Source organism: Dreissena polymorpha, chromosome 4, assembly GCF_020536995.1.
Source record: "Dreissena polymorpha isolate Duluth1 chromosome 4, UMN_Dpol_1.0, whole genome shotgun sequence".
Classification (NCBI taxonomy): Eukaryota; Metazoa; Mollusca; class Bivalvia; order Myida; family Dreissenidae; genus Dreissena; species Dreissena polymorpha.
This window is the reverse complement of record NC_068358.1, coordinates 64,647,719-64,791,897: the sequence shown is the minus strand read 5'-3', so window position 1 is coordinate 64,791,897 and position 144,179 is coordinate 64,647,719. Positions and strand designations below refer to the sequence as shown.

General features: G+C 34.3%; 3 protein-coding genes across 4 annotated transcripts; 2 read left to right on the top strand and 1 right to left on the bottom strand.

The window, feature by feature from the left end:
• The first annotated feature begins 23,840 nt into the window (after positions 1–23,840).
• On the top strand, positions 23,841–47,643 carry LOC127876278 (translocation protein SEC63 homolog). 2 transcript variants are annotated; one of them, XM_052421384.1, is made up of 21 exons: positions 23,841–24,009; positions 28,987–29,124; positions 30,030–30,114; positions 30,499–30,616; positions 32,034–32,149; positions 33,644–33,705; positions 33,913–33,971; positions 34,130–34,180; positions 34,422–34,518; positions 34,617–34,705; positions 35,318–35,456; positions 37,164–37,256; positions 37,949–38,172; positions 39,220–39,355; positions 39,949–40,091; positions 40,510–40,677; positions 42,990–43,061; positions 44,086–44,190; positions 44,658–44,756; positions 45,650–45,754; positions 46,195–47,643. In XM_052421384.1, the coding sequence occupies exons 2-21, from the start codon at positions 29,001–29,003 to the stop codon at positions 46,330–46,332; spliced, it is 2,223 nt and encodes a 740-aa protein (XP_052277344.1). In that variant the 5' UTR covers positions 23,841–24,009; positions 28,987–29,000; the 3' UTR covers positions 46,333–47,643. The 2 variants fall into 2 exon arrangements, with proteins under 2 accessions (XP_052277344.1, XP_052277343.1); XM_052421383.1 differs by having other exon boundaries at positions 23,844–24,009; positions 39,949–40,103.
• A 19,168-nt stretch (positions 47,644–66,811) lies between these two features.
• LOC127876289 (translocation protein SEC63 homolog) lies at positions 66,812–101,256 on the top strand. The gene is made up of 14 exons (XM_052421416.1): positions 66,812–66,901; positions 67,260–67,362; positions 73,620–73,673; positions 73,935–74,028; positions 74,294–74,388; positions 76,232–76,313; positions 82,862–82,960; positions 83,557–83,693; positions 83,916–84,054; positions 92,810–92,958; positions 93,617–93,709; positions 94,063–94,182; positions 100,050–100,153; positions 100,780–101,256. Exons 2-13 carry the CDS (start codon positions 67,267–67,269, stop codon positions 100,050–100,052), a joined length of 1,161 nt encoding a protein of 386 aa, XP_052277376.1. The 5' UTR covers positions 66,812–66,901; positions 67,260–67,266; the 3' UTR covers positions 100,053–100,153; positions 100,780–101,256.
• A 3,427-nt stretch (positions 101,257–104,683) lies between these two features.
• On the bottom strand, positions 104,684–139,231 carry LOC127878477 (translocation protein SEC63 homolog). The gene is made up of 19 exons (XM_052425004.1): positions 139,205–139,231; positions 138,046–138,161; positions 137,051–137,112; positions 136,673–136,731; positions 133,673–133,723; positions 131,833–131,941; positions 131,223–131,317; positions 130,541–130,676; positions 128,552–128,644; positions 123,444–123,592; positions 122,720–122,867; positions 121,906–122,090; positions 117,701–117,708; positions 116,786–116,993; positions 116,052–116,129; positions 112,662–112,817; positions 111,791–111,889; positions 107,472–107,576; positions 104,684–105,053 (listed from the first exon to the last, which is right to left on the bottom strand). Exons 1-19 carry the CDS (start codon positions 139,229–139,231, stop codon positions 104,895–104,897), a joined length of 2,043 nt encoding a protein of 680 aa, XP_052280964.1. The 3' UTR covers positions 104,684–104,894.
• Between the last annotated feature and the right edge of the window lie 4,948 nt (positions 139,232–144,179).

Sequence of the window (144,179 nt, the reverse complement as noted above, 5' to 3'; positions counted from 1 at the left end):
TTTGCTAGTATCAAATTCAATAATATTTTGCATTGATCAATAAATATTTCAAAAAAATTCTGGTGAATTGAAAATATAATAAATAAATAAAGTATTTGTGTTTTACATTATTTTATGAGTTAGTGAAATAAAAGGCGAACAGTTAATTGAAGGTAATTTAAAAAAATAGAGAATTTTTGTATTATAAGAATAAACAATCATGTACGGGCTCATTTTTTAGGGAAAAAAATAAATCAATAAATTTTAAATTGGTCATATTTTTATAAAGTATCATAACAATACTAGGAAATAAGAATATTTGAAGATATACATTTTGACATTATAGAAAAACATAATCTTTTTTTTAAAGATTTTAACATAATTGTGTATCCCTTTGATTTAGAAAGTAAGAAAGTACATATATAAACTAGAAAGTATCAGAATTGTACGTTATTTTAATTTATGATATACATAAAGAAATGTGCGATATACAGATGATTAAGCAAATTTTAAGAATTTTCCATAAGCATTTTATTATTAAAATAAAAGACATATGGACAAACATATAAATCAGTCATTCAGAGACGTGCGAATAAAGCAGAATATGTAAAGAATTTGGAAATAATAACACGTGTAAACGTTAATAAATTAAAATGCAAACACAAATTCGAAAGTAGAATTAATGTGTGAGACAGACAATAAAAAAGTAATTTAGATATGTATTTAATGTATTTTGCGTAACTAAGATTGTATTTACTAAGGCGTTCTAGAAAGTTGTCATGACGATATTTAAGAATATCTTAATGGATTATTTATAAATGTTTGCAATCATTATGAACAACGGTTGAATAGAAGAAACTCAACACAACGCAGATGACAATTGACAACGCCGTCCACAACGAATTTAATACCATACTTCGCGAATAGCATGGGACATCACTGTGTTTTGCTCTCAAATCATAATGCATGGTTCTTATTGCTGAGATGAAATCAACGCCGGAGAATCTTCGAAAAGACTTCGCGGGACGCAAATATGGACAGCATAATTGTGACGTCTTACACTATGGAATGTTGCAATCTTATTGACGTGCTAATATAAAGCATCAGTAGTTCATTCTTATAAATCTGGCGACATCATGGGGAACTACCATATCTTTTACCTTGTAAGAGTCTTGACCAAATGAAAACCTTAATGTCCCCAAGAAAAACGATGTTAACATATTCAACACCAGAGACAACAATGCGATGTCGACGGATTCAACAACAACAACAACAGAAACAACAACGCGATTACGGTTAGTTCAAATACAAAAACAACAAGAACAAAAATTACCCAACCAGCCTCGATATGAACCTCGGTAAACAGATCAACGAAGCCGACAGCGTACAAATGACGCGCTTAACTTTTTCTCGGCAGCGATGGACCCGACTTGAAAGCAACAACGTATTTACTACGTGCCATTAACATACACAGCTTTGCAACGTGCCGATCTTCTTCACGGTAGAACCAACCTCAGAGCAACAGCTTATTCGCCGTAAGCAAGATTGTGATGTTCCATCTGAAACTGCCGACGTACAGCCAGCCGAACGATCAACGCCATTCGACCTGTGATGATGTTCCACTCCATTTCAAATGACATTTCAATTGATTAACGTTACTTACACTTGTTTATTTCAGCTGTTGTCTTTGAATATCAAGATATATTTAACATGTTATGCATTTATTTCCTATATGTGTACATGTTCATGTACTGGGGTAGGCCATGAATTTTAAATTGTTGTATAAAACTTATAAGATTTTTAATATCATAAAATATAAAAAACCAATTATTAAGGTTGAGGTATGTGTAACGAAACAAGTTAAATATTTTATTAAATATTAGTATATACAATATTATACACATTGGAAAATGATAAACAACAGACATGCAATTGGCAAAAATTCCTACTTTAAGCAATGTCTTACATACAAAGATCCCAGCTAATAAATGCATTAACGACTACATGCTTTTTTGGCAAAAGTTCATACTATAAGCAGTATCTTACATACAAAGAGCCCAGCTAATTAATGCATTAACGAATGCATGCTTTAGAACGATATCAGATGACCAATACAGATGGTAATTATAAATAACGTCACAACAGACCCGAATAACACACCAAGTTAATTTATTATTGCTTATCTCGTTAATTAAACATGTGTTGTGGTATGCAGCCGGCCGATTGAATGGTGTATGATTTAATGTAAATGGCGGACTTATTTGTCTATTGGATGCTACCTTTGGGCACGTGGTTTTGCATTGGGTGTTCCAATCTATAATAATAATCTGTTCTTCAGTTGAAAAAAGGAGAACGGTCACACAATTTGTCTTTGTCATGGGGCCAATTGGCCGTTACATTTAATGTGTATTTAAGAATATTTTACGAACATTGGAAACATTGTGTTGAACTTAAATCAATAAAAATAAATCGTTATGAGCACTGAAAAGGAGTAGTGTATGTTTATTATGAGTTTTAAAGACTATGTCACACCATATATTTTTTCCAAAAAAGAATGACTTAATTGTAAAAATACACAGAAAAAAGCATGCTCTTAGCATAGACTGCTTTACCAAAGAGATGGGGGTAATTGTACAAATGCTTAATAACAACTTATGCCTCAATCTGAGACTATTTACCAAAGAGTATGGATTATTATACAAATGTACAGTTACAACAAATGTCTACATTATAGGCTATTAACGAAAGGGTCTTGCCTAATCAGACTTTTAACCAGTTCGTATGGCTTAATTGTACACATGCATACAAACAACAAATGTCGTAAACATAACCTTACTTAGAGGGTATGGTTAAAGCATACAGGTGCAAACGAATAAAAAACTGTTGGAAAGATCCGTTTTATGCGCGAATAGTACAGAACTACAATACTACATGAAAATAAAATAACTAACATGTCAAACATTTGCTTACAGTCAAATAAGAAAATGGTTATTAATCAAAATATATTACTAAAATGATGGTTAAACAGGATAATCAGCCATTTTTATTATCACCGACATCAAAATCACCGAAACTTTCAGAGTCCCCGGAGACCGACATAAGAGTCTTGGTCGTTGATTTTCTCTGCCTCTGATTGATCTGTAGAATCATTTGTATTCACAGCTTTCTTATATTGCTTGACAATCAGCTGAAAGCATGTGAGTACGGTGTTGAGATACTGAGAATATAATAGTTTAATCTAACACGGATTAAAATAATTTATTAAATGTAAGTAATTCATTAAAACAATATTTACAAACCTATAATACCTTACTAGTATAACAACCTTCATCTTTTTAGGGTTTACCGCTTCGAACAGTGTTATTTTAACCGTAACATAAACCTTATTAAAATTGTTCTTTTCCAGATACCATATAACATTTTAATATAAATTAAATTAGTATTACTTGTAGGAATTTCACGATGGATACATGATTAATAAAACTTAAAACATTTTCATTTTTGTATTGCAGATTTAATATTTGTTTGAACATAATAGGTTTTGTCAATATTGTAAACGCTAGGGCGGGAACTAGTTGTACCTCCAGCCTTGTGTTATTGGTAACTTTGCAGCTAGCAAGTGGCCGTTATTAAATAATGTGTAAAATTGAGATGTGGATTAACATTCCATAGAGTTGAATGCCTTTAGTTCACATGCATTTCACATATACCTGTATTATGATGTATTTGACCCAGGCCAAAATAGAAGATAATACGACGCTGTACTTGTAAAATCCAATTTTCCAAAGGGCGGTCATTGATAACACGCGTGTAAACAAGGCAAAAGAGGAGTATTTTATATTATTGTTTAAGGTTTCCATTAATATGAAATCATTTTTGTCGTATTCATGCTAAGTGTTACCAAAAACGTATGAATATTTAAAATAGTACAGTAGAGAAATATTAAGTGGATATTTGTTATTTCAAATATAAGGCTTGTTATTTTTTTATTAGTTATCAAATACAACATAGATTGACGGAACTGTTTTATCTGACATTCATGAAATGATAATAACATCACACTGTAATTTAACTATTTCACCCGAAACATATCACAAGAATGCGTACTATTTAGCTGAGTGTCATAAGCTTTCATGTACTGTGTCGTCCACATTTTGACCTCATTCGATTACACATTCTCTCTCACTTTTGAAGAAGAAAATAGTGCTCTTGTTTTCGTGCTTTATGACTTGCTCCGATAACACACTTGTTTGATTTCATTAAACATCTACAAGTTCTTCTTTTGACGAAACACATTTATAAAAATTCAAAGTAACTTCAATCGATCATACAATTTGTTCATATCAAATAGAGGCTTTTACAAGGATATATATTTTTCACAGAATCTCACCTCAATTATTCCTATCAAAATTATATCATGTGAAGAGTCCATGTTCTCGCCACCCGTTAGCAATAAGCAGATAATCTTTGAATTGCAAAGTTTATTACGAAACGTATTCCTTTGCCGATCCACCGACAATGATAGCGGTAGAATATCAAAGGGTACATCAGACACAGGCACATTAATGTGACGGTCAAGATTGCAATAATCAATGACGTCCGACATTTTACCCATTCTGCTTTCAAATCTAGTTTTTTCGTCAAAATTGTCCAAATGCAAATGCCACGCATTGATCATGATCGGGAATTAATCATGGTTTCATTAAGGTCAATGCTTTCATTTCAAAGAGAAGTTATATTTCTGGACAAGGTATTAATACTTGTTTTGATTTCGTCAGATGTATAACTGTCAGAAGAACGATTTAATTCAATATCCGAAAGCTTTTTTCTAACTGATTTATTTTCGATTCTAGCGAAGCTACTTTCGATTCAACCAAGAATAACGTGCTCGATATGGTTTAAAGTGCGTTTCAATTTGATATAATTTCGCTAGTTTTCATTGCATTTCCTTATTTTTTAAACATATCTGATTCCCGTTGCAAAGTAGTGTTGACCCGGTTGACATTTTGTGGCGAGGCCGCCGCTCGCTATTGTAATGACGTATAAATTACGGTACGGGAAGGTACGGTACGTATGTGTGTTCGCTAAACTTTCTGTTAGTGGGGTTTACAAGGGTCTCTTCAATTCTAGACATTCGCGAGGCAAGACGTGCTTTTAAGGATTAGTAAGTTGCCCAGTATTTAATATGTCACTGGCTTAATATGGCTTAATATGGTCTCATTCATTCGAGGGTCATATTTGATTTTCAATAGTTTGAACTAATTGGCGACGGGGTTAATTTGGTAAAGATTGTGTAAATTCAAGATTTAAAATTCATATTTCACTTCTGCCAGCCATAACTTTCCGATTAATTCCTGTACATTTTGAGGGAGAGGAAAGTGTGGGTTTAAATATTACACGCGTATAATGCACACTGGTAATCATCTCCTTAGTTTGAGCGTAGGTTTGAACGGTGAATCTAACAAGCGACACAAGTTCTGTCGCTAGTATGTGTTATAGTTGACCACGTATCCGCTCACGTGGATCATGCATATGCGAGGATAAATTAAGTATTTACTGCGAAAACAAAACGCGACATTGTCTCCGAAAACTAACATAATTTCTTTTTATTATATGTTTTTTGTTATATTACTAACTTTTTAGACGTTTTATGTCCATATCCATTGATGATTAGCGACCTGGTTCAGAATAAGCTTTCCAATGCAATGTTGGATATCAGTGAATATTTCGCGTGTATTGCAAATAAAATTTGTTGTCCAGCTACCGGTCCTACCAAAGGCATAAAAACTAAGGCCGTACTGGTTTGAATCGCCTGAACATAAGCAGAAACATGGAATAAATTAAACTTTAAAGTACTGCAGACTTTTAGACAGTTTACACTTTATTGACTTTATTGGGAACGCAGAAGTGTGTTTTCGTAAACAGGACGATCATATAGATGTATGCTCAAAAAAATGCAAAAATGTTAAGTGGAATAGCATTCTGATTACCTAGGATTACCTATCTGTATTAATGGTTCTTTTTCTCTTTTTAATTCAGAATTTTAACTTTATCTATTTGGGAATGTTGTCTGGGAAACACAATAGCGGGTAACTGAACGCTGAGCATCTAATCGTATAAAATGACTCTGTATTTTAAAATAACGATTAAGCCAAAATGAATAGTGACATGATACACATACAAAATATATTTCACAATTGATTTGAAATTAAAAAGCACAGTCCTTACTCAGGCTTCTCAGGCTACTGAGGTAAATAGAGGGATTTGTTTCTCCAATAGTTTTCAATAGGTGATCACTTAGCATTCAAGTTACATAAATACTAACAATGAACGATTATTTCGCAAAATATTTCGTAAAATGAAATTAACCCATACAAAATCAATGTTCTGTATAGCAATAGCAACGATTTAACGCTAGATGTGGTGTGGTGACATAGATTTAACGAAATACAAAGTGCTCGTATTTAATTTGTGTGGCACAATATATTCCATTTCAATGGCCTGCAACTTTATCTTTTCATACGACACATAAACACTACCATGGTATATGAACATGTGTTGAATATATTGCTCCACAAAAAACAAAAACGAGCATTTCATATCTTGTTAAATCATTGTTACCAGACCACATCTAGCGTTTAAATTTTGGCTCGTGCTATTAGGAGCATTGATTGTTTGTTAACATTATATTTGTTTTAAATATGCTACGAAATATTCGTTGATTTTGAGTGTTTATGGACATTTAAATAACATTTCATCTTGGATTGTGAACATTACAGTACTTTGTTTAAAAACAACAACATGGGTTCACATATTTTCCCAACGTGATTCTTGATCTGATTGGTAGTCGGAGTCACCTATGCTTTGCTCTTCGCTATAGCCCTCGTCACTGCTAGAGTTGCTGTTGTCCAGTGCATTAACATCGACAATCGTCGAACCATTCGCGTCCTGCATAATAAGTTGGTAAGGAAAGACCCAGTCCAAATATTATTTACAAATTTAAAAAATGAGTGTTAAACTTCTACGACTTTCTGGGCAAAATTTAGCGTCAACGTTAAGATGATTTATGTACAATGGGCAAAATATAATAATATTATACCTTTCTAATTGCATTTTTAAATTTTGACCGCGGTGGTTGATCATACTTATCATACGATTAAATATATATTGCTGTTTAATATAATATATATTTTTAAATGAAACAAGATGTGACTTATAAAATGTATAACGTCTCTATTAATATAATACATATTTCTAGTGTTATACATACAACATTCAGCTGCACATGTTTGCGTTTATCGACATTAAAATAGCTGTCAGAACAAAGTACGATACTGTAAAGGTGAGATCCAGCCTTCGGTGGGACAGGTATCTTGAGCGGAACCTGCAAGGAAAATAATATTGGTTAAAGTAACATAAATACGCATAATATATGAATATTTCGCAAAATATTTCGTTAAATAAAGTTAACCCATATCAAATCAGTGTTCCTTATAGCAATGGCCACAATTTCAACACAATGTGGTCTGGTAAAATAAATTGAACGAGATACAAAATGCTAGTTTTTATTTTTTGTGCGACAGTATATTACATGTTAATTTCCCGCTACTATATGGGAACAGGTACAAGCGAAACTTGCTTCAGGAAGCGTCGGAAAAATAAAACGACAACAACAGAACTCTCCAAAATAGTCAATCGTTTCGCGTTGCAACGCTTTATAATTTTCAGGTTTTTAAATCTGGAGCGGATTTTACGAATATTATAAGGTTTGGTGAACGATTTTAATCAACAAAGACGATAAAACACATTGTTTTACTGTGAAAATCTTGAATTTATATTTTAGTTGTCTGTTTTCGCGACCCATAAACTTTTGTGCAAAAGACATATTTGTTGAAAATATGCATCCACTATGGTACTCGCTCGCCATTTTATTGGTATTTTAGTTTGATAAACCATCTACAACTGTTGACTCTGGTGTTCATTATCCTACTGTCTATAAATGTGAACCTGATGAAAAATTTTGAACCTGTACCAGTTCTCGGATGTCACTATAAACTGGACCATTTCAAATTTGACATGTATTTACTATACTATTAAGCATACACGGACAGTCCCTACATCAATTCCCATCAGATTTCATGGCCGGAAACATACTTTTTTTACTTCTCCTAGTGTGTGGAGATGTCGCCCTTAATCCAGGCCCTGTACAAAACCCATGTGGGGTGTGCAAAAAAACTATTTCTAGGACACATCGAGCCATATATTTTGATGCATGTTATTGCTGGAACCACATGAAGTGCGCTGATCTATCCGCATCTGCTGTCGCTCTCCTTGGACAAAGTGAGGACCCATGGATCTGAAAATCGTGCTTAAAATTCCCTTTCAGTGACTCTTATTTTGAAACGTCTTTCAGTAGCACATGTACACTCCAAAGTGAACCAGATGTCATTTCTCCTTTCGAAGAACTTTACACTGCCCGGAAGAAATATCCATCTATATGTGTGTGTGCTTATTTGAACATCAACAGCTTGAGAAACAAATTTGACTTCATTAAAGAAACCCTTAAACAAAACTCAATTGATTTATTATTTATTACAGAAACAAAAATTGACAGTTCCTTTCCAGATGCACAGTTTGAAGTTAACAATTACCATCTCTGGATATCTGACCGTACTGTATATGGCGGAGGATTGATTGCATACCTACGCAGTGACCTTGCTGGGGACAGAAAAACAAACTTTGATTTCAAAGTGATTGAATCTTTAAGTGTAGAAATTGTTTTAAATAATACCAAATGGCTTATAATTGGAAAATACAGACCCCCATCAACAAATGATTCTGAATGTTTTGAAGATCTATGCAATGTTACTGACACAATCACAATCAAATATGATAATTTTGCAACTATAGGTGATATAAATTATAATGTTATGAAGCCTGATAAATGTGTCCATTTAATGCAATTCTGTGATATTTTTGACTTAAACTTTCAACTTAAATATGATGTACCAAACTTTTTCAATAAATGGATAAAATACAGAAGCTTTAAAAACTTTGACTATGCATGTTTTCTTACAGATCTCAATACATATGATTTCAACCATATTTTGGATGATTCAAATTTAAATAAGGCATCTGAAATTTTTCAACAAAGTATTTTGAACTGTTTTGATAAGCATGCACCAATTAAAACTAAAAAACAAGTAAGTAAACCTTTTCTTTTTATGAACTCTAATTTAAGAAAAGCTATTTACCATAAAAAGATGCTATTTAATAAGTTAAAAAATATCCAACTGACAGAAATTGTGACATATACAGACAGGCAAGAAATTATATGACTAAGTTAAGGAGGAAATCAGTTTATTCCTATTTTGTGGAAAGGTGTACTGGTGGTTGTAAAAATAAAGATTTTTGGAGCACAATTAAACCTTTTATAACAAATAAGGGTACCATTGTAAAGAAAAATACCATAATTGAAGAAAATAATGTTTAATAACAGATAAAAAGAAAATTGCTGAAATTGTTAATGACTATTATGTTAATGTTGCTAGCTCAATAGGAGATAACTCTATTTCTATTGATAACAATCATTCAAGTATTAAAAAAATCGACAATATCATGAACAATTGTAACGCAACATTAACCTTTACAAATATTGATGAATCTTTTGTTACAAAACAAATTAGGAAAATGAACAGTAAAAAGGCTACAGGTTATGATGGACTTTCAGTAAAAATTTTAAAACTTGCAGAACCAGTAATATCAAAACCTCTTACTAAGCTCATACACAAATCCATTGAAAACTCACAGTTTCCTTCAAATTTTAAAATAGCAGAAGTAGCTCCAATATTTAAAAAGAAAAGCACCTTAGCTAAAGCCAATTACAGACCTGTTAGCCTTTTACCTGTAATGTCCAAAGTCTTTGAGAGAGCCATTTACACTCAACTAATGAATCATTTTAATAACATTTTTAATCCTCTTTTATGTGCTTTTAGATCGGGATATGGATGTAACACACATTTGCTGAAAATCATTGAAGATTGGAAAGCATCTCTTGAGGAAAACCATTACGTTGCAGCTATATTGATGGATCTCTCAAAGGCTTTCGACTGTTTACCGCATGATCTATTAGTTTTTAAATTGAAACACTATGGTCTTGATGAAAATTCCTTATCTTTAATTGATAATTATCTAACACAAAGGAAACAATGTGTTAAGATTGGTGATGTCCATAGTTCTTTCCAAGAGACACTGAAGGGAGTTCCTCAGGGTTCTATTCTAGGTCCTGTCCTTTTTAATATTTTTATCAATGATATATTTGAATTTGTAACAGAATCAAACCTTTTTTATAGCTATGCAGATGATAATACAATCTCTTTTAGTAGTACATCACATGAACATCTGGTCAATGTTCTTGAAAATGATAGCTTAAGTCTCATTAAATGGTTCCATGAAAATAAAATGCAAGCAAACCCTGAACATTTCAGGCAATGTCCATTTGGAAGAAAACTCATAACTTAGATCTTATTTTCCAATTTAATGATGTGAACATAAAATGTGAAGATGAAGTTGTTCTTCTTGGTGTTACATTAGATTTTCATCTTAGTTTTAACTCTCACATAAGTAAGAAAAAGTAGAAAGGCATCAAGACAACTAAATGTAATGAAGCGAATTGGTCATAATTCAAATAAGCTTTGTAAAATCACAATGTATCAATCTTTTATTTTATCAAAATTTAATTATTGCCCACTTACCTGGCACTTTACAAATGAAACCAATACAAAGAAAATGGAAATAAAATCAAGAAAGAGCACTAAGATTCATTTACAATGATTTTACTTCAGGTTATGATGCTTTTCTCACAAGGTCTGGTCTTCCATCCCTTAAAATAAGGCGCTTAAGAATAATTGCCCAATATTTTTTTTATAATTTATAATAAGGATGGTCCCTCTTACTTACATAATTTTGTTGAAATTAAAGAACATTCTTATAATTTTAGGCATTTAAATACAGTTAGGCTACCTAAGCCAAGAACAACCAGGTATGGTATAAACTCTTTCAGATACACAGCTGCAAATGTTTTATTTGTACTCTTAAAATTCTACAACATCGTTTAACCTGTGATTTTTCTTAATGATATTATATAGCTTTTGAATTTTATGTTCTATGTTAATTGTTTTTAGCTGCTATCTTATGTTTTAGCTTGCTCAATATATGTTCCTATTTGTATTGTGGTGTCTTGTTATGTTAAATGTGCTTTAGGTTCCTTTGTTTTCCTTTTTGTACTGCTTTTCATTTTAATGTTTAACCTTTCATGTTTGTATGCTTTGTACAATATTTACAATATACAATATTCTGCCAGAATACCAATGTAATGAATGATGAATTACATCAATAGTATGCTTCTTCTTATTATTGCCCTTATTGTATACCTTGTATACTTGGGTGTAAATAAAGAGTTGGTCTGTTCTGTTCTTCTGCTTCTAGCACATGTTAAATTAAAGATTACAATCTGAATATTGTGTTATCGTATGAAGAAGATAAATATATATTCGACTAAATACAAAATTTCCGCTAAGCATCATACATAATGCAGCATTTTATTTTAAACTCAAAGTTTAGAACGTAATGCCTCGTTGTTCATTTACGGCAGAATTGATTGCAAGATAAAGTTATAAAGCGCCGAAGGTATGTCGCAAAGTGGTACCAATTTATTACATGTTAATCAAGCTAAAATAAGTTCATAAATTCATACCGCAACTCAGTACTACGTACCTTATCTCTGCCTAAGTATCCCATACCATTATGAGGAAGCTGCTGTACAGGACTGGCCGTGGAATCGAGAGCTTGAGTTATCATCTGTGAGAGTTTCATGCAGTTCTCTACTGTGGTCAACCGCGGCATCTCTTCAAGAACTTCTCCTTTTTTGTGCCCTGTATTTGCAAATAAACCAAACAGTCAAATCCTTTCTGCGACGCCTTTATTTTTTTACAATCGATATACGGGTCAATTCAATTTGTAATATTGAGATAGACGCATGTCGAACGTACAAAAAGCATTCTGGATAATACGTCTGATTTAAATGTTGGCGACACTTTCCCTCTTTTTCCGGCATTAATTTTGCAAATTACATTCTGCAGAACTAATGAATACATTGTTCTAATTTTAGGATTTTTAATTTCATATCGTGACCAAATCTATGTGATATATATATATATATATATATATATATATATATATATATATATATTTTAAAACGCCAGGTCAATCATTAACTATTCAGCAACTTTTTTTAACAATTTGACTTTTAAAAGTTAATAGTACATTGCTATTCACTTGCATAATGTTCTCAAACTTGTAAGAACATAGAAGTTTTGTATAAAAAATATAGCAATAGGATTCGACTTTCTTTTCCTGTAACTATGTTTGTTACACAAAACACTTAACGATATCCCACATAAATTATAAAGCACAGGAATGTATAAACTTTAATGGGATCAATCCGGAACGCAAACAACTTAAATCTTCGTCACTTCAATAAAATGATTTTGAGGCATTGCTGACTTTTAAAAAGAAGTATTCAAGCTTATACGTTTTGCGTGCAGTATGTAAATAATAGTTCATAAAAACATCGATAATGATTTATTCATATAGCAAACTGACCATACCATGTTAAATGTGAAATTGGCAGCGCAATGATTGGTATTTATAAACAGACTGTATAAAACTACTTCGTACTATTCGCAAATAAAACTGAAGACGCATAGTATGCATGAAAACAGGAGAGCATAGATAAACGTATTTACAACTTAATGAGATGGATGATGCAAGATTCATCGATATTTCCGACACAACATCTAGCATGTCATTGATGAGCGCTGGGCACTTCAGCAGTATGTGCATCTCACCTGCAAGTGACCAGACAAAAGGTTTGTTAACAATAAGTAGAGACCAGTTTGACCGTAAAATCACGCATGCATATCGTTTTTATTTCCGTAGGTTTAAGATACAGGTATTAATAACTATCGTTGATATTACGATTTAGGTCAACTTACCATTACAAACAATTTCGTAAATTGTTCATGTTACATAATATAAAGCTTGCACATATTCATATCCATACAGGAGCGTAAATATTTATCGCCTGCATTAATATAATAAACTGAAGTAACGTGAAAGCTCGTTTTGATTTAAGAAGATATGCAGGAAAGTTGAAATAATTATATTTAGTTTATGGTTATTCAGGTTATCATTAAGATTTATACAATGCATTCTATTGTTGATTCTATAGTAGTCTGCTCTTAAAATAGAGTTCGTGTAAAAAAATGTCTTATATACTGCTTAGTAAGAGGAAACGATTATGTCATCAGTATGTCATTGACTTTCAAAATAAAGATCTGTGCTATTATTTTCTTACGACAATTTAATAACGCAATTGCTTTAGAGTGAAATAAACTTAGTAATAAAAGAGAATATATAGGATGCACATTATTGTGTACAACTATCGTACGTTAGGGACGTACGTTAATTAACTTGAGACCATAAAAAGAGAATTATCGCTAAATATTGTCAGTATGAAGGATACATGATTGTCAGCGATTGTATTTTATAGAAAAAAATCCAAAATTGTAAATTTAAAGACGGCAATTTTTTTATTTCAGGTAGGAATTGTGAAATATTTTTATAGATGAATGGTACAGATAACATACTTCCAATGACGCCAGCGCTCGTGAACAAATTAAGTGTCTAATGTTATTATCCCGAAAACTTACACAATTGCCGGTTTGAACCACTAATTATTTGCATTGACCTTTTCATAGCGCAAAGTTGTTTTCCAATGAAAATGTGTTGTGCATTTCAAATGCAATTTGGGGAGCTGCTTATGATCCTACCAAAGGTCATAACGTCTCGGTGCTGTCTATGTTTTAGTCGGCTTGGCTTGACTTAGCAAAAAACAAGACATACAATTACAGCGCGATGAAGTAAAAGAAAAGGTTAACATTAACAATTATACAAGGTCACGGTCACATACAGAACACAGATATATTTTTGAAAACAATATGAAACAATGAAAGAAACTCATTTAAATGCAAAACTGTCGACGAATTATGATGGCAGAGTGATTTGAGACGGTTTTGTTTTAAATAGCTGTCTTTTTTATATGTTTCAAAATGTCAACATAATTTGATTTGAACATCGCCCTGAAAGATACGATGGTGGGCAATTTAACTCTGAATTCAGCTTTAACATTCATACAATGTTTTCGCTTTTAAAATAAAGTTCATACCAAGGTCCCAAGTTCAAATGTTTGATGGAATTTATCTGTGATTTCGAGACATTGTCTGAAAGTAATCCCTTTGCATCAAATAAAAACTGTTAATAGTTTCATATCAAAGATAAAAAAACGACGACTGATGAAATCGAAACAAAACATTTTAAGATATATCATGTTAAAAAGAAAATTACCATTGAATACCATTCGATGTGCTATGAAGAGTTTTTTTCAGTTGAATAGAAACTGTTTCATCATGAACATTCAATATTATAGAGTGAGGTTTAGTTTAAAATCACAAGATTAGAAAGGGTACTGTAGAAAAAACAAAGTATTAACTTGCAGTGTTTAACCGACTTACTGTCGTTAAGTTACCCCACATTTAAATAATGGACTCACCGGGCAACAACAATCTGGATCGGTCAATATGAGCACGAATAATTTCCTCGGGATTGTTTATGTTAGTTGCAAAGTTATTCATCGGCTGTCAAGAAAGAAAATATATATTAACACATAACTGCCAAAAATATTCAAACAACACGGCAACATATTATAGAAGAATCTGAAAAACACACACGTCTTATTACATATAATAAAGGACCGCTCCAAACGCCGCCATGGATGTCTATCTGCGTCGGTCATATCCGATATAAATAATTAATTTCAATTGACACGTATGATCAAACCGTTATGTTACTGAACTTTCATTCGGAAAAAAGAGTGGATAATTTGTGCATTTATCGCGTTATCAGCGTTAAAGGTTTTAAAACGAACAGGAATCATGCTCCACGAAGATTATTATTATAAAGCTTCGATTTCAGGTTATTCGATACACGTTTTTTTCTGTATCCGATGCTTCTCTTCTTTTCACATGTTTCGATTATTCACACTGTTAAGTCCTTGCATAAACTAGCCGTTTGGTAAGTGACATAAGAAATTCCACACTAATAGTCCGTCAGTAATGCCAAACAAAAGGTATATTGTATAGCATGTTAAAAAAGTCCAAAATCGCATATGCTACTTGATAAAGTATTTCAGAAAAACAAACAATTACATGGCAATTGTTACACATTATTAAGACGCCATTGCATGTTTTATAAGCAATACGTCAGACAACAAATTAAAAACTATGTACAGTGTATATATAAATTAATTTAAGTATTAATTTTTGCATTGTGTTATTCATGCATACGTAAAACAGAAAGCAGACAATATAGTGTAAGACAATAAATGAAGACGTAGTAACAGAAGACAATATCATGATTAATACCGTCAAATTATTTATTGTGATTACCAGTATAACATTACATTTAACATTTACTGATCTTATATTCATTTAACATCGATTATTCTCTCACCAAGGACGATCCGTTTATCACACTTGTGCTTTCCGGACATTCAGAGAACGTTATGTTCTTTTTTAATGTTGTTACCAAAACCTTAATCACATCTGAAACGGATACGTTATATGCAAGTGTCCACTAATAGACTAAAATATGAACTTTTAAAGCTATCAGAGGCAAAACAGTTGGTGAATAGATCGGTTTATGGCAATGGTTACATATGCAAATCACAATCAAAATCAAAATTTAAGGTTTTAAAACATAGACGAAACTGATTAGCATATTATTATGTAATGATCATAAATGTTATTTTCCTTATTAACCTTCTAAATCCATAATGGGTTCCTTTCTGAACTTGTACTCGAAGATTTTTATGCCGTCTTTCCTCCTTTTGCTTAAACGTTTCTCGTTGGATATACTCTGTTGCATCTAATGAACATAATCCGTTAAAAGAAATGTTAAATAAATAATTCTCAAGACAGATTTTGTTGTGTCATTGTTAAACATTTTTATAAATGTGTTTAAATATAAACTTCATGTGCATTTAATCTCTAGTTCGCTATTTAATATTCGTTAAAGCTGCAGTAATCCAAAGAGTTTGTTTCATGGTAATTTACACCATGTTTGATTTTTTTTTCGACTAGGTTAAATCGACTTCATCGTGTCTCCAACAAAAATATGTGAACGTACTTACCACTATTCAGGCCAGAATACAAATTATGGTCATTATGCATAATAAAAGAATATGCACCTGTAAATATAAAAAACGAATAATTTATACTTAGTTAATGGTTGAATAAATTACTCAACTGTTTACACTAATCACGTTCGGCAATTCATTCATTTAAAGGTAAACTAAATCATTTAAAGGTATATGTAGTAGTATTTATAATTGAATTCTTGTGACACCCCAAATATTCATTAATGTAGACTCGTTTGTCATTTCTTCGTATATCCATCTTAACATAACGGAATCATGTTATCATTTGATATTTAGAAGTATGTGTATGCTGTGACAAACATTTAAAATAAATTAATACATGTCATTTATTTTTTGGAAATGAACATTTCTTTAGTATTAAAAATATCAAGTTTGCAGTGTGATTGTAATATGAATTACTTTTGACCCATTTTACCTTACTAGCAACAATAGCAAAATACAATTTCGAAGTTTGTAGATACGTGTATTATAGGACTTTATGGTTAATTTCATTTGCCACACACTTCAGAGGTTACTTGATATGGTTGTGAATAACTTACATAATACTATTTTCAAATAGAATGTTTTCCTTTAGAATAACGTTACAATATGTTAATATTCAATGCAGTTAACCTTGTTCATATAGTGGATGACCTGTTCTGGAAGCAACTTTTTAGTTTTTGTTAACGTTGACACTTTACAGACAATGTTTACTCTTGTTCAAATGTATAATTCAAATGTTTCTTAATTACATTGTGATTTTTTTTAATTCAGCTTTCATCAACTCAGCTTTTACGGTGTACATATATATCCTACATAATAAGACAAGGAACACAAACATGTGTTAAAATATAATAAGAACCTAAAATTATATAGTTTGAATGCAAGAATGTACTTTTAATTTGAGTGGCAGTTGTGAAACCGTTTTACTACCATTTCATATGTTAATGTATGAAAAACTTACTTCATTTATGAAACGGACCTCGAAAGCATGTTAGTCCATATCTGCATAACGGTCGTATGCAATGAGAAAAAAGCGTTAGTCAGTCGACAAGAACAATCCAGAATCTGAAAGTAACAGGAATTCGCTTTAACCGGTCGATCATTTGTGAATCTTGTTGCATTTCTATATTAACAAACTTCAATCCTGTGTCTATAAAATAGAAATAAACCATTATATAAGTTCAAAAGGACGTTAATGTTTGATAATATAACATTAGTGATGTTATACACCACTTAGCAAAGTTCTGGGACTTGTGGTTACATAGCAGAGTTTTGTTATTTATCATACTAGTCGAAGTGACCCATTGGGCGTGGCAAGTCTTGATTCCAGAGGCATGATTTGAACACACTCCGTGAAGGAAAATTATAAAAAAAACTGCACAATACATATATACACCATTGATTCAAGATTTATGATTTGAACCAACTAAGTAATGAACAATTATAAAATGTTACACTGAATGTCATTTAATATTAAACCCATTTTTTCCGTTGCGGTATCAGAGAAGATTGTTTAAGTTATAGACTGTATAAGTCTATATCAATCATGTGACCCCTGGGGTAAAAACTTGTCAAAACTCAGGGGTCACATGATTGATATAGACTTATAGAACGGTTTGAACAAACTTAGTAGCAGACCATATTCTTGTTTCACACCTAATATTTAATCCCTGGACAGTTGCGGTTTCAGAGAAGACGTTTTTTTTTCTACACAAGTCGATATAAATTATTGGCACTTGGGTCGTGGCATGTTCTGGCCTTAGTTGCATGATTTAAACAAAACATAGCAGAGGACCACTCGACGATGTTGCTCAACAAATATTCAATCCCTAACCCCATGCGTTTTCTGAGAAAAAGACTTTAATTTATAGGTATTTATAAACCGTGTGAGTCCTAGGCCGAGGCAAGTATTTTTACCAAATGGGCTTGACTTAAACAAACTTATAACATGAATACTGAACTCATGTCTCCTGAGGTTTCAGAATATGTTCATACAAGAAAAACTACCAACGAATACTATTAAGCAAGGACGTGCTAATTTGAATTTTTGAAGATGATATTTTAAAATTGTACGTAGAAAGAAGATATAGAATTCAAAACTTGTTCATTTATTAGAAAAAAAAGAATTCTCAGTGAAGGCACAATGTAACATGCGTAAAGGTGTGTCTTAGATATATCTGATACACATAATATGTCTACACGATGATGTCTGAAACCGGGCATAAATAATATAAGGGGCGCTATTCCTCCCATATTATTTTAAGAAAATGACAATATATTTGAATGATTATATCCCGCTCTTGATCAGGTTTCCGCTTGTGACAGCTGACACCTCGAATGAATGACGGAATGTTAAGAAAGCAATTCGTGCATGTCAAATTATGGCGCTTGAGTGATATACTTGTGTATAATGCTATTGAGATTGATTTATTTTTTCATAGGCAGTTGGTAATCAACACTGAAAGATTTACGTCGTAGTCCTGCCAAACAAAAATGTATAATTATTATTCGATAATTGCGGGTCATTAAACCATTTATAATACAATATAAATAAACACCGCGATCGATTCTACCCGCGACTTTGTATTCACACAGCGTATTAATTGTAAAGAATCAGCTACATTTAAAATGAATACTCGAGGTTTTTAACTTTTTCGAACAACCAAACCCCTATAAGATAGTTAGCATGGGTGTTAAACGCTTTTTGAACGTTACCCTCTAGTAAAATAAAGAGCGAGACAGCCATGTTCTTTTTTCAATAAACATTCTCACAGTTTGGATGTGATTGAAAACGTGTATTTGAAACTAAATACACAAATTTTCGTTTCAAATAACCATAAAGCCGTTTTGTATAATTACACATGTGGAGCGTATAAACTTATAATCCGTTATTAACGTTAACACAGGAAAAATGGGTAAAATGTGTAAGCATGTTATTTTCTCAAAAGCGTAAATCAAAAAACTAATATTTGAGTTTTAACTATAGCTATAATAAATTATTCAAAAGTTGAAAGGAATATAAGTATAAAACACACTTCAGGAAAAACCAAACTTAAATAATATTGTTAGTTTACAGTATTTTATTGTTAATTGTTAGGAATACGTTTATATATAACATAATAACTATGTTAATGCTATAAATGTATGTCCATTGAAAAAATATATGGTCATATGTCCCAAACGAAAAATTCTAACCCGCTTTTAACATATGAAGATTCAAATGTTTCTTGATATAACCCAGTTGTAAAAACAATGTATTCTAAATAGAAAGTTTTTGTAACATGATCATATCGACGATTTGTTCTTACTAGAACGTGCAATTCAAATTATTATTTTACTATCTAGTTAGTCGTTTGAGATTTTAATTGAATATTAAAGGAAACTAATAATGATTTCCTGTCGACAGCTTTTAAAAATAAAGTAATACGTATTCTACTGCGTGATTGTAAAAGACAGATTTATTCGATAATCGACCGTTTAATGAATTCAGAAGAATATATTGAAGTAGATTTAAGCAACTTATTGATTAAAATATACATAAAAACAATTATTATTATTATTATTATTGTTATTATTATTATTATTATGAACAAATGAAAAATATATATTCCTCTTATTAAAACGAAAGTACCTGTTTAGCCGTTGAAATGCCCCTTTAAGCCTGCAAATGACGTTTGTAACTATTAGATTCCCAGCTTTCAAGCAACAGCTTTTTTTCGATTTTGATCCCACTCATCCATGTAAAGATGCAAACACTATGCGAATTATTTTTATCGGACCCTTCAAAGACCGTCAAAGTGATGGCGTCGCTTTCTCGTGTAAAAGAAGCACAAATTCGTCTGTATTTATGAATGTCGATTGTCCGGAATATGCGTTTCAAAACCTTTATAACTAATCGCATACCGTTTGAAAACCGCTAACAATTATACCATATTGTATAGAGAAAGGTGGTAACATAATACTTGTTATAGTATTGTTCATATTAAGTTCAGGCTATTTTTAATTTGAGCCTAAAATAAGGGCAGGTAATATCAATGTCGTAATGGCCGGTCTAGAATTACCCAAACCGGTCATTTCAAATTCGCTAGACAGTTCAGAATGTTAAGTACAATAAGAGTTTTTATGATGTTGATAAAGATGATGATTATTACGACAGCACGTACCGATCCGACGAATAAAGATGCAAGTCGATTTGACGCCTTTCAAATTCGCTAAACCCTCTATTAAAAGTTAAGACCACAAGTGTTTACCCGCCAGAATGACAACAGATTGTATTCATATCTAATTGTTTGGCTCTGGTGTTGATGTGTTGGCGACTGTGATGTGCCGTTTTGTAGTGTTTGTTGGTGGCAAAGTCACTAAAACGACGACAACAGTCCTGAAAGACAAATATATGGGTCAATGCAATTCTGTGTTCTTTTGTGTTGACCAACCGGCCGGTTTGAACTGCATTAAAACGATATTATAATTTGTATCTGTATAGTTAGTGTTTTTTTGCGAAACATTTTCCTTTAGAAACAAATTAACTATGTTATTATATTTTATATTGTTAAATGTAGTCCTACACATTCATTGGTCTGTGTATGTATATATAGTAGTAATACAGGGTGCGCGTCGGGCGTATACCACTTATACGTATTAGATTTTGTCAAACCTAAAAACATACCTATTCATTCGGAATTTTTTGCTCAGGCGCCATCCATAATTTGAGACGATATTTACTTTAATTCAAAGTAACATCAATACTTCGACAAATCACATGTATATACATAACCCAATAAAAAAATATACAAAAGACGTAATTATTTTGTAGCGAAATCTACTCAGTATTTTAATTATATGTGCTTATATATATAATCACCGATAATAATGAGGTTTCGTCTCATAAAAATATAGTTTGAAGTTTTCTAATTCACGATCGACTCATGCTCATAGAAGCCAGAAATAATGACGAAAATCAAAATCAATATAATTAGATCTTTTGAGTTTACTCTTGATAGACAGTCCTTTCTATATTTTTACACGACACGTAATTGACCAGTTTTGAATACGCCGATGTAGTCTGGGATACACAAGATACAAAAGAATTGGAAAAGTAGCAGCAAGGATAATTAGTGGGTAAACACGTTTCGCATCTATACAGAATATATAAAACGAATCGGCTCTCGAATATTACTAAAATAGGAGATCTAAACATAAACTGGCCCTCTTCTACAAGATCTATAAAGTGCTATCAACTCCATATTTGTGTAGACTGATCCCCTCCGGTGATGGCCTAAGAACGGCTTTTATACTACGTAATTTTGACATTATTTGCAGCTTTTCATAAAATTGCAGTTTTTATTATTATCTTTATAACCATGAACTATAAACTTATTGAACACACAGTATAGAAAATCGGCTTCATCTCTCTCTGCTTTCAAAGCAAAAGTAGACGAAGATGAACATTGGTACGCAAAACCATATTTGAAAGTCCATATGTTCAATGTGTTGAGATTTTATATACATTTCACTTTTTATTCGAATTTCTTGTCAAATTAAATAGTACAGACATTCGATCATGCTCAGTCTTTCATCCGAGATGGTAATATATTTTAACGTTACTCCATCGCAAGAACATACCTTATTCTGCTTACAATGCCCCGTCCCGCAACTGCCTCTCGTCCAATCACATCTACCTTATATTTAAAACTCTACTACTTTTATCTCTTTCTCGAGTTTAAGCATATTACAAATTAATGCCGACAAATTCAAACGTATTGACATTTATTCGGTACCAACATACTTCTGTGACACCTTTGTATTATTACATATATCAATTTACCGGACCTTTACAGTATTTATGTTTTTATCATGTTCTATTCCGTTTCTAGTTTAGACAGAACGATACATTTAATATACACGTTTAGTAGTTTACACAGTGTCAAATGAAAGAAGATAGACTAATCGTATGATAGGCATTCACACAATGCCTACCTACTTTCGCAAGGTAGTATGTATTGGATTCTTAAATGCGTTTACGAAAAACTAAATAGATATGTTTTAACCATGTCTTCATAACTTTTCTCAGTACAGACATTAATTAAATCTAACCAGTCTCAAGTGTATTGCCTAAATCCCGATGCAGTTTATCAAATAAGATTAGTTTCGAATTCATTTACTTCGATCTAATTGTTATTTGTATCCTCAAAAATCAATAATTTGTTTTAAAACGTTTGATTTGTTCAATACATGAAATGTCGCATTTGTTTCGAACTCACAGGTGCTTATCCCTTAAATCCGACCTTTAGCGTTATATTTTCAAATAATGGAATGAATAATTTCGATAGATAAGAAACACAAGAATTGAATGATTGAATTCTGTAACGTTAACTATCTGTTTGCTGTCAAAAAAGAGCAACGCTTTCGTCAACCTCTGACAAAGCAATTTTTTGCCGATTTTTAGATTAATGCTCTTCAGTCGAACTTATCATCGAAAAACAGTTTTACTTACATTGGGTATATTTGTATAGCAACTAACCTTTGGTAATATTTGTTTTGTAAATGATTTATAATTGCTGTTAAGCCATAAACAAAAAAGACATGTCAATCAATGACTGCAAATTAAAGTCGAACTCGTTCGTAAGAAACTGACCACCAATCAGTAAAAAAGAACTAAGTTTCTTGACCAATGTGTTATGATCGTAAATTGTAAGATAATTCGATTCTAAACAGTAACAACTAGCTTGTTTAATTTATGTATTGATATTATTTCTTGTTAGTTACTACATTGGCTGTTACTTGTTGTTTCATGATAAATTTGTTATACCCGTGTACAAAAACAACATTTATTTGTGATAGATAGTACATTATATTACTTATGCGATAGTGTTTCGAACAAACTGTATACTGCGCTGTACTAGACTTGTTTTCGATACATGTATTGTATGCTTTATTATCATGGATTCCACAGCAGTTACAAAGATAATATCACTTTTTATGCACTTAAATGTTTTGATGAGTTGTTAAATGTGTTTTACTTATTGTGATGCTTTTCTTTTACTTTCAGATGAAAGTTGTTATATATTTTTATCGCCATATATTATAATATTGTTTAGTTAACAAGTATGTATTAAATAAAAAACAAGCATGATATACATGTTTATTATCGCGGCAAATATGTGGTACATATAAATAAGTTCAATCATAACCGATATGTATGTTAGTTGTTTGCTTTATTGGAACGTATAAATAAAGACAAATGGATAATATAACTTGCCTTTTTTTCAACTTATTACAATCCAGCTTAAACTACTAGGAGAATAGATTGGATAGTATGATTAAATAATGGCTACAAAAAGAACTCATTTCTTTAGAGTAACGACAGGTAAAATAATTCATAATTGTTGTGCCTGTTTTAATGTTAAACTTGCTTTGTACATTTTATATATTATATTTTTATCAATACGTATGTTTATATAAACTATTGATTTACAAGACCCTTGTATCATTTGGATTAAGCTTTATAATGTGATAACGTTCTTCGACACAAAATCAAACGATCACGCAGTGCAAATAACCGAATTGGCAAATTGTAAAAGCACATTGTATTTTATCGCGACCGTGTTATTTGTCGTAAAGTGTTCTTATATCGATTGATGACTTAAAATAGATCATTCGTAAACTTGTGCCGTAACAGGAGGTATTTCGATCTTAGCTTGATATAAAAACAGGTAAAGTTAAACTTTGTTTGATGTTTGAAATGCACTTCAATTTGTTTTAACTAAAATATTATATCAATACATACCAACATGAAAATATCTAGTCATTTAAAGAGACATGTTAACTGATTCATACATTTGCGAATTTCTAACATTTTATCAATGATTGAAAAATATCAAAATATCTGCCAGTCAAACTAAACTCGTGAAGCCTAACAGCACATAAAATGGTACACACATTGAGTTCGCTTTACCTAGATTTTCTTGATAAAGTTGTCATATTACTACTATGAACAAGTTTAAACTATCAGCATTCTATAGTAAAAGCAAAAGGAAACATAAAATGTGACAAAATAAATATTTTATTAAACCTAATTGAACCGGGGAGTAATAACACTAATGATGTAGACAAATATTGGAAATTATTTTGCGTTTAAGAGGTTCGATAACATTATATAACGCGTTAACACGCATAACGAATAATTATGAGTGTTTTTGTCTCGTTATATTCCGATTGACTATATAACATATGAAACAAATAAAGGATTATAACTATATTGATTTCAAAAAGCGTAGCTTTTCAATACAAATTACCTCGGTTCGAAACCCGATGGTGGCTAGTTTCTGTCGAAACTTTCTAGAAGAAATTTACTTTGATATGTTTTCATTCAGTATGTATTGAATTTTTATGTCAAAATTAATTAAAATATGTAAAATCTTACGCATTTTAATACACACTATAAGAATTCTGGGGGTAGCCTTTTTTTGGTCCTGAAAGCCCGCAATACATTCCTAAATCATGTTCTTCCGTCTATACGGCCTTTTATTATATATATCGGATGTTATACAGAGCATCTAAATCAATAAACTATAAATGTGTGATGAGTATGTTGATAAACCTATAAACTGTTAAATACAAAAAAAATAAATATGGTAAACAATATATTTTACGGAGTTGCTTCCCCTCTTGCTCAATTTCACATAAGGCTAATCACGGTCTTGGCGGTGTGATTTGGTTGCAAACCCACGACAGGATAGTATTGTCGTTAAAGTACGTTCTCTAACTTCCATTTCGTATGATTAATTCCTGTGGTTGACCTCGTGATTTCGTGAGATTCAGTATGAGTGTCATTTGACGTGTCATGGTCTGCATCGATCTTTTTCTGGTTGCTCTCATGTTTTTTTCTTGTAGACTTTACGTTCTGAATAGACGAAAACGTCATTGGTAATCTACTTTCCATTTGAGGACTGCTTCTTTAGTGTTGCATTCTGTTTTTCCAAACAAGTACAGATTCGTGTCGAAATTCTTTGTTGACAGAACAAAGGTCCGTGTTATTGTTGAATTTGTTGGTTCAATGAACGTTTGACCGCTCTTTTGTTTTATGTAAAGGAGAAATGCCGTTTTCAAGACGAAAATTGCTATTTTATACATAAATATACTATCAAACAATTGAAATCACCAAGAATAATGGCAAAAACATTTTGATACATAAAACGATGATTTTGTTTTCCGTAGACCGCTCGGGTATTTCCGACACTTATTTTGGTGGTGACGTCAATTTAACACAACGCGCATGACACGGAAACTTGTCCATTGTTATTACGCATTGGAGCTTGAACATATCTCGCTTATGGTCAACTTTGACAATCGTTATTGTGTTATTTTGTTATATTTTTTCATTAAGATTTATTGAAAGCGTGTGTTGCAACTATTTTTGCACACAAATAGTTATTCTCTGTGGTTCAGGGTGTTGCTCTCCCGAGCAAGGAACGTGCAGACAAAACTTTAAGATAAACATTCCGGATTCGATAAATTTAAAAGATTTTAATATCGTCTGACATTTCGTGACAAATTCTATATGTATTATTATCACAAGAAACATGGGGCATTGTACTGTCTTCATAAGTTAAAAGATAATGATTATTTGCAAAGTGCCATTATTTGTATACGCGTGTATGCATCAATGGTTTTATAACTAAATAGGTTATTTGAACCCCTTGTGTATTATTAAGAACTAATGTGCGAATCAGTAGAACAGCTCTACACTGGACAATTACATGTCAACTTATATATTACTCAGGCTATGGTCTGGTTGTAAAAAATTAAAGTTTAAAAATATTATGTTTGCTTGTCAGTATAAATTATATTTCCTAATTTTCTAGGAAATTATGAGAGAATCAAGGTATTGGTAAAAAAATAAGTAAATAAACTGACAATAATACTTAATACAAATCATTTACTGTTTACTACAGATGTGTAACTGACAACATTTTAAAACGCAATATGAATAATACAAATATTGTCCGCTCATTCAGTATTTTACAACGAAATATTTATAATACAATATAATATGCTATGGGTTTTGAGCATGGGACATAATCATAAGTATTGATTTCTCAACCAATTAACATCTTGGCATTTCTTAGCAATTGCAATTATATTGATCCAATTTAATGTCACACAGAGAAGGATTGTTTTCATTCTTAACGGGCACAAATATCAATTGAGATCTCAAACGAACACCATGTACAACAGATGTGTATTATTTAACGCAAATATGTAAATTGTGTCATGTATTTTATTGCTATTTGGGTGTTAACATGTGTCTTATCAGTGGGTATATCTCCAGTTGATTGTGGCAGAAACAGTATGGTATCATATAAGAGATTAGCCCTCCCCAGTTAAATCAACTTCACATCATAAACATTGATCACTATCAGCAGCACCCTGTCGACCAAGGTCCCCCATCCTGTCCTCTTATATTTACACATAGATACCCATGTTTTGATTTCATCAGCTAATTATAGTGGAAGTTGTATTTGAAGTTCTTATAAACCAATTAGAAGTATCCGTTCTATGTTGATAAATATAAAGCGTAAAACGAAGTCATAATCAACGCGATAGAACTGTGTAATGGCAATCAAAAAAATCAACATTAAACTGTGTTTTGTTCAAACATTAAACACAATAAGAGGATTATTTATTTACCCAATCGTATTTCCAAAATGATGGCCATCTCGAAAAGACACCTCGCTTCCAGAGTCAGATTCAGCCCATAAATGTTCTAAATAACAGATCAATATCACTCACATGAATTTGCTGTAAAATACTTGAACTTGCCATCGCAGGCTCTATCATGTCCCACCTGGATAAAAATCTATGACCTCCAACACGGGTTTAGACCTTCCCGTTCCTGCGAAACACAACCGATATGATTCCTCAAAAACCTAACACAATCAAATAGTCAAGGTACAGACATTATCACTATGGATTTTGCTAAAGCATTCGATAAAGTACCCCACCAGCACCTCTTATACAAACTTAAATACTATGGAACTAATTCAAGTGTTTTTTTCTGGATTTCTGACTGACTAACAAATAGAACCCAGACTGCTGTCCTGGGGGGACCATGTCAGACAAGAAACCTTTAACCTCTGGAGTCTCACAGTGTTGGGACCCATCTTATTTCTTATTTATATAAATAACTTCTCTGATTATATTTAACATAGCACTCTACGACTTTTTTCAGATGATGCATCTCCAAAATTAACAACCTCTCTTACGCCAATAACCTCAAGCTAGATATTGAAGCTGCTGGTCGATTGGAACAGGACTAATTAATGGAATTCCACCCTTAAAATGCAGCAGTACTAAAAAAAGAAATCCTATAATCTTCTCATATAAATTGCATTTTCACATCCTCGAAAAAGTAAAGCATGCCTAATACTTAGGTCTTACACTCCAATGTAGCCTAAAATGGGAGGAACATATTAACTTAATCACAAATAATGCATACCAGGCACAAGGATTTCTTCGCCGCAACCTAAAAAAAGCTCATCAAAACTTCATGCTTACAAAGCAATAGTTAGGCTTAATTTAGGATATTCCTTTTGTGGCTGGGACCCAAATATAAAAGCTCAAATAAACCAACTTGAAAAAGTGCAAAGACGTGCGGCCAGATTCGTAACAGACAGATATCAACAACAACTCAAGCTCAGAAACTAATAGGATAGATACACTGAACTGGCCCACTCTTGAAAACAAAATTTCGTCTAATCGTGCTATATAAAATTATCCACCATATAGTTGCCATCAATCCCCAAGATAATGTCCTTGTTCCTGTCGACCGCCGATCCAGACTCAGCAGTAACCATTGTATTAGACACATGCAAACTTCAAGAGACTAGAGGGCATACATTTTCATTCTTTTTAAAATCAGTAATACAATGGAATTTACTACGTCCCCACATACAAAAGGAAGCCATTGTAGAAGTTTTCAAAACCCTTACTTATGTGGCCGTCATTGTCCCCTTAATACACCTGTAATCATTTACATGTAAATAATATAAAAATACAACCCAACTGAGCACTTGTGTACAGTTTTCACCCCTTAACAAATAGGCGTCGGCACAAAATCTTCTATTTAAAAGGAGAATTGTATCAGAAGCAGATGAAAAAAGAAGAGAAATCTGACTGACAGTCACTAAATTCCGGCTCATACATACACGGTTCAACGGAAAACTCTTCATAATCACTATTATCTTCCATTTTCACAAATTTTTCCTGCTGACCGCATTCGAATCCCTACAATACCGGTTTGTTATTGAGAGCATTAACATGTGTGACATTTACGTCACTTCCGGTTTGAATGAAAACGGCAAATATCGCATAGTGTGAACATTCGCGACTTTGTTGTAATTGTTCTCGCTAATAACACCGTGATTGAATCGAAGTTGGTTATATTTCAAACATGATTTTTTTATACATATATATATGTATTTGTGTGTGTATATATATACAAATACGCATTTCATAACTATTTAACCAATTATTACTTAACTGATAAAAATTGCACGATTTATCCTCTTCGTGTACAGTTTTTACAGAATGTCTCATGCAATATCAGTGTTTTATTGGACCACATTATATATTTTTACTTATATCGAATACGGATATTAAGAAGTTACGTTTTTATTAATAATGCCTAGATGCCTAGCAAGTCATGACCGGATCCAAAACTGAGTACGATGAGAAGGGCATCACGTTCTACTATTTTCTCCTGTCTGTATGGGCAGCTATAGTCATCTCAGCAACTTTATTTGTCTTCCCAAGACGAAAGTCCAAAGGTAATAAGATTAGCAATGCATTTTTGTGTATTATGACGCAATGGTAAAAAATGTATTCAGTTCAGTATATAACTATGCCATGTTCAACACTTTCACACACCTGCAACGACGTAGAGTGGGTAATCTGGAATCACCTTAGATGTCTGTCCGTATGTCTGCCTTCCGCCTATCCATAGATTGAACTACACTTTTACAAAACTAAAACGCAAACGCCTTCTTATGATATAAAGATGAGCAAGGGCGATCCTTTTTGTATAAAGTTTAAGCTGGTAAGTTATGTATCTTGCAACTTAAAATTATATAAGCATTGGTTTATTCGACACAATTTTGGCCATCTCTTGTCATGATTATTACATAATTCTATATAACTTAAGAATTAAAATTTTGTCTATGATTGCAAGAAATTATTTTAAAGAGTCGATCTCACAAAGAACAAACTGCATTCAACAAGTCGGAGAGCCAAATTTACTTGCCCGATGGAATTTACAAATATCATTAGATCAAAATACATAGAAAACAAGGACAACTAATAATAAGGTAATTTAACACAACAAAATGACGTTTACACCAGACAATTTATTAAGGTTTAATCTTTCAAGATAATGTTATGTACACAGGGACAAGAATATACACTAAATTAAATAATTTTTGCGTTTTGATGAGTGCATATATTTGTAAAATCTAACCCGAAACTATTCTTCATTGGCAATTGGGTCAATCAAACTTTGGCTGTTCGTTCGAATTAGATTAACCTGATCTAAATAGTTGCTTAAATTTCTATTTCATCAAGTAAATTTTATTGACCAATGCTAAACTCAAATTGTTTCATTCAAATATTTTTACTGACCTCATTGTGTCACTTAACATTATTTTATTTTGTAACTTTATTAATGGCTTATTTTCAGCCGAAAAAGAAAGAATCCGTCGAAAGTGCAATTGCACGCCATGTAATAATAAAAGACAGACTGTTAGTACCTCAAAACCAATATTGTAAGTACCGATTTTGTTATTAAAAACATACAGGTAAATATAAACTCAAAATATTGTACAAACACGAATTTAACGTATTCGGATCAGTTTTACATAGAAGCATTCCTCATAATTATAATAGCGCACAAACTCAAAAATACAAAAAATGTTCATATGCGTTTGCATGTGCATCTATGTTACGCATAATGTGTCTGGTTTGGCGAGAGGTTTAATCGGTTTTTTAATGCTTGCAAAACAATAGTCTAATGCACTTTCTCTTAACGATAGCAATTTTTGACTCTTAAATAAATGGTCTTTTGTGCATAGTCAATCGTAATGAATATTCTATCTATGGAAAACATGTTCAAGATAATTCAGATAATTTATTCTAATTTGAACTTGCAGCAAGATCGCTGTCATCTTTATCGGTTGGATAGTGTTGCTGCTGCTGGCATACAAAGTGTCGACTGTCCAGAATGAAGACCGTGAATACGACCCGTTTGAAATACTTCAAGTTGACACGGTCAGTTAATTGCTGGGACTTGTTTAACTTGTTAGTATATACTATGATATAGCAGTATGCCGGTTGGCAATATCATACTGAAATGGTGTCTGTCTTTTATTTCGTAATTAGCATGTCCTTGTTCATGGCATCGTGTGTTTTATAATTACGTATACCTGGATGATAAGTTCAGTACTACCAAAAAGTAATCTATCTGATCGTCCTGGAACATACTAAAAATCTTGTTGATTCTACAAAATGTTACAGGGCTTTTAATTAGTAATCTTGATTAAAATGCAATTCGCGTATTGTTTCGCGTTTTTACGATGTCGTGTGAAGTAAAATGCACAACGTTGGATACATTAAAAGTAATTACGTTACAATATTTTTGTTGATTAAAAAAAAAATTATTTTGTTGATTAAAATTAATTTAACGTAACAAATACGCGTTTTAAACATGGTGCGATATTTTATTACGTCTACTCAAAATGCTTTTCAGCAATCTGTCCGTAGACGATAAGCAAAATGCTGTTGAAAACGCTGTTTCGACAAAATAATAAGATATAAGCTCATTAATGTTATTTATAAAAACGTTAGGTATTACAATCACGCTTTTAAAGCACGAAACTGATCACAATGCTGAAGCCAAACATACTATGCTCGATACATATTGGTGGGATAATATAATAATTGGTTTTGCACTGTTTCAAATTTCACGCATATGAAATGAATCAAACTGGGAATATTGACAATTAAATAAACATACTAAAATAATAAATTTGAATGAAAAAGCTGCCAAATTGTTTCTGGCTTCCTTTATGAACATTTAAAATCGTCCGTGTGCACGCTTATCTCCGGAAATATACTCCGCAGACGTATTGGAAGACAGCTCCTAGGACTCTAGCATTCATCGACATCATTTTTTAAATAAAAGAAATCCGCAAAATTTTCAGTAAAAGACGTTTCGACCGGCCCGATTGATATGCAATAAAACACCCAATAAATATGTAATCAAATCTTTTATCAGTATTCAGTGTTCATGCATATCTTCATATAAGTGTGCCTTTTATTGCAAAGCAAGTCTGCTATTTTACAGATTCAGCACCTGTAAGTTTTAATTAAAACACTTCTTTTTTAAAGCCATTCGCTTTTTTGTGTCATTTTAATAAGTTTACATAGAGGTTTAGATTGGGGTGCAAAAGGTCCGACTTTCATACCTTGTGCTGTACATATATATTAGGTTTAAGTGAATACGAACGCGTTACTCGTGGTTTATCAGCATAAGTTGTATAAAAACAAATAGTGACAGAATAAATTACCAATTTTAGTTATATTTATTAAAAAAAGATATAATCTAAATACAACACTATTATATACTCTTGTGTTGAACACGAGTGCATAACTCAGTTAAGTACATCGTTCACATTTTATGATACAGGAGGCATCGCTACACGAAATCAAGAAGGCCTACAGGAAGCTCAGTCTTGAACATCACCCGGATATGGCAACTGGTGATTCCGAGATGTTCATGAAAATTGCCAAGGCGTATGCTGCGTAAGTAATACATGTTGTAATCTCAGCGAGCTGTCAACAATGAGAACAACAATTTAATTAAAATTTATTTGTCATAAAAGTATGCATATTTTATACTTCTCATCTAGAGACTTCAAGATTTAAAAAAAATCATTATTCGATTGCAACACACACAGGCATACAAGTTTAATTCCTAAAGCAATTTCCAACAAAACTAGTCTCATTTATAAGACGCGCAAAGAATTTAGAAATTCTTTTTATATGGGCTAAATTCTTTGGAACGTCTCATCGTTGAAAGACCTTTTATGTGTTGGAAACCAGAAAGTTTAAATTTTCATCAATTTGCGTAAAATTGCAAAATAATATTACCAACTTATTCAGTTTTAATTCAGTCCATTTTTACCTCAAATATCGTCGATTTGAAGTTAGAAAGGCATACATTCTTTAGTTAAACTCCGCTTAAATCGCAAAACAATCACTGACCTGTAGCCATGTCATGAAACTGATTTAAATATGAACCAATCAGAAGAAGGCGCTGCGGTGTAAGGTGTACGTGTAATTTTATTTAACATGAGCTTTTAACACCGACTTTTACCTAACTAGATCTAGTATGCTAATCTTTGTCGATTTAATAAGCATATGTTCAAAACAGATATGGTGCAGTTTCTATTCACTCTTCTAAGTTTCAGCAAGTTTTTATGCATGTCTTTTTCGCACCTCTGTCTGTGTTGTTTTATGTACTTACACTCTACGTAACATAGGACGGTATACTGTACGATCTGTATCAATATTATTTATGTACAGTATAAAAATAAAAGATGAAATTTATTTCAGAACTTTTTAATTGTCAATTCAGAAAAAAAAACATTGCTAAATTAATCCAGAAAAGTATAACATCGGTTTACTATGTAACGCTCAGCGCCACAACAGACGAACGCAAACTGTATTTTACGCTGTTTATTCTTCCACATTTAAATCAGATGCTTTACATCGAGGTCGTGTTATCGATTTATATCTACACAGCGAGCGAATCGAGAGATATTGAAACATTGAATAGTGGTTGGATTTAAATTGCTCAGGCGTGCAATATTCAACGTGTCATTACTTAATTTTTACGGAACATTATAAAGAAATGAAATATCTACACAGGTATGTAAATATTATTGCAATCCGTTGATATTAAGTGTCTTATATCGGGGCTTGAATGTTGCGCACAAAATCCTTGCGCAACAATATAGACAAAGAAGGAAAACAGTCCAACATATTTTAAATGCCAGTCCGGTTGGACGCTCCAAATATTACCAATATAAAAAGTAGCTTAATATTTGAGAGCGTCAACAAGTTGGACTACAACAAAACGTACTAAATTGCAAAATAATTGTGAATTAAATAAGTGACGCACAATCCATTGTTTGTTAAACTGCCGACAGTTACAAAATATAAGCGCATCGGATGTAAATGCAGTCAGTATTTGCACCAACACTTACTTTACACCTTACAACTCTTTGTCTTCAGATTAACTGATGAGGAGTCCAGGAATAACTGGAAAACGTACGGGCATCCGGATGGACCTGGAGGTACTTTACCATTAAGTTTGCTTACAGTGTTTGGTCAGCTTATTTTGTTGTTGATTTATTGAATGTTCGATATAATCGACATGTGTATTGAAAAAAAAAGAAGTTAAAACTCAAATGTTTATTGGTTACTTTTGCTTTGTTAGTGCATATGCTTTCGGGATATTAATAACAGATATTTTAAACTTTTTGTTCGGCACTTGCTTTCAGCAATTATCTTTGGAATGGCCTTGCCAAATTGGATTTTCGATAAGAGCGGTTCGTTTTGGGTGAGAATCTAATATTTTAATGTTGAATTAGCAAACATTCAGAAATAGTTAAAGTTATTCAGAATTTGTGTCATATGTCAACTTTTATATACTTTTAATCATATGGTTAAAATTTAAAACCGTACACATACATATTTGTTAACTTATTTATTTTACAGATATTCGTGGTGTATATAGTGGTTTTCATAGTGATCATGCCAATTGGGGTTGTAAGTAAAACGCATGTTATAATATATTCATTGTTATACTGGCAATTATACGTCATACTAGTAATGTTAAGATCTGGAAGACATCCTTTGCTTATTGTTGTAGTGGGCCGGTTTACAGAATGAGAGTCGAAATAAAGTTAATTAACTTTATAGATGTTACAATTTAAACGTTATGTGTATATAGTGTCACTGTTTGTACCGATTGTTCAGGTTGTTCAATTATGTTCTTTTTTCTTTCAAGGGCTTTTGGTGGTATTATAGCAAGTTTAGTAAAGGCCGGGTGCTGAATGAGACGCACGACCTATATATGCATTGTTTATATCACAGTCCCAATATCAGTGAGTATTCGATTTCAGTTGACGTTTTGGTATTCATACTAAAGTCAGCTGTGCCTTTATATAGATTGTGTGTATACTTTAATTTCATTTTATTTTAGAGCCGATAAAGTTGCTTGGATATTCTTGGGAATTTAACTATAAATGTAATCCGAAGATAGAGATGCGACCAACTGAGGGCAAAGACGAGGTAATTCATCTTGCTCTGTACAGAATATTTTTTAAACGTTTGATATTCATGAAGTATTGAATTCGTAGTCATTACACCGACATTTAAGTATGACCGTTTGTATTTGATTTGTGTTCATGCCAAATGTATTGGGCAAGAGTAGTTTGTAAGCAACTTCAAACTAGACGAGCATCACGTTTTTTCTCTTTTATGAGACAAAAGCCGGCGAATCAGTTTATTCCCTTTTGTAGATGTACATATGCAATCTTTAACATAATAATGTTTCTAGAAACCTTGCTTTTCTTTTTTGAATCGGACTTAATTAACTTATTAAAAAATAATCACAAAATTGTTAAAAGCAAGAAACAAATATCATAAAAAATGTATCATTTTTTTTTCGGTCTTTTCTAAACCTCGGAAGGAAAGCGCTTATTTAGCAGGAAAGTATTTTATATCTATTAAGACTTTGCGCTTTTGTGAAGAGAACAATACATGGCGATGTGGAGTATGTGTTACCATGTCCGGTATTCGATTAGCGACGCGAAAAAGTATGTCAACAAGGATAATGTTTCTGAAGTTTAAGTATTTCAACTTGTGTATCAATTCGTGTGAAGTTATCTAATTATTTGACAGCTAATGAAGCTGTTGAACAAGAAGAAGAAAAAGAAGAAGGCTAAAAAAGGCGACTTTCTGGGATGCGGCGATATAGCGCGCGCACTGTTGCAAGCACAACTTACGAGACATACGTTTGAAAATCCGAAGTTTAAAGTTGGTAAGAATTAATATCACAAAACATTATAAACAAGTTTTCCTCTCCCAAAAAGTACCAAGGTAATTTGGATGGTTGGTTTTTGTTGCGATATTTTTAACAGTAACCTATCATGATGTCAACAAGAATATAAAATTTGTTTTAAAAAAACTCTTTCATATAATTATATATAATTATATATAAAGGAGCTATATAGTAGTGGTACTATATGTACATGGCTGAAAGTCTGTGGAATTCCGAAATCAACCTTTCTATCAAAAAGACAATACCTATTATTATGTTCTTTCTTTTCGTATTGATTAAATTGTGATTTCCATATATTAGGCATTTGACTATATTTCATTTTTCTAAAACTTGTCTGGCACAGGCTCGCGGAACAAATCTAAAATTATTCGATTTTCAAAAAAAAGACGACACACTTTAATAACCATCCCATTGATGCCGACACTCAACTTCTAAATACAAACAAAAACAAAATCAAAACTGCATATGGTAGGCTCAAGCGTCCCCGATTCTCACTATTACCAAACCTATACGTTACCTTACGACTTGTTGGAAGAGAACCTGAAATGCGTCGTCAAAAATGTGTCGTTTATCACGATAAGCTTCCGACCGATATTGGATCATAGAATGTCATGAAAGCGTCATTAGCTGGAGAGCTCATCAGACTGAATTCTTCCCTTTTGCAGCTTCACAATTTTATTTGTCTGGTCCTTTATTGTTGGATTGCATCCGCGTTTAATTCTGCAATTAACTAAAGCAATAATAGAACCCAAGTAACACATAATCCAATATCGTGACGAAATTGAAATCGAACGCAAGAGTGAAATCTGATCATATCGTCCCAAATTATTGGTAATAAAAACACGAATTAACTTGAAGATATGTTATTATTTTTTTCTGATTGTTACTATAAGACACACTTTGTGTTTGGTGTAATAATCCGAAAATATCGACATTTTATTACGTATCGATGTAGCACTTTGTACAAACAAGATGTTTCAATAAACACCATAGGTTTCACCAACTATTCGCAGTCAATGCGCTGCGGAATTTTCCATAACTGAAAGACATTAACTTTGAGTTGCTTTCGTTTACATATGGATTTGTATTTCGAGATTCTGTCAGGTTATAAAATGACAAAGTTTTTTTACTGTGCTTTTATGATCATATTATGTCTTGCATCTTACCAATCGAAAATACGTGTGCAAATACCAACATTTGTATCACAACTTATTTTACCGATATGAACCATTCGATGTATAAACTCTTTAATCTGTTTTTGGCAGTAAGATCGTTCATACGATATGCAAATATTTACTAAAATACTGACGACAAACAGTTTTTTTAACACATCACGTCGTGGATATGTTCGTGTAAACTTCATCTGGGAATACGTTTATGTATAAGACTTTTAGCGTATACTATGGACAAAACATGTTGACTTTGTATGAATCTAGTGAATATACCAGCATAGGTGTTCGATTCACGAGCAAACTAAAGAGTCACACTATGTTTGTAGTCTACACTTATCGCATGAACGAGATTTAACAATGCATAGCTTTGCTCGATAAATTAAAACAATTACAAAACAGCGTTTCGTCCTGGGTGAACCTTTAATGTATAAACTAATTAGATAAACTGGTGCTTGGAAAGTGAATATTTACTCTTACAATTGTAAATTCAACGATTTCGGTTTGTCAATTTCAGATCAAATATACATTCTGCAGAAGTTTCCAGCTCTTATTGATAAAATGGTCGAAATCCTTGCCCAGCTTGTGCCTTTCTCAATTCACATGCAGCGTAAGTAAAAGTACCTACAATTCCATTTACGTTTATACCTATTTATTTAAGCTCGATTATATCGAAGCCTTAATTAAATATGCTAATTGACCGTTTACAATATGTTCGCAAAGAAGGCGATTGGAACGCCGTTGCTCTTTTTCTAATAGTCGTTTACAAAGGAGCAAATACTTGTACACGTATATACATGTACTATGCAATTCATTATATATTTTTGAAGCACGGAACACAATTGTATGGCTGGTGTACTAAGGCCCGCTGTCCCTGTGACATATTACATACAGGGTAGCAAATTTGATAACGGCCTTTGAGTAAAGAGCCACGAAATGCAATAAGCACATTAAAGTTTATAATTTTATCAAGTTAAGTTATAATATTATCAAACAAGATATTGTAAACGTTATCATTATGGTTTATCTAAAACGTTTGTTTGGTTGACATTTTGAAATGTGTGATTAATTATTTGACTCTTTTTAATTTAATTTGACTTTGGAAAAATAAAATAAACGTTCATATTTGCATGGGTTGAACTTTAAATCTGCAATGTGCTGTATAGTATGTGAACAACTTCAAAATTAAAAGTCATTATAAAGCCGAAAAAAATTGCTTTCTACAATATTAAATAAATATGATGTGTTACATCGTTATCAATTAATATGTATTTATTTATTGACCTTATTTAAACAAATTAGGTCAAGATCCTAAACTCCAACCTACTAAAAAGAAGCAACCGACGAAAACGGCTAAAAAAGAAAGAAAGAAAACACATAAACCTAGCATACCCAGTCTCAAAACCATAGAGAGCTGCATGAGGTTGTCTCAGTTGATTACTCAGGCCCTGGATGTTGAAGACAGCCCCATTAAGCAACTGCCTCACATCGGACCGGACATAATGCGGCTCTTAGACGACAATTTGGTTACCGATTTCATACCATGCGATTTTGTTTTTATGTTCATTTTAATATCTATTGCGTCCCGGCGTTGTCTTTCTCAAAGTCAACGCAATACAAAAGAAAATGTGTTAAACACGATATGATTAACTTGAGCCGAGCGCGTGTATTGTGCAATAAGTGTGATAACGTCGTCATTACGTCCTGTCTTCTTGCGGTTACAATTGTCAAACGCACGCGTACCTGTAAAAGATTAACGCGCGTTGGCAGTAGATGAATGATTGCGGTTACGTATTGGTGCCGCAAGAAAGTATTTTGTGCTGCGGTCTTATATAGGCTTTATCGAAATTTAATATTTAAATATATACAATGTATACGGATTTGGTATTTTGCTTATTATATCTGTATTAAGGTTTTGTTTGGTGTTTTGAATTTCGAAAAAGTTAACCAAAATAAGAATTATTGTATTATTTCTGTTGTGATGCGCATCTTAAAATAGACGGCATCAGTGTCACCTAAACATGCATAGACCGGACGAAATACAATGCACATTTTTATTTAATCTGTCTTTCGGCGATTCTTCGACCTTGAACTAAATACCCGAACATTCGGGTTTGCCTAACGGTCTCAAACTTTTGACGTATTTTCTACGGTCTGCCGTCACCGAATTCGGTTGGGCAAAGAACCGTGTTTTTACCGTATGGACTGAATAACATAAACAGATTTTTTGTTTTTAATTTTTTTTTCATAAATTTTTTCGTAAAGCAATGTATATGTTTATTAATATTAAATTAATATATAACCGCTCGCATTTATAAATTCTTGTTTTATTCAATAACTTGTGTCACTTTTCTTCTTATTTTTTTGTAAGTTTGTATTAACCAACAAATGCATGTGTTATCTTGGCAGAGATTGTTTGGTGTTTTATATTTGAAGTCACCTGAGCAAAATAACAACATAACGTAATCATTAAATGAATTACATTATTTAATACCTGCAATATGAGAGCTGCACGACACGACTGGTTCGCAACACCAGTACTGTTATCATTGTTATTTTCTATCTATATTCAGTCCATCCGAGACTTTGTTGATATGGATACAGTAGAAAGACGCTCCCTGCTAAAGGATCTGAACGAAAGCCAATACAATGACGTTATGAATGTGTGTGCGCTCATGCCTTATGTTACTATGTCTGCGACATGTGAAGGTAATGTTTTGAATAATGCACGCCGTTTGGTAAATTGACATTTTAGTGTTCTTGTTTTTCACCGGTTTTCTACCCCAACATTTGGCTTTGAACGTTGCAAGGAAATTAATCCGGTTGAATTAATTTTAACTTTGACTTTGTGTTGTGGTGTTGTGTGTATTCTCCTGTTGAGTATGTGCAATATTTGACACTTGCGTTAAATAAATGACTTTCCAGTGGCGACTTATCCTTTCAGGGATTTCAGAATTCCTCGTTGTTCTCTTTATTTATTAGGTGGTGCTAATTTTGTATTAATACATTGAATGTAATTCTTTTTGCCGAAATCAAACATTAATTTCGCCCACTTTATGTCACACAATTTATATAATGTGATAATTATATGTTCCTGTGTAAAGTATATATCCCCATAGGTGAGTGCTGTACTATACACTGAGTCACACATGTTATAATACCTAAACATATGCAACATAACAACAACTTTAAAATGGTTTCATTTCGAGAACAGTCAACAAATACTTAATGCGCTAGTTCCATGAGGTTTGCATTTATAAACTTCATTTATCGTGCGTATTTGAATTGGTATCACTTTTTAGTGAAGGGTGATGAAGACAGTACAATTACTGTCGGAAGCACCGTGACGGTAACTGTTAGCATGAGACGAAAAAACATTATAGATGAACGCGATGTCCCTGCATGGGCTGATAAACTGGAGACATTGACAGTAAACGTGTCGCAAGTAAACGAAAATGTAACCGTTTTAAATATATAATTACTTGTTCTTGTATTTCAAACTTAAACTTGCATATTTATTTTATTAGTGTTGACATTTTGTAAATTAACCTGTTCGTATAGAATTACTATTCTAAGCTTTGAATATTAAGTAGTCAATTATAGCACGTGCTTAAGAAAAGTGATCAATTCATTCTATTAGTTATAAATCAATGACTACATTTTAAATACAAACGTTGAATTTGAAAGCCATTGTATTTTACCAAACATGACACGATTAACACTAAACGAATAATCATTTTGTACTCGTATTTTAATACTCGTCTTGAAGCATTCACGTGATGATGTAAGAAAACAATATATCTTAGTTCAAACTATTCGATCGTACGCAAAAAGAACGATTTAATGATATGATGTATAAACAGGCTTCCGATGTTACAAACATTGATCAAACAATAAAAGGCTGGCGAAAGATTCCAAGTAAGAAAGGGAAGAAAAAAACAGCGTCCAATAAGGCCAAGGGAATTAAAGTGCAGGGCGAGAGAGCAAAGACACAAAAGAACGAGCTACCGAAAGAGAAATACAGCCATGAGGTATGAAGAACTAAACGCTAACTAGTTCATTTAAAGTGGTAGAATATTTTTATTTCCGCACGTAAAGCATTTTTTATAATATGATTTAATTACTTTATAAATTATTAATAAATTAATATTATTATTAATAATACAAATGTTTCGGTACTGATTTATTTTATGCATATATTAAGAAAATTCATGATTGGATTTAGCGTTCAAATGAAATCGCTGATAGTCCTGTAGGTTTCTACCTCCTGAAAATATATGCAGCTTAGGGACTATATACGTTCAATTTAAATAGATTTTCCTAGATGGGGATTTTGCGGTCCAAACTTATGTATTTTAATTGTCGAACTTTAATATTCTCTTTAATTTTGTCTATGGAAAAATATATTGAGTAAATATGACGATCAAATCTTTGTTTCCCAATACTTAAATATGTGAAGAGAAATAATTTTGCTATAAAAAAATATTATTTAACTCTTAATTACATAAGGCTTTTTTTTCAAGATTTTTGTCTATGGATTTGTAGTTTTAAGTTTAAAAGTTTTTGATCAAATTTATAGGTGTGGCTAATTTTACAATATCTGTTCATTGTAACCAATTCCGCGCACGTGTCAGGTTTTTGGGACAACATTTTCCTAAACTTTCGCCTTCTGTGTAATGATGTAATTTATGTATAATATCACTAATTCGATCCCGTTAGCGAATAATGAACATGTTCCACTGTGTTTAATAACTGAGATCTTATATCGATGATGGCTTTTGGTTTTGGTTAGGGTCAAAAAGAATTTAATCATACGTAGCTGTTAATGAGATCGCTACAGAAAGTTTGTTTAACCGAAAACAAAGTTATGATGTTAGAGCATTGTCAGTAATTTTTAAAAGTAATAAGTCATTTTCAAACTGGTTTTAAATCATTTTTTTTTCAATTTAACTTTACGATGTAAGTCAGATTTAAATTATTATTTTGTAGTCACCGGAGGAGACTGTATGTATATCCTCGGTCCGTCCGTCAGTCCGTTTTTCAATCTGTCCGTCTTGGATTCTGTTCGTCCGAGTCTGAATACCGCGTTTAGAAGCTGGTTGATGTAATTATGTATGTTGATAGAGGGCTATATGGGAAATATTTATTTCTTTGTGTGTGTTATGCAAAAAGGTTTGTTACAGAAATAGGTAAACAATGTTTGATAAGTTTGGTTCTTGCTATTACTCAGACAGAACTGAAGCTAGGTTGATGAAACTAGGTATGTGGATGGCTGACACATTGGAAACATGCATGTGATTTATCCTTTTTAGTCAGACAAAAACTATGCTTTGTACGTTTATAGAACTAAGTAAAAAATGTTCGAATGAAATCCGAATCCTGCGATAACTCAACAAATAGAAAAAGCGAGTGTGATAAAACGTATTATATGCTATGTGGAAAAACCGCCGTGTATGGAATCTTCACCTTATAACTGTATTTTCGACAAGTATGTTTGGGTTTACAGATGAAGTAAAAACTTATCGAAAGTTCTGTATCCTGCGACAACTCAAGTAAAAGGAATTGAACTAGGTTTACGAGGGCCGTATACGAATTTACACGTTATTTCAGTTTATGTCCGCCGAACGTATTGTCACTTTGGTTACATAAATAATTGAAAGCTTTCCTAAAACTATTAACCATTGGCTTACTCAAAAAGTACTTAAACTATGTTGATGAAAATCTATATTATTAAACAGTGCCAAATATGGAATATCATGTTTTGTAATATGTTTGTCTTACCAAAATTATGATTGTTACGTTTACAGAATTAATTCAAAACTAAAATCTGGATTCTGCGACAACTAAAAAAGAACTTAACCTAGGTTAACATAAAAAAATGGGTATGTGGATAAAGGGGCCATATGAGAAAAATGCACGTTAATTCTATTTTTCCTATCAAACAAATATTTGTGTTACAGTAAAAACTATAATCTGGATCCTGAAACAATAAAAATTCACTAAAGCTAGATTAATGACAATAGGTACGTGACAAGATGACCATACTAGGAATATGAATTTTATTTCATTTTTATATTTGGAACAAAAAGTAATTTTGGTACTTTTTTCCTATTGGTACAGAAATACTTGTCAGCAAAAACTGGATTTTTCAATAACTAAATAGTATTTAAAAATTACTTTATGGAAATTATGGAGATCCTGTTTTTACTCCGACAACAGAAGCCCGATAGAAGAATTATGGTTTGTATGTGACAAAGATCTTGCCAATGTTTTACATATACCATAAATACCGAAAATATTTGTATCTGTCTTGCTTAATACAACAAATGTTTTATGTGGATAGACCGAAAAGGAGCATTGTTTCGAGAAAGATACAGAATCAGAAGACGATGAGTCAACTGGGAACAAGGAAACGGTTGGTAATATTTACGAATAAAAATATGTTTTGTTTCAAAAACTGGCGAATGTGACAGTTATTGTAATAATAGTGATGGGAAAAATGAAATAATACTAATATGATGATGATAAATATGAATCTGCTGTTGCTTCTGCTGCTGATGAAAATGAGGATAGAGATTTATTTTGTTGACGCTGATTAAGATGAATATGTGCAAATAAATTTACTTAACGAATTTTGAGTCAAAATTTTTGAAGTCGCCGCTGAAATGTGACGGATTTCGTCATGAGGTGAAAATGCACACTAACATCGCATAGATGATGGCAAATACATCCAATATAATGAACTTACGTTACTATACCACCATTATCAGCTAAGTCAGAGGCAATTGGACTATCTTTTTTCTATCTGCCATTCCTTACGTTTGTATTGCATACACATCGCCCACATTCTATAAAGTTGCATGGAAGCAATTGTCTTTTTGAGCGGGTAATTATCCGATATCAAAAGGACTTTTTCGAAACCTTATTGAGAATTCATCTGTCCTAGTTTTATACTAAGCCTCCATTTGATTACAACAAATCATATGAAAATGGTTGAAAAGCAGGCACAAAGAGTATACAGGCGTTTTACTTTTTGTTATTATTTTCCTACCATTCTAATTCAGATAACTCAGTATAACATTTTACGCGTGTTTCATATTCGGATAAAAGTTATTTAAAACTTTGACCATGATTTTCAAAATATTCATTCTGACTAAGTTTCGTCAAATCTTAGAAAAATGTTATCTCAACATGACCATCACTCAAAAGACCAAACCTGTCACGTGTAAGCGTAGACACGCCTAAGCCCTGTCACAAATCATCTTTGACGGTCTGTTTAATCAGAAATGCGTGTGTTTAGTTGTAACATTTAGACGAATGGTACTGAATGCAGATAATGACGCGAATAATTCTACGTTAAATTATTATATAACGTGTTTAGTGAAACAAATATTTAATTTATGGCGCTGTTTTTATTTTCAAAACAAATTATTCAAAAGATTGACGAGAAAGAATGGAAAACATGCCAGGATGAGATCAAGTCTGAAATCTCATTAGACACGAAGCGAGAGAGTCACCAAGTGCATTGTCCGTACTTTCCAGATGTAAGCAACTTAGTTTATTGAGCTATTCATTATTATTTTTTAAGGTTTATGTGTGGAAGTCCTGTAGACCATTGGAGTACTCACCAACAAAAGAAGTTCATTTCGTCAATTTAAGAACAAATTGTAGTAACTCGTTATTTTTTAACATACAGTACACAATCAGTTAGGTTTATGAATTCGGTTTGTACTGACACTAGGGTAAGTTAAGGTTTAATAACATATTATAGTAACTTTAGAGTTTTAGACATCTAGTTCAAATTTTACTAACGATAAAGGAAAGTGTTTCATTTTAAAATGTATGGAACTGCGCTGTGTTATTCTTATGTATAAATGAAGCACATATGAACGAATTCAAATAAAATATTTGTGTTACTTGAAAATTGTGTTACAATATGCGTTCTAAATATGTGCGAGTGTATTCCAAGAATAGACTGTAATCTACATACTATTTGCCCGTAATATTCCAGGAGAAGCAGGAAGGCTGGTGGCTCTACGTTGCAGATCGGAAAAATAACATGTTGTTTACTGCACCTGTGCATATAGTATCACTTAAAGATGAAAAGGAGGTACGCAGAACATAGACAACAGCGGTTTTTCTTTTTTAGTCAATCATATATCCCGTTCGTCTTCCTGAAACCCACTTCCTGTCTATTTTGTTTAGTAGTCTGCATCGTGACTGGTTAAATCATAATTATACAGTTTTTTTATATTTTGGTTTTGTATACTTGGGTCATGTTTCACGTGTTGAAAAAATGAAAAAGTATTGTTGTTGTGATTGTCAACCATTTCATCCACACATAAAGCAAGTGCTTTATGAAAGCATTTTTGGAAGCTTCAAGGCGTACGCTCAAATCGCTAACATAAGGGGACACAAAAAAGAACCAATGTTAGAGATCGCACGGCAATATAAGTAGTAGAACGATATGATTCATTTAGTTGTTTGAATTGACACTTGGTAAAAATGCACTGATCATAACTTAAATGTATTTGCAAACAAATATCGACTTCATTAATGAAAACAATACCAATATACATACTAAGTTGTGTCATATAAAGAAGATTTCAATGAACCCAAATTGTGGATTTCAAATGTTTGTGTGTTTTTATTGAACTCAGACATATTAAAGTTTCATGCCACGAGAATTTTAACCTACCATTTCGTACATATATTTTAAAAATCATAAAGCCCGAAACGAACTTCAAAAATAAAATATTTTAATATGCTTATAAATACACTTTGTATGTTATAAAAAACACAAACTGCATTCCCACGCCTAAAGCTCTGTTATATGTACTACCATTTTAAAAGTATCATAACGGTGTGAAGAATTTGAGAGGATAGTTATTTAATAAGCATTTTCAGTTATTGTTAAGTTCATGTGCATTAATATTCTTGTCGTGTGTGCATTCTTCTTTTCATTTTCGTGTTTTGCTTATTCAATATTCAGCGCTTTTTCAGATAAAAGTGCAATTAAAAGCTCCTTCGAAGGTTGGGATTTTCACTTACACCGTGATTATTCGTTCTGATTGCTATGTGGATTTGGATTACCACCAAACCATCAAGGTACTTTTAATTCATCCAACTGTATAGTTAAAATAATATGTACACTGTTTTTCCTTGAATAATGCGTAATTTTGAGCTTTTAGTATTCAGCAGAAAATGAACAGCCGTACAAATTTGATATATAGCAACTCCTTAAAAAACAGTGTTTCATTGTCGAACACATTTAAGTTGGACGTAAAGGCGGCTAAGAAACCCGATATTGAACTCGACGAAATTAAAGAAAATAAAGATAGCGAGGAGGTAAACATTTACATTTAATTGATCCAAATGTATAGTTAAAATAATAGGTACACAGATGTCCTTGAATAATACGTAATTTTGAGCTTTTAGTACTCAGCCGAAAACGTACAGCCGTGGAAATTTGAGTTATATCACCTCCCTTATTAATATATATTTTCTTTGCCTTAAAAATCACTGTTTCATTGCCGAATACATTTAAGTTGGACGTAAAAGCGGCTAAGAAAACTGATGCTGAACAAGACAAAATTAAAGAAAATGAAGAAAGCAAGGAGGGATGCAAGGACAACAATGATTCAGATTATTCTTCTGAGAACGATGAATTGAGTGACAGTGAATAACTCGAAATGCAGACAGTCGTCTTGTTAATACAGTTGCCCCCCTTAGAATAGAAACAGGTAGATACGACGGAGTTTATTGCTTATACGAGTTTTACTGTTATCGTTAACCAGGTTTTCCGAAGGAAAAAACTGGTTATTAGATTGGCGAATGCGGGCGGGCTGGCTGGCTGGCGGGCTGGCGGGCTGGCTGGCTGGCTGGCGGGCTGGCGGGCTGGCGGAATAAGCTTGTCCGGGCCATAACTATGTCGTTCATTGTCAGATTTTAAAATCATTTGGCACATTTGTTCACCATCATTGGACGGTGTGTCGCGCGAAATAATTACGTCGATATCTCCAAGGTCAAGGTCACACTTTGAGTTCAAAGGTCAAAAATGGCCATAAATGAGCTTGTCCGAGCCATAACTATGTCGTTCATCGTCAGATTTTAAAATCATTTGGCACATTTGTTCACCATCATTGGACGGTGTGTCGCGCGAAATAATTACGTCGATATCTCCAAGGTCAAGGTCACACTTTGAGTTCAAAGGTCAAAAATGGCCATAAATGAGCTTGTCCTGGCCATAACTATGTCATTCATTGTGAGATTTTAAAATCATTTGGCACATTTGTTCACCATCATGGGACGGTGTGTCCCACGAAAGAATCACGTCAATATCTCCAATGTCAAGGTCGCCACGACTAAAAATAGATTTAAAAAAAAAAACTTACAAAGGGGGTTAATTTTTTTTGGTCATTTCAAAAGTTCAGTTTGAGTTTTCTCCCTTTATCAGATTTTTTTTTCACAATGAAAACCTGGTTTTGTGACAATTTTGTCCCTTGTTTATTCTTATATTCTTATATTCAATGTAATGTATTTAAAAGCTTGCGCTTTGTCTTACACACTTAGATTTTTAATTAAAGATCATACTTTGCAATAGATATGCAAGATCCATTATTTAAAACTTCAACCAGAATTTGTTCATTTATAGCAAAATTAACAAAACGGTATGTCCCCAAGAATGAGTAAACATTTTAGCAATGTTTGATACCTTTGTAAAGATTATGTAGAGTATACTTCATGCATTTTTTGGACTCTTTAACCGATCAAAAAAGCTTTCAACATACCACAAAACAGGAACATGGCAAATTTGGGTATAATATAACAAAGTCTTGTTCTTCTTAAAGATACAGTTAAATCTTTAAAAAAAAAACTAGTGTACATTTATCCCCATTACCCATTCAAAGAATTTTCTCCTATGTTTGTCATTTATACAAATGCCATCTTAAACCTTATGTTTTATCATGGAAGATTAATTCAAAGTTATAAAAGATTGTCCGCCTTATTGTATATTGTGTACTCTTTGTTCTGTGTTACAATTTGACTAACGTAACACAGTCGAGGAGACAGGTGGAAATACTTAGAAGCGAGACGCCTAGAGGAAACTCGTCGGCGGCTTATGTCTTAGACGAGACCACATGCGCAGATTAGTTGAGATAAGATTAAAGTAGTTAGTAGTTAAGATAAGATGAAAGTAGTTAGTAGTTAGTTTAGTAGTTATCATGGCCTCTACAATGGCGATTAGACAGGTCCTTGTGCCGCCATTAAATATGTTATCTCGCGCTAGCAGCAATGCTTTCAAAATCAAAACAAGAGTAAATATGCTGCTATATAGTGCAATATTCAACAAGAAGCATATAAGATTCGAAACAATGATTACATGGAGAATACATGAAAACAGATTTGCCAAATGGGCTTTTTTTCTTATTGCTTAGATCTACATATATAAAATAAGAAGCCAAACATATTATTTACATTGTATTTGATAAATTATATGCACAAAGAACCCACCCACCGGTGCATTATCAAAATGTTACCGTTCTCTCAGGACTTCCAGTGCGAGAATGTAAGCTATAATACATTTTGCCAGTAAATAAGTATTGTATAGTATTGCTGAATCAATTATTATTTTCATCGTAGACAATACGAACGATTTTGAGATAACAAAATAAAAGCCTGTGTTAGATGAAACTTTGTAGAATTCGCAATATCGCCTGTATGCTGAAGCTTGTTAACCTCACTTTAATCCCTCTTATATTGATTTTCAAAACGATTTACGTGGTTTTGTGAATTACGCCTACATGGGTTTATCGTGTTTGAGTACTTACTAACGGAGTTCAAACATCTGACGCGCCGTTAACGCAGTCACTTTACAAGCTTGACGCTACTACATTTTTGTAAAAGCAACAATGAATTTTTGGTTTATTTTGGGAAATAGAACTTGTTTACAAGTGAATTTAAAATCGCTTTTAAGTGAAAGAATGTCGCCATGTGGATCATTTTAAAGGGAATCAAATAGGCACATGCTGTCGATCTGCCGTTTATTTTGTACGCCGCGTGACCAAAAAGAATAACGGTCATCTTTCCATGTCAAGGATTGTCGTCTGCAAGGAAACATTGCGTCTCTAGCCGGATGAATTCCAAGTTCAACAAGGTGCAGTGGACGTATTTTCAATGCATACTGTTTGCTCGTTGCCCTGACGACATGTGTTTGACTAACGACCGACGAATATTATCAAGATATCGTGCCAATGCCGTTTTTCATTTGCGTGAGTTGCGGCGACCATGTAACCGAGGACAAGACGCACAGTTGATGAGCATTCGTCGCATGTTTTTGAAGTATCAAATAAACCTTACGTAAGGTTGAGGTAATCCGGTTATGATCACGTTTACAATGCTGAAATTTCAACGCTGCATGGTCCGCATAAAAATATAAATGCCTCCACTTTAATCATTCTCAGGATTATAAACATTCATACATTTCATTGTTAACGTATCGATCATTAAATATGTGTAAATACACAAAATTAAACTTAATATTCAAGTGCAAAAAGTACACATTGTTATAAATACACAACTTTATGTAAAATCACATATACCATATTTAACTTCCGCTTCTGATGGTTGATTGTTTTTTTCGCAACGTTGCAAAATCAAGAAGTTATTGCAAAATGGATACATTCACATCCGTGCTATTGATAAGCCCTGCATATAGGAACATTAAAAGATCTGTAATTTGGCTGTGAATGAAGGTTTACTTACCTTTTTTGTTGTTGTTGTTGTTTCTGATACTGTGTCTGGAATTCGTGGTATTTTAAAATAGCAACAGCGATAGTATTGGGAAACTGGTCTATCACCCTATGCCAGGTTTTATGACTTTTATCAGGTTGTTAAATACATATGTGATGTGTCACCGGATAAACGAAAATATGTAGATTTAAGTTTAGAAATAAAAATAATCTTGAATAAAAATTTTAAGTGGATAATATGGGTGTCCGCTGACAAAAAGTAAATTAAAAAAAAAACGCAAATTATCATCGATTTTACTGTTACTATATTTTCAAGCCTATAGACCGTTCCATAATCGATAAATTGACCGCCGCCATATTGTCAGTCACGTGACTGTCCGCCATTACACTGCTGCTAACTTGTGCGAGTCTGCGATTCCAAAAGCCAAAGACGTAGAGAATACCCGCTTCACCGTTGTCGGATTAATAAATTACTTAATGAATTAATGTGAGGCGATCACATTTTTGTTGTTTAAATGATTGTTTGAAGTTGAGATTGATTGTTACAAATAAAATGTTTAAAATGCTTTCGTGTATTTGTTTTTGTTTATCTGTAATCAAGTGGTAATCATCGGCGAAAATTTGCTGGTTCAGTCGCTCATACTATGTCTTTGATTAGACTTGTTACTTTTAACGTTTCACAAACAATTCACGCATGTATAGTTGTGTTGATTTTAATAGCCGCAACATCAAGCAGATTATATTTTAATTTATACTTATAAAAGATTCTCGCGCAATTAATTACCGCTAATTGTTTGTAATTGATCTCATTTGGTAAAAATCTACATTTCAAAATCATTACATATTATATTAAGTATGATATTATTGATACGCCTTCCATTATTTTTCTTGTTCAAACTGATATCAGAGATAAAAAATTGTGGTTTGGATTAAAATTAATTTTTTTAGATGGAATTTTGTCACGTTAAAAAACGAGCTTTTTATCATGAGAGAGTGATATTGATCTTGACGACCTTTTATGTGATTATTCGGAAGATGAAGAGAATGCGATCTATGTGATATATCTATATTTTCATCTTTGAATCATTTAACAGCTATAAAGCTAAAAATACTAAAAATTGTATTGTATAGGTCTTTGAAGTAACGCAAAACATATGGATAACGACACCAAATGTTTAGTCAATTAATCCACACAAAAAAACTCCGATAAAAAACACCTAAATAATATTTCAAAAATATATTATTAAGCGCCAAACGAATTTATTAATACATTTATTTGCAACTTTAAAAACGCGGCATAATAAGGCCGGGTTTCCATGCATCCGTGTCCGCGCTCCGCGTTCCGTGTCCGCGTTCCGTATACGGACACGGAGTATCGTTTCCATGTATCCGCTTATTATTTTAGCCTTTCCGTGTAAAAAGCTCATTCCAAACGTGTTTGAAATATATAATGTGTCTTTTGAAAAGCGATTATAGTGTACAATATGCAGACGATATATATTCGCATATTACTATTCTCTCTTACCTTAAACGCCATCAATTGACATGTCGTTGGCTATGCTTTTCCAGATGTTTGATGCAATGTCTTTGTCTTTGTTTTCTTTCATACGTTGGTTGTATATTTCAGGGTGATCCCTTACTAAATTTATTATTTTTTACTAATATATATGCTTGAAAGTCGACCTTTCATGTTGACTGAGTACGCGTCCGTGAAAAATCGCTCGCTGAGCGATTTTTCACGGACGCAATACGCGGACGAAAAATGCGGACGCGGAACGCGGATACATGGAATAGCTCCAACAGATTTCAACCAGTTCGTTTTTTCGCGGACACGGACACACGGACACGGAACGCGGATACATGGAAACCCGGCCTAAGCATCAAATTAAAGATTATCTGAAGACTGAAAGGCCGACAATTTGACACAATAAAGAGCTCTATGCATAAGCCGTAATATTTTTTTTGCAGAAAAGCTTCAATAAATTACAATAGTAATACATCTAATTATAAAAATATAATTATCTATGGCATGAGGACGCTAGTGTGATAAAAAAATGAGGGTTAGAACGTGTAAGGAGTGCTTTGAAAATAAACATACTACAAAGCCATATTAAAAGCAAAGGACATGACAGTATTTACATGTAATTTTAATTTGATGGGTTTTGTACAAAGACTGCCGCTATTGAGGAATATTAACATACAACTGAAAAAACACAACTTCATATGATGCAAATTGAACTGTGTACTCATGTATATTGAAAACTCGTTACTAGTGAGTATGAGTGACACATATCTAACATTTTAACACACATATATTTATATACATATACATTTTTTTAAATATTGTTTACCTCTGTTTGGTGTCAAATGTTATTTATTGTTTTATGATATCGTTCGTGCATTGCCGTAACATCAAATCTTCATACGGAATGACGTAGTTTTAATTAACTGATACCCGCTAAATACGTTAAATGTTTTATTTTTTTTATTTTTTTTAAATACTTTATTTTTTCATAAATTTAACGGGCTAGTATCTTTACGGTGTACAATTTCTGATATTCTATATTGGACATAACTTTTAATTTGTAAAATATGTAACATATCTTATTTACGCAACTGTTAAGTATGTCGGAGGTAAATTGTCTTACCAAATGACTGCTTAAGACTACCAGGAAGATGAAACATGGTGGCATCATCAATTGTGTTTAATGACCAGATTGTCATCTGCCACCCAGTGTGGTTTATGACACCATGTGGTTAGTTAAGTCTGGACAATATCTTATCAAAACGAGATAATCGGATTATGCAGAACAAAGGGGCAATTAAACACTGGAATGCAAAGGCATACACGATTTAAAGATTGATGCAAATAATCAAATGAAAAATATTGCATTTAATTTAATTACATGCTTTTTTTAATGTGTCAATGTGTTAGTTTTCCAAGACAACCAAGACCATGTAATGACGGCCTTAGAATTTAGAAAGAAATTCATCCGTTGAATAATCGGTGCTCTCTTATATATGTTACCGATTGTAAAGCAGCAGTGTAATGGCGGACGCGGAGAGAATTTAGGGGAGATAATTATGTAATGACTAAATTATGGAACGGTCTATATAGGAAAATAAATTGACTGTCAAAAATATTGGCTAATCATTATATTCAACATAGTTTGCATAAACACATATCAAACAAATTCTCATTATTAACACCTTTCATCAAAAGCAATATCTATCAATCGATTCAATTAAAAACCGACACTATTACACAAGTACATACATCGGGTAACAGTTTGTAAACAATAGTGCTGTTTAATTAATTTCGTTAATCAATCATATTCAAAGACAATAGTAAAGGAACTAATTGGCTAAAAAAACCATATCAACCAAATGCATAATTTACACCTTTAATCAATTATAATCGAAAGACATTTTTAAAAAACGGACCGTTAATCTTTACCCGATGTAATCAATTACGTTTTAACGAAAAGGTGTTATAAAATATAGGGCCGAATAAGCCTTGTCAATATGGGGCTGAATAAGAGTGGTGCCGAATCGACCTGAATCTTCGGACTTGGTCGAAAAAGCTTGGTGCCGAAAAGCCTGCTACCGTCAAATTTAAGCTATTTTTAGCAGCGACACAACAAAGCATGAAACAGGTTATTTTTAGATACCGTAACCCGTGACTGCCTGTGTAGATAACTGCAGTAAAATTAAGCAGACGAATGCTAGGAGCGTCTGCTCTAACCACCCCATCTGCCTGTTTATAGTTCCCACTGGTACACTACATAGTGTGTATGTATTCAAAAATATTTAACAGCTTGTAAGACAACGTTGGCCAGTCTAGTGTTTATCATTGAAATGTGTACATATTGGCTGCTTTCAGGGAAAACGGGGCTTAATTCATGTCAAATAAGATTAGCCTGTGCACACTGATTAGCTGAATCAATGATTTGAAAAACAAAACAAAAAACATCTCGACCTGTGCTTTAAGACACACTCTTTATAAATTTGAATGGGTTGTGGTCATTTCAAACTTGCGATATAAAAAGCTATAACATAATTTTGAAAACTGAGTTGCGTCTAAGATTATACAACAGCGAACAAATTCAGTGCCTTCAGCGCTTTCATTATAGTTTAAAGTGGTGTATCCATCTTTCTAAGCGTCCATAGTTTGTTTTAAAACAAATGTCTGTTCAAAATTCAAATATGGCAGTGTTTTCTTGCATGATGTCATTTTGAGCGTTCATCATTATTTTTATGGTCGATTGACGTCACGACCATTTATTTCGGGGCAATCAACGAAGAATTCTGATCGGGCCATGTTAAATTGGTCAGTGACCATTTTTTGGTCATTCGAGTATAAAAGGGCCCAGAAATTTTGTTAAATATTCAGTCTGGCCATACCATTAAGGGCGTTTACACCGATTTCAAAATATTAAGAAAACTTGCAAGAAATACTTAATATACTGAATTGACATAAATAGTACAACAATATAATAGTCTTAATACCTAACAAATTAAGTGATCTGCTTCGTTAATATATTTAAATATTTTATCATTCTTTGAAACTTATACTTTTGTGTTGAATGAGTGTTGGCAGTTGCGCGAGAGTTTCATCGTGATAGCAGGACTTGTTTTCTGAGAGTTATAAGGTTATTTATTAATTGAAGAAAATTGCACTGTTCATGTTGTTACATTATGCTTAATACGAGTTTATGTTAAAGAATAAAGCTTCGTGAAGCTTTAAATGATATGTTTGAGCATTTTACAATCCTGAAAAGAAAACAGAGCAGCCGGTGCGCAACACTATAGGATAAATCATGACAAAAAGAGATTACAATCACAAACACACAGGACAGCGTAGATAAATTAATACATAAGAAGTTATAAACAAATATTCATATCTCTTTGTTTGTGAAGTTTGGCAGGTTTATAGTTAGCATCATGAGGTTTCTTCAGAAATCGTAAAAATCGTGGAACATCGTGGAAGTTGAAAATCTCCGAGAAATTCGTGATCTTCTTGAAAGAATAGAATATCTGAATTTGATTATTATCTCAGTGTTTATCAAGTTGATCGCCGCGAATTCTTCGTGCATCAATGAATGTTGGTAATTATAACTAAGATCTCGTCATCAACCGATAACAAAAAATGTCAAAAGCAAGGACAAAATAAAGGCGGAAAGAACCGCACAAGACAGAAGGCATCCCCAAACTCTGTACGTAATCAACCTGAAAAGTGTCAGATTATGGCGGATAGGCCACCAACCCAAACTCGCATTCAAGCAAGTGCATTCGCCGCGACTTCATATAACGGTCTACCTTACACCTCATCATACATGAGACCAGTACTACCCACCTCAACTACAATTCATGACCCCACATCATGATCCCGCAATTGCATCAAACCAATACCACACAGGGAATCAGTACTTCAACGACAATACCATCGCCATAGGATTTCATTATATTAAGTTCATACCAATATATCTTTCGTACAATTAGATATACTGGAATAACTCCTTAACAGAATAAACTCGCGATCTAGAAATTCTCTCTGAAACACGGACTCATTCAAGACAAAATACTAAAGAAATGAATACATACATTACCATATGTTTGGCAATTAAAGTCATGGAACGAAATAAGGTTGTATAAATGGCGGGATTAGTGTGTTTGTTTTCATAAGAAAAATAAACCCATATCTTGTGTGAAACTAAATGGCAAGGGTAATCTCTGTCGGACGGATAAATTTGTTTTATCGTGGAAGAACTCGTTTTTGAAGTCAACTCTTTGAAAGTAAAGTATCGAATCTAATAGCAATAATATTAATATTATACAAATACAAGTAAAGAATAACCCGATGGTGATCATTAAATACAAGCAATACAAGATACAATTCAACAAACGAAACATAATGAAAATATTAAAACTAAACTACCCTGGCACCGTCGCAGGCTGTCTGGGAGTCTCCTGCAGATGCCCCTACGTTCTTTGAGACTTCTTGGCACCGTCACAGACTATCTGAGAGCTGCCTTCAGGTTCTCCGACGGTCTGGGACACTTTCTGGCACCGTCTGTGAGTCTCCTGCAGGCGCCCCGACGGTCGTCATAGACTGTTGGAGTCTCCTGCAGGTGGGCCGACGGTCTAGGAGACTGTCTGGCACCGTCTAGGAGTCTCCTGCAGGTGGCCAGACGGTCTTGGCATATTCGCAGAATGTCTGGGAGTCTTTTACATGTGCCCTGATGGTCTAAGAGAATGTCTGGCCCCATCTGTGAGTCTCCTTAAGTTGCCAAGACGGTCTTGACACCGTCAAAGACTGTCTGGGAATCTTCTGCATGTGCCTCGACGGTCTGTGAGACTTCTTGCACCGTCTGGGAGTCCCCTGCATGTGCCCAGACGGTCTAGGCACCGTCGGAGACTGTCTGAGAGTCCCCTGCAGGTGCCCCGGTGGTCTGGGAGACAGTCTGGCACCGTTTGGGAGTCTCCTGCAGGTGTCCAAAATGATCTTGATACCGTCGCAGACTGTCTGTGAGTCTTCTGCAGGTGCCCCGACGGTCTGGGAGACTGTCTGGCACCGTCAGGGAGTCTGCCGCAGGTTCCCAGACGGTCTAGGCACCGTCACAGACTGTCTGGGAGTCTCCTGCAGGTAGGCCGACGGTGTAAGAGACCTCTGAGACCGTCTGGGTGTCTCCTGCAGGTGCCCAGACGGTCTTAGCACCGTCGCAGATTGTCTGGGAGTCTCCTGCAGGTGTCCCGGCGGTCTGGGAGACTGTCTGGCACTGTTTGGGAGTCTCCTGCAGGTGCCATGACGGTCTTAGCACCGTCGCAGACTGTTTGGGAGAATCCTGCAGGTGCCCTGACGGTCTGTGACACTGTCTGGCACCGTCTTGGAGTCTCCTGCAGCCCAGACTGTTTGGGAGACTCTCGCAGATGCCCTGACGGTCTGTGACACTGTTTGGCACCATCTGGGAGTCTCTTGCAGCTCAGACGGTTTTGGCACCGTCGCAGACTGTTTTTGAGTCTCATACAGGTGCCCCGACGGTCTGGGAGACTTATGGCAACCTCTTCGAGTCTCCTGCAGGTGCCCAGAGGGTCTTCGCACCGTCGCCGACTGTCTGTGAGTCTCCTGCAGGTGCCCAGACGGTCTGGGTAACTATCTGGCACCGTTTGGGAGTCTCCTGCAGGTATCGAGACGGTTTTGGCACCGTCGCAGACTGTCTGGGAGTCATCTGTAGGTGCCCGACGGTCTAGGAGACTTCTTGCACCGTCTGGGAGTCTCCAAAACGGTCTTGGTACCGTCGCAGACTGTCTGTGAGTCTCCTGCATGTGCCCCGACGGTCTGTGAGACTGTCTGGCATCGTCAGTGAGTCTGCCGCAGGTGCCCAGACGGTCTTGGCACCGTCGCAGACTGTCTGGGAGTCTCCTGCAGGTGCCCGACGGTCTGGGAGACTGTCTGGCACCGTTTGGGAGCTAATGCAGGTGCTATGACGGTCTTAGCACCGTCGCAGACTGTTTGGGAGAATCCTGCAGGTGCCCTGACGGTCTGTGACACTGTCTGGCACCGTCTTGGAGTCTCCTGCAGCCCAGACGGTCTTGGCACCGTCGCAGGCTGCTCATACAGGTGCCCCGACGGTCTGGGAGACTTCTGGCACCCTCTTGGAGTCTTCTGCAGGTGCCCGGACGGGCTTCGCACCGTCGCCGACTGTCTGTGAGTCTCCTGCAGGTGCCCAGACGATCTGGGAGACTCTATGGCACCGTTTGGGAGTCTCCTGCAGGTACCCAGACGGTATTGGCACCGTCGCAGATTGTCTGTGAGTCTTCTGTAGGTGACCCGACGGTCTATGAGACTTCTTGAAACGTCTGGGAGTCTCCTGCAGGTTTCCAGTCGGTCTTGGCACAGTCACAGACTGTCTGGGAGTCTCCTGCATGTGCCCCGACGGTCTTGACACCTTCAAAGTCTGTCTTGGACCATCCTGCAGGTGTCCCGACGGTCTGGGAGTTCTTAAATAGTTTTATTTATGTCATGTAATATACCAAACTTGATGCTTTGTATGTTTTCAATTACAAAATGTCAGTATCTTGAGTATGCAATTGTTATAAATTATGAATATCACAAATTTCTAGTTTATTGTTTTTCACCTATATTATTAGGATTGTGTATTCGGCATTCCTTTCAAAGTCAAAATGGTGTTAAAATGCATTTTTCCCACAAAGAGTATTCTATATATAACAAAATAATTCGTTTCGGGGTGTCATTTCATTTGGGGCGAGTTGTCTTTCGATTGGGGCGAGTTTTCTTACGATTTGGTCGAGTTGTCCAAATAATTTGAGGCGAGTTGACCATATTTTGGGGCGAGTTATTTTGGGCGAGTTGGCTTTCGGACGAGTTGTCTGGAGCCCGCACTTCAGTCGTACACATCTCGGATGACAACAAAACCTATTGTCAACTAAGTCTTATGTAGGGATAACAAACTAATTAAGTAAAGGATATGGAAATGTACATTCTAGAAAACAAAACATGAATTCATTTTAGTTCTGTAAGATATTGTGTAAGTTTAAAAATATGGGGCTGGAAGGAATTGCAGAATCGTCGGATGGCCAAGCCGAATTATTAGGAATGTCAGACACTTCGACTCCTTGACACTTCGACCCCTTTGGTTCTTATTTTAAAGATGACACTTTGACCCCTTTAAGACACTTAGACCCCTGATGATAATAATAATGCTAGAATAGAAAGTGACAGTCGTTTTTCTTCCCTTGCAAAAGGTTTAAGGGTCAGGAGACAACAACATCCGACATTGATACAGTTTTGGCAGACAATATTACCGATCTTTTTCGTAAAGGCATGGATGATGATCAGTATATTGATCTGTTGAAAGATGACAAGTTGGCTTGGCCAGCAAATTGTGACGGACTTGCGGTAGTCAAATTAAATCAATTAATTTGGGATTCGTTGTCTCCAAATGCTAGGACAAATAACACAAAATTACAAAACATTGAAATGTCTGTTGTGAAATCGGCTACTGTTCTTGCCAAAATAGTAACTAAAGTTGCTATTTTAGAAAAAGAAATGAAATAAAAAGGTTCAGAGGATATTTTTTTCATAATTAATGACGCCAATGATGCCTTGGCACTTCTTGGTCAGGAAAACCGGCAAATAAATTTAACTCGTAAGGATTTGTTAAAACCAGAGCTGAAGCATGAATATGCTGACTCGTGTACTCATCAGATACCTTACACGACACAATTGTTTTGATACGATGTTTCCAAAGCGGTGAAAGAAATAGAAGATTGTGCAAAAGAGAAGGGGTGGCTTGAGGAACCTCAACCGCCATTAGATGATTCTAAGGTATGTACCTTTACTGTTGGTTGTTTGAAAAATTGTGTTGGTGAATGGCGAGCATTAACATCTGATCCATTGATTTTTGATATGGTTGAAAATTTTCATTTAGAATTTATAGACAATTCACCTCCTACACAAAGGTCTGTTGCACCTCATTGTTTCAATAAAACAGAAATAGGTCTAATCAGTAAAGAGATTGAAAACTTCCTGTTGCAAAATGTTATTAAAGAGGTGGAATTTGATTAAGATCAATTTACATCTCAAATATTTTTGAAAGAGAAGAACAATGTTGAATTTCGACTGATTCTAAATTAAAAAAAAAATGAGCATATACCATATAGGAATTTCAAAATTAATACTTTTGAAACAGCACTTACAATGATTACAAAAAACACATATATGTGTAGTGTTGATCATCGCCATGCATATAACTCGGTGCCAGTAGCTGAAGAGCATAGACTTTTTTAAGATTTCGGTGGAATGATAAGATTTATGCTTTTACATGCTGTACTAATGGTATTAAAATTCACAAAATTACTCGAACCGGTGTATGCAAAATTGAGATCAGATGGACATGTTTGTACAGGTTTCATTGACGATAGTTTATTATGTGGTAATACAGAGCAAGAATGTTCTGATACATTACAAGCTACATCGTCGTTAATGCAAAAATTGGGATTCGTGCTCAATATAGAAAAATCTGTAATGATTCCTACAAGAAAGATTTGTTATCTTGGCAATATTATTGATTCGGAAAATATGATTATATATTTGACAGAGGATAAAAAGGATAGGCTTGCAAAGGAATGTGAAAAATTGTTTAATAAAAGCATGTTTTAATAAAAGCATGTCGGATATCAGACACATCGCACATGTTCTAGCCCTCATTGCTTTTAGTGTTTTGGCTATAGATTATGCCAAACTGCATTATAGAGAATTAGAACGTTCTAAGACCAAGGCATTGAAACGGTCAAAAATAAATTTTGATGAAAAAAATGAATACTTTCCTGGCTATGAAAAAGAATTAAAATGGTGGTTTAAAAATATTCATGAACAAAAAAGGCTTTTGGATAGAGGTAATCCCAGTTTAATCATTGTAACAGACGCAAGTTTAATCGGTTGGGGATTTGTCTGTGAGGAGGCAAAATCAGGTGGTAGATGGACAACCATGGAGCGTTTGAGACACATTAATAAATTGGAATTATATGCAATTTTGTTTGCATTGCAGTCTTGCCGTTCAAGACTAGAGAATAAGCATATAAAAGTTTTAACAGCCAGCTCAACAGCAGTGTGCTATGTGACTAACATGGGTCGTATGCGATCAGTTGCTTGTGATCAAATCAGCAGAGATATTTGGTTGTATTGTATACAACATAACATTTGGTTTTCCTGTTCCAATATTCCTGGAAAACAGAATGCAGCTGATGAACCTTCCAGAATTTTTAATGATCGAACTGAATGGTTCTTGTGTGATCAAGTGTTTGATTCTGTTTACTCTATGTATGGTAGTCCATCGATATATTTTTTTTGCTTCTACGCGTAATGAAGAGTTATTGTGCCTGGCAAGCAGATCCAGGTGCAATACCTATTGACGCTTTTACATTGGATTGGGATATGTTGATTGTTGTTACATTTTCCCACTTTTAAGTTTGTTAAATCGCTGTGTTTGCAAGATCAGACAAGACCAAGCTCGAGCAATAGTCATCGCACCAGTGTGGACAACACAGATATGGTTTCCAATTCTCATGAAAATGCTAACAAGAAAACCAGTTATTCTGCCAAGAAAGAACATTCTGTATCTGCCACATCAGATAAAAGAGCAACCACTTCGTCGAAATGTAGTCCTGATGGGATGCAGGGTGTCCGGAGTTTATACAGAAAACAAGGATTTTCTAGAGCAGCAACCAACATTATCATGTCATCATGGAGAAATTCAACAAAGCGTGAATATAAATGCTATATTTCGTTTTAATATTGTGATAGACAACAAATTAGTCGATTTTCAGTTTCTGTGAAAACTGTCATTGAATTTTTGACAGAGCAGTATAACAACGGTCTTGGTTATAGTGCATTCAATACAGCACGTGGAGCATTGTTTTCATTAGAAATAAGGTTAGAACATTTTGATGCTGGATCCTTCAGTAGTGTGTTTAATGAAAGGTGTTTTTAACCTTCGTACTCCAATTGCTCGATATACGAAAACATGGAATGTGGATCTAGTGTAGACATATTTGCGAAAATTGTAACCTGTATATACCATTTCATTGAAAGATTGACCTTTAAAGCTTACAGTTTTGTTAGGACTTACGAACCCAGCCAGACTACTTACATTATATGTTCTTAGTTATAAGATGTCAAAGAAGACGAGTTTTGGTTATTTGTTAAAGTTAAATAGTTTATTGAAGCAGAATCGACTTGGCTTTGATTATTCTTGTATTGAAGTTAAATCTGCCCTCCTGTCAGGAGACTTTGTATAGTTACAGTGTTTAAAGAATACTAAAGGAGGACTTAATCATCTAGGCAAGATGATAACGATAGTTTACTCTTAAGTTATGTGAAACCATATAAATCCGTCACTCGTGATACTATAAGCAGATGGGTTAAAGTGCTTTTGTTACGTTCTGGTGTTCATACCAAGATATTCAGAGCTCACAGTTTGAGAGCCGCTTCAACGTCTAAAGCTAAAGCCATGTCGGTACCAATACAGGACATTCTTAAAACTGCGGGATGGTCCAGAGAGAGCACTTTTGCTAAATACTACAACAAACCTATCAAAAGTGAGAATAAATTCATGGAAGCATTTTTGTGAAAAAAGGTAAAATATTTATTTATTATTAGCTGAGTTGGGTTTGTTGTGTGCAATTATTTGTTCATTGTGCTTTGAAGTCTCATTTAATGACGACTAAACCAGTTGCGGGATAGAATTAAATAATTTAACGAGACTTACCTTGGTTTAGTCGATGTTTGTTTGTAATTCTATGAGCAATGGGAGTTTAGGAGGCATTAAATGCCGCCCTCCCTCCCAGCTCATTATATTATACATATACTTTATACATAAATTATGTTTTGAACGTTGGAATAATATATGGATAAATTATGTTCTGAACGTTGGAAAATTATATGGATAAATGCCTAAATAATTTATTTTCTTCAAATAATATATAATATAATAAATATGCGCAGCACATATCTCATTTTGTGCCTTCTACTCCCATTGCTCATAGAATTACAATTAAATATCGATTAAACCAAAAAAAGTCTCGTTTATTTGTTTGTTTGTTTTATTTGTGCATACATGTCAAGCAATTTACAATTCAATGCAATCAAGGCAATAAGTAACGTATAGATTGCATTATTATCATATTCAGAAACATGCATTACATGAATGGTGCCATTTATCACAGATCCAAATAAGATTACGACATGATGTATACACAGGATAACCCGTAAACATGAAAAAGCTTATTTCCAACGGGGTCCCTGGATTTAGTCGAACAGATCTTATACGTGACTATAAATATATTGTTTTTTCAGTTCTTAATATATAATCGACATGATCCTACACATGATTTCTTCTACGAATTAAGTGAATCTTTCAAAAGTTGACATGATAATACACTGACACGAATAAAAAACATAAAAATAATGAATTACATAAAAATAAAACAAATCTAAAAGTAAAAATACATGGAATTCTCGTCTACCTTCATATCATTTAATAGATGTGTCTTAACAAGTTTCTTAAAAGTAAATTTCGATTCGATGGACTTTATATTATCGGGTAATGCATTCCAATCCGTAATACCATTGTAGTAAAATGAAGAACTAGTAAAGCCATCAACTTGAGGTACATAAAAATTAAATCGGGATCTATTCCCATACTGATGGACATCTGTACATTTGACAAAATTGTCTTTCATATAGCTTGGACATTTATTGTAGAAAATCTTATGGATGTGGTTAAGCCGAAGTTGCTTGCATCTTTGTTCAACGTTCAATAAACCAAGTTCTTCAAAATGCGATACAACAAGTGATGTCCTACAATGGGAATTGTTAATAAAACGAACCATTTTATTTTGGACTATTTGTAACTTGTGCTTAAGCTGTTTCGTGAGTCCACAATACCACGAAGAGGATACATAATCTAAATGACATTGTATTAAAGAATTACATAAGCTTTTTCTAAGACTTTTATTTAAAAAATCACGTTGTCTATATAAAAATTTAAGTCTAGAGTTAACCTTCTTGACGATATTATTTACAATAGAAGTACCGGACAAATCAGCATCTAGAATAGAACCAAGATATTTTACATACGTCTGAGATTTTATAACATGATCATTACATTGTATATGAAAATTGTCCACCTTGGTGAGTTTACGTTTCGAACCAAAAAGAATACATTCTGTTTTGCCTAGATGGAGGGATAGCTTATTGTCAATTAACCATTTACTACAGGACTCGAGTTCTTTGCCTAAAACTTGACTGATGGTACTTGGATCTTTATGTGAATACAAAATAGCACTGTCATCAGCATAGAGTATTAATTTACAGTTGGATGATATACTTGTTTTCATATCATTAACGTAGGTCAAGAACAAAAGAGGACCCAGTATACTCCCTTGGGGAACACCACACACTACTGATTTGAAATCCGATTTAGCGGCATTAACATGTACAGACTGCGTCCTATCAGCTAGGTACGAGCGAAACCACTCCACAGACTCCACTCCCATCGCACGAAGCTTCCGACACAGAATGTCATGATCTACAGTGTCGAATGCCTTCTGTAGATCTAACATAATCATACCAGTAAACAAGCCATTAGAGGTTTGTCCACGTATATGATCAGACAGGTGAATAAGACAGGAGTCAGTGGAGTGATTCCCCCTGAATCCACTCTGATACTCATAGAACAGACCGTTCTTCACTAAAAAGGATTCCAACTGGTTGTATACAGCTCTCTCTAATATTTTTGAAACAATGGACAAAATACTAACCGGTCTATAATTAGAAACCTCGGACCTATTGTCTTTCTTAAACAGTGGTTTTATTATTTAATTGCATTTGTTCAAACGTTAAACCGTTTATTAAATTTACCGTTGTTAAAGTTGGAGACAAGTTAATTTTTAAAAGTTGAACTTGATTTGATAGTAAAATTCTGCATAACCAGATACTATTATGTGCTGAAGTTGGACTTTGATACTTTGACTTTGATTTTCCAAATATGTACATTAAAAACCTTTTTTATTTCAAAATCTTTAAAAATCGGGGACTTAACGGTACACAATATTCCAACGACTATCCAGCAATAATACTTATATACTGAAAATAACCCATCATTATGAAGTGTTTGCATAATATGCTGTTATGTGTTTTATTTACAGTAACTGTATGTATATGTATTTGATATTTCGCTTCAATATGTCAGCTATTAGCCGTTTGAATATTTATCTCATCAACTATATAATACACACTTTGAAGAAGGTTTCAGACGAAAACTGTATCGCGTAATTTATTGTAAAACGCACATGCAGCACATTTATTTACAACTAAGACTCATTCAATTGTTGAAACATTTTACACGGCAAACTCACGATACGGACGGAACCTCCATGCGAATGGCCCCGTTACTGTAACAGATAAACTCAGAACTGACTTCCTACTTAATTGCTATCTGAACTTTATACACAAAATTTTAGTTACTTTTCGCACTTTAAAACCATACGGATATATAGATAGTCCACCCAAGACACTTATGCACAAACCTCTGTGAATAAATATATTGACATTGCTATCAAAATGACTTTATCAATGGTAACTTTTAATGACTACGTCAAACCGTATCTATTTCGAAACATGTTGCAAAGTGTAAATATGATCCTCCTATGTATTGTTTTAAGTCTATTGTTGACAAAATATTTTAATATGACTTACAATGGCCTAAATATTAATAAAAAAGCAACGTTCAGAGTGTCTTTACTAATCGCCGCATTGGCCCTATACAATTTATATGAAATATACGGAAATAATTCAAGTTAGTGTTACACAGGGCACGATTCGGTTTGAAATTGCCAAACGTTAATAAACACATGAACATAAAATAACAATTAGACCATACAAATTGTTAAGCATGACAATTGTTTAAATAATAACTTTTGGACGAAAGATATCTAGAGCGTTGACCAGATACATTAATTATTGTGATAGCATCGATTTGCTGTTAACAACTCATGTAAAAACCATAAACGCCTTGTTATTAAATAAGCTTGCGAATGATTGACAGACATATTGCAATTTTTTTGTGTGCGGAATATTAATTGCAATTAGGCAGTGTGCCTTATCGTTGGAATAAATTTTGCGTATATGTCGGTCATGAGTAACATACCGAGTTCACCTTAGGCGAGTAAAGTTTTATCCTATGTTTGTCATGTATGTCCGTTCGTCTGCAATAAATGTTTCTTCGATATCTCATAATTAACGTACTGAAAATACTTAGATGAAACGTTGTATACTAATGAAGAGACTTTGAGGTACATACATACCCCATGCATAACATGTATAAAGGTTAAAGACCCGATCGTTAAAATTAGAATAAACGTTTAAATTTACAACAACTCAAAAATAATAAAATATATCAAATAATATATTATTATGATACTTGGAATACACATTCAGCTATAGGTTTGATCCATATGTGTCTTTCATTCCCCTACTATGATCCAAGCTTTCAAGTATCTGCTGAGTCCTGCGTTTTCTTAGAAAGACCTTAGGATTCTTGGTATACATGTATTTACAAAGGACTATGTGGCAAATACGAAAAATCTTTCGGTTTTCACTAGAGGTCTAAAGCCAGATTAATAAAACCGAATAAAACTCAATAATACTTACTTACAATAATCGCCTCCCAGTTATAGTAGAATTGATTGCTCGGGAGTTACACGTAGACGTTCTTACTCGAAATAAGATATTATCATTTTAATAGCCCAAGTATACACTAGTACATGTAATGTGATGATGAAACTGGATATTCATATTAAAGGTTACAAGTTATGAGACGATTGTTCATGACCGTTTATTTCAGCAGAATTCAATATACATGTGGCATTGAAGAAAAATCAATTACACCTACTTTAATTTTTTTTATATAAGATATAATTCGTTTACACATGATTGGTAATGTGACATTTAATATACATGAGGTAAATCATCTGGTGAATGTTAAACAAACAATGATCTTAATATTGCTGGGTTAAATGGGAAGTGAATGTATTGTAGTTCTTTCAAGAGTATAGATAACGGAAAAAATGTGGGTCATGCAATTTTTGTATAGGGGTTTGACGAAAGCGTTTGAGGACTCCTGTATTGGAAGCAATATCGACAAGGCCTTGTAACATTTTTTTTAATGTATCTGATTTCAAAAGTGTTGTTAAACAATAAATAATTTATACTATTGTAAGAGCACAACATGCAAAGAGTGTGAATACGTATCGAAACTCCATCGTTTAAATGTTTCAATTATAAATACAAATGTTTTGTTTGACAAGAATACTGTCACAAGTGGTACGCGCACGTCTCTTATCTCATGTAACCAACAAAATCCCCTACTAGAAGTCTAGATTAAAAATAACAAATAAATGCATGTTGTTCATATTACTGCAGTTTGAAACGCAAATATTGGCACAACTAAATAAAAAGTTTACAGTATAAAAAACGTAGCTTAAACTGCATGTTGTGCTTTTTGATGGTTTCTTTAAGGTGCATAAGAATAACAGATGAACTTTCACGAATATAAATCTTCTGATATTAAAACATGCAAATAAGATCAAATTACATATAGTTCCCATGAAAATGAATTACGTTGTGTTGTTTGTTTCTACCATTTTGTTCATAAAAGTAATTTGGCACACGCCATCGTGCATCTAGGAATTTTGAAATGCGATTATTTTAAGAATTTACCAATATTCAATTTGATTAACTTATACCTTTTTTAACTTGTGTATTTTTAAAATTAATATGATATTTATATCCGCATATAAATACAGTTTACTCTTGTATATTTTTAGTGAAGAAAAAATATTGTCAGTGTCGACCTTGCAAAACCAAAAGGCATTCCAATACAAGCCGCAATCAGTGGAAGTCATGTTCTCGTCGAGTCCTGTAAGTTATATGTATTCGAGTACTTCAATGAAAATTATGTTGTATGTGTATATATGTTATTCTCTTTGTTTTTAATAAAAAAAATCAACTTAAAACTTAATCTCTACTAAATCAATGCCTTTTATTTACTGCGAATTAATATTACACAACTGAAACACGTATTAAAACTACTCGCATTATAGCATATACATGTTTTCGTTCATCACATAAATTGTAAGTGAATAAGATAAACATTAATATAACATGTTAGTGTAATTCAGGAACGATTAATGTCTTGTTACTGCTTATAAATACTATGCTATCACTCACAAAATAGTTATGACAGTAAATTTAACCAATACGTGTGCTTTTATTTCAGCCGCTTGATGTGTTTGATAGGCTGGTCATCGCTCTGCCTTCCTGTATATAAACCTCACGTAATAATCTACTATGATGTTTTCATGATTCTTCAGATTGATACGGTATGCATATTTTTCTGTCTGATATAGAGATTGTTGTGACACAGTATAGTTTGCATTAAAATCTTTACTTTTTGTTTCACCTGGTTTCTATGTCTGAGTGTTTTTTTTTGAATGATTGTTTTGTTTTGTCTCAATCTTTCTTAAGTAATGTGCTTTTGTTGGTTCAAGCAAAGGAATAATCCAGTGATAAGATAAAAGACATGTACACGTTTATAAATTGTCACGATCAAAGCGGTAGCTGTGATCTTTTCCTTAGTTCTCATTGAATAAAATAAACAATAACATTAATATAAACTCCTATAATTAATTACTTCGCAAAACAGAACTCAATATTTAAAACATGCTTACAATTCATTTTGTTTCCAATAATTTATTATAAAAAGAAATCACAAAACCTAAAATAAATCAACAAATTCATCAATTATCAATGTATTTTAATAACAATAAACTTTCCGTTCATTTTATAGTCTCCAAAAGCGCACGAACGATCGCATGCAATTTTAACGCTAAAGCGCACTTACCAAAGAACGAACATAGCGTCAAATTTAATTTTAGCTGTATGTATTGAATGCTGTAAATGAAACATGATTTTAACTTTGGTAATGTTTATAACAAATCAATACAATACGTCATATCAACTACGACTGTTACCTTTAAATGTAATACTAAATAATACAGCAATAGTTTCAGATAATTGAACTCTCAAAATACTGTAGTCAGACTCTACTTTAATTTGCTATTACAATGTTAAAAGTTCTACTTCCCGTTTATAAAAAATGGCTGAAATAAATGCAGACATATTCTCTGTATTAAACTTGTCCAGGATATAACGATGTCATAATGAAATTACACAGATGACTATTGATTGAAATAATATCTTAACATAGCGTAGCAGAAATAAGTCAAATACATAGGAATGGCTTAAACATTAAACTGCGAAAATGTTAGTCATTATAATGATCGAAGTAAAGCTGTTTACTTGCATAAACTGGGGCATTACATTATGTTAAAATTACATGGGGTCAAACGTGAATTAAATGTGATTTAAAGAATAATTATTATACAGAAACTGAACTAAAGACGTTAACCGTAAACTATGATGTTTTTGTGTGTTAAAAGTATCGATTTAAGATAACAATTACTAGACATAGATGGAAGAATTTGAGGACTTTATTTGCGGGCAGTGTGCATAAATGCCTGCGAAATTACGTTACCAATTCGTGGTTAAACTTAAATTTGAATGATCTTTTACAGTAAGTGCGTTCAAAATATTTTTTAGAAAATGGATAAAAAGAATAAAAGGTATGTGCTCGCAAAGGATAGACCTCCTCCACCCCGACACCAACCGTGTAATATCTATATTGTGGTTCTCTATAAAGTCCTTTCACATTTTGCTCGTGGTCAAAACTGGCTTCAAATTAGGGGTCACCAGTTTAAAATTGACTCATGTCGAGAAACTGCTTGAAAAATACCAATGTATAAAATCGCAAACTCAATTGCTTTCGAATGTGTATGTTCCATCAAAGGTCCTCCATACAATTTGTTCAAAAACTGACGTTGTGACAAGGATCATCAGATATATATAGACATTATATGAAATAAAATGTATTGTCTTTAATCGGGAAGCCTTAGACTTTCATTATTGGTATATAGCATCATCTAAAGGCCAACTTACGTTTGTCCAAATTAGGTCCCTGGGCTATACAGTGGCCTCAACCCGGGGTCACCAGTTTTAAATTGATGTATGTAGAGAAAACTTTTAGCAATGTTCTTGTCTAAAACCGTACAGATCATGCTCTACAATAGGTATGTAGCGTCATGTGCAGGTCATCTGCAAAGTTTGTACAAATTATGTCCATGTGGTAAACACTGACCACGTCTAAATGGTAACTTTTTTCAAATGAACATTTAGCAAAATAAAGTTTAAAATCTTCTCTGAAACAACAAGGTGTCGAGCTCTGAAATTTAATATGTAATATAAAAAGGTAATCCACTACATATGTGTAATCAAAGTATCCCCCTCTAGTGATACAAGGCGATGAACGAGGGGTCTTTTTTTACATTTAGAATTAGGAAAATAAATAAAAAAATTCTTTCTACATGAACAGGGCAAACAGATGTAATACTTGATATGCATGGTCGTATAGTAGTCCGTTACTAAGTTTGTTTGAACAAAATGCCATTGATGCATTTTTGTGTAAAGGTTTTATATAGGCGTGTTTGTATATAGCATGTAACTTTTGAAAAAATCCTCTAAAACCGCAAGGTACTCAGCAATGAAATTAAGTACTGGTATACAGTTATGTCCGTTGTACGCCTTCGCATGTTTGTATTATGTTCATCTTCTGCAAACGGAACCGTTGGGCAGACGTGCATGCAACTTTACTCGATTTGTAGGTTTGCAGAACAAAAATACATTGTATTAATTAAACGTATTTTTTTCTCTTAAATCACGCGGCTAAGAGATGAGTTAATGTACTATGTCAAATCATATAGTTGTCCACAACCATGTAAACTTGGTCAAATATGACCACGCCCAATAAGTAAAACGACTAGCATTGACCTATCTAGCAAAATAAATAACTCTAACCATATTCTATAATGAGACCAGACACATAGGTGTCAATCTTGGTAGGTAACATCGTAAACAAGTCCTACACCGCCGCTAAGCAGGTGGGAGATTATTTGGACGCCCTCTTTTCGTCTATCCGTCCGTCAGTCGGACTGTCCTACAGTCTGTCCGTAACGCTTTTGTGCTCGCTCCATATCTCTTATACACTTGACGGATTTTCATTTTTCATTTATAACTTTCTTTTAAAAGGTTCAGGGCGTTGAAAAGATTGGCAGAAAACTGTTTTCAGTCTTGTCGACTAAATGAGTTCTTATACCCCTTTAGGGGTATTCATGAAAATTGCTTAAAATATTGAGATTATTGAGACGATGTCATACTAAAAAATAAAAAGTTTGAACCGACTAGTACCCTCTGAAGAACATTGATAAATGTTAATTTTATTAAGCCATTGGAAGAAGGCATAAAATATTCACGCCAGCTCAATGTAAAGGTCACACTATGATAAGATAGTGTCCATATATCATACCCTTTGAATGATTTATTCAAAATTTGTCATACCGATAAGGTCATTGCAACAAAGGCAAGATTCATTCGCGTCGGCTAAAGGTAAGGTTCATATTTTAAGTTTAAAAGATTGGACTTCTCTTTTCGTTTAAGTCCATACCTCATATACTAGTATCATTTCATAAAACCTGCCTGAAATTTATAGTTGCTTTTTCAATAATGTGCAGAGGGCATTACTCAGTCGCGCTATAAGTCAAGATCCTAATAAAGGGTAAAAAAGTATTAGCCTGCGTGTCCGAGTCTGTTCCGAATCCCCTACACCATTTAATGAATTTTTAACAAACTTGGCCACACTATTAAAGTTATAAGGACGATTTGCAAAAGACTAGAGCCAGTCACCCCGGCTCATGGGCAATGTTATACATCAAGGTCAAAAGTTAAGGCCTCTATTTTATTGTCCGTGCGATGTCTCATGTAAACATTGAATGTGTTTAGATCGTTGATACAATGAGCGGAAGGCATAAGTAAGTTATGAATGGTAATACTTCAAGATATTTGAGTCTTTATTTACGCAGAAGGCATGAGTAAGTCACCTCGGCTGAAGTTCAAAGTTACACTTGAAAGTCAATAGTTTAGCCTTCATTGTGTGTGTTATGCTTTATTTCTCCTATACCCTTGGAAGGTATTTCATTAACAGTTAATTTCATTTATAAGATGACGAGAAGTTGTGAGTCAATCAAGTTTGCTAAAAATTAAGGGCGACATTTCAAGGTAAAAAAATATCGGCAAAGGACGTGGCTGTCAATTCCAACGCCTTCATATAAACTAATGCCCCTGCTGCAAAATGTTGCCTTTAACCAGGGGTCGCGAGTATCAAACCTTAGAACTCTAGTTTCTTAGATGAGCGTTAAAGGATCTTCTTTCTTTTAAATATTTTGTTTTTTTTTAATAAGAGTTATGACGCATTTTGCCCCGCTACCCCACTGGACTTGTTAAAAATTCAGTTGTTTTTTTTTTAAATTTCTTTGCAGTTACTGTTTCTGTTCATGTAGCTCGATTCAAAATACAGGAAATTATATTTATGATACAGTTGCAATTTCCGGTCAAAATATATGATCCCGCGCTCGTTACGCGCTCTTCTTATGTAGCCTTCAATTCCCATTTGCAATGTATTAAGTATTTTAATTTATTTGTCCCGCAGAGACTGTGGAATTACAACTATAGGCAAGTAGAACTTTTCCGATCTAATCGGGCATTTTTCTTCATTGTATTTCGTTTTCCTTAAGCGAATCTTCTGTTATATGGATCTTGACTTCTTCAAGACTCTGGTTTGAGATCGGAACATTTATTTACGTGTCTTATTTCTGACACTCAACGAAAGTGCTTTCAAAGCGCTTTGTTTCGTAAAAACAAATTGACTTCTAATGACTATAGGTAAGAGGCATGTTATTTCCGGAGACACGTGTACTTGTAGAGTAAATTAAATACTGCTTGCAAATACGTAGAAAAAGTTCCATAAATGTACAATAAGCCTTATGTCTTGAAGCACGTGCATGGCATCATTGGCATGCAACACGAATAGCATTAAAACATTATAAAGCATTTAGATTTCATACGGAAGTACGAACTATTTGATGTATGTGAACTTCCCTAATCTTGCAAGAATATACACTGATTACCTGCCTCCACTGCGTAAGAACGTTACCAATTGTGTAAAATTGTAAATAGTTACAAAAATAGTTGTGTAAATGTGACGGAGAATGCGATCTAAAACATACAGGCAATCAAGCCTGTTGCTAAAGGTTTCACAGATATACATCTTTGTACAGTCGAACAAGACAATGAGATGAGAAACAATACATGAAAAAGCAAAATAATTATACAAACATGTGTACTTGAAAAACGTCATTTTGGTCAGCCGGATATTAAGGTTCCATAAAAGATATTTCAAGTGAATATACAGAAGTAGTAAAAGTAAACGCTTTTCGCAGAAATAACGTATTAAAACATAATTTGTGCTCAAGTTAAGGCTGTGTTAACAGCTGAAATGTAAAGGGTTGATCATGTTTAAAGCAGTGTATTTTTATATTATTTACTTAACCAATAAGTAAATTAGCAGCCAGAACGAGAGTAACATATTGATTACGATGATTCCATTCAATCCACTAAATCGAAAATTAACATGTTAAAAAGGTTTAAATAAATAAACTGATATTGGGAAACTAGTTTTACATAAAGCACAACCATGCACTACATATTTAGAAATAATGTTAATTATTTATTACATGTTGTTACCTCATTGATATACTTAGTTAACAAACAAATATAAATTAATATATACTTGTTAATGGACATGCATTATTATATATAATTATTTATTTACATATATTATTATGGATTTGTTTGACATTGTGAACACAATACGCTATTAAAGTGCAAAACTAAAAGTTATGCTATTTAAATTTTTATATATTGTTTGCTCTTTAATATTTTGATAAATATGCAAGTAACAATACAACTGACCTAGAATATAATTGTAAATGAGGTAACAATAGAGCATGTTATTATTTTTAATATCAAAAATTGCAAACAGACAGTGTCACATAAGAACATTTTAAACAAGGCACCAAAACGTATATCCAAGAACGTTGACTGGTATGACATTTGCATATTCTTCAAACCGGTGATTTCGTATAATCAATAGTTGCGTGCTTTATCAACTGTCTTAATGTTTCAATATATTTTGAAATTCATAATTTAAAACCCTTAAGCTAGTGGCAACAGGCATGCGTAAAGCACTTCATTATTCACACGAAATCGCTTCAGAGAGGTATTTTGGTATCAGTAATTCCAATACTACTTTAGTTAGCATGAACATATGGTTCAGTGCATATCATTTTTGCACAAAAAACTTGAATGGGTTTTACATAAGAAAGTCACATAATTACTAATAATGACCTCTTATTAAAAAGATATACAATAATCAGACAATACGCGTGTCTTAGCTTATATACAATACTTTTTAAGAACTACAACATTGATTGGTTATTTTTAGTAAATACAAATTTTCATTATAACTTCATATCTAACAAGCGAACATTGACCTAAACATAAAGATTAACTTCAGTTACAAGGACGTGCGAAACGTGTTCAAAACTGTCAGTTGTATTTTCTCTTACAGATCCATGAACTTATATCGTATTATGTGGTCATATTGATCATCATAGTTTGTGTGGTAAGGAGTTTGTTTACTCTGTTTTATTGTGGATTTGAAAGTTTAACAGAGAAGGAAATCTCAAATCTTCAAATGTATTGCAATAATAATAATATGTAATCGTGAATTGGATGGTACATTTCAAAGACAGAGAAGTCCAGATTCAAGCAAAAATATGGATATATATGTAATTTAAAACAAATATCATCTTTATGGTAAACAGTTCATGAGGATAAATTTACTATGTTAAAATTGTTTGTTATATCCTTTACATTTTTGCAGGGGAAATTGTGGCTCAACGAGAAACATATGAAAAACGAAACAAGAAATTACTTCCTTTTCTACTTCAGAATGAACAAATATATGAGTTTGGCAGGTTTGATTAAAGCAAAGCCATTTCGGGAAAGAGTATCTTACGTTTTTTCAAGTTTTGCAATGAAACCCATGCGCTCTTTAGTACATTATGTACATTTTGTTTATTCCGATTTAACTTTTATTTCCAGCATTAATTATACCGCGCCGAATAAAGTATTACCAATTAAATTCGATTATAAAGTAACGTAATACGTTGTTTTTTTCAATTTGAAAATTAATTTGACATAAATTTATTGCGAAACATAAATTTTACGGATGCATTTTAGATCTAGTAAATCTTCTTGAACCCGCCTGGTTGTACCAAGAAAACTCTGTCACCAAATATCTGAAGACAATAATGAAGAAAATTGGACTGTCTTTGGTGAGGGAATGTATTACTTAATGAACTTTACTTTTGTTAATCTATACAGTCATAACATATTCCATCATTTTTGGAATTTCCCGTGTTTTCTTCAACAGTCATATCATTAATAATTGCAAAGTGATGTAATGTTGTTGTTTTTATCTACACTGTTTTAAAACTATGTTTATGTTAATGATCGTTCAAAATCTGTGATATATTTAGGAGGCATCAGTTATCAGGTTTAGTTGAAAAGCAAACACACACACACACACAAACACAAACACACAAACAAACACACACACACACACGCACACGCACACGCACGCACACGCACACGCACACGCACGCACGCACGCACGCACGCACGCACACACGCACGCACGCACGCACGCACGCACGCACGCACGCACGCACACACACACACACACACACACACACACACACACACACACAACATATTACACACATTGATCCCTTCGACTTAGCATGTCGCATCTACGACTTCAAATGCCGTTATATGGACTTAGTAGGTAGGGAAAACGACTTGGTATGTCATAATTACATCTTTCTATCTCGTAATTACGACTTCGTATGTCGTTTTAAGTAGAACGTCGTTATAACGAGAAACACAGTTTATCGAAGCCCCTCCCCCGTCCGTCAAATGTTTCGCATTTTTTAGAAGTCAAACGTGAAGATAAAAGTAGAAACAATAAAACTTCATTTATTATATTTATGGCCAGAATCAATGAAAACTCAGTATTTTTAAAATTTTGCAGACGAACCTTTAAAGCATTGTTAGACTCCGCAGCTGAAGTGAATATTGTTCATAGCCATGTGTATGAGGGTTGCAAAAGGAAAATATAATAACAAAAACCTAGTGTTAATGAAGCCAAAGAATTCGCGATGGTGACTTTCCCGAAACTGACTGTTTATAGGTGCGAAAACAATGTCTTATATTTGTAATAGAATAATCTCATAAAAGTTATTAATATTATTAAGAGGTTAGCAAATAATTTCAGAATCGTGGGGTACTGATGCGTCAGGGACAGTCCTTTTTTAGATTGAGTTTTGATTTATTTGCTTTGGGTTACCCGGGTGATGGCGATTTTTTGTGCAATTGATTATTTAAATCATAGATGCTCTTGTCAATTAAAATCTTGGAAAACATAAATGATAACGTGGACCCATTGGTCTAAGATCCGTTGCCTGACGGTAGAAATAAATGCTTTATAATAATTCAATCATTATTGTAATATGGCTACCAAATTGTTTACGCCGTGAATGGTTCGTCGTAACACAAGATAGTCGTCTTAAATCAAATGATAAACAGACATACGTGTATACTTTTTATTCAAAAGACGTTTAACTATTTTGTTAAATAAAAAAAAAACACGGTCGGTATATACAGTTCATCGGTTGTATTGTATGTTCGATATCACATTTGTAATTTAAACCATTCAGCCAAAAGGATTGGGGATCAATGTGCAATCGAACAAGACTTATTCATACAAATAGCTTCAGGTGTAAACGACAATTTAATATCCAATTTAACAAATTTAACCGACCTTACATAAATGAGTTTTGACTGTTGAGAAATAATATGCACTTCCGTTTCAAGAACAATTACTAGTTAAGAAGACATTTTGAAAGAGCATTTAAGTGTATACAATGAACATTTGATTGAAATCACATGCCGATTGCATTATCAAAAGCTTAACGTTGTAAACGTACGTGCATTTTAAAGAAAATAATTTTGTATCCAAATTGCAGTGTTGTGCGACTTTTAATGAAGTTGTCCAGATATCCATACATTTTCCTCAGTATATTGCGTCATTTATGTTTATGTATTCTTTGTAAAAAGGCCACAGGCAGTTCTCAAACGATTCAACGCCCAATGAAAGTGATTCGTGTTCATTTATCCAGAACCAGAGAGCTGTTGCCTGGTGAGCAAACATTTCATATGGATCGTGCAATCGCTAAAATTCAAAATTCTATTTGCAATGAATTAGGACTTATTCTGTTTAGCATTTACTCGAATTTTCGAGTACGTAAAAGTTTGATGTCTACATGTTTTTTTCACATCATTTAATGAACAAATGAACATGATTTAAGAATTATATAACATTAATCTTTATATAGTTCTATAGATTATATATTTGTTGACTGAATTGAATTTCATAGCGAACAAATTTACGTTGATACCGAAAAGTTTACTCGTATTTGTTTTAGAATAAAAATTAGTTTTATGAGTTGAATGATAAAATCTGCCGAGATCAATGGTGATTTCCTTACAGGGTGCATGTGTTTAGTACATGAATGAGTTTTCTTCTATACAAACGAATAGTATTTGACATGCAATACAACTCTAGCCTCTAACCATTGTCAATATTCAATGACACGAATCAAGAATGTTCAATCCTATAGGTAAAATGTTCGTGTTCGTATTGGTCAATATTCAATGACACGAATCAATTATGTTCAATCCTATAAGTAAAATGTTCGTGTTTGTATAGCCCTGTATTGTAAAGGCATCTTGTCACTTGTTAATAATGAAAGACAGCTGAGTGAACAATAATTTCTTTTCTGATATTATCTGTGGAGTTTCATTTGAACTTATGATAGCTGAACATAAGATAATCGAGATATTGGATATTTCTTTTACCGAGCGTGAATTGTTTTTTATCCCACTTTTACAGCGAAATCGGTTGATTAAAGCCCCGTTGATTAAATTTCATCTATAATCAACGGCAAGGCTATAATCAATGGCACGAAATGACGTCATCAACTGCCGAACAGGGACTACTTTTTCCCACGCACCTCGTCACCTGTATTTGCCAAGTGCATCAATAATAAATACACTCAAAAGTTTGTCAATCTTAATGACCTTAAAACAAAGAAAAGTAGCAAAAAAACGTGTTTTTTTTGTCATTTATTTTTATTAAAACCTCTAGTATTAGGTAAATTTAACACTATGCAAATAGGTTCTGTTGTTGTAGCTCCCCTTTGAAGAAGTCAGTTCGAGTTGCTCCCCTTTGACCGTAGAAAACAATCGTCTGGACCAAGAAATCCTGTGTTAATTTACAAGCTGTACTCAGATATGTGTCCATCTGATTTTTCTTCAAAGCATCTTTCCAACCTGGCAATACGCACAAATGACACTGCATCCCAGTGGTTCTTGCGTCAACAATTGGGTGTCAACAAGCTAGGTCAGATGCTGAAGGCCATGGCAAAAGACGCCGGCTTTCTCAAGCACAAGAGAATAACGAACCACTCAGTTCGCAAATTCCTGGTCAAAAAACTTCGAAATGCAAACATTCCACCCACTGAAACCATGGCCATAACAGGGCAAAAAATGTCCAGTCCATAACCAATTATTCCAACATATCTGTTGAACAGCAGCAAGTGTTCATTCTTGCTCAGTCCAGTAAATGTAACAATCCAACAGATACCTCTTGTTCACCTTCATGCACCGAAACTATGGCCGAAATGCAGCCTAGACAACCACTGTCTACCGTCGAACAAGTTGATCTTGAAGTTGATGTTCGCCCCACCAAGTCACTTCACCAGCAAATGTCTTTCTCTAGTTCGAACAACTTTGCCTCACAATTCTTTGGTGCCACTTTCAAAATTCAAAATGTATATAATTAGCTTTAATCCAAGTAATCTTTGTTATTTCGTCACGAAATAACCAATATTATAACAAAGAAGCAAATATTGTGCACCTCGTGATCGACTTGATGGTTTGTTATCGAAAGTGAATTGTGTGTGGTGTTAGGCTACGTTGTAAACAAATGTAGTTCCTTGTATATAACAACTTAATGTCATATTGATATCATAAAACTTTAAGATTTGCAATTCAATATGATTAAAATTGCAATTAATAACCCTCGACACTTTGTTACAGAACGATATTCTGATTTAAAAAAAGATTATTTGATCAGCGGTTATTTTTGGAACGCGGAGTAATACACTCGCCTTGGTTACACTACAGTCATTATCAAAGTACGACAAACACTCATGAAAACTTATTTTGTTTAAATAAAAAAAGTTTACTGAATAAAAAGTGGGATAAATAGAATAATAGGTCAGTGTTGATTATAGATCAGGTTTATCATGCTCGGCACGAAAACGAAAAAGCACTCGCCAAGGCTCGTGCTTTTTGTTTTCTAAGCCTCGCATGATAAACCTGATCTATAATCAACACTAACCTATTATTCTCTATTTATCCCACTTTTACAGAGAATTCGGTTGATTAAAGCCCCGTTTATTAAATATCATCTATAATCAACGGCAGGAAATGACGTCAATATTTCGACGAAATGACGTAATAAATCCAGCAAAATTATCCAGTCAAACTAATTTTGTTTAAACAAAAAGGTTTACAAAATAAAAAGAGGGATACATAGAATAATAGATTAGTGTTGATTATAGATCAGGTTTATCATGCTCGGCACGAAAACGAAAAAGCACTCGCCAAGGCTCGTGCTTTTTGTTTTCTAACCCTCGCATGATAAACCTGATCTATAATCAACACTAACCTATTATTCTCTATATCAATTCATTATGGTTTCACACTTTAAAACGTCAATTTAAACAAGAAGTGGCACAGCAGAGGCCGACGCGTATCCCCACGCCGCATAGATGTTATATTAAAAGGCAATTTTGGGTGGGTGTGGTCTATGTGGGCGGGGCCCTGGGGTGGGTAATGTGGACATGGATGGTCGAGATAGACCGTGTTGTAACAAGAGATGGTCAGTATTAATTTGAAGTCAATTGGTGAATAAATGAACAAGTTATGTTAAAACTAAATTTTGGGTGGGCGTGGTCTATGTGGGCGGGGCGCCCCAGGGTTGGTAATGGGGCCATGCATAGTTGCGATTGACCGTATTGTCATAAAAGATTTCAGTATCAATTTAAAGTAAATCCGTGTTGAAATGAAGAAGTTAATGTAAAATAACCTAAAAAAATGTGTGAAAATCTCTGACCCGGTACCATCCCAACCCCCATAACTTTTGACCCAGGGGTAAGATCAAAATTCCAAATAGTGCACTGTCGCACATATGCTCATAGCAACCATGTGTTTAAGTTTCGAGGTTCTAGTGCTAATAGTGTAGGAGGAGATAGTTGCTAGGACGAACGGACGGACAGACGGCGGAGATAACCACATAATCCCCCGCTCCAATTCGGAGCGTGGGGATAATCAATGACAAATCGATTCAAAGTACTGACAGTACAGTGTGACGATGCTTTTGAAGAGGATGGATATAAAAGCATCAATGTAAGTTTATCTACATCACCACAATGATGTATGTGGGTACGAAAATTGTGGGTACGAAAAAAAAATTGGGTACGAACATTTTGGGTACGAAAAATATTGGGTACGAAAAAAAATGGGTACGAACAATTTTGGGTACGAAAAAAAATTTGGGGGAACGGGGAAGAAGTACCCCTGGACCTCTCGATAAATTTGAAAGAGGACGGGCACCAAGCTGCCTTTACCTTCATCAATGGCACAGCAGAGGCCGACGCGTATCCCCACGCCGCATAGATGTTATATTAAAAGGCAATTTTGGGTGGGCAAGGCCTATGTTGGTGGGGCCCCGGTTTGGGTAATGTGGACATGGATGGTCGAGATAGACCGTGTTGTCATAAGAAATGTTCAGTATTAATTTGAAGGCAATTGGTGAATAAATGAAGAAGTTATAATAAAACAAAATTCTGGGTGGGCGTGGTCTATATGGGCGAGGCGCCCCAGGGTTGGTAATGGGGCCATGCATAGTTGAGATTGACCGTATTTTCATAAGAGGAGTTCAGTATCAATAAGAAGTGAATCGGTGTAGAAATTAAGAAATTATAGTAAAAGGCAGTTTCGGGTGGGTGTGGTCTATGTGGGCGGAGCCCTGGGGTGGGTAATGTGGACATGGATGGTCGAGATAGACCGTGTTGTAACAAGAGGTGGTCAGTATTAATTTGAAGTAAATTGGTGAATAAATGAACAAGTTATGTTAAAACTAAATTTTGGGTGGGCGTGGTCTATGTGGGCGGGGCGCCCCAGGGTTGGTAATGGGGCCATGCATAGTTGCGATTAACCGTATTGTCATAAAAGATGTTCAGTATCAATTTAAAGTAAATCCGTGTTGAAATGAAGAAGTTAATGTAAAATAACCTAAAAAAAATGGGTGAAAATCTCTGACCCGGTACCATCCCAACCCCCATAACTTTTGACCCAGGGGTCAGATCAAAATTCGAAATAGTGCACTGTCGCACATATGCTCATAGCAACCATGTGTTTAAGTTTCGAGGTTCTAGTGCTAATAGTGTAGGAGGAGATAGTTGCTAGGACGAACGGACGGACAGACGGCGGATATAACCACATAATCCCCCGCTCCAATTCGGAGCGTGGGGATAATCAATGACAAATCGATTCAAAGTACTGACAGTACAGTGTGACGATGCTTTTGAAGAGGATGGATATAAAAGCATCAATGTAAGTTTATCTACATCACCACAATTGTGAATGTGGGTACGAAAATTGTGGGTACGAAAAAAAAATTGGGTACGAACATTTTGGGTACGAAAAAAAATGGGTACGAAAAAAAATGGGTACGAACAATTTTGGGTACGAAAAAAAATTTTGGGGAACGGGGAAGAAGTACCCCTGGACCTCTCGATAAATTTGAAAGAGGACGGGCACCAAGCTGCCTTTACCTTCATCAATGGCACAGCAGAGGCCGACGCGTATCCCCACGCCGCATAGATGTTATATTAAAAGGCAATTTTGGGTGGGCAAGGCCTATGTTGGTGGGGCCCCGGTTTGGGTAATGTGGACATGGATGGTCGAGATAGACCGTGTTGTCATAAGAAATGTTCAGTATTAATTTGAAGGCAATTGGTGAATAAATGAAGAAGTTATAATAAAACAAAATTCTGGGTGGGCGTGGTCTATATGGGCGAGGCGCCCCAGGGTTGGTAATGGGGCCATGCATAGTTGAGATTGACCGTATTTTCATAAGAGGAGTTCAGTATCAATAAGAAGTGAATCGGTGTAGAAATTAAGAAATTATAGTAAAAGGCAGTTTCGGGTGGGTGTGGTCTATGTGGGCGGAGCCCTGGGGTGGGTAATGTGGACATGGATGGTCGAGATAGACCGTGTTGTAACAAGAGGTGGTCAGTATTAATTTGAAGTCAATTGGTGAATAAATGAACAAGTTATGTTAAAACTAAATTTTGGGTGGGCGTGGTCTATGTGGGCGGGGCGCCCCAGGGTTGGTAATGGGGCCATGCATAGTTGCGATTAACCGTATTGTCATAAAAGATGTTCAGTATCAATTTAAAGTAAATCCGTGTTGAAATGAAGAAGTTAATGTAAAATAACCTAAAAAAATGGGTGAAAATCTCTGACCCGGTACCATCCCAACTCCCATAACTTTTGACCCAGGGGTCAGATCAAAATTCGAAATAGTGCACTGTCGCACATATACTCATAGCAACCATGTGTTTAAGTTTCGAGGTTCTAGTGCTAATAGTGTAGGAGGAGATAGTTGCTAGGACGAACGGACGGACAGACGGCGGATATAACCACATAATCCCCCGCTCCAATTCGGAGCGTGTGGATAATCAATGACAAATCGATTCAAAGTACTGACGGTACAGTGTGACGATGCTTTTGAAGAGGATGGATATAAAAGCATCAATGTAAGTTTATCTACATCACCACAATTGTGAATGTGGGTACGAAAATTGTGGGTACGAAAAAAAAATTGTGTACGAACATTTTGGGTACGAAAAAAATTGGGTACGAAAAAAATGGGTACGAACAATTTTGGGTACGAAAAAAAATTTTGGGGAACGGGGAAGAAGTACCCCTGGACCTCTCGATAAATTTGAAAGAGGACGGGCACCAAGCTGCCTGTACTTTCATCAATGGCCCTGGGGTGGGTAATGTGGTCATGGATGGTCGAGATAGACCGTGTTGATTAAGAGATGCTCAGTATTAATTTGAAGTCAATTGGTGAATAAATGAAGTTATGTTAAAAAAAAATTGGGGTGGGCGTGGTCGGCCACTATCTCCACCTACACTATTAGCACTAGAACACTAAAACATATGCACATGGTAGCTATGATCATATGTGCTAACTAATAGTTAGTAGCATGTGCGTCGCATGTTGTTAATGAAATAAGTGAAAATGTCCTCATTTTACAATATTTTACCCCCATTCTTTTGACCCAGGTGTCAGATCAAAATTCCAAATAGTGCACCGTCGCACATATGCTCATAGCTACCACGTGTGTAAATTTCAAGGTTCTAGTCCTAATAGTGTTGGAGGAGATAGTGTCCAGAACAGACGGACAGACAACGGAGATCAATACAATATCCCCACGCATTTAAAAGCGTGGGGATAACTAACAAAATTTACTATGATGCGATAATTTAAATCAACATTTGGAATGCCCCCCTTGTTAACAGAGCCATGAATCGGATTACTTGCAGGTGAGATGCGCATACTGAGGAGGTGTCAAACGCTCGTCAATGAGATGATCCATGTTGTGTCGCAACTTTCGATTGCTCTTGAAGCTAGCTCATTGAAGCGTAAATAAATTTTTGGACTTAAACTAGCCATTGATTTTCACTGCTTGGTATTCGTGTTAAAATTTAACAAATATGTAATCTTATTGCATTGTATTAATTAAGTAGGAATGCTATATAAACATTTAAGGTCAATCAAAACGTTAATATGTAACACTTTTGATGACTTTCGATATACTTTATGAATGTTTTATCAGAAGTATCATGTTTTATTGCATTATTCGTGTGAAAATATATAAAACATTTGCATATTTTTGAGATCTTATTACACATATTAGACAGAGACACGTTTTGATAAGCAGTATCAAATAAGTTATCTTGCATCAGTATGCATTTAATATAAGACTTTTTATTTCACGGAATTTCAAAACAGAGCTTTTTGGTGAACCTTGTTTACACACTTTCAGTGAATGTATGCTGTTGACGGATTATACTTTCAGAATTTTGTACCTTTAGTTCTTTCGAATATAATTCTTTGCTTAAATTTTGAACACCGTTAAGAGGACCTGTCAAAATCTTTTATACGCTTAAACATTATTGTCCACAGTCGCTGAACAGTTAGGAAAGATATAACTGCAAAACACATAATATTATGTTAGCTCAAGATCGTGAAGAGATACCGAGTTTGGCCACAGCAGAAAACTGCATGAAGCTGTTGCAGATTATCGTCCAGGCTCTCCAGTCTAAGACCAGTCCCATACAACAACTGCCCCACATGAGCCTAGGCACAAAAATGGTAGACCAACACACCATACCTTACGCGGTTACTGTAAACATCTGTGTGGAATATTTGAATTAGCTCGAATGCATACCCATTAAAATCACATATGCAGATATTTTAATGCGATTGTTAACAATACATGGATTACATTTTACATATATTTCATTTCTAAACTTGTTTGTTTTGCCAATACTTTGATAGACATGCATCGTGTTGACCACATGTAATATCTTGCAGAGTATCCCGGAACTTATATCTATGGAAGAGGGAGAGAGAAGAGACACCTTTCTAAGTCATTTAACAGACGAACAATACCAAGATGTTATTAGCGCCTGTTCCCATATGCCGAATGTAGAGATGGGAGCTCGTTCCGAAGGTACACGTTTTAGCATAAAATGTATTGTTTAAACAATATACATTTTCAATCAGCGTATGCAATTAAGTCATTATGATTGTAACTTCGCAAAATATATTTACCATACTAGCATTAACGAAATAAAAATTTATCTCAATACAAATAAAAGAAAAGTACAACATTATTACCTTACGATAATAAATTGCGCATATGAAGATATTTCAATTAAAGTGCTGCATCGGAAAAACAAACACAATAAACCTTTTGTAAAATGCATTTTGTTTGTAATGTTGTATTTAAATTAATTAATCATTGAATGAAGATGGGACTGCTATGACGGTTATCGTTAGTATTGCACGCAAGAACATGATGAATACGGCGTATGAATCTAGGGCGCAGGAGAACGCAGTAGAAACCAATCAGACAGATACATATTTAGGCCATTGTCCATATTTTCCAGATGTAAGAAATCGTGATCTATTTATCTGTATTGATCGAATAGTTTTACGTAGCGTTCTGAGCTAAAATAAAAAGAAATACTTGAAGTATTTGTCAAATAGATTAATTCCTGCGTAAATGGGGAGTCGTTGTGTCATCATCATCATCATCATCATCTTCATCATCATCATCATGGTAAAAGACCAAACAAGGAATCCCAGAGAGCAGCAATGGTAAAACAAATATAACAGTTTTGCAGGAACAATAAAGGCCAATTTAGCTTGTACGTAGAACTGTTATATCAAAATAGGGCTTGTCTTTTATTCTTATAGAAATCAAGTAGACTTTTGTATGTTATTTATTGTATTCATAGTTTACAAAAAGATATATATAATTATTAAACAGCATTATTATGTTTAAAAACATATTTAAGGAGAGACAAGAAGGCTGGTGGCTGTACGTTGCCGACCTTGACAACAAACAGTTGGTTACAAAACCTGTTCTAATTGTATCGCTGTTGGAAGAGGTATGTGTAATATAACAATCAAATATATTTTAACATATATTCATTCTGTTAATTCCACTTTAATTCGCACAACCGAATATATATGGTCAAAAACCAGGCGTTATGTTATAAAACTTAATTTGTTTCGGATTCAATAACATTATTGACTCTGTATTTAAATGGTATTTAAAAATAAATGTTGTTCTTTCGTATTTCATTCGTGTTTGAACTTCCTTAATTATGCTTTCTTTTAATGCAAGTCCATACACCAAGTTCATACACAGATCAAATGAAGACATTATTCATTTCTTACCAACCAAACATGGTAAAAGTACAAGCAGCATTAAAACCGCCTCCTGGTTGTTTACTTACAGATTCGATTAAGAATATCTGCCCCAAAAGAAGCTGGATGTAACACATACAGCATCAAGCTAACATCAGACAGCTATTTCGGCTTAGATAAACATCTGACGTTAAAACTGATTGTCCAATATGTATGTATTGATTTAAAATGTAATTTGTTGTTTACGATATGTCTATTTCAATGAAACAAGCCATACCTTTCAAACCCGTTGAAAGTCTTGATATATTTTGTAGTTTAAATAATTAGAACACAATTAAATTTAGGCACGAACATGTTGAATCTGCTATATTTAATGGAAGGTCAGTGGAATTAAATGATAAACACCGTTTGCCTACCAGAAACAGAATAATAAGCGGCAATTACATTTCATTTTAATATACGTACACTAAACAAGGAAGCCATGTCCCAAGTAATCGTCATTTTATCTTATTAATTAGCACATATCGTAACATACACATGTAAAAGTAAAATAAAATCATATCCAAAGTTATATCAGATGTAAAGAAAAATACGATAACAAACAAAACATGATACGTCTGTCTACGATACAATTACCTCGATATAAGTTCGAGATCTCTTCTTAAATATGAACAGTAGAAACTGCATGTGCATCTTTAGGAGATCATATATGTACTATCTCATTTATTAAAGGCTATTGACCGAGTACCACATAGCTAGACAAAAACACATGAAATCACAAACATGAAATCACAAACATCCAATGAATAAAAATGGGTTGGATCAAGTTTGTGAAGAAAAGAAACACTCTAAATATGCATCGTTACGTCGCTTTCGCATAACAAATTCACACAATGATTTGATTGTAAAAATAAGCGCAGCGAATTAAAGACCTGATGTTAAATTTAAATACTTGATTATCAAAACACTCAGAGAAACAATCTTGTTGATTGTAGCAATTACCCTGACCTATTCCTGAAAACTCTTACACATAAGGAAAGTCAACCCACTACTATATGTGACATATCCTTCGATACATGGCATACGTATTTCAATAAATTTTTGTTTGAAGACAACTCTTTAAATATAAATTTTGCGAACACTAATGTGTCTAATAACGCAACCCCTATCGTTCTTAATACACAAATATCAATTCATTCAATTTGCAATCTTTGATCTCCAATTTCACCCTGACCGAGCGAAAAGCCAATATATCACTATACATGACTGGAAAGGTGATTTCATAAGCTTACAAGAAAACTGCATTTGAAAAACCTCTATACGTCGTAACTCAAAATAATTACCTTAAAACGTATGCACCGGTTTTGACAGCTACCGGCACTGCCATCATGAAGGCAAACACCATGCCCTAATATTGAGGCTGTCAACCACCAACATACAAAGAAATGCACAAATCAGGCCTTTTGCTCTGTGACTTACACATGTACCTTTAAACTGATACCAAAACTTATCATTTGAAATAAATTTTTTAAATCTAATAACAACTTACAGTCATGTGTAAAGATTAATTTATCAGGAAGGGGGGGAATTTCTTCTAATTCATATATAAGAGAGTATTCCCCTGCAACGTTGGTACTAGAAAGGTAGACAAAGCAAGTTCAACTTTCTTCGATTTTTTTCATAAATGAAGTATCTACCCCTTTTAAAGAAAAATGTGGATCTTATATTTTATTAATAACCTCATACCTGATATATTATGTTTAATGTTTTGTAGATGATATAGCAAACTGTGCAGAAACTGTTCAGAAGTTATAACAACAATTAAATGTCATAGATACATATTGCTGAGGTACTGGAATGGAAGTAAATTTAAATAAAACCGAAATCATCGTGTTTCAATAAGGTGGTGTCTTAAGAAATTGCGAACGTTGGTATTTTAGAGGACGACAAGTTAAAACAACATCTAATTACAAGTTCATGGGGCTCATGTTTACCCTTCCCTATCACGGTCAGAAGCTCTGAATAAGTTTACCATGCAAGCACAGAAAGCTATTTCTCAATATATGCGTATCAAAACTCATATGGTTACTGTACACCGATGCATATGCTTAAAATATTCGACTCGATGATTACACCAATATTGTTTTATGGGCATCAGGTCTGGGGCTATGAATTTATGCAAAAGATGGAATATGTTCATAATCTTTTTTGTAAAAAATATTCAAAGTTGTATAAAACCACTAATACCTGTATTGCTTTGGAAGAATGTGGAATACTACCTATGTGTATTTCGTACTATACTAACTGTATAAGGTACTGTTGCAAAGTTTGAGAAAACCCAGTAATTGTTATAATAAAATCTGTTACTTAATGCTTGTGTCATTAGACGATAATGGAAGGGACTGTTGAGCTACTAAAATAAAGATTCATGGTTTACATACGGTTTTGCATATGCCAGGATAAATCAAGAAATAGGCGATAACACTTGATTTATTAATATATTCAAAAAAACGTATTATTGCCTGTCATACACAACATTGGCATGACTAATACAAAATTAAAGTCGATGTTCTTTAAAACGTTTTAACAAACGTAGATCTTGAATATCTCTACACAATTTCAAATTGCTTTTCCAAAATTTCAAGGTGGTAACAAAAACTCAAGGTTGAACTTGGAAGACATTTAAACTTACGATTTGAATCGGGACTATGTACACATTGTTCAAATAGTGACATCGAAGTAATTGATTCTGAATGCCACGCATTTTTTCATTGTGATAAGTATTGTGATATCAGGTATTTGTGGTACTCATCTGGAGAGACGTTTACCTATTTTTACAATATTGTGTCTTCGAATAATGACACACGACAACACTTGATTTACTAAAGAAACTGTTCTATTCTGCTCTGTTCATCCAATTAAATTCAAAGATATTTCTGTGCCATATTTTTATATGTCAAATCTTCACCAACAAAATCGTTAATTAATTGAAATTATATGTATATATTATGTATTGAATCATTTACGTTTTGTAATAAATTATTCAATAAAATTAAGTATAAACACTGTATTGTTAAACATTGTGAATGTAAAATGACCGTCATTATTTTGAGCTTATATTTTACTTGGGCTGTAATTTCAACAGTTGCAGTTGTATGCGCTTAGTACTGAAATGGTGTTTATTTTGAGTTCTTCTAATATTTAACACATGTTTTTCTCGTGTAAATGTTTCATCAAGATGAATTATTTTTGTTCAATTATACACTGCACATCAGGTAGGTAAAAACTGAACATTGGTAAAAGAAACAAACATCATAATGATACAACACAGCGTGTGCAAGGTATTTTACACATTCAATTAGTTCTGTATTACATAAGACCATATTTAATAAGTTATGTACGTTGATTCTACAAAATATCGATGAATCTATACGGATATAGTTCTTTCTTTCCGTAACGTTTAAAAAAATACAAGTGGTATTACACTTCTGTTACATAGTCACAGTGGAATTTTATAATTGTATTAAAGGGATCTTTTCACATTTTGGTAAATTGACAAAAATGTTACAGAATCGCAAATTTTTTATGTATGCACACGGATGGTCGATAGCTTAAAGTGACACTTTTTCTCCAATTGTCACTAGTTCGAGCCCAGTTGAGGAATAGCCGATACTGTTTTTCTTTCATTATTGTTTTCTTTCTTTTTTTAATTGAGCTACTTAGTTGCAATGTTTAGAGTGATAAATTTAAAACATGTAATGACAATCTTGAATGCATGCCAAAATCTGTGAAAACGCCTATTTAACACAATACAATATCGATAGTTCAATTGTCTACCGTAAAACGATAAGAGACAAAGACATGGTAAGTAATATGTCATATGCCTGATCTGTTCCGATTGAAAGTATCTCAAATATTGAACGTCATATTAGAAAAATATGAAATGCATGTATGTATGTTTTTATTGTTTTAAATATAGGTATAATTTTATTTAATTGAAACGATGATTTTCAGTAAATTGGTTCAGAATGACGGATGGCGCTTAGTTTACCTGCAAGTCTTAAATCGGTCGGTGAAAAGAATGGATTACGCATAACGTGACCCTACATATATTAAAGGTACGTGATATGGTAAAACCTCCGTTCTGATGTTTATTTTGCAGTTTTTTTGTTATTAGATTTCACAATTAACGAAAGTGTTTCTTTGTCGTTTAATTATTATAACATGTATTCAGAGTGTATGTGTCGTTCTAATGTATTTGCCTACTGGCGACCTTTTTCAAACGCGCCAACACACGCAAGAACGACATGGAATTCATCAGCAACTATAAAGTTCCTTTTATTCCTCTTCTGTATATTGAAAATTAAACTTGATACTACAACTTCAAAGATCCGATAACGTGCATTAGTACACATTTGACAGTTACATTATATATATAGCAAAACAAGTTAAACAATGTACAACTATTTTGTTAACTGAACTTAACACACACACATGTTACATGTAACAGATTCCATCCTATAAGTCTCTTCTACGACACTTCAGCTGGCCAAAGTCGATCAGCTGTGTGAAGTCTAGATCTCGGAGGACTTGAAATTCAATAGACAGTAGCCCCAATGCTGTCAACCTTTTCTGACTCGTGGTGTTCCTCAGATAGTTTTTCACGCGTGATAATTTTTAAAATGACCTCTCACACTGACAGTTATAAACTAGAATAGTTAAGTATATTCGTACAGCGATATCAACGTTTGGAAAAGTTGTCTGTAGTTGATCTCCATCTAACTTCAGCATTTCACTCATGTGGGTGATGGTTTTGACTTGGTCTGCTTCCAAGATGGCTTTGAACTAAACGAACTCGTCAACAAAAGACGCCTGAATGTCATCTGGATCACTCCACCAGATGCGTTGCACATATCCGTTGATCATCCATTGTGAGAGACTCAAACTCTGTCATGAAACCAAACAGTTTGTGAAGACCAGAATATTCGCTCAGCCGGTTGCGAAATTCAACAGTAAGACAATCAACTATGCTGTAGAATGTGTGGCGAAAAAGCGATAGACATATTACAAAAATGATGTATGTTTAACCTGTTATGTGTGTCTGTGATCTGAGTTGTGGAATATTCAGAAACGGTGAGATATCCTTGTGACTCGTGTCAGTTATCCGATAAGTCAGTGAAATATCCTAAAGGTTAGTGTGGTAATCTGTCCGTAGACTTATCAAGGAGTGGTGCGGGAAAAAAATTGTGCAGGTTATAAACATAGGGTGAAAACCGTGACATGGTGATAACAACATAAGGAAGCCAGTGGTTGGCTCCGCTACAATTGGATATACATCAGAGGCCCGATAATACAAAGAAGCAATGTTGTGCTAAATATCTTTAGAGGTCCCCGACTGGTGCATCCAGATAGCACAGTAAATCTAAGCGAACTAAACGGTCCAGATGTTGCCATGACCATACGGGTAAGTCGTATAATAAACAGAGAAACTAATGGTTCTGAATGGTAATACAACACAGAAAGAAAATTGTTAGCGTAGTAAATCAGAGCGAACTAAACGGTTACAATTGGATATACATTGGGAAACTGGTAAAATCACACATCAATTTTCTACTGCAATCCCGATAGAGTCGTTAAATGGCGTAATAAAGAAAGATCATATATTGGGAAACAATCCTGGCCTTTTTAGCCTAGTGCTTAACCCGGCCCTGAATAATTTCTAAAAACCAATGTTCAATTGCATCTTTTGAAAAAACACACACAATTATTCCTACTTATAAGACGCGTGCTTATCAAGGTATATTAACGTAATATGGTCATCACGTAAACAAACTTCTGGTTATGATTTTGGTGTTCTGACATATCAGTTGATCTGTAAGGGAGCTACACCTTTACCAAGCGATTGGGTATACCTATGCTTTTTCAGTTGGGCGTTATGGTGACCAAGGCTTTGACATTTGTTTCGTTATTGTTGTGTTGTATTGCTTATTCAAAAAAGTTCTTTACATACATCACGAAGGTTATATTTGTTGAATTCTTATGGTCATAGCTTTGTCGCGTTCTCCAATAATTTACGATGGGATGGTCACGCCGTTAAGAATTATCTCGTCATGTTCATAGTTGTCTGCTATTTTAGTTTGAGTTAAGGTTGTCACACTATTGATAATCTTCTTGTCAATGCACTTGTTTTATTTAATTTAAGTCTGACGTCATTATGACAATCTTCTGGTCATTTGTAAATATTTTGTAAAGATGACGAAACTGCTGAGAACTTTCATCCTATTGCTCTGGTTTTCCACTTGTTTTCATTTGGACTTATACTTTTTTCAGCTATTGTATTTAGAATTTAAGGCGGCTCCAGCGTTGAAAGTCTCCTCTTTATAACTAACTCTGGTTAAATGCTCTTTCAGTTGAGCGTTTCGGTTGCTTAAACTTTTGCAATTTTGTCTTTATTGTCCTGTTTTCGTGCTATTTAAACGAAAGGTTACGACGTATCTAATTGTCAATCTACTCGTATACTCCTTACATGTTGAAATGAATGATCTTTTATTGATGATCATATATTGAAATCCGAAGAAAAATTGAAAAATATTTAAGTAAAGCTTTTCCTCAATAATTTAGCAGAAACTTTTATTTACAACACATTCTTGAAACTACTATTCAAACTATGCATGATGCAGTCATAGCGCATAAGCTTTTACATAAAGAGGTCCGAGGTTTGAACCTCTAGGCAGGCAAAAGGTTATTTTGTCCTTTTCTTAATTTATAAAATTACTCAAACCCAAATAGAACGGTTAAATCACTTAATGACATTTTTTACAAAATCAGTAAATACGTCCCTTTAAGAGCTTTATCAACAAGGCCCCAGGTGGCAAACAGATAAAGCATTTAAGGATTATAACACTATAAAAACATAATTATGGCTTCTGGAAAAAAAATCAATCAGTCCCATTTTCATCTAAGAAATTTGAGCATATTATATTCAGACCACACAATCAACTACAAACAAACAAATTTATATTAAATGATCTTGTGTTTTGCCAATTTATTCGTGAACACATAATTCAAAGAAGGAGCCGTTAAAAAGTAATGTCATCAATTATGAAATCACACTCAAGTAAACACTCTAATATAAGCATCTTAATCTTAACTCAAGACATATTTACAAATTAACATCTGCACAGTGATGGTCGAAGTAAAATAAAAAGATGGATGAAATAAGTATAGAATATTTTCTTGTGCCCCTTATGTTTTAAAAAATCGAAATATAATAATGCATTTTTCTTTCTGTATTGAGCACAATACTTCCAATAGTACACATTCCTTTTTATGATTCATAAAAATGCATACAGGATGACTAGCATTTTGAATAATGTCTAATAATAATATCTAAATACAAATAAAAGAAAAGTACAACATTATTACCTTACGATAATAAATTGCGCATATAAAGATATTTCAATTAAAGTGCTGGATCGGAAAAACAAACACAATAAACCTTTTGTAAAATGCATTTTGTTTGTAATGTTGTATTTAAATTAATTAATCAGTGAATGAAGATGGGACTGCTATGACGGTTATCGTTAGTATTGCACGCAAGAACATGTTGAATACGGCGTATGAATATAGGGCGCAGGAGAACGCAGTAGAAACCAATCAGACAGATACATATTTTGGCCATTGTCCATATTTTCCAGATGTAAGAAATCGTGATCTTTTTATCTGTATTGATCGAATAGTTTTACATAGCGTTCTGAGCTAAAATAAAAAGAAATACCTGAAGTATTTGTCAAATAGATTAATTCCTGCGTAAATGGGGAGTCGTTGTGCTTCATGTCTACATACAAACTCCAAATTCTGATCTATTTTAAGCAGGCCCGAACAGTTACCTCAAGAATCACAGTGAAGGCATAAAGTGGTCAATGTGGTACCATTTGCCATCATCATCACCATCATCATCATCATCATCATCATCATCATCATCATCATCATCATCATCATCATCATCATCATCATCATCATCATCATCATCATCGTCATCATCATCATCATCATCAGCAGCAGCAGCAGCAGCATTAGCATCATCATCATCATCATCATCATCATCATCATCATCTTGGTAAAAGCCCAAACAAGGAACCCCAGAGAGCAGCAATTGTAAAACAAATATAACAGTTTTGCAGGAACAATAAAGGCCAATTTAGCTTGTACGTAGAACTGTTATATCAATATAGGGTTTGTCTTTTATTCTTATAGAAATCAAGTAGACTTTTGTATGTTATTTATTGTATCCATAGTTTACAAAAAGATATATATAATTATTAAACAGCATTATTATGTTTAAAAACATATTTAAGGAGAGACAAGAAGGCTGGTGGCTGTACGTTGCCGACCTTGACAACAAACAGTTGGTTACAAAACCTGTTCTAATTGTATCGCTGTTGGAAGAGGTATGTGTAATATAACAATCAAATATATTTTAACATATATTCATTCTGCTAATTCCACTTTAATTCGCACAACCGAATATATATGGTCAAAAACCAGGCGTTATGTTATAAAACTTAATTTGTTTCGGATTCAATAACATTATTGACTCTGTATTTAAATGGTATTTAAAAATAAATGTTGTCCTTTCGTATTTCATTTGTGTTTGAACTTCCTTAATTATGCTTTCTTTTAATGCAAGTCCATACACCAAGTTCATACACAGATCAAATGAAGACATTATTCATTTCTTACCAACCAAACATGGTAAAAGTACAAGCAGCATTAAAACCGCCTCCTGGTTGTTTACTTACAGATTCGATTAAGAATATCAGCCCCAAAAGAAGCTGGATGTAACACAAACAGCATCAAGCTAACATCAGACAGCTATTTCGGCTTAGATAAACATCTGAAGTTAAAACTGATTGTCCAATATGTATGTATTGATTTAAATGTAATTTGTTGTTTACGATATGTCTATTTCAATGAAACAAGCCATACCTTTCAAACCCGTTGAAAGTCTTGATATATTTTGTAGTTTAAATAATTAGAACACAATTAAATTTAGGCACGAACATGTTGAATCTGCTATATTTTATTGAAGGTCAGTGGAATTAAATGATAAACACCGTTTGCCTACCAGAAACAGAATAATAAGCGGAAATTACATTTCATTTTAATATACGTACACTAAACAAGGAAGCCATGTCCCAAGTAATCGTCATTTTATCTTATTAATTAGCACATATCGTAACTTACACATGTAAAAGTAAAATAAAATCATATCCAAAGTTATATCAGATGTAAAGAAAAATATGATAACAAACAAAACATGATACGTCTGTCTACGATACAATTACCTGGATTTAAGTTCGAGATCTCTTCTTAAATATGAACAGTAGAAACTGCATGTGCATCTTTAGGAGATCATATATGTACTATCTCATTTATTAAAGGCTATTGACCGAGTACCACATAGCTAGACAAAAACACATGAAATCACAAACATCCAATGAATAAAAATGGGTTGATCGCCATGAAACGGTCAATAGCATTGGGAGTTGAAACCGGTTTTATTAGCGGAAAACTTCAAACTTATCACATAGTTATTTACTTTAATGCCACATATGCATATTGACAAATCTGAAAAGACTTGAGAATCAGACCACACCCCTGAAAATTTATTAACCTGGGTTCTACCAAATGAAGCCGCTGTGTTTAATGCATCATGGCAAATCAGTCAAACACGATACTAAAATAAGTGTCGTTAAATGCTAAAGAGTATTAATCCTAAAAATTGCCTTTTACAATATAGATTATTCAAAACTAGTATTTCAATGTTTTAGTTCATTGCTCTATGAAATTCTTTATGTTTGCTCTGTGTCATTCTTTGTCGAACCAACTTGGGAAAAGCTCGATATATCAGTCAGAATGTAAGGTTGAATGTGCGTGCGTGCGTATATGCATTACGTCACACGATTTTGTAAAATATGAAACCTGTGTCAAATGCCAAGCGCAAGTCCGGTGATTCACGATGCTGATCTTGATAAAGGAATAACACGCATTTTTGACAATTGGTTGAACATGTCTCCGACAGACATGTGGCCGATTTTACTAAACTTTTCAATAACTGCAAAAACTGAACTATATGTTATATTGGAAATGCCGTAATTGGTTGATATCTTATCCTTCTTTGTATTGCTACTATTGTTGTTGCACAGGACATGCAAGGAGAGAAGATGGTTGAGGTCATTATGGATAACCATAGCCGCTAGATTAATGACGTCAGAAACGATTAATCAACAACAAATAGTGTATAAGGCATAACGACTGCTTTCTCAAATGAGCTTTGCTGGATACAATTTACTTTAAAATAGCATCTTCACAGAAATATATTCATATATATGCAAACAATTGGTCACCAAGACGAACTGCACTCTCTCAATATCTAATATGGTTCGTTGGTAGTAAGCAATAATGAAGACGACACTCCCAGTTTTCATGATTAGGGATTAGGCCGAGGCCAAGTTGCGGACTAGAGTCTACATAACAGTGACAATCCAAACATACTCTGAGGAAATATTAACAATCATTTGATATTATTAACGTTTGTGAAACGTTGAGTAACTTTAAAGGGGAATTTGATAATTTGCTTCATGGTTATTATGCTATGATTATGTTCGACAGAGACGTGTTAATTCATTTAGAAATAGTGGCTGTAGTAACGTCTTTATCAGCAATAAGTTAGAATCATTGAATATTGTTAAACAGATATATTCAGATTTTGAAGATTGTGTCGTACTATTGTTGTTGTTGTTTTCTCAAAGGTATATACAGTGAATAATGTTATTGCATATTTAAGCTATGTTTCTCCAGAAGGGTCTACTATTTACATTAATAGCGAGTGGCATTTTAACAATTTACGATCAGATTGAGAAAATTAAATTAGATTATTCAGATTCATTTATTCTGTTAGCAGGCTATCTCGATAGTTGAACTAAAGATTATTTTGACTGCATACCCCCTGATAATTTTAAATAAATATATATGGTAACGTTGAATATGAAGGTAGTTTCTTTGAAATTCCACGATGTAATAAAGACTTGATAGGCGATAACTTTTGGCGTTCATTGGTCAACCTTTGTTGTGTATTCGATATTCACTTTTTGAATGGACGTTTTTCCTCTGATAGGCGAATAAACATGTTTTTCTAATAATGGGCTGTCCACAGTTGGTTTTAGAATTTCCTCAACTAAACTCTTCCTTAATACAATTCAAACTTCAAAGTTTTAGATCGTGATGAATCCGATCACTTTCCAATCACGTGCAATTTTCATTTACAAAATAAACTACCAATAAACGTTAATTGAAATGAATCTGTTCCCGAGATGAGGAAATGTACGTGTTTTAAATGAAAAGAAAACACAACCGATGTTTAAAACATTTAAAAAAAACTTGATTGGGATAAATAGAGAGATTATTAATGATTTGATTCCAAACAACATTAATGACGTAATTGAATTTATTTCTTCATTATAAAAAAAAAACAGCAGGCAAATGTATGCATAAAAGTATATATGGCTGGTTTATTGCAACTAGAATGGTTGGATCAAGTTTGTGAAGAAAAGAAACACTCTAAATATGCTGCGTTACGTCGCTTTCGCATAACAAATTCACACAATGATTTGATTGTAAAAATAAGCGCAGCGAATTAAAGACCTGATGTTAAATTTAAATACTTGATTATCAAAACACTCAGAGAAACAATCTTGTTGATTGTAGCAATAAGCCTGACCTATTCTTGAAAACTCTTACACATAAGGAAAGTCAACCCACTACTATATGTGACATATCCTTCGATACATGGCATACGTATTTCAATAAATTTTTGTTTGAAGACAACTCTTTAAATATAAATTTTGCGAACACTAATGTGTCTAATAACGCAACCCATATCGTTCTTAATACACAAATATCAATTCATTCAATTTGCAATCTTTGATCTCCAATTTCACCCTGACCGAGCGATAAGCCAATATATCACTATACATGACTGGAAAGGTGATTTCATAAGCTTACAAGAAAACTGCATTTGAAAAACCTCTATACGTCGTAACTCAAAATAATTACCTTAAAACGTATGCACCGGTTTTGACAGCTACCGGCACTGCCATCATGAAGGCAAACACCATGCCCTAATATTGAGGCTGTCAACCACCAACATACAAAGAAATGCACAAATCAGGCCTTTTGCTCTGTGACTTACACATGTACCTTTAAACTGATACCAAAACTTATCATTTGAAATAATTTTTTTAAATCTAATAACAACTTACAGTCATGTGTAAAGATTAATTTATCAGGAAGGGGGGGGAATTTCTTCTAATTCATATATAAGAGAGTATTCCCCTGCAACGTTGGTACTAGAAAGGTAGACAAAGCAAGTTCAACTTTCTTCAATTTTTTTTATAAATGAAGTATCTACCCCTTTTAAAGAAAAATGTGGATCTTATATTTTATTAATAACCTCATACCTGATATATTATGTTTAATGTTTTGTAGATGATATAGCAAACTGTGCAGAAACTGTTCAGAAGTTATAACAACAATTAAATGTCATAGATACATATTGCTGAGGTACTGGAATGGAAGTAAATTTAAATAAAACCGAAATCATCGTGTTTCAATAAGGTGGTGTCTTAAGAAATTGCGAACGTTGGTATTTTAGAGGACGACAAGTTAAAACAACATCTAATTACAAGTTCATGGGGCTCATGTTTACCCTTCCCTATCACGGTCAGAAGCTCTGAATAAGTTTACCATGCAAGCACAGAAAGCTCTTTCTCAATATATGCGTATCAAAACTCATATGGTTACTGTACACCGATGCATATGCTTAAAATATTCGACTCGATGATTACACCAATATTGTTTTATGGGCATCAGGTCTGGGGCTATGAATTTATGCAAAAGATGGAATATGTTCATAATCTTTTTTGTAAAAAATATTCAAAGTTATATAAAACCACTAATACCTGTATTGCTTTGGAAGAATGTGGAATACTACCTATGTGTAATTCGTACTATACTAACTGTATAAGGTACTGTTGCAAAGTTTGAGAAAACCCAGTAATTGTTATAATAAAATCTGTTACTTAATGCTTGTGTCATTAGACGATAATGGAAGGGACTGTTGAGCTACTAAAATAAAGATTCATGGTTTACATACGGTTTTGCATATGCCAGGATAAATCAAGAAATAGGCGATAACACTTGATTTATTAATATATTCAAAAAAACGTATTATTGCCTGTCATACACAACATTGGCATGACTAATACAAAATTAAAGTCGATGTTCTTTAAAACGTTTTAACAAACGTAGATCTTGAATATCTCTACACAATTTCAAATTGCTTTTCCAAAATTTCAAGGTGGTAACAAAAACTCAAGGTTGAACTTGGAAGACATTTAAACTTACGATTTGAATCGGGACTATGTACACATTGTTCAAATAGTGACATCGAAGTAATTGATTCTGAATGCCACGCATTTTTTTCATTGTGATAAGTATTGTGATATCAGGTATTTGTGGTACTCATCTGGAGAGACGTTTACCTATTTTTACAATATTGTGTCTTCGAATAATGACACACGACAACACTTGATTTACTAAAGAAACTGTTCTATTCTGCTCTGTTCATCCAATTAAATTCAAAGATATTTCTGTGCCATATTTTTATATGTCAAATCTTCACCAACAAAATCGTTAATTAATTGAAATTATATGTATATATTATGTATTGAATCATTTACGTTTTGTAATAAATTATTCAATAAAATTAAGTATAAATACTGTATTGTTAAACATTGTGAATGTAAAATGACCGTCATTATTTTGAGCTTATATTTTACTTGGGCTGTAATTTCAACAGTTGCAGTTGTATGCGCTTAGTACTGAAATGGTGTTTATTTTGAGTTCTTCTAATATTTAACACATGTTTTTCTCGTGTAAATGTTTCATCAAGATGAATTATTTTTGTTCAATTATACACTGCACATCAGGTATGTAAAAACTGAACATTGGTAAAAGAAACAAACATCATAATGATACAACACAGCGTGTGCAAGGTATTTTACACATTCAATTAGTTCTGTATTACATAAGACCATATTTAATAAGTTATGTACGTTGATTCTACAAAATATCGATGAATCTATACGGATATAGTTCTTTCTTTCCGTAACGTTTAAAAAAATACAAGTGGTATTACACTTCTGTTACATAGTCACAGTGGAATTTTATAATTGTAATAAAGGGATCTTTTCACATTTTGGTAAATTGACAAAAATGTTACAGAATCGCAAATTTTTTATGTATGCACACGGATGGTCGATAGCTTAAAGTGACACTTTTTCTCCAATTGTCACTAGTTCGAGCCCAGTTGAGGAATAGCCGATACTGTTTTTCTTTCATTATTGTTTTCTTTCTTTTTTTAATTGAGCTACTTAGTTGCAATGTTTAGAGTGATAAATTTAAAACATGTAATGACAATCTTGAATGCATGCCAAAATCTGTGAAAACGCCTATTTAACACAATACAATATCGATAGTTCAATTGTCTACCGTAAAACGATAAGAGACAAAGACATGGTAAGTAATATGTCATATGCCTGATCTGTTCCGATTGAAAGTATCTCAAATATTGAACGTCATATTAGAAAAATATGAAATGCATGTATGTATGTTTTTATTGTTTTAAATATAGGTATAATTTTATTTAATTGAAACGATGATTTTCAGTAAATTGGTTCAGAATGACGGATGGCGCTTAGTTTACCTGCAAGTCTTAAATCGGTCGGTGAAAAGAATGGATTACGCATAACGTGACCCTACATATATTAAAGGTACGTGATATGGTAAAACCTCCGTTCTGATGTTTATTTTGCAGTTTTTTTGTTTCATTTCACAATTAACGAAAGTGTTTCTTTGTCGTTTAATTATTATAACATGTATTCAGAGTGTATGTGTCGTTCTAATGTATTTGCCTACTGGCGACCTTTTTCAAACGCGCCAACACACGCAAGAACGACATGGAATTCATCAGCAACTATAAAGTTCCTTTTATTCCTCTTCTGTATATTGAAAATTAAACTTGATACTACAACTTCAAAGATCCGATAACGTGCATTAGTACACATTTGACAGTTACATTATATATATAGCAAAACAAGTTAAACAATGTACAACTATTTTGTTAACTGAACTTAACACACACACGACACTTCAGCTGGCCAAAGTCGATCAGCTGTGTGAAGTCTAGATCTCGGAGGACTTGAAATTCAATAGACAGTAGCCCCAATGCTGTCAACCTTATCTGACTCGTGGTGTTCCTCAGATAGTTTTTCACGCGTGATAATTTTTAAAATGACCTCTCACACTGACAGTTATAAACTAGAATAGTTAAGTATATTCGTACAGCGATATCAACGTTTGGAAAAGTTGTCTGTAGTTGATCTCCATCTAACTTCAGCATTTCACTCATGTGGGTGATGGTTTTGACTTGGTCTGCTTCCAAGATGGCTTTGAACTAAACGAACTCGTCAACAAAAGACGCCTGAATGTCATCTGGATCACTCCACCAGATGCGTTGCACATATCCGTTGATCATTCATTGTGAGAGACTCAAACTCTGTCATGAAACCAAACAGTTTGTGAAGACCAGAATATTCGCTCAGCCGGTTGCGAAATTCAACAGTGAGACAATCAACTATGCTGTAGAATGTGTGGCGAAAAAGCGATAGACATATTACAAAAATGATGTATGTTTAACCTGTTATGTGTGTCTGTGATCTGAGTTGTGGAATATTCAAAAACGGTGAGATATCCTTGTGACTCGTGTCAGTTATCCGATAAGTCAGTGAAATATCCTAAAGGTTAGTGTGGTAATCTGTCCGTAGACTTATCAAGGAGTGGTGCGGGAAAAAAATTGTGCAGGTTATAAACATAGGGTGAAAACCGTGACATGGTGATAACAACATAAGGAAGCCAGTGGTTGGCTCCGCTACAATTGGATATACATCAGAGGCCCGATAATACAAAGAAGCAATGTTGTGCTAAATATCTTTAGAGGTCCCCGACTGGTGCATCCAGATAGCACAGTAAATCTAAGCGAACTAAACGGTCCAGATGTTGCCATGACCATACGGGTAAGTCGTATAATAAACAGAGAAACTAATGGTTCTGAATGGTAATACAACACAGAAAGAAAATTGTTAGCATAGTAAATCAGAGCGAACTAAACGGTTACAATTGGATATACATTGGGAAACTGTTAAAATCACACATCAATTTTCTACTGCAATCCCGATAGAGTCGTTAAATGGCGTAATAAAAAAAGATCATATATTGGGAAACAATCCTGGCCTTTTTAGCCTAGTGCTTAACCCGGCCCTGAATAATTTCTAAAAACCAATGTTCAATTGCATCTTTTGAAAAAACACACACAATTATTCCTACTTATAAGACGCGTGCTTATCAAGGTACAATAACGTAATATGGTCATCACGTAAACAAACTTCTGGTTATGATTTTGGTGTTCTGACATATCAGTTGATCTGTAAGGGAGCTACACCTTTACCAAGCGATTGGGTATACCTATGCTTTTTCAGTTGGGCGTTATGGTGACCAAGGCTTTGACATTTGTTTCGTTATTGTTGTGTTGTATTGCTTATTCAAAAAAGTTCTTTACATACATCACGAAGGTTATATTTGTTGAATTCTTATGGTCATAGCTTTGTCGCGTTCTCCAATAATTTACGATGGGATGGTCACGCCGTTAAGAATTATCTCGTCATGTTCATAGTTGTCTGCTATTTTAGTTTGAGTTAAGGTTGTCACACTATTGATAATCTTCTTGTCAATGCACTTGTTTTATTTAATTTAAGTCTGACGTCATTATGACAATCTTCTGGTCATTTGTAAATATTTTGTAAAGATGACGAAACTGCTGAGAACTTTCATCCTATTGCTCTGGTTTTCCACTTGTTTTCATTTGGACTTATACTTTTTTCAGCTATTGTATTTAGAATTTAAGGCGGCTCCAGCGTTGAAAGTCTCCTCTTTATAACTAACTCTGGTTAAATGCTCTTTCAGTTGAGCGTTTCGGTTGCTTAAACTTTTGCAATTTTGTCTTTATTGTCCTGTTTTCGTGCTATTTAAACGAAAGGTTACGACGTATCTAATTGTCAATCTACTCGTATACTCCTTACATGTTGAAATGAATGATCTTTTATTGATGATCATATATTGAAATCCGAAGAAAAATTGAAAAATATTTAAGTAAAGCTTTTCCTCAATAATTTAGCAGAAACTTTTATTTACAACACATTCTTGAAACTACTATTCAAACTATGCATGATGCAGTCATAGCGCATAAGCTTTTACATAAAGAGGTCCCAGGTTTGAACCTCTAGGCAGGCAAAAGGTTATTTTGTCCTTTTCTTAATTTATAAAATTACTCAAACCCAAATAGAACGGTTAAATCACTTAATGACATTTTTTACAAAATCAGTAAATACGTCCCTTTAAGAGCTTTATCAACAAGGCCCCAGGTGGCAAACAGATAAAGCATTTAAGGATTATAACACTATAAAAACATAATTATGGCTTCTGGAAAAAAAATCAATCAGTCCCATTTTCATCTAAGAAATTTGAGCATATTATATTCAGACCACACAATCAACTACAAACAAACAAATTTATATTAAATGATCTTGTGTTTTGCCAATTTATTCATGAACACATAATTCAAAGAAGGAGCCGTTAAAAAGTAATGTCATCAATTATGAAATCACACTCAAGTAAACACTCTAATATAAGCATCTTAATCTTAACTCAAGACATATTTACAAATTAACATCTGCACAGTGATGGTCGAAGTAAAATAAAAAGATGGATGAAATAAGTATAGAATATTTTCTTGTGCCCCTTATGTTTTAAAAAATCGAAATATAATAATGCATTTTTCTTTCTGTATTGAGCACAATACTTCCAATAGTACACATTCCTTTTTATGATTCATAAAAATGCATACAGGATGACTAGCATTTTGAATAATGTAGCAATAAAAAATATTTCTAGGTAACATTTGATAAAATAAAAAAATGCCCACAAGGAATGTTAAGATTTTATGGTATAAATGCAACTGCATGGTAATTTTCCATGCATTTGCAAAATGAACATACACAATGCAGCTGAGTTTTTTATGAAAATTCACTTTGATGATCATCAATCAACACGTACTGACTGATAACCATGTATTGGTTTACATAAATGCGTGTTATCAAAACAAATAACAGAAAAAAGCAGAAACAAATAAAGATTTCTCTGAAATAGAATTAGTGTCAACATATCAATTTCTTTCCTACATGATGGGCAGTAAATATTGAACTAGAACAGTGTTGATAATCTCAAATAAATACAAACCATACCACACCACTTCATTAGTATATCACATATTATTTAAATATCAGCCCATAATGTGGGAATTGTGCTTCAACAATTGAACACTTTATTTTAGCTGTTAATTCTTCCTATCATGATCATGGGCAGTAAATATTGAACTAGAACAGTGTTGATAATCTCAAATAAATACAAACCATACCACACCACTTCATTAGTATATCACATATTATTTAAATATCAGCCCATAATGTGGGAATTGTGCTTCAACAATTGAACACTTTATTTTAGCTGTTAATTCTTCCTATCATGATCAACATGTTATGATGACATATTAAATGGACTTGTTCAACCTCTGGCAAGAAGAAAATGGAATATGAATACATTTAATATAGAATATATCATGGTGTGGCATTTATATAAAAAAAACTCATATTTTGTCCAAAGTCCATGCAAACCTTAAAAGATTTTAACAAAAATAGATGATTTAACACAAGAGTCCGCAATAGAAACGGCACATTTAAGAGCACCACAAAATGAAGCGGGATCAAGTGTAGCACACATTAAAAAAGTCTAATCAAAATGCAGAAAGAAATGCATGGCAACATTGCAAAACTTTGATAACAAACCAAAGCTTAATTGTTTAAATGAGCTTATTTAACAACGTTGAAATGCACACTTTTTTCAAATGCCTTACATAGCAAAATCAAAATTTCTGTTACAAGAAAGTCTGGCAAATTCAAAATATTCTTTTTTTCCCCAGAACAGACACTGATGACATGTGCTACACAAGAAAGGCAGAATTATATTTCCCTATTGCCAAATCAGTCTAAAAAGCATTTATTTAAAACTGAAAATCATCATAATTTACTTTATTCTTACTGTACAGACACGTGGCAAATTATATTTCATATCAAACCACAAATGCGGCAATACCATATCCCCCCCACACACTACAAATAAACTATATATTCATGTCACAAAATAACCAATTATAATAAGAAAATACAAAATATATGCTTCATTTTGTACATCTGTTCAAATGTCAATAAAATATTTTTGTAATAAATAAATAAATGCAAAAAATGATAGCATCTTTAAGATTTCTTCACATAAATGACTCCTCATAATTGTCATTGTCCTCGTATTTCTCATAAACATCATCATTATCTGTTGTAACTGCCCTTAATCATCGTATTCCTCCTCCTCATCATCATCGTCATTATCGGTGGAGTAGTCTGAGTCGTTGCTGGCGTTGCCTTTCTCTGCCTCAGCCTCGTCCTCGGTGTCGGAGATGTCCCACTGAGGGTGGTCCTCTACCTTCTTGGCCTCCTTCACATCCAACTGAAAACACAAACGCATGTGCGTAAAGTGTCGTCCCAGATGAGCCTGTGCAGTCTGCACAGGCTAATCAGGGACAACATTTTCCGCTTTTATGGAATGTTTCGTTCAAAGGAAGTCTCTTCCAAATGAAAATCCACTTAAGGCAGAAGGTGTTTTTACCTCCACCTAAAACACAGGAGTTTCTGAGCCTTGTTTTGGGAAAAACTGGGCTTAATGCTCTTACTTAATTTGTATGACCAAACTACTTTTCAATACCGCAAACAATCTTAAACAAACCAAGAGATCAACACAAACGAGCCTCATTCTTGGAAAACTGGATTTAAAGCAAGTGTGTAGAGTGTCGTCCTAGATTAGCCTGTCTGCAGTCTGCACAGGCTAATCAGTGACCACACTTTCCATTTTAATATTTGATATTTTAATATTTGATTTTGGAAAAACTGGCTTATTGCATGAGTAAAATGTCGTCCCAGATTAGCATTTGCAATCCACACCTGCTAATAAGGGACAACACTTTCCGCTTTTATGGAATTTCCGTTTAAAGTAAATCTCTTCTAACTGAAAATCAAATTTCCGAGGAAAAAGTTGTCCCTGATTAGCATGTGCAGATCCCACAGGTTTACACTTTACGCACTTGCATTAAGCCCACTTTTCCCAGAATAAGGCTCGTATGTTTGTTGGTCTCTTTTTGTTTTTTCAATTGATTTTCTGTTGTATTAAAAAGTATTTTGGTCATAAATCTGAGGTTCGCTTGCTATAAGCAGGAATTCCATTTAAAAAACACTTTAGGGAGAGTAAAAAATACCTTTCCCCTGTCACAAAGAATAGACTTTGAATAGCTTAGAATTATCAGTAAAAACATCTTGGCATTACAAGAAGAAATCAGCCTAGAGGAAGGCATTGTTTTACTGCCTGTATAACTAACAAATATGGCAGTCAAACACAGTTGAGAATGTTTGTAAATTTAACAAGAAAGGACCTGTTCAAATGATAAATTCTTAGCTTTCTGGCTAAAAATGATAAATACACACCTAATCAAATCTTATTGTAAGGTTAATTATGCTAGAGACCAATATATTAGTTTGAATTTAAAACTGTTTAACTATTTTGCAGTTATCTATTGGAGTAAGTGTCTAACCTGAGCATGCTAGGTTAATTAAAAAACAAGAGATGTGTTCGTCAGAAACACAATGCCCCCTATTGTGCCGCTTTGAAAGAAAAAAAAAATATTTTTTTGACCTTTGACCTTGCAGGATGACCTTGACCTTGAACTTCCACCACTCAAAATGTGCAGCTTCATGAGAAAGCCGCTTTGAATTTTTTTTTTTTTACCTTTGACCTTGAAGGATGACCTTGACCTTGAACTTCCACCACTCACAATGTGCAGCTTCATGAGAACGCCACTTTGAATTTTTTTTATTTTTTTTTTGACCTTAGACCTTGAAAGATGACCTTGGCCTTGAAGGATGACCTTGACCTTGAAGGATGACCTTGACCTTGAACTTCCACCACTCACAATGTGCAGCTTCATAAGAACACGGCTTTGAAAAAAATAATAAAAAAATTTGACCTTTGACCTAGAAGGATGACCTTGACCTTGAAGGATGATCTTGACCTTGAAGGATGACCTTGACCTTGAACTTCCACCACTCACAATGTGCAGCTTCATAAGAAAGCTGCTTTGAAAAAAAAAATAAAAAAAAATTGACCTTTGACCTTGAAGGATGACCTTGACCTTGAAGGATGACCTTGACCTTGAACTTCCACCACTGAAAATGTGCAGCTTCATGAGAACGCCATTTTGAATTTTTTTTTTTTTTACCTTTGACCTTGAAGGAACACCTTGACCTTGAACTTCCACCACTCAAAATGTGCAGCTTTACGAGATACACATGCATGCCAAATATCAAGTTGCTATCTTCAATATTGAAAAAGTTATGGCCAATGTTAAAGTTTTCAGACGGACAGACGCCATATATTTGACATTTGACCTTGAAGGATGACCTTGACCTTCACCTTTTACCACTCAAAATGTTTAGCTCCGTGAGATGCACATGCAAGCCAAATATCAAGTTGCTATCTTCAATAGTGAAAAAGTTATGGCCAATGTTAAAGTTTTTGGACGGACGGACAGACGCTTTATATTTGACATTTGACCTTGAAGGATGACCTTGACCTTCACCTTTCACCAAAATGTGCAGCTCCGTGAGATGCACATGCATGCCAAATATCTATCTTCAATAATGAAAAAGTTATGGCCAACGTTAAAGTTTTTTTTCGGACGGAAGGACAGACTGATACACATACTGACATACTGACTGACTGACTGACGGACAGTTTAACTGCTTTATGCTACCCTACCGGGAGCATAAAAACATAAGAAGAACACAGATAAAAAGTATAATAAAAATAAAAATTTACCTTGAAGTTGTGATGTTGATCAAAGTCAAAGTAGCTGTCAGAACGCAGCACTACGCTGTATGTGTAGATGCCAACCTTAGGTGGGGCCGAGAACTTCAATGTCATCTGCAACAACACACAGGTGGTTAGCGTGTGGCTTTGATATTAATTAGTAAAAACATCATTTTGAATGAAAAATCAACTTCTCTGAAAAAACAAATTCACTATCAAATATATACATAACAAGGAATTCAACTCAAAATGACCTGAAAACAGGGTGCATCACTTTGAACAGCCATAACTTCATCAATTCTGCAGCGATTTCAATGAACTCGGTGTTTTTCAATGCAGAAATGAATTTCCTTTCTAGAAATGTACATATCTTGTAATATCATTACAAATGCTGGGTCAAATTTTAAGAAATAACACAATACACAACTCTCATGACCTATTCGTCATCGATCAGACCCAATCCAAGACTGAAATCTTCACTGGGTAAGGGCATTTTTTCCTTCAAAGTTCATGGACTTCGATACAATAATTCAATAAAACGTACGGAAAAACATTCTTACTGTTCTTGCCGTTACATCATGCATCAAAACTAACTGTCCAGCGCCGTTTGAAACCTTTGTTTACATACATTTTAACTGGCTGACATTTTAAACACATGACTGATTTCATTGGTGCAACGCAAGGGTCTTAACTCCTGAAGATTTCATACTTGAATCCGGTCTGATCGCTGACGAGAAGTTGATTTTTTGTTATACTTTGATAATTTCCATTCAAAATGATGTTTTTACTCATTAATATCATAGCCACACGCTAACCAAATGTGCAACAACATAACAATATTCAGGTTGATCAATGTACAGTCCAGAATATTTAAAAATCTTGGGTAGGACACTATAAATTATCCATATATTACCCTTAACTACACAAGAGTGTCCCTATTTGTTGAACACAAGAAGGGATATCAACTTACTTAAAAACAGATAACTGTTTTCAAAAATACTTACTATTACGAAAATATTTCAAATTTAATACCATATTATAACAAGAGTGTACTGTATACTGAAATTTTGCTGTTTAATAGATATTTACAGATCTTTATTGTATTTTATAGCATAAATAACAAGACTATTGTCAAGCAATATGGTCCCCTACCGGTGAAACTCCACCATTGTCAGATTTTGTTTGTTTGTTTTTTTGTTGTTGCCATAGCAACCAGAATTTTTGACATAGGAACAAAATGAAATGACGTGCATAATCTCCATATTGCCATCTATCCATTTTTCAAGTTTCATGAAAAAATATGAAGAACTTTTAAAGTTATCGCAGGATCCAGAAAAGTGTGACAGACTGTCTGACTGAAGGACACACAGAGCGCAAACCATAAGTCCCCTCCGGTTTCACCGGTAGGGGACAACAAGGTTTTAACTGAACAGAGAATGTTAGATATTTCACCTAAGACAGAAGGGTGCACCCATTCACTACCCCCATTGTGCATGAAGATGCACAAATGCATTAAAAATATTCACAAGTTTTGAATAGCATTGTTTTCCAACGTGAATAGCTTCAAAATATATATTGCATGGTCCCATCTTCCTACTACCGAACTAGTACAGATAAAAAATACTATTTTTTATAAGGTTATTTCATCATATATATTGTATCTTTATCGAAACATACATTACACTGTGTAGGCTAGTAAATTTTTACACTGTGTAGGCTAGTAAATTTACAACCATACCACAAACTTATTGCAAAATAATTAATATCGGCCTCTAACTACAGCTTATATATGTATTATTAACTAGTAAAAAGTTGCAACTTCAGAACATTGGGCTTAATGAGATATAAGTGATTATATTTACTGACAAGAGCACGACATAAGGAGTGCCACCCTCGGCTGCGGGTGCAGTTTTGAATAAATGAAAGCTTGTCAGAATATTTTTTTTAGAGTTCACAGTGACCTTGACCTTTGACCTAATGACCAGAAATGGGTAGAACTCATCAAGGTGCATCTACATATGAAGTTTCAAAGTTGTAGGTGGCAGCACTTTGGTTTTAGAGCCAAATGTCAAGGTTTTAGCACAGCTGACGCTGGACGGCGGACAACGAGCTGGCTATGACAATACCTCGGGTTTTCTCCGAAAACAGCCGAGCTAAAAATCAGGTAAAAACAAACAAACAATTTATGAAAACTATGTTACACCTTAGAGAGTACTCTTCAACCACAGATACAGTTTTCACAAATGCAAATGAAAACTCATCTTCACAGCAAATCTTGAGAGAAATAATTTTGACAATTTCACAGAAAGAAATCAGAAAAACGTACTAGTAAGTAATATTTTAACACATTTGCACATGCATTATTAACATTATGAGCTCTTGAATAGCGCATAGATGTTACATTTTTCACAAAACTGGATTGTATTACAAAGAGAAAAAATATATATAAACCCATTTTAAAAATGATTTTTGCTTGCATGTAGTACAAAATAAAACATTTGTAGTATTTGAAATAATGAAAATCCAAGGTAAACTGTATTTTATTACAGAAAATATGTTTGGTCACACATATGTTCAGCAAAAAAAATGTAAGGAAGCCTTTAAGTACATCAAACCATCATTTACATAAATTTTTTTTTTTTATTTCTTCGCTTTAATTATTTATTTTGTGTTTATGTCTCCTTGACAGGTAGATTACATCCCTTTTCCATGTGTGCCTTCTGTGCTGTTCAAGTCAAGGATTTCTAAATCAAAGGACACCAAGTGAGATTTTTTAACAAGAGATGTGTTTGTCAGAAACACAATGCCCCCTATTGCGCCGCTTTGAAGCCATATATTTGACCTTTGACCTTGAAGGATGACCTTGACCTTTCACCACTCAAAATGTGCAGCTCCATGAGATACACATGCATGCCAAATATCAAGTTGCTATCTTCTATATTGCAAAAGTTATGACCAAGGTTAAAGTTTTGGGACACACACATACAATGAATGAATGAATGAATGACAGACAGGCCGAAAACAATATACCCCCGATCATTCTATCAGGGGGCATAAAAACATTTTAGGTGGTTTAAATTATGTTAACCCTGCAGAAAAATTGTATGCGCCAAGTACAATACAACATTTGAAAACATGTTGTCAATAGGAGACACTTAAGAACATTATGGCATCTGCATTATCAGAAATATCTACGTTATTTAGCAAAAAATATTGCCTTAACTGACAGAATTTCACTGAAAATTGGAACACTTGTTAATGTGTTCGTATCTGTCTAGAAAGTGCTTTTAGATGACTTTGTTTTAACACAAATACAAATTTAACATATCTGATGGAAATTTCTAATTGCACTATTTGTGACCTGCCCTTGGATGGATCTCCAACCGAAAAACTTGGAGAAAAAGGAGTTACATGTGTCAACAAAGCATGTTTAAGAAAAAAAGACTGTAATGTTAATGTTAGCGAAGGATGTGTAGTGCACACAGAGTACCGTAACCAATGTATTCATACACCCAATGTAAAACAACATGAGCCAAATAATAATAAGACTTCGGTGTCAATACTGTCCTCCTATTCATTTGATTTTAAATTCCTGTTTTGTAGGAAAGATGTGCATCTATGTTTATGCTGTTTGCGCTATAGACTTTTAAAATTTAATGACAGAAAATTGTGCATCAGGGATTAACTTACAAGCTCCTTACGTCTTGTATAACCAAAACTCTAATGTAAACTTTAGAAATAGCTGCGCAAATCCTTAGCAGTTTGCAGATTGCCTTGTTTGAATTATGGCGCACTGTGGAGAAAAAAGTTAACATTTAAAGAAGAAATTAATTAACCGTTTTGGTGAAATGCAATCAATAAATACCATAAAAGAGGACACTTTTACGCTTAAACAAACTGCAGCTCAAATTTTATATGAAACAGCAAAATCAGGATCTCAAGTTTCCGAGCAAACAAAAAGACAAAAGGTGCTTATGGCTGCAGCTTAAATTATCAAAGATGTCATTGATCTAGTACAACCAAACAAAAAATAATATCCAACATTTTCAGATATTGCTTCTTCTGAAAAACACAAGAATTTTGTTCCGGAAAGTATCCGCCATTTTCTTAGTGTTCTATATAAGACTTATTAATTTACTAATAATATTTATTTTTATTGTTATGTTAAATGATTGGAAGTTTTTCATAAGTAGAACATTGTCTGCATTTAAATAGTATAGAGTCAATGTTTGTTTAACTTGAACTTTGAGGTAAGCCCAATATCAACAAGCGCTTCAATGCGTTTTAACTTCAACAAACATGTATATTTTTTGAAATCAGTAAGTTACCTCCTCCTCTTTTTTAAGGGTGAGTATTTGTACTGGTGCGGACACCAGCATGTGATTCTTCCTGTCAGCAACGTATAGCCACCAGCCCTCCTGCTTCTCCTGAAAAGAGGAAATATCATGACTATATTAACCAAAGGGAAATATTATGACTATTTAAACCATAGATCTTCTTTGCAAATTAAAACTGAAAGGCATTCATTGTAATCATATCATCAGGGATGTGTATTGTTGAAATAAACCACATATGATATAATCAAATCATTACTTCAGCTTTGCCAAGATGAAGCTGTCTGTTCAGTATAATTTTTAATATTTGTATTATCCCCACGCCCAGAATTGGAGCAGGGGGATTATGTGGTTATCTCTGCCGTCCGTCCTGGCCACTATCTCCTCCTACACTATTAGCACTAGAACCTTGAAACTTAAACACATGGTAGCTATGAGCATATGTGCGACAGTGCACTATTTGGAATTTTGATCTGACCCCTGGGTCAAAAGCTGCGACGTGGGGATACGCATCGGCCGCGGCCGCGCCATTTCTAGTATTTTTCATTATTTCATTTGTTGTCATGATGTTCTGCAATTTTCTTCTGTTGGTTAAAGAATTGCAGAGCATTTTTCTGCAATTAAGCCGTGTATGAAGTGTCGAGGACATTGCAATTAATTAGTTTTTTGCTATATAAATTCGACCTTTGACCTTAAAGTTTAACCTTGACTTTTAAGGTAGGAGACAGTTTTTACATGGGACACGTGCTTTTTATGGTTTGCATTTGTTATGTAATTACAAAATCCATCAAAATTTGTTTAAGTTACAGCAGACCAATATTTTCATGATCAACTTGACCCTTTAAGTCTTAGTGAAGCAACTTACATCTGGGAAGTATGGACAGTGTACTGGATGGCTCTCTTTCTTCTTGGTCTCCAGAGTGTTCTCCTTCTTGGCCTCCTCCTGGAACTTCTCCCAGTCATCTTCCTCATGCTCCGTGTCCTTGCGGGCTCGCTTTGGGGCAGCACTCTTTGTGGGCTGCTGGAGTATATCTCTATTTGTTAAACTTTGTAAAGCAAATATTGTTCATGAAAAATGATTATATGGCCTACTTTGTTGGCTGCAAATAACCTCGATACTTGTGTGAATAATTCCATTTTAAACTAGAAATGGCGCGGCAGAGGCCGACACGTATCCCCACGCCGCATGTTTGACCCAGGGGCGCCCCAGGGTTGGTAATGGGGCCATGCATAGTTGAGATTGACCGTATTGTCATAAGAGAAGTTCAGTATCAATTAGAAGTGAATTGGTGTAGAAATGAAGAAGTTACAGTAAAAGCCAATTTTGGGTGGGTGTGGCCTATGTGGGCGGGGCGCCCCAGGGTTGGTAATGGGGCCATGCATAGTTGAGATTGACCATATTGTCACAAGAGAAGTTCAGTATCAATTAGAAGTGAATCGGTGTAGAACTGAAGAAATTATAGTAAAAGGCAATTTTGGGTGGGTGTGGCCTATGTTGGCGGGGCACCCCAGGGTTGGTAATGGGGCCATGCATAGTTGAGATTGACCGTATTGTCATAAGAAAAGTTCAGTATCAATTAGAAGTGAATCGGTGTAGAAATATTAAGTTACAGTAAAAGGCAATTTTGGGTGAGTGTGGTCTATGTGGGCGGGGTGCCCCAGGGTTGGTAATGGGGCCATGCATAGTTGAGATTGACCTTACTGTCATAAGAGAAGTTTAGTATCAATTAGAAGTGAATCGGTGTTGAAATGAAGAAATTATAGTAAAAGGCAATTTTGGGTGGGTGTGGCCTATGTGGGCGGGGCGCCCCAGGGTTGGTAATGGGGCCATGCATAGTTGAGATTGACCGTATTGTCATAAGAGAGGTTCAGTATCAATTTGAAGTGAATCTGAGAAGAAATGAAGAAATTATAGTAAAAGGCAATTTTGGGTGGGCATGGTCTATGTGGGCGGGGCGCCCCAGGGTTGGTAATGGGGCCATGCATAGTTGAGATTGACCGTATTGCTTTAAGAGATGTTCAGTATCAATTTGAAGTAAATCGGTGTAGAAATGAAGAAGTTAATGTAAAATAACATAAACAAGAGTGCCAAACTGTCACAAGATACGCCCGTTCGAGGGTTTTGGACACCATGCTCAATGCTTGAAAGTGTCCTCAAGACCTAGTTATTGACCCGGCATGACCCATATTTGAACTTGACCTAGATATCACTTAGATGTAACATCTGACTAAATTTGGTGAAGATCAGATGAAAACTACTTCAATTAAAGAGCGGACAACATGCTTAATGCTTGAAATGCACTATGTGACCTCGTTTTTGACCCGGCATGACCCATGTTCAAACTTGACCTACATATCATCTAGACACAACTTCTGACCAAATTAGGTGAAGATCAGATGAAAACTACTTCAATTAGAGAGCGGACACCATGCTAAATGCTTGAAATGCACTAAGTAACCTCGTGACCTAGTTTTTGACCCGGCATGACCCATATTTGAACTTGACCTACATATCATCTAGACACAACTTCTGACCAAATTTGGTGAAGATCGGATGAATACAATTTGAATTAGAGTCCGGACAAAGTGGCGCCGTTGAAAATGCACTAATTGACCCTATGACCTAGTTTTTGACCCGGCATGACCCATATTCGAACTTGGCCTATATATCAACTAGATGCAACTGCTGACCAAGTTTGGTGAAGATCGGATGAATACAATTTGAAATAGAGTCCGGACAAAGTGGCCCCTTTGAAAATGCACTTATTGACCCTATGACCTAGTTTTTGACCCGGCATGACCCATATTCGAACTTGGCCTAGATATCAACTAGATGCAACTGCTGACCAAGTTTGGTGAAGATCGGATGAATACAATTTGAAATAGAGTCCGGACAAAGTGGCCCCTTTGAAAATGCACTTATTGACCCTATGACCTAGTTTTTGACCCGGCATGACCCATATTCGAACTTGGCCTAGATATCAACTAGATGCAACTGCTGACCAAGTTTGGTGAAGATCGGATGAATACAATTTGAAATAGAGTCCGGACAAAGTGGCCCCTTTGAAAATGCACTTATTGACCCTATGACCTAGTTTTTGACCCGGCATGACCCATATTCGAACTTGGCCTAGATATCAACTAGATGCAACTGCTGACCAAGTTTGGTGAAGATCGGATGAATACAATTTGAAATAGAGTCCGGACAAAGTGGCCCCTTTGAAAATGCACTTATTGACCCTATGACCTAGTTTTTGACCCGGCATGACCCATATTCGAACTTGGCCTAGATATCAACTAGATGCAACTGCTGACCAAGTTTGGTGAAGATCGGATGAATACAATTTGAATTAGAGTCCGGACAAAGTGATGCCTTCCGCCCGCCGCCCGCCGCCCGCCGCCCGCCCGCCGCCCGCCAAGGGGTTTCACATAATACGTCCCGTATTTTATACGGGCGTATAAAAACGAGTGAAAATCTCTGACCCGGCCCCACCCCAACCCCCATAACTTTTGACCCAGGGGTCAGATCAAAATTCCAAATAGTGCAGGGTCGCACATATGCTCAAACCTACCATGTGTGTAAGTTTCAAGGTTCTAGTGCTTATAGTGTAGGAGGAGATAGTGGCCAGGAAGGACGGACGGACAGACAGACGGCGGAGATAAACACAATATCCCCACGCTTTTAAAAAAGCGTGGGGATAATTAAATGTTTCTACAGCCATTTTCCAATGTCCAGGTTTACACAACAGTCCTTTCCCCAGCATATGGACTCAAACGTGAATGTAGATGGCACAACAAAAGAAAGAGCATATATTTTCTATGGTGAACTTGAAATTTGGGGAAGTAATCATCATTTTGAGAAATTTTCTATTGAGAAGTGTACTTCATATTAGCCTTGCAAAGGCAGGAAAAACAAGAGATTGCCAAGCAATATTGTCCCCTACTGGTGAAACTCCACCATTGTCAGATTTTTTTCATATATATATTTGTTTCCATAGCAACCAGAATTCTTGACATAGGAACACAATAAAATGACGTGCATAATCTCCATATTGCCAACTATCCATGTTTAAAGTTTCATGAAAAATATGAAGAACTTTTAAAGCTATCGCAGGATCCAGAAAAGTGTGACAGACAGACTGACTGACTGACAGACTGACTGACTGACAGACAGACGGAGTGCAAACCATAAGTCCCCTCCAGTTTCACCGGTAGGGGACAACAAGCCCTACATGAAGCTGCTCCTAGTTCCCACCTTTTTGCTGGCGGCAGCTGCCTCCTCCTGTTCTGATTCTGTGCCTGACCCTCCCTCACCATCCTCCTCCTCATCTCCCTGCTGTCAAACACAGAATTTCATGATAATTGACTCAACTTGCATATTTAAACATCTTTCGCTCAGAAGCAAAGTGACATGGCTATATGCAACCAGCATAAAGCCAGAATAGCCTGCGAGTAACTTGCTGTTTTCAGCTCATCAGTATCTTACGGTTGAAAATGAAGCCTCTTAAACTTAAATGTATTAAGAAAGGTCTTTCACTTTAATTGATTTTCTAAGGGCCTCAAAATGCATACCAGAGCAGTAAATAGTACATGCGTTAAATAAAATTTACCACTTGTAATTAAAATTTTACAAGATAGAATCATATTGTAAACATTATTGACAAAAATGTTCAAGATGGAAACACCAATTAAAAAGACAACAAATATTGCGCAATTTCTTCATGTAGTGTACTTGATTAGGTGACACAAATACATATTCCCAGGTGTTTCATTAGGGCCCACGAGGCAGGGATTACACAGGGATATCACAAGGCTATTTTGACAAAAACTATGCCCTCAATTCATTCTTTCAATGTTCAAAAATATTATGAACAGAAATTAACATTACCTTCTAACATTTTTAAAATCATTCGCTAACTGCAAACCTGAGTGAAACCCTGTATTCCTTCTAGTAATCTGGAATACGCCATCACAAATTCCCCTCCATACCTCTTCGTGTTCTGCCTGTTTCTCTGCGCCCTCATGTTCAGACTTGGCCCCCACATTCTGGACTGGCTGCTGCTTCCACTGATAGGCCTGTTTAGGCTTCTTGCCCTTTGCCTTTTTCTTTCCCTTACCATGCTGATGCTTCTGCCATGTTTTTGGTTTCTGCTCTGGGCTGGCCTCATCCACAGGCTGAAAATAAACAAACAAAATGCTAGTTTTGTTTGAAAACAGACATGTTTATTCAGAGAACTTAATATAACCCAATTGGTGAGCCTTGACGAGTGGTTCAGGATAAATATAAAATTGGCTGAAAAATACAACAAGTTAAACATCAAATGGCACAAAAAGTACATAAAATGGCATTACTTTTACTGCATTTGCTGAAATACAACCAGTGTTTTTTTTTTCACTATTGTGGGAATGGGTCCGGGTCCTTTTGGATATGAAAAATGACTAAATTAGTGTTGTTTTGCTTTAAAATGATTTAAAAGTGAGTGTCAAATTGTTTCCAATATTATATTTACTTAGGTACAACATATACAGCTAGATAAGGACTAAATTTTGAGATCCAATAAATAAAATTGGGGGAACGGATGGGGAGGGGAAAAACTTGGGAATGAAGCTGTACCGGCCCCGAATTTGAACAAAAAACAACACTGACACCTTAGTTTATTTGATCATGAATTAGATTGTTGCTGCAGAAAAAAGATCCATTTATTAACATCACTCCCTAGTCCATACTTAGTATAGTTTTAATCTTTTTAATTTTGATCACTTAACATGAAACCATTGTATATGCTTACAATTTACCATCCTGGTGTAAAGATTCAATAGTTTGGTAATAAAACCTATATAAATTTAAGATTAAATCCATCTAAAGCTTAATACTCCATCCATTTCCGGAGAGTACACACTCACAGTGTCTTCTGAAACATCTTGAGAGGATGGGACCTCACTGTTTCATGTCTATCAACCTACCTAGTTCACCATTTCAACATTATGCCATATTTTAATTTTTATTTACATAGGTTTTGGTTTTGAAAATAAATTGTTAAAGCATAGTACAACAAGATGTGTTTGTGAAACACTATGTCCCCCCCCATATATTTGACCTTTGACCTTGAAGAATGACCTTTGCCTTTCACCACTCAAAATGTGCATACAAATATATTGTATTGAATGGTAAGCTGAAATTCATTAAAAAAACTACAACTTTACAAAATTTATTACTGTGTCAACACACATTTTTATGTCCCCCAGTCTATACTGGGGACATATTGTTTTTGTCCTGTCTGTTTGTTGGTTTGTTTGTAGGTTTGCTTGCGTTAAACTTGAACATTGATCATAACTTTTGCAATACTGAAGATAGCAACTTGATATTTGGCATGCATGTGTATCTCATGGAGCTGCACATTTTGAGTGGTGAAAGGTCAAGGTCATCCTTCAATGTCAAATATATGGTGGGGACATAATATTTCACAAACACATCTAGTTTGTCTTTTTTTTAAGCCTGTAGAAATGAAGACATTATTTGATAAAACAGACATTATACTTGCTCTACTTTCAGTCTGACAGAAATAAAGAAAACAGAAATAAAATGTGGAGCCTGCTAATGTTTGTTTTGTTTTTTTGTAGAAGAATATCAAAATGCTAATAAACATCATATATTAACAAGACTATTGCCAAGCAATATATGTCCCCTACCGGCTCCACTATTGTAAGAAATCCCACCATTGTCAGATTTTTTTATATATTTGTTGCCATAGCAACCAGAATTTTCGACGCAGGAACAAAATAAAAACAAGAGCACCGTCTTGCGGGTGCAGACCGCTCATCTATTTTTCTTTTTAAAGGTGAAGGGACCTAACTCAATTTCAATCACAAAGGAGGAAGGGGTGGACAGGAGAGGGTGTATAGTGTGGGGTTGTGGTCATTTATTACATTATCTTCCAAAAATGCAAAAAAAAATGCAAAAAAAAAAGTTTAAAAAAAAAAAAAAAAAAATTGGGGGGGGGGGGGGGCGGGGTATAGTGTGAGGGTGTGGTTGTCATTTATTAGATGATCTTTACAAAATAAATTAAAAAAAAACAAGATGTGTTTGTGAAACACAATGTCCACCTATATGACGTTTGACCTTGAAGGATGACCTTGACCATGACCCTTCACCACTCAAAATGTGCAGCTCCATGAGATACACATGCATTTCAAATATAAAATTGCTAGCTTAAATATTACAGAAGTGACATTACATGAGCAATTTTGACACATATATTTGACCTTGAAGGATGACCTTGACCTTGACCTTTCAACACTCAAAATGTGCAGCTCCATGACATACACATGCATGCCAAATATCAAGTTGCTATCTTCAATATTGCAAAAGTTATTGCAAATGTTAAAGTTGGCACAAACCAACCAACAGACCAACCAACAGACCAACCAACCAACCAACAGACAGGGCAAAAAACAATATGTCCCCCACTACTATAGTGGGGGACATAAAAAAAAAAATTGGGGGGGGGGGGGGGGGGGGGGGGATTCGGGTGGGGGGGCGCGGGGGATGGTTTGGGTGGAGTCTATTGTGGTATGTCAGGTAAGTGTTGTTTTGTCAAAGTATCAATCAAATCTAATCATAAATAAAGAAGTTAATGCAATTTTAGCAAAATTTAATAATTTGACCTTGAGAGTCAAGGTCATTCAAAGGTCAAGGTAAAATTCAACTTGCCAGGTACAGTACCCTCATGATAGCATTAAAGTATTTGAAGTTTGAAAGCAATAGCCTTGATACTTTAGAAGTAAAGTGGATCTAAACACAAAATTTTACCATATATTCAACTTTACTAAGTCAAAAAAGGGCCATAAGTACATAAAAATGACAACCAGAGTTATGCAACTTGTCCTTTACTGTCCCCTTATGATAGTTTGTGAGTGTTCCAAGTATGAAAGCAATATCTATGATACTTTAGGGGTAAAGTGGACCAAAACACAAAGCTAAACAAAATTTTCAATTTTCTAAGTATAAAGGGCCCATTATTTCCTCAAAATGCCAGTCGGAGTAACATAACTTTGCCTGCACAGTCCCCTTATGATAGTTAGTAAGTGTTGCAAGTATGAAAGCAATAGCTTTGATACTTTAGGAATAAAGTGGACCTAAACACAAAACTTAACCAAATTTTCAATTTTCTAAGTATAAAAAGGGCACATAATTCTGTTGAAATGTCAGTCAGAGTTACATAACTTTGCCTGCACAGTCCCCTTATGATAGTTAGTAAGTGTTGCAAGTATGAAAGCAATAGCTTTGATACTTAAGGAATAAAATGGACCTAAACACAAAACTTAACCAAAATTTTCAATTTTCTATGTATAAAAAGGGCACATAATTCTATCAAAATGCATGCCAGAGTTATCTAACTTTGCCTGCCCAGTCCCCTCATGATAGTAAGTAAGTGTACCAAGTTTGAATGCAAAAGCATTGATACTTTATGAGAAAAGTGGACCTAAACGCAAAACTTAACCGGACGCCGACGCTGACGCCGACGCTGACGCCAAGGTAATGACAATAGCTCATTTTTTTTTCCAAAAAATAGATGAGCTAATGACCTGCATAATGTCCATATTGCCATCTATCCATGTTTAAAGTTTCATGAAAAAATATGAAGAACTTTTTAAAGTTATCACAGGATCCAGAAAACCACCATTTTCAGCAGTATTTCTAGTCTATTTGTTGCCATAACAACCAGAATTTTTGACGTAGGAACAAAATGAAATGACGTGCATAATGTCCATATTGCCATCTATCCATGTTTCAAGTTTCATGAAAAAAAATTAAGACGTTTTCAAAGTTATCGCAGGATCCAGAAAAGTGTGACTGACTGACAGACAGACAGAGCGCAAACCATAAGTACCCTCCGGTGAAACCGATTGGGGACAAAAATACTCTCCTAGTAGCCACAATAAGTGTTTCTGTTTGCATAATATTTGGTACAACTTTTCTGTGAGATTTACTATAGACAAAATTTAACATAATTAGATAAGCCATTTTTTTTAGAAAATGCTAGACAATAAGACAATTCTGAATTATAAAATATTTAAAATCATTCCTCTTTTAACTGGGCATGAACTGTGTCAATTAATAACAAATAAATGTTCTTAATTCATGTAACAGTTTTGAACATATTTCCTTATTTAAAAATATATTATACCCAGGGCAAAACAGGCAAAAAAGGTGCGCACACACAAACCTAAAATATGACAGCATAAAACATAGCCTGAGGATAGGGAAATAGATAAATCAACAGTTATCAATAACATCTTATGCTGTAAACAGTACCAAAATGATATTCAATAACACAATTAGATAAAATTACATTGTGGAAACACCATTCATGTGCATTTTTTTTGCCCACAATTAACAAGAAACTTTTTCATTTGTTGTACTTGTATTCTACTGGAAATGTGCATAATTATAGAGTGCAAGAACACACAAAATTAAAAACTATATATTTGGCAAAGTTACAAAACGTTTAACATGCACAATTGTTTTCCATTTCATCTTCTTTACTCATAACACCATTTAACACCTTAAACCTTACAAGAGACATATTACAACCAGTTATTTCTTGGAGAAGAAAAAAATAAAAAAAGCAGCAATAACATCTCAATTCAATGCATGCACAACAGTTTTAGTATCCCAACACATGTGTATTTTATCCCCGAACAAAAAAACCCAGATGTATTAGATTTCAATAAAATTAAATGCTAAAAGTAGACACATGCTTCCTGATAACCTGATGGCATTTATCATCTTAAATTTTCAAACCACCTCCATTTCCATACAAAAATTGTGAAATCTTACATATACTGTGGCAAGCATATCCACGAAATTTCCAACTGGGTCAGAACATATCTGCAATAGAATCTTTTGAATGAAAGGCAAAAACATGCAAGGTTTTCCTTGATCGTAAACTAAAGCTAATTTTATGTATGAAAGCAAATAGATCAAAGCACAAAAGTTTGTTTTAAAGAAAAACTAAAATTGGAAATAAATAACCTTCTATATACACGAGAGAGAGAAACAATGACTCCTGGTGTTAGAAGATACAAAGAAATATTCAGTCCCTTACTTTTCCTTCCTCATCTGGCTCCTTTTCCTCCACTGCCTCCTGTTCCTCGTCCCTCATGTTCGTGTCCTCCATCTCGCCTGTCAGCTTTTCGATATCAAACCCGTCCATCATGTTCCTGCGCTTCAGACTCACGGTTACCGTGACGATGCTTCCCGCGGTGATCGACTTGTCCTCGTCGTCCTTCACTGGATATTGATATAGTGGAAGAGTTACATGAGCCTCTGGTCCAATACTAATCAATATGTTTCCTATTGTCAGTCACATTAATATTTAGTGTTTCCACACGTCTCTGATTTTCTTTTTTGTGCCACTTAGACCAAACATATGAGCCTATTTCTTGGAAAACAAATCTTAATGCATAAGAGTTAAGTGGAGTACTTGATCAGCCTCTGCAGTATGCAAAGGCTTATATGGGATGACACTTTCCGCTTGTACAGGATTTTCCATTAGTATAGACTTCCTTTAAATAAAATTTAAAAAATCAAAGTGTCGTCATTGATTACCCTGTGTAAACTGCACAAAAAACTTGGAAACAAAACCAGACGATATCAAAAGTCTGCATGCTCATTTGTTCATTCAAGCACATCCGAGATTAAATACATTGTCATCCGGGATGGAAACAAGCAAAAGCCCATGAGCTTATGCCCCCCAAAAATAATTTGTATACCACTTAATTTTTTATGAAAACTTAAGTGCCCTTTGTACACAGAAAGAATTCTAAAATGTAGGTCGACAACAATGGATAAAATGTGGTGTTTTTTTAAATAAAATAAATGTTTGTTTCTAATCCTGTGTCATCAATCAGGTATCTCACCTTCAGACTGTACTATCATCTCCACATTGGGCATAGTGGCACACACATTCATAACATCCTGGTACTCGGCGTCATTAAGATTGCGCAATAGGGCACGTCTCTCTTCTTCATCCATGGCGACCAGGTCTCGGATACGCTGAACATTCCTCTGCAAAGCAAATATGTATTCTTTATTATCTCATCAATAGGTCTGGATTGATGCAAACAGCACCCTCTGTGTTAAACACAGCTGAGGTTTCACCCTCATGAATACAGAGAGCAATCAAACTATAAAAAAAAATTGTTTGGTATTAACAATGTCATGTCTTAAATTTTGCGTTATTCACTTTGTTTGACCTTTGTTTCTGGTAAAGCATGTTACAGAAATGCATGAAGATAAGGCAATTCATTGACCTCTGAAACAAGCTTTTTGACCTATAGACCAACCTTTGACCCCACATGACCCAGTTTCATATTTCAGAAAAGATCTCATTTGGACAACTGTTGTTACTAAGTGTATATTATTGTCATCTGCTAACTGTATGGCTTACACCAACAATAATTGCATGGTTAATATAATTTAATCTAACTGTATGTCCACAATCTATAATTTAATTTGTTTATATGCATAAAAAAGCATACCAAATTTTCCAGAAAAGAAATTCCACTAAGAAGAACACTGCCAATTTAAGTGCATATTAAAGTTCAAGAACCTTGAAAATTGACACATGTGTATTTTCATTACCCTTTTTGTGACAAAGTGTCTCATCATGTCAGGTCTGATGTGGGGCAGCTGCTGTAGGGGACTGGCCTTAGACTCGAGGGCTTGGGTGATCATCTGGGACACCTTCATGCAGTTCTCCACTGTGTCCAACCTCGGCAGCTCATTGGGGCCTGGGACAGGTAAGAAATAGGGGATATTTCTGGGGTTGTTGTAGTTTTTCAGTGTGTGATTATGCAACATTTCATTGAAAAGGTTTATGGTTTATGGTGTAGTTTTTTTTTTAGTTTTCATGGCCAAGATTGCTTTTGTTTTTTTATTTAGGGTGATAATGCAAGGGTAGGCTACTAATATATTATATTAATATTTTAATTGGAAAAATGATTATGCAAATTACACAATGATAATATGAACCATGATAACATGAAAAACAAGAGGGCCATGGGCCCTAAGGCGCTCACCAGAGACCCGAAGGAACTAGCTAAAAATGTGGCTTCTAGAGTGTTCACAAGCTTTTTTACTGTATAAATACAAGGAACAAGAGGGCCTGAAAGGCCCAAAGTCGCTCACCTGAGATAACAAGATATTATTGGGACAAACAGAGCTCCAGATAAGGTTTTGTGAAATTCTTAACGTTACTACCAGATTTTCAAAAATAATTCTTAACTCTGAAATGTTATTCTTAACGTTTTGGAAAATAATTCTTAACTTTTCTAAATGACCTAAAAATAAATAATAATGATTATTTTCATGCAAAAAATCAAAATAAACATACTAGCAACTTTATTTATACGAGTTCAACAGTGTCTATTCAGTATTATACCATTTTATTTTTCAAATACCTTCATATGCCCAAACTGTGTTTAGATTGCATGCCTTCGATGAATTTTTACATATTTCATAATTAAAACGGGTCTCTCCTTCAATCTTTTCAACGATTAGCCACGGGAATTGTCCCTTCCACTTGTTCAATGTTTTTTTTTGTTTAAGTTTGGACCCGTCGTGTCGCATTATTTCTTTTAGGTTTTCCGACTGTGTCGGCAACTGAACATACAACATCGTATAAGATCTTTTCTATAATGTCTTTCTTAACATTCAACTTCGGCTCACTTTACGTACAATATGTTAAAAGCGTGTTTTTGCACGCTTTGCAGTTTTTTAGGACGCTCTCTGGGCTCCGCCATTTTTTTTTTTACAGATAGACTGTACACGCCGCTTTTATTGGAAAAAAATGCGCTTTGTTAAACAAACCCGATAACCATTCTATATATCAGGGCTTTTTTTAAGCGGACGCCCGCTTGCCCGTGCCAGGTTAAAATCGTCGCGGGCAAGTGATTTTCCAAAGTAGATAGTCCGCCGGGCAAGTCCGTTTCGTATTAGCATACTTGCGGTATTTTTTTCGACTTTTCCCCTTGTATCTATTTATTTTCTTTGGGTCAATATATTTGTTTATCAAGTACAAGTAAAACTAGATTTGATTGGTCGCTTGCATTGTATAAGCCAATCTAAACGCTCAAAACAAGTTCTACTCGGCAGACGTTTCAACATGGCGGACGGTAGCGTCCAGCCGATCTTTTCTATTTTTAATAAAAGTAACTTGAAACACTCAAAGGAACAAACCAAAACAACCGAAAATGAAAGGAAGAGAAAATATGAAAATGAATCACGAAAGCGTTAACTGTGAATAACTTGTATGTTACATATTCACAGTTTAAAATAGTGAGAAACTCTTCATCAAAGACATCATGATGATTTTCAATCTCTGAACAATCATTTTCACAGTACTATTTTAAGCCCTCTCCCCTTTTAATCTATGCCCTTTGTATAGATATAGTGACAAGTATATCGTTTGAAAATTTTAATTGTAATAAACTTTTCATATGTATTGTATTCAATAGTGACTATTCAATGAAATAAAACTGTCCAGATTTTGTTTTGCTGACAACTTTATATTATAAAAACGATTATTTATTTATTGTTGATACATTGAATATAGCTGAAATTAAATCTAGAATAATAATGCATCAATGCTTTAAAGATCAAATGACAATAAAAAAATGACTTCAAAATAGGGCAACCAGTTTTTAATGAGGGCAAGTAGATGTTCAAAGTAACTTGCCCCCCGGGCAAGTGAGTGTCAATTTCTTACGTTAACCCCTGTATATAAGCACCGAAAAGATCTTTAATACGCAAAAAGAACTCAATAAAAATCGATAGGAACCGATGTAAAAATAATATTCGTAACTTGATTTTGTAATTCTTAATGGTACGACAAGATTTTAAAATAAATACGTAACGGACTTGAAAATAATTCGTAATAACGAAAATACGACCCTCATCTGGAGCTCTGGACAAATCTTCTGACCAAGTTTCACGAAGATGGGAAAATAAATGTGGCCTCTAGAGTGTTAACAAGGTTTTACTATAGCCTTATAAGGAAAAATGCCCCGCCCCTGGCAGCCATGTTTTGCAACCAACCGGCATCATTTTGAGACTCGTCCAAGATATTATTGGGATGAATCTTCTGACCAAGTTTCATGAAGATCGGACAGTAAATGTGGCCTCTAGAGTGTTAACAAGATTTTACTATAGCCATATAAGGAAAAATGCCCCGCCCCTTGGAAGCCATTTTTTTCAAGCAAACATAATTATTTTCAAACTCATCCAAGATATCATTGAGACCAATCTTCTGACCAAATTTCATGAAGATTGGACAATAAATGTGGCCTCTAGAGTGTTAACAAGGTTTTACTATAGCCATATATAGCCATATAAGGAAAAATGCCCCGCCCCTGGTGGCCATGTTTTTAAAGCAACCAAAACCATTTTCGAACTCATCCAAGATATCATTGGGACAAATCTTCTGACCGAATTTTATGATGATTGGAAAATAAATGTGACCTCTAGAGTGTTAACAAGGTTTAACTATAGCCATATAAGGAAAATAGCCCCGCCCCTGTAGTGGCCATGTTTTTCAACCAACCGGCATCATTTTTGAACTCGTCCAAGATATTATTGGGATGAATCTTCTGACGAAGTTTTATGAAGATCAGACAATAACTGTGGCCTCTAGAGTGTTAACAAGATTTTACTATAGCCATATATAGCCATATAAGGAAAAATGCCCCGCCCCTTGGCAGCCATGTTTTTCAAGCAAACGTAACCATTTTCGAACTCATCCAAGATATCATTGAACCAATCTTCTGACCAAATTTCATGAACATTGGACAATAAATGTGGCCTCTTGAGAGTTAACAAGGCAAATGTTGACGCCGCACAAGGACAATGGACAACAGACGACGGACAAAAAGCGATCACAAAAGCTCACCATGAGCACGTTGTGCTCAGGTGAGCTAAAAAGAGCCCCCACTGGCGGCCATGTTGTTTTACCGATCCAAACCATTTTTGAACTCAACCGTCGTATCCAGGAAACAAATGTTCTGACCAAATTTCATGAAGATTGGGAAAAAATGTGTCTTCTAAACTGTTCACCTTTTTTCACTATATACATATAGAGACAACTGCCCCACCCCCTGGTGGCCATGTTTTTCAAATGACAATTTTTAAACTCCTCTGAGATATCCACAAAACCAATGTTTTTACAAAATTTCATGATGATAAGGCAAAAAATGTGACTTCTAGAGTCTTCACAAGCTTTTTTAAGTATATAAATATAAGGAAAATGACCCCCGCCCCGGAGGCCATATTTTTTATGGATCCAAACCATTTTCAAACTCAACCATCGTATCCAGGAAACAAATGTTCTGACCAAATTTCATGAAGATTGGGCAAAAAATGTGTCTTCTAGACTGTTCACATGTTTTCACTATATACATATAGAGAAAACTGCCCCGCCCCCTGGCGGCCATGTTTTTTCACAGATCTCGACCATTTTCAAACTCGTCCGAGATATCAATAAAACCAATGTTTTGACCAAGTTTCATGAAGATTGGACAAAAATTGTGACTTCTAGAGTGTTCACAAGGTTTCTCTAAAGCCATATTAGGAATACTGCCCCGCCCCCTGGCGGCCATGTTTTCCAACGGACCGGAACCATTTTTATACTCAACCAACGTAACATTAAGACAAACAATTTGACAAAGTTACATGAAGATTGGGCATCAAATGTGACTTCTACAGTGTTCACAAGGTTTTTCTTTTTTTTGACCTAGTTTTTGACCCAGCATGACCAAGTTATCAACTCGGTCGAGGTATCATTGGGACAAATGTTCTGACCAAGTTTCATGAAGATCAGACAAGAAATGTGGCCTCTAGAGTGTTCACAAGGCAAAATGTTGACGACGGACGCACGACAGACGACGGACAAAAGGCGATCCCAAAAGCTCACCATGAGCACGCTGTGCTCAGTTGAGCTAACAATCACATGTTAATTGTATTGATGCTATTTTTAAAGGGACTGTCAACCGCCATTTACGAAAAAGAAAAGTTCTAAAATACCATATTTTTTTTACGATTATTAGTTTATATTGATTAAAATATCATGACTGGTATATTACATTACTTGAAAAAATTTAATATTTTCAGTATATTCGGTAATCAAATTTCGCGATGTGAAATCGAAAGTACATTGCGAAAATAGGTGACATAACGATATACAAAACTATAAATAACGCAAGTAGATTAATCATTGAATATATAAAATATATACAATTCACAACGCATGCACAATTTGCATTCCTGGGTTTACCACGTGACGATGATGATCAATCTACTTGCATTATTATAGTTAATTGGTAGTTACCTGGTACCTGTACCCAGTAGTGAAAATATGAAAACTTAACAACTTTTTTCAAGTAATGTAATATACCAGTTGTGATATTTTAATCAATATTAACTAATAATTGTAAAAAAATATGGTATTTTAGAACTTTTCTTTTTTCGTCAATCGCGGTTAACAGTCCCTTTAACATTAAAAATGGGTACTACCCCAGAGTAGTGTGCCATATAAGATTTATTTTACTCACATACTAAGCATTCAAAATGAAATATCTTGCAAAAAAAAATATATTTATGATCTAAAATGATACACTTGTAAGTGAATCTTTCATATAAATGTGTACCTGTATTCTTATAACCTCCACAGAAAGTACATTGCCACTAGGATAACTTACGTTGTCTAGCCATTGCACTTGCAACTAGCTGTGACAGTATGTTGATCATCTCATTGACTAGCGCTGGGCACTTCTTAAGAACATACATCTGATCTGTAAGGGAACAAAAAACTATCAGGGTTTTTTTTTAGAAAAAGGGGAAGACGCTGGACGCTGGGTAAAAGGGGAAAATCGAGCGCGAAAGAGACATATTTGGGGAAAAAATAAAAACTGTTCATTTCAATAACTCACCTACAGACTTCAGGTTTTTTTTTAGAAAAAGAGGCATGTCTCTGACCTTTTTGTTGTTAAACACATGAACAAGTATGATATTAAAGTCAAAGTCCTAAATAAAGTTGCAGGTGTAGATCTAATCAGGGGTTTTTCTGCCTATTTTGGGAAAAGGAGTCTGACCAAATTGGGAATTTTTTATCGACAAAATGAGCCATTTTGGGAATTTTTGCTTCGATGAAACGGCTCATTTGGGAAAAAATTGTGAATTTATCATGCTTAAATAATTCAGTGGTTTAACAAATAAATTTGTTTTTATTTGTTATTTTGTCTTCTTTATATAAACAGATGCAATATTGGGCATGATCAACGTTTATTCAAGTACTGCAGTTTTGTTTTTCAGTTACAGTTACACTCTGAGATAATTACTGAACAGTCAAAACCTTATAGCAGATATGTTTTACCAAAACAAACACTGGTTACACACAAGTTATAAGACACTTCATTTAAAAAAAATTTTTTTTTTTTTTTTTAAATTGGGATTTTTTTTTATAATTTCGGTTTTGGATCGGGTCCATTGGTTTGGGAGTGCCTCCGTTTTCCGGAGGCGCAGACAGTGCTGAAAAACCCCTGCTAATAGTGGGAAATGTTTTCAACTGGGGCCGGGGAACGATGTCAATATTATGATTTCAATTTCATGATGAATGGGTTGACGATCTAGATCTGCTACAGTATTGGAAGGGAAAGGTGCGGCAGCTGCCGATTGTCTTCTTTCACTTTCACAATAATCCGACAGTATTAATCGATGTTGATTACATGTACCTCCGAATCCTGCTGGGTTTCAACGGTTTTTGATGATTCATTCTTAAAACATGCGTCAACGCAATTAATATTTTCCGAGTCCGAACGTTTTATTTTGTTCGTGTATGAACGCCAATTGTGAGACTTTTTTCTGTTTTAACGTTTATGTCTTGCTTTCACATAACCCGGATGAAAATTCGACTGGTTTCCGGTAATTAATTGACGAAACACCCTTCTCGCGCAAGACCGGAATCCAGTAAAATAGTCACATGATTAATACGATTAGTTGCCCGGTTTCCATGACGTGATTTAAGAGCTATATATAGAATCACTGGGATTCCCAGATTTGAGTGTTCGTCAGGAGAGAAAGAGAGAGAGAGCCAGATCGTTGTACATGGTACAAATTGGATAAGTGTCGACTTCCCAAAAGAAAAAAAACATTTCTTTGAGGGTAAAATATTATATTTTGGTGAAAAATTATATTTTTGGAGGAGAAATGGTATTTTTAGGGGGAAAATTATGGTAGGGGAAGACGCCGAATATCGGCGTCACTTTCTTAGTAAAAAAAAAAACCCTGACTATGCATCACTTTCATGGCCTACTCATACTGATTAAGGCCTCAAATAAAAATTGTATCTGCGGTAAAAATATAAGACCTGTTCCTCTTATTAGACAAAACAGTCTCCATAATTTCTACGATTTATGAGAGAAGGGTCCAATTGCCTGCAAAAAAAGCTTTTAGAAACTATGAGAAACCAAAACTGAATGCAACATTTTTCTTTATAAAAGAGTTCGTTTTGAAATGAACCTTTGGATAGAGCAACGCCAATGAAAAGAAAAAGGGCAATTAAATGTTTGAATTTGGGTATTCACTCTTACGTGAATTATACTTTTAACATTTACATTCAAGCGAACCCATTTATAACCCATGAAAATACAATTAAATTTATTATTTTTCTGGGTTTCCATTTTGTATACCTATTTTGAGTGACTGTGGTGGGACCTCATATCTGGCAAAGTGTGCGTGCAGTAGTGCCCTCGCTTTCACACTGTAGCCAAAACATAGGGGGCGCTCCTTGTTCTTCTCATCCAGGTTAGGTAACTGCTTCATTAACTGCCAGGGGAGGTAATGAATAGAATATATCAATAATTAAAAACAAAGATTGTTTGACCTTTGCAAAACCAAAAATACAACCGCAAGTATTACTAATAATTTATATGTCTAATTTTAGCAACAGTTTTGCCAAGCAGAAACATTCCATTTCAAACAGAGTATGTGATTTTAAATTCAGGATCTGACATTAGTAAAAAAATACATTTAAAAGTACGAAATATCTACACAGTGTCTACTAGATGTGATTAATATCTCTAAATCCTTGGAAAAGTTAATCTAATCCAGATAAATGAACATTGCTGACCCCTTGTTTTGCACGGATGCGTGTTTCATTCAAATATATTATGGTCGATATGGTTTGTGACCTTGATAGAATTATGAATAAGTCAGCTTGGTTTGTACCCCAAGATAAGCAGGTTTTCCAAAATCTAGCTAATTCTGAAGTAGGTCTATTGTTCTTAGACTCATATTTTGGGAATGCTTGATAAGTTGGTTTTGCTTGATTGTTTTTTTTACAACTTGATTAAAATACTATAAAATGCTCACCATAGGAACCTCCTCATTGTCGCTGGGTCGCTCCACAATCTCAGAGTTATTGTTCCTGTCAAACTCGAATGAGGCACCTAGCACCATTATCACCTCTGAAAAGGAGAGAAATACATGGTTTTGAAGGTGTGCGAATGTACACAAAATCAACAAATCATAAGATTTTACAGGCATTTTAAAGTATCTATCTTAATAAAATGTGAGACCCATTCAAGGACTTCAGTTGATTGAATGGTTTTGGTATTGAACTAATACATAAATGGCAAAATTAATAACACATTTTATTGAATTCAACAATTTCATTTAAATCCATGAAATCAAACAAATTTTATGTTTGGTAATTTTATGAATGAGACCTGTTTCATTCATTTAAAATCCCAGGTCCAAACACTAATACTTATATCAGTTAAATACAATAAACCTTAGAAATGAGTCTTGCTGTGGGAAAAGGGGCAGTCTGTGCAGGCTAATCGAGGACAAACTTTTTCTAAACAAAAATCAAGTCTAGGCAGAGACAGGCTAGTCCACTCAGGCTAATCTGGGACAACATTTTACTGACATGCATTAAACCCCGTTTTCCCAGAGCGAGGCCTAAATAGACTGCTCCTACTTTTGAGTATCATGTGTGGATTCTTGCTGAAGAAGTACAGGTAGAGACGTGTGGTGTTTAGGAGCACCTGATCCTTGCTAAACTTGATAGACCTGTACCACCAAACTCCCTGAAAACAATGTTAAGCAAAGGTGCGTGTATGTTATGTGGTGTCATGTGAAAATGGGTCTTATGCCATATGCAGCCAGTGTAGCTCCAGACCAGCCTTCACTATTGCACAGGTGGTTGCATGTTACATAAGACACATTTTCGCATGACCTGATCTTATATCAGCGTTGACCTACATTTTCATTTAACAAGGGCTGTTTGTAAAACATGCATGCCCCCCATATGGGCTGTTAGTTGTAGTGGCAGCCATTGTGTGAATACGTTTTTTGTCACTGTGACCTTGACTTTTGACCTCGTGACCTGAAAATCAATAGGGGTCATCTGCAAGTCATGATAAATGTACCTATGAAGTTTCATGATCCTAGGCCTAAGTTTTCTTGAGTTATCACCCGGAAACCATTTTACTGTTTCGAGTCACTGTGACCTTGACCTAGTGACCTGAAAATCAATAGGGGTCATCTGCCAGTCATGATCAATGTACCTATGAATTTCATGATCCTAGGCATAACCTTTCTTGAGTTATCATCCGGAAACCATTTTACTATTTTGGCTCACCGTGACCTTGACCTTTGACCTAGTGACCTGAAAATCAATAGGGGTCATCTGCGAGTCATGATCAATGTACCTATGAAGTTTCATGATCCTAGGCATAAGCGTTCTTGAGTTATCATCCGGAAACCATTTTACTATTTCGGGTCACCTTGACCTTGACCTTTGACCTAGTGACCTGAAAATCTATAGGGGTCATCTGCGAGTCATGATCAATGTACCTATGAAGTTTCATGATCCTAGGCATAAGCGTTCTTGAGTTATCATCCGGAAACCATTTTACTATTTCGGGTCACCGTGACCTTGATCTTTGACCTAGTGACCTCAAAATCAATAGGGGTTATCTGCCAGTCATGATCAATGTACTTATGAAGTTTCATGATCCTAGGCCTAAGCGTTCTTAAGCTATCATCCGGAAACAATCTGGTGGACGGACATACGGACGGACATACGGACTGACATGTGCAAAACAATATACCCCCTCTTCTTCGAAGGGGGGCATAAATATGTGAATAGCAATTTTTTACATACCTATAGACAATCTAACTTAGAAATTAGCATATTTCCAGTCTAAAATACAAGCTGCTGGAAAGGAATCTTCATTTCACAATGTAAAACCTTTTTTGTATTCAACAGCAAAAAACCAGACTTTAAATCACACCATTAACATAAACATCATAATTACATCATGATGACACGTATATATATTGTTAATTCAGTACCATGCTATTTCTATGAGCAGAATTAAGACAATATTTGTTGTAACTTGTTGCTTTTTTCCTGATACAGTACATAATAAATTGAATTATGCCTGGTTGTGTTGTTCCAATAGGATGTATCGTACTCCATAATTTGATAAATTGTATTCCCCTAGCTCTTCAGGCATGTGGTGAACAACATAACAAAATCAACTCATGCCATACAACCAATTGCAAAATTACAGCCATGTTTTATTACCTATGGATTCTTCCAAATCTTTTACAATTATAGCTCTTTTAAGGATCAAAAGGAATGTGACAAATCAGTAAACTACTTTCTACAAACCTAATGCCATGAAAGAAGAAAGAATTACATGAAGTGTTTTATAGGTTTTTACAATCACTATGGAAAGAATTACAAGTTTTTAATTTTTACAATCACTATGTTACCACTTTTTTAAAGCAACTCTAGAATAACAACTTACCACACAGGCTGGCATGATCACCATGAATATTCCAATGTACACCATCAACACCTGAATATAAGCAACAATAACACACAAATTATTACTTATTATTTTATGCTTTCCGATGGTTTAAGTGATTTAAACCTGAACAAGAGATGTGTTTGTCTGAAACACAATTCCCCCTATTGCGCTGCTTTGAAGCCATATATTTGACCTTTGACCTTGAAGGATAACCTTGACCTTTCAACAATAAAAATGTGAAGCTCCATGAGATACACGTGCACACCGAATATCAAGTTTCTATCTTCAATAATGCAAAAGTTAAGACCAAGGTTAAAGTTTAGTGACAGAAACACAGACACACACATACAATGACAGACAGACAGACAGGCCAAAAACAATATACCCCCGATCATTCGATCCGGGGACATAAAAAGTCAGTGCTTTAAATAGTGAATATTAACAGTAAATATTATATTATATTCATTGTTTTACAGGAACTATTATTTTCTTCCCCATTGTGACTCCCAAATTTACCAAGGGCAGCTGCTCTGCAATGAATGTTTGTAATAACATACGTATAAGCTTCTCTTGAACATACACGTACATTACTGTACTGTTCACCTGCTTTAAATAGCAAATAAAAATTTATTGTTTAAATGGTGTGATCAGAGTTTTTTCTCCTCACTTGAACTGTGTTGTATTGTAAATAAAAAATAAACTCATTCATAAATGCATGTTTTCTTGTGAACTTTTTGCAAAGCATATTGCATTTTGGGATGCCCTACAGGGAATTAGATTTACCAGAATGGCAAAAATGAAAAATGATCATTTGTAAGCATACGATAAAAAGAAAATCTGTTGTATTTGGTGGAATATAAATTTTAATTCACTCTTGATCATAGAAAAAATATTGTTTCACTTGTGGCTTCGCCACTCGTGCAAATATTATTTTCTATGATAACTCGTGACTTAAAATAGACAAATATCCTCTATATCAGCGATTTTTTTCCTTCTTTATAAAGTACCGGTAAACGGCACTTTCCCAATTACGAAAAAACTACAAATTTCCCAATTGCTGGCCAAAAAATTCCCAATTTAAGGTCAAAAAAAAAAAAAAAAAAAAAAAAAAAAAAATTATTTTTTTATTTTTTTTGGTAAATGCAACATTTTGTTAGTTTCCCTGTGCAGCTCTATGGTTTGAGCCTAGGTAAATATAATATTGACAGCTTGAAAACACTAAGTTATCAATTTTAAAGTATTTGGGAGCATAAAATCAAATACACCAATTTCCCAATTTGAGGGTTTCACGACTCGATTTTTTCCTATTTGAGGGATTTCACGACTCAATTTTTTCCAGTTGGACCGGTACGGGTACTTTTCCCAATTGGACAAAAAAAAAAATCGCTGTCTATATATAGCTAGAGAATGAAAACTATTAAAGCATAGCAAGGTCACGGTGATATGTTGGATTATGATTGTCATAATAGGTACAGTGGAACCCCTCTAAACCGGACATCTCCAGGACCAAGAGAAAATTCCGGTTTTGAGAGGATTCCGGTTTAGAGGGGAAATTGACCATTTTAATTTTAGAAGGTTAATTGCATCACCTAAAGTGGAAAAATACACACTTTCAGCATATTTTAATAGTTTATTTATATATAACATTAACTTAATAATCTGTTGATTCGAAAGCAAAATCAGTCAAAACATAGATCAAACAGTGCACCCTGAAAAACGCACAATATCCCCGATCGTCGACTTTCCTACCCCATATTTCTCTGACAGCATCTTGAGGGTAGGTTAAGGCAACAACTCTGACACTTTTTGATCAGTTTGATTTTGTCTTCCAGAGACAATTTCATGCCCCTTCGCTTAGATGGAAGTTCGGACATTTTTATTCTTAGTTATCTTAATTACCAATTTGAAAATCTAAATGAATATCTAAATGCAACTGCTTCAAGAACTATGCAAATAACTATTGTATATGACACTTAATTAGCAATAAACAATTCAAAGTTAAATAGCATTAAGCTTATTAAAATTAGCACGGCTACGTACATCAAAATCAAAACACACAGAAGAACCCTATGTTTGCTAACCCAGTAATTATAATCAGTATTATCACTTCTATCTATTGTTATGTACATCACAGGCCAAGTCTCTTAAAATTGTTTTGCGATTATTACAGTTTGCACAATTTTCGACCCTCTTTATTAAATTCACACGTCTTTAAGCCCCTATTCACAAGTTTTTGACTCTAGGTCTGAGGTGCAATAAACCGGTTTTGACCGGTTTAGAGAGGTACAATTTTGTATGGAATAACCTAATTTTGATCCAAAGAATGACCGGTATTCGGAATTGAGGGGATTCCATTCTTGAGGAGATATTTTACGCATGATTTTATAGGTAAAAAATGGAACCGAACAATTTGTCCTGTTAAGAGAGCATTCCGGTATAGAAAGGATCCCGTTTAGAGGGGTTCCACTGTACATATTGATTGAGAAATTTGATATCCTATTGACACACATTCAGTGAATCAATACCTACTTGTATTATCTGAAAATTTTGGCAGATTATCAGCCGAACTAGTCTACTGAACGCCACATTTAAATTGACTTTTGTGTATACATGCATCAGTGTCGTTCAAAGTATTCAAAATGTAAACAAAGATTTTGTGGAGCTTTAATAATGAGGCAAATGGCTAAATCAAAAACAATATTTTTCAGTTTTAAATTCATCAAGAGTCAAGAATAGTCACTACACCACCCAAAACCAGACCTAAACCACGGTAAGTCCAACCATATCTATTTCATTGTTATTGTAAAATTGAGTTGTTTTTAAAGACTGCTGTTCCTAGTTTTAACGGAAAATCTTCATTTACATAATTATAAGGTTACATATTTCAAAATAAGTTGGCAAAATAAAAATTATGATATACTGATAGTTTGAGGAAAAGGCCCCAGGCAGAAAGGTGAAAAGGTGATCATATTGTATAGCATTGTCAAAAACACCTACCCATATGGAGTTCTTGTCATCGACAATCCACTTTGGCAGAGCTATACCAAAGGTTGTTACTGAAATTCATTAAAAAATACTGACTTTAATGTTGTGTTTTGATTTAAAAGCACAAAAAAGATCACCAAAAAAGATCACAATCAATAACCCAAACCATTGGCTATCAGAATTTTTCTGTGTGCAAGTCTTAGAAGCATAAGAACAAATCAATTTAAAATTATCTTGTGACAAATGTTTGTTTTGATGTTAAACAATAATGTTAAAACTATCATATTAAATGAGAAATTAAAAATTCTGAGGTCAATTTGTTTAAAAATTTGTTTTTTTTCATTATTTTAAGTTAACATTCATGTAGTGTTACATAAAAATCATTTTTACCTCCTGGCCCATCTGGATTCCCATATTCTTCCCAATTTTTTCTCGACTCCTCATCTGTTAACCTAGAAGAAAAACAAACTTAAGCTTTATCAGGGTGCAGAATCAACTGGGTTTTCAGGGGCTTACACACAGGCTGGACAGATTGTAAACACACCGTTAAGAACTTTATTTTTTCCAATATCTCAAGTTATTATAATACATTTGAAAAAACTTTCAGAGCACAAAAGACAGTTTTTCTTGCAGTTTGTGTCGATATCTTAACAAAATTTCACCTTGCCTGATACATAGCCATATACATGAATGCAGTAAATATATCATTTTTTAACAAGAACAGATGTGTATAAGATAAAAATTACTCTTGTGTATTTCACATTGCCATAAGCAGCATAAAAATCTGTCTTTTATGCATTTGTTGAAATTCCTATGAAAAATTGTTTAAAAAAGTTATTGGGGAAAAAAGCACCACTTACCCGTCTGTTTAAACCATTAACATTTAAAAGGGAAATCCCACAAAGTAAATTGATCGTGCACCCTGTTTATTATTTTGGGGAAAAAAGTTATAAAATTTAGTGTGCATTTTTCTAACAGTTAATGTTTCATCTCTTGAGATCCAAAATGTTCAGCATGTTTAAAAGTGGGGCTGACAAAACTGTTTGAATTTACATTGGACAACATGCAAAATAAGTGCAAGTAGTTTATGGGTTTATCTTGACAATTGTTCTATGCACATTTTAGTGAGAAGTATAGCTCGGACTATTTAATGAATAGTCCTTCTAAAAAAGGCTTTTGACATACAGAGGTGCTAGGCATCTTTCAATTGATTTAAAATTTGGAGAATAACAACAAAACACAAATGATAATTATTTTATATTATTATGCTATAAATAAAATAAAGATAATGGATAAATAAGTATACGTAAATGGTCTATACACCATTATAAATTGACATTACTCTGTAACTGACAAACTCTTCCTTCAAATTCATCCACACTTACGCTGCATAGGCTTTGGCTACTTTCATGAACATCTTAGAATCCCCAGTAGCCTTATCAGGATGGTACTCCAAACTGAGCTTCCTGTAGGCCTTCTTGATTTCTCGTTGTGATGCACCCTGTCAAAATGGATCGCAAATAATTGAGGTTATTTATTTACAAGAGCTGTTTTTAAAGCAGGCATTCCCTCCCTCACAAATGAAAGCAATCAACGTTTTGTTGAAGAATGGATAGAAACCCATACAGAGATGGGATAAGTGATTCAATGGTAAAAAAAAAAAAAGAAGATAATTAAGTGTGTGTGTAGTTTTTTTTGGTCGAATTTAGGGTATAAATTCTGCCCCATAAGCTCATAAAGTTCATATTTTTCCCGTACAATGCTCATAATTCCTGACTGAACTTTTCTAAAAAAATAATTCCCAACTGAACTTTTTTACACACAAAAATAGCTTTAAATTAATAAAACATTCATTCAATTCATCTTTGAGTTAAACCTTAAATAGTTTGTGGAAACTGTTTATGTTTGGTTATAATCAAATAAAAACTAATGACTAAGACAGCTAAAGATAATGTGGTAAACTAACAGACAACCATACATTTGCAAACTAATGCATTCCAACGTATCTAATTGGGGTCATAATGAAGAAACAAAACTGTTACAATTGTATTAATATAAAGATACCAACTCTGTCAATTTGAAGAATCTGGAAGGGGTCATATTCTGTGTATTCCATCTGTATAGTGGATACTTTGTATGCCAGCAGGAAAAATATCACCCAGCCTATGATTAAAGCTACTTGGCTGAAAACAAAGATATGGTCTATAGACACTAAAAAATAATCAATAACTTCTTTGAATGTAAAATTAAGAGCTCTGAATTCATTGTTTAGAAGACTGTAATTTATAATTTGTACGCAGACATGCTCATTGATCCACTTTTGAAAGTAACTTGCCTCCGGGAATTAAACCCTAAAGTGAGTGTTTACTTAACTTAACTACTTGACATGTTTTTTACCTTGAGTAAGTGACAATAACACTTCGAAGTTAAGATGCGGTAAACACATGATTTTTTTTATAGAAGAATTTCAAAGAAACCAGTTTAAACTTAAGCTCCACTTCAAAGATATAAATCATGTTTGATTTTGTTCAAAATACCACCTACATTGCCTTTCGTCTGGTTTTGATCCATGATGTTTTAACTTTAACTGTTTGTCTTTTAGTCTCGCACGGAGGACAATGGCACAATCTACGATTTCTTTCTTTTTCATCTGAAACAAATTAAAGCAATAACATAACATCATGTAGTACTATATCAGTAATTTTCCTGCATGAATTAGCAGTGTAAAAACATGCCATCCAAGTAATTCAAATATTCAATTATTGAGCACAAGGTTACAATACACTAAATACTTTTGGTGTTCAATGCTATACCCTCTAAAAACAAAATCTTCATTTATTTGAAGACACAATTCTCTGTACGGGCACATGCCATGACTTTATTTTTGAATATTTCTGTGTTCATGTGGTAGGGAAAACATTGTTGTATACTACAAATTCCCTGTTTTGCTTTTAGGTTGGAGACTACATAAGACTTTGACAGTTGGCGGGAAACCATCATCAACTGGAGAGATGCCGGTAAAAAGATGGCCATAAAACAGTGACCGCTGATTCGCATTGAGTTCTTTCTTACATATTGGATGACCTATGTCTTTTATTGTTTAAATCATTGCGGCTTGGAATGCTCTTTAAGAAAAGATATGGTTATGGGGGTGTCAACGCGCAAAAGTTTGACTTTATTTTTTGTTAGTTATTGCTTTTACATTGAATTTGTGCAGGAAATCTTTTGGTATGTTGTGACCACAAGGTGTCTGGATCTAGATAGAGCTGTGTACATTCCACAGCCTTTAAGCTTTGGAAGAAAGTTTATCTCACAGTAGGACAGTTGACTTAAAGCTGTCCAGCTTATAAGCTTGCACAACAATATCTTCAAGTTTCTTCTACTCTAATACATTGTATTATCACAGGAAAAACAAGTTTTTTGTTGCTGCAAAGTTTTGAACTGAATTGGTTTGAAACATGTATTTTATTGAGTATAGATCGACTGCATTATAGCCCTTAAAATCTAGGATTATGTTGGAGTTAACTCTGCATTTGGATTTATGGCTGGAGATATAGTCTTGGCATGGAAAGGCTGGAACCAGCCATCCAACCTCCTTATAGAAGAAGTTTTGTAAATACTGGTAATTAATCTCACTTCATGTCTTTTTGAAGGTCACTTGGACAATGTAGCTGTATTGAATTACTAATGTGAAAATACTGAGCTCAAGCCGGGGATTGAACACACGACCTCCAGAGTGGTAGTCAGACTCTTTAACCACGTCGCTAAAGAGCTAGCCCAACAGCAAGGCTGTTGGAAGTGACCTTATTTCACTACACTCCTCCCCCTTTTAATGTTTCAAGGCCCAGACACGCCCGCTACAGCATGTCTTGCATCTGCATGGCCCTCCCAGAAACCATTATACAGCTCAGACCCTTTTCCCCATTCACTGTTCTTTATTTGCCTCGTCGCCATTAATGTGAAAATACTGAGCTCAAGCCGGGGATTGAACCCACGACCTCCAGAGTGGTAGTCAGACACATTAACCACGTCGCTAAAGAGCTAGCCCAACAGCAAGGCTGTTGGAAGTGACCTTATTTCACTACATTACCAAGCATGGAATTTACCATTGCAAGACTGGTTTCATGTTTCACTGCAGAATTAAAGTAGTGTTAAAGATTTCGCCTAAGGAAGCCAAAAGCGGAGTAAAGATTAGGAGGTCTGTGAATCACATGTGTGACATAATCACATATGGTCCACAATTTAAACAACCATTGATGATTGAAACAAAACCAACTGAAATTATATTGAAACAATCATGAAAATAGATTTCATTCAAACGTCCTAAACAAGATTATATCAGTTACATTGAACTTAGGACATCTGACAACAGCTCCATATGTTTTTGCCTGACAGCATCCCACATGAGCACGACAGGGTAAAGTTTTTAAGAATACAATTAATTATTGATGTTATAGCCTTCACCACAAGTGCAAATCAAAATGTAACACTAAGTTTCTTTCAACAAAACATCTGAAAGTGAAAGAAACGCAATGTTATTGTGATTTGTCAAATATGTGAAAGCAGTGTCAGTCCAGATGCTTACCTTCTGATTCTGCTCTCGGCCATAAGTAATAGGTGGCTGGGATGATCAAAAGTGCCCAAAATGAGAGGAGGAAATAGTAGAATGTACTTCCCTCCTCATCATACTCAAATTCCATGCCGGCCATTGTTTTATGCTACAAACTGGACTTACTGTAGTCTAAGGTATGGTTTTTACGGTTTTTTACGTGTCTGTTCTGCCCAATCGTGATATATCGGCTATCTCCGTGTCTGCTGATCCGGCATACAGTCAAAACGGCCCCAGGTCAAAACGTCCCCTAGTTACTTCTGTATGTATCTGTAGGTAATATAATACATACCAAAAATCAGTTGAAAGCGTTTTGTAAAAACATCCTAAAACGGTTATTATAGAGAGATTTTTTAAGTCCACGGTTCATAACCTCTCAAAAAATCAATGGACCTGAATTAATTTCACACTTCATCTGTAGGTAATGTAGGTAGACTAACAAACCAAAAAATCACCCCAATATCTGAAAGCATTGCGTAAAAATCATCAGAAAAACGGTATTACACAGTCCATAACTTCGCCAAAAATCAATGCACCGGAACGAAACTCACACACTGCATCTGTAGGTAATGTAGGTAGACTGACATACTAAAAATCAGCTCAATATCTGCGTAAAAAACATGCGGAAAACGGTTGTTATACAGAAAATTAGTAAGTCCAAGGCCCATAATTTCGCCTAAAATCAATGGGTCGGAACGAATTTCACACTTCGTCTGTAGGTTATATGTGTATACGCACATACCAAAAATCAGCTCAATATCTGAAAGCGTTGCATAAAAAAACCTCCGGAAAACAGTTACCGGTATTAAAGAGACAATTTTTAAGTCCAAGGCTCATAAATTCGCCAAAATTTAATTGACCCGAACGCCCGTATTATCGCATTGTCGCAAGCGTACTATCGCACTGTCGCCATCGTACTATCGCACAATCGAATTGTCGCCCTCTGGATTTTTAAATGTGTTACCACGATGGCACTAACGGTATTCCGTAGATTTGCCTGGTGTAGATTTCTTTAAGCATTGTGTACACACCGGTCTTACTGACAATAACGTAGTGACGTCACCATCTATGTATAGAATGTTTCTTAAAGTACAATACGTTGGCTGTATACCAAAATGCATGAAAGAAAAAAGAACAACGAAGAAATGTCGAAATGTCTAATTAATAAAATTACTCGACAATAAAAAAGTGCATATTTACAAATAAATCTTAATAGAGAATAAAACAAAAAAAAAGACCTAAAATGGGAAATTCTTTTTAATAAACTGTTTGATTGGGAATCAATATTTACTATATAATTACATTTAAATCACAATCGATTCCTCGTTAACAACGTTTCAGTATAAATATATGATGAACATTGTTCCCAACAACATTTTTTTTAAAAATGAGATTGTAGAATCTAGTCTCTGTGATTTATGATCTATGTTTGTTGAAACAAATATGCATTTGTTTTGGAATTGTACTAGTGTTCACATTTTAGGACCAACCTATTGAGGCATAAATAGAAAGTCAACTTCGCTCTTCTACTGATTTCAAATTGTCTCATGAATGTATTTTACTTTGTAATATTTTGATTAACAATAGAAACTGCTCAAACTGTGTCAATATTAATGTATCATTGGGAAAATATATAATATTTATATGCAAATATCAACTATGTCCTCCAATAATCGATATATCTTTTGAATATTTTAAATACAAACTCAAAATCGAAGAGATAATCGCAATATGGAAGGGTAAAACTGAAAAAAAAACATAGAAGTGGAATAATTATTGCGATGTAATTCTGTATTGTACTATTTCATAAAAAGGAGCAAAATGTGTTAATATTTCTACTTAATATGTTTTTTACTTGTATATGTTTCAGGGTGCAGGATCAACGGGGTTTTTAGGAGTTTACACACGGGTCGGACAGAATGAAAACGCACCGTTAAGATTTTTTTTTGTAAATATCTCAAGTTATTGACATACATTTGCAAACATATAAAAAGACAGTTTTTCTTGCAGTTTGTGTCAATAACTTAAGATTTAAGAATAAATCCTTCAATACGTCTGAAATCGGTAGAAAAATGTTATAATTTGTATTTACAGTTTATCTTATTGTTAAATTTAATTGCATGTCAACATATCAATATAACAATTATCACTGTGAATACAATGTCTGAAAATAAACAGTTTAAAAAAAGCTCCTCTCTTGGATTATATCCCTTAAAAAATATAAATTCCCTTGTCAAAAATAGACATTGAACCTTCCAAATAAAAATTATCTCCCTTTAAAGCCAACTACTTCCTTTGGCAAAACTAAGATCATAATTGACATAAAATTATACGATGATTGAAACAGTTATAGCCTTGATATTCTGCTTTATAGCCAAATTAGACTTTCGAACTCTAACTTTGACCTCTGACCTCTGAGGTAGGGAGACAGGCTATACACACGAACTGCCTTACCTTCGTAATTGTCATTCGTAATTGCATGATCAATGACAAAGTCGCAGTGTGAATAAGCTGTTTTATGGTAAAATATTGTTAAAGTGTGGCAATGACCTTTGAGGTAAGGAGACGAGTGTAACATGTGACACGTCGTCGTGTAATGCATTGAATTTGTGCCCAGATATTGGACAGTTCATATATATTTTGCAAAATTATAATTAATTTTGGAATTTTCAAGCTGTTTTATAACCAAATTTGACATTTTGACCTCTAAGTTTGACTTTGATATTTGATGTAAGCTGACGGCTCTACACAAAAAATGCCGTCTCATCATGGTTGGTAAGTTATGTTGAACTAGGATGATGAATGACGAATTTACTGTCCAAACATTCTGTTCTATGGCAAAATTTAATTTTTTGAATTATTAAGATTTGCCTCGACCTTTGAGGTAGGGATTCTACACGCGACTTGTAT

Coding starts and splice junctions, on each gene's coding strand:
- LOC127876289 (XM_052421416.1), top strand. CDS start 67,267: ATGTGTTTGATAGGCTGGTCATCGCTCTGCCTTCCTGTATATAAACCT. Junction 67,363..73,619: donor TGATTCTTCAGATTGATACG/GTATGCATATTT, acceptor TTTCTCTTACAG/ATCCATGAACTTATATCGTA. Junction 82,961..83,556: donor TGAAGCTAGCTCATTGAAGC/GTAAATAAATTT, acceptor ATATTATGTTAG/CTCAAGATCGTGAAGAGATA.
- LOC127878477 (XM_052425004.1), bottom strand. CDS start 139,231: ATGGATCAAAACCAGACGAAAGGCAAT. Junction 137,113..138,045: donor GTAGCCAAAGCCTATGCAGC/GTAAGTGTGGAT, acceptor TTTTTCTTCTAG/GTTAACAGATGAGGAGTCGA. Junction 131,942..133,672: donor TGATCATGCCAGCCTGTGTG/GTAAGTTGTTAT, acceptor CATTGTTTTCAG/GGAGTTTGGTGGTACAGGTC.
- LOC127876278 (XM_052421383.1), top strand. CDS start 29,001: ATGACCGGATCCAAAACTGAGTACGATGAGAAGGGCATCACGTTCTAC. Junction 34,181..34,421: donor TGATCATGCCAATTGGGGTT/GTAAGTAAAACG, acceptor TTTTCTTTCAAG/GGCTTTTGGTGGTATTATAG. Junction 44,191..44,657: donor ATTGTCCGTACTTTCCAGAT/GTAAGCAACTTA, acceptor GTAATATTCCAG/GAGAAGCAGGAAGGCTGGTG.